Source organism: Nycticebus coucang, chromosome 9, assembly GCF_027406575.1.
Source record: "Nycticebus coucang isolate mNycCou1 chromosome 9, mNycCou1.pri, whole genome shotgun sequence".
In the NCBI taxonomy this organism is placed as follows: Eukaryota; Metazoa; Chordata; class Mammalia; order Primates; family Lorisidae; genus Nycticebus; species Nycticebus coucang.
This window is the reverse complement of record NC_069788.1, coordinates 35,837,272-35,969,390: the sequence shown is the minus strand read 5'-3', so window position 1 is coordinate 35,969,390 and position 132,119 is coordinate 35,837,272. Positions and strand designations below refer to the sequence as shown.

Sequence of the window (132,119 nt, the reverse complement as noted above, 5' to 3'; positions counted from 1 at the left end):
ATATTCAGAAAGACTTTAAGGAGGTCCAGACTCTCTCCAGTCACACTGGACAGTGTGAAGATGGGAGTGACACTGTAGAGACATGAGCAAACAGATGAAGAAAGTCCTTTCTTCAGGAAGCAGAGGCCAAGACCCCATACATAGAAAAGGTGAGCTTTTCTCTCCTGCCTGCTGATGGTTCAGCACACTGAGCCCTCTGTGAGCCTGCCAGGGAACATGGCACATGAAGCCCATCTCAAAGCTCAAGGGTGATAGCAAATGCCTGTATGACACTTCATTCCAGGGACCCAGGCATCAGCAAAGCTCCACATGTTCTCAGGGGAAGGGCCAACCCCTTCAGCCAAGATCCCCTCCCATAAACCCAAGCGGAAACCCCATGCAACTGAGCCAGAAGCAGTCTGCCTCTGGTTGATGGGACACCTGGGTCTGGTGGCAACCTTCTTAGTGGATCAAGTTTTTAAGGTGAGGCAGGCTTACTTGGGAGACTGAGCAAACTGCTGGGCAGCAGTGACAGCGTCATCCTCAGAGGTGACCAGCATGGGGACCTTGTGGCAGCCTGGCTGCTTGAGGACCCGCTCCAGCTGGCGTACTGTCCTCTCCACTGTGGTTCTGGCACAGAGGTCCACCTTGCTGACCACGATGAAGAAGGGCACTTTCAGGGCCAAGGCCAGCCCCAGATGTTCCCTTGTAGTGCCAGCTGCCTCAGAGAAGGCAGGAAGGCAGGCAGGCAGCAGGAGAGAAGTGTGAGCATGGAGAAGGGAGGAGAGAGAAGAAGAAGAGGGTTAGTGTGGCTCCCAGGTTTGAGGAGGCCCAGGGTAGGAGAGTCAGCACCCCGTTCAGCACTGCCTTTGTCCCAAAGCCTCGTACCAATCCCAGTGTTTGCGCTGACAAGGAGCAGGGCACAGTCAGGGCAGTATGAGGTGAGGCCAAAGATGGTAGTGTGTAGGTACTTGTGGTGGCCTGCCAGGTCGATGAAGGTGATCATCTTGGAGCTGCTCTCACAGATCTCTTCTGCTGTCCGCGAGTCACTGTAATTCACCACCTGGCCCAGAGCCCAAGGCTCTCAGTGCCCCCTACCAACCTCCCCAACCCTTTAAGAGTTGCCAGGACCTAAACCAATCACTGGGTGACCCTGCTTCTTAACCCTGAGCCCCGTTTTATTAATTTAATTCAGTTGATTCCCTGTTTTCTAGGAAGGACAGAGCTTGTTCATAAGTTCCCTCAGGGTCTTCATCTATACTATTCCAAAGTCTCCCACACTTTGCCCCCATCCTATGTCCTTCACCACTACTGTCTCATGCTCAAAGTCTGGCCCCACTGGATCCCATTGATCCCATGCACCTCTCCCTTGCTGTTAAAGCCCAGGATCTCGAAGCTGATGCTGGAGGTTCGGCCAGATTGAATCTCATGCAAGTGGCGGAAAAGGTTGAGCCGAGCCCGGCCTCGCCCATTGTCCAGCTCTCCCTGGGTCAGGACTCCAAGCAGAGTCGACTTCCCTGAGTCCACATTCCCCAGGACGGCCACACGTAGGTCTAGAAACTGGATGAATTGTTAGAGGTAAGAGTTCTAATCCCTCACCTCTCTCATTGAAGGTTAGATCAAGGGAGGAATGCACTTTAGGGAGCAAGTAATGAACTGGAAGCCCCCAGAATTCTGGGCCAGGGGAGAGAACTGCCACTACCAAGGAAGTATGGACGTGAGGGGTAAGGAAGGGTGTGAGCTCACCTGTTGGTTGTCAGGGACCTTTCGTACTAGCACCTCAGTGATCTTCCGAGGCATGTCACTATCATAATCCACTTCTCGCTCTCGGAGAACAGTGATGTCTGCCCCAACTCTGTCATAGCAAAGCCACAGCTGCCATATCTCAACTGTACTCCTGCATTCCAGCCTGTCTCTGGACCAGCAGCCTTCCTGTACTTCCCACACAGATCCCAACACCTTACTGCACTTTCCACCAGCCTCCACTCTATCTCTCATCCACAGCTCCCTTTAAACACACACACGCTCCTTAAATCAAGGAGCAAAAAGCCTATGTCCAGCGAGGAAGGGACACGAGCCCTCCTACTTTAGCTCTTTGTCAAGAGAAGGCAGCAGAAGGAAAGGTCCCACCTTGGCCCCTCAAGCCCTACGTGACTAGGTCTGCATGGGCCTCCCAAGTTAGGTAAAGGAGAACTGTGGGGGACGGGGAAACATACTTCTCTGCCATTCGGTGTAGAGTCTTGAGGGAGGCCCGCATCTCTTCCTCAGCCAGCCCCACCAGCAGCCCATTGTCCTCTACCCCAATCTGGTAGACAGCCTCACCGCGTCCCTCCTGGAGCCGCCACTTCATTTGTGTCACCAAGTGTTCAAAGCGGTACTGAGATGGATTCACCAGCTTCAACTTAGGGAAAGTGGGGTATCATGAAGTAAAATCAGAGATGTTCCTCCCAAACTCACAAGGGCCCCACCTATTCTGCTCCAAGGACAAGGGCTTTCCCTCTCCACTTAAACACTTCATCCCTGAGCTCCCCCTTAATAGTGAGTCCCCCTCCAACAAAACAAGGTACAGAACCCTTACCATGAACCACAGCACTAATTTGCTATAGATATTAAGTGGAAAGCATCTCAGAGAAATCATCCTGTGCTGACAAGGACAATCTACCCTATCCTCTACTCCTTCCCCCTCTAAAAACTCACTTTATATTCGATGTTTCCATCTTCAGCCTGAAAAGAAACAAGTAGCAGTTACCACACACTGTCCAGACCCAATCCCTACTTCCCCTCGAGAATGATTCTCCCTGGGGCCCAGGCAGCTAACTTAAGAGAGCAGGAAGCCCCAATGGCACCTGCTCAGGCAAGTGGCTGCCAAAGGTCAGTGGCAGACAAAACTCTCTCCTCAGCCTCAGTGTGGCCTCTCTGAAGGCCAGGCCTATAAGAACACTGGGAGTAACCCATCTAAGCCAGGAACAGAACACCAAGTCCCTCCTTTCTTTGATTACTGGCAGCACATTCTTCCTAGATGCAAGATCAACTCTTCCTTCTCCCTAGTGCCTCAAATTGCAGTTCCCAGAAGTCTATGTCTCTTCTGTGCCCGGGCTATTGAGGTCTTTCTTTGCCACTGGTCTGGGAAACACCATTTCCCTCCTTCCCACCTCCTGATGTCATCAAGAGTAAGAGGTTGCAAGAGATTCTGGACCAGGGCCAAAGGGTGAGGTAAGCACTGGTCAATACAAGCCTGAGGACGAAAGAGCCCTAGGTGAGAGAGGGGCGGAGATCCAAACCTGGGGCTGAGATGAACAGAAGAAACTTGGAAAATGGAATGAAAGAGACAAACTCACTATGTCTTTTACTCCTAACCTTCATGCCTCAGTTGAGGTGAAATCCTGAATCTACCCCACGATCTCTTCTACCTCTTCCAGGTGGTAGCACAGCACAGAAATACTGTTGCCTGAGCCTTTCCCTCTTGGGTGCAAAGGGATATAAGATTTGCCATTTCCATGCTCTTCTCTGACCGTTTTGTTTTTCCTCTTCCCTTCCTATCATCATTCCATTCCTTCAAGGCCCTTTGGTTCCCAGACCCTAACAGGTCTTTAGGGCCGCACCTATGGCTCAAAGGAGTAGGGCGCCGGCCCCGTATGCTGGAGGTGGCGGGTTCAAACCCAGCTCTGGCCAGAAACTGCAAAAAAAACCAAACAAACAAAAAAAACCTAACGGTCTTTACCCATAATCTCTGCCTCATTATGTATAAGGGAGTTCTTTTCTTTTGTTTTTTTTGAGACAGAGTCTCACTATGTCGCCCTCGGAGGAGTGCTGTGGCATCACAGCTCACAGCAACCTCACATTCTTGGGCTTAAGCAATTCTCTTGCCTCAGCCTCCTAAGTAGCTGGGACTGACTACAGGCTCCCGCCACAACGCCTGACTATTTTTTTGTTGTAGTTGCCATTGTTGTTTGGCTGGGTTTGAACCTGCCAGCCCTAGTGTATGTGGCTGGCACCCTACCCACTGAGCTACAGGCGCCAAGCCAGGAGATCTCTTCTTATCAACAAAGAACTTCCAGAGGGCAGCGCCTGTGGCTCAGTGGGTAAGGTGCTGGCCCCATATAACAAGGGTGGCGAGTTCAAACCCAGCCCCAGCCAAAACTGCAACAAAAAAATAGCCAGGTGTTGTGGCGGGTGCCTGTAGTCCCAGCTACTTGGGAGGCTGATGCAAGAGAATCACCTAAGCCCAAGGATTTGGAGGTTGCTGTGAGCTGTGACGCCATAGCACTCTACCGAGAGTTAATAAGTGAAACTCTGTCTCAAAATAAATAAATAAATAACTTCCAGAGACCTTTTTTAAAATCTATTTTTTTTTTTTTTTGTAGAGACAGAGTCTCACTTTATGGCCCTCTGTAGAGTGCTGTGGCCTCACACAGCTCACAGCAATCTCCAACTCCAGGGCTTAAGCGATTCTCTCGCCTCAGCCTCCCAAGCAGCTGGGACTACAGGCGCCCGCCACAACGCCCGGCTATTTTTTGGTTGCAGTTTGGCAGAGGCCGGGTTTGAACCCGCCACCCTCGGTATATGGGACCGGCACCTTACCGACTGAGCCACAGGCGCCGCCCATTCCAGAGACCTTTTTAGCATTTTGTTGAGGATGGAGAGTCAGGAGGGTTGGCTTTAGAAATGTGGTATGACAGCGTAGGCCAATGGTTCTCAAAGGCTGGTCCTAGGACCAGGAAAATGAGCATCACATGAACTTGTAAGAAGTGCAAATTCCCAGGGCTACCCCTCTCTTACTGAATCAGAAATTCTAAGAGTGGGGCCAGCAATCCAGGTGATTCTGATACATGTTAAACTTTGATAACCAATGGCTTAGGCTCTTCCTCTGGGTCCTTTCCTAAGAAGGACAAAATAGCAGTCATCCTTTGCCATAAGGACATAACAGGTATGTGAAAACTCTTTTCTACACACCTGTTCTTGCCCCTCACAAGAAAGAACACATTGCTCTTGTCCCGGTACTCCCCTCCTTCCTGTGGAACAAGTTTAGAAAAAGGATGCAGTCCCATTCCCTTGTCACAGCACAGACAGTGGTCGGTATGCTCTACGTTTTTTCCCAAGGGGGTGGAATCCCCCTATTCCCACTTCTCTTCTTGGGGTAATCTAGATGTCTCCACTCTTCCTCCCTTAAGTCCTGACACCGAGGGGAGGTCCAGTGTCTCTGTCCCTTCTCCCTTGTGTCCCGGGACCAGAAGGAGGGGTTCACCTTCCACGCCCCTCCTCCCTGGGGTCTCGACACCGGAAAGGGGGATTAATTGTGTCTGTCCCGCCTCCCTAGAGTCCCGGGACCGGAAGGAGTAGTTTCTTCTCGCCTCACCATTTCTCAGGTCCTCACCTCAGGGGGTAGGTACGGGGGGTTGTTGGCTTTGCCCCCTCTGTTCCTTCCATTCTTCTTCTTCCCCTTCGGGCCCCCGCAGCCGCTGCTGCCGCCGGCCCCCCTAGCCTTGAGGGTTCCGCCTATGGCCGGGCCCCCTCCAGGCCGGCAGCAGCCGCCGAACAGCTCGGATACCCGCGAGTCCATCCGCTGCTGCCACCAGCCCCCCGCCCGTCCCCTCCCCCCCGCCACCGCCGCCGCCGCCGCCGCCGCCCCTGCTGCCACTGCCGCGTCCGGCCAGCCTAAGGAGAGCGAGGTGGGGCCCTGCACAAGCCACGCCCCCGCCTTCCCTGGCATCCAGGCGCGTCAGAAACAGCCGCGGGGCACCACGGGATATAGAGTCCCCAGGCCTGGGACCTCGCTCAAAGAAGATTGCCGCCACCCTACAACTCCCAGAAGGCATCGCGGCGCGAGTGGCCGAGCAGTTGTATTAGGGGGCGTGGGCAAGGAGCGCGCCTTTGTGCGCAAAGGCCTAAGGGATCTGTAGTCTGATTCACTGTCCCCGCGCTTGGAGCGGGTCTATTTCTAGGGTCTAGGAGGGAAATTTAGAACCCCGCGACCTGCGGCGAGGACGATGACCAATGGCGAAGAGCTTACATCATAATCGCGCTCTATGGGCGCTCCTGGGTCTGACCCCTTAACGCAGATTTTAAACAAGTTTTGGACCTGGTTGAAGAATTCAGGGCTACAGGTCCTTCCAGCCTTCTGGCTCCGCCTCTGCCTCAGTTTCTTCCCCAGTGGCCCGCGTGCCGTAGGGGTGAGTCAGGGCGAACGCCAGGGCGGAGGCGGATGATGGTTATCCTAATTACAGCTGTTATTGTTGCGATGATTATGCCATCTTTACACAGTAGTCAACTGCTTTATTACCAAGCTGGCACCGTCTGGGGGCTGGTTTTAGCAGCCGGAGGCACCACGGTGGCCGCGACACGAGGCCAGAATCCATAAACCACCTTGCTGCCTGAAGGCTGCATGGGTGCCCAAAGCGAGTATTCCCTCTCTCCTTTGTTTTGAAGCAGAACCAATCAGGGAGAACCGAGTTTGATTTTAAAAACAGGACTGTAGGAGGGGCCTGGTCCCTACTGAGGGCGGGGCTGGGGCTTGGGTTACATCAACCACAGCGAAGTCTGTGGAAGTGGCCTGGAATAGAAACTTGGCCTAGGGCCCCTGGGGATTGTTGACTGACTTTCTTGCCAAGCCTTTCCTGCTCTTTAGGACTCTTGCAGTCAGCAAAGAGTAAACACATTCAGTACACAAAATATGAGAAAGGCAGGGTGGAGGAGCAGTTATGCTGGGCTGGGAGTCAGGATGCCAGGGTTCAATTCCCATGGCTGTCTCATTACTCACTACCCACAGTGTGTCCATCTTCCCGCTCTTCACAAACAGCTAGGTTAATTTTTTTTTTTTTTTTTCAGTTTTTGACCAGGGCTGGGTTTGAACCCGCCACCTCTGGTATATGGGGCCGGTGCCCTACTACTTGAGCCACAGGCGCCACCAAGCTAGGTTAATTTTTAACACCTAAAAATTAAATAGCTCTTCTCTCCAGAACTCAGTTTTCCTTGGAAAACAAGGAGTCGCAACAGTGACTTACCTCTGGTGATCCCTTCGGGCGTTCAGACTTGGTGGAATCCATGGCTTCCTCACAGGGGCACAAGGAGGGAGGTAGGTCTACTGATCATGTAATTGCTGTCCACGTGGCATAACTTTCCAAAACAGTGAGAGCAAAAGGACCTAAAACTGCAAAAACCGTAGCAGAGCATAGGCCAATTATGAGCATTTTCAAGGGTTGAAAGGGAATGTGACTTTTCTCAGTTGTGCTATTGAGGGAAAGGTTATGCTGCAGAGGTCAACACCTAGTCAGGGGCATAGGCTTACCAGAGAAACCGGGGAACTGCTGCTCAGAGACTGAGTCTAGAGAGCTCAGAGATCTCAAGAAGGATGGGAACCGGAAGGGAGAGATAAAACCATCACCCCCAACATTCTGACTATAACCAGCTCTGGGCCTTCTAGATAACCAGGCCCTACTGCATTTGACTGATAACACTTGTCCCTTCACATATATGGATCTTTCAACAACCAACCTCGACACACAATTTCACGTCATCCATCCCAATCCCCTAGTCTCCTAAGTGGGGAACTTTAAGATAACCTATTCTGATATCCCATTCTTGACCAACTTGGCCTACCAGACCACTGTGGCTTTCACAGACCACAGTGAAAGCTAGCAGAGGAGCAGGCAGAACAGGAATGTGAATGTCTGTCCCAGAGCAGATCAGGGTCTTGGGGGATGGAATATGTGTTCAGTTTCCTGGAGGCGTTGCTTATCAGGTACCTATGAGATGGTTGACTGTGGGAAATATATGTCATGGATGCAAACATACACACCATATATGAACATTTTCGTGGCATGTAATTAGTCATTTGTTTTTGTGCATAGTTCCTTGGCATAAGTTTAAACTCAGAGTTAGTCTTTCGTTGTGTGCTTTCTTGGTTTTGTGTCATGCCCAAGCAACACCCACTCCTAGATTATGAAGTATTCTCTAATATATATATATATATATTTTTTTTTGGCCAGGGCTGGGTTTGAACCTGCCACCTCCGGCATATGGGACTGGTGCCCTACCCCTTGAGCCACAGGCGCCGCCCTCTCTAATATTTTATTCTAGGATTTTTGAGGTTTATATTTATGTTTAGATCTTTAATCCATTTGGAATTTATCTTTTCATAATGTATATGTAGGAATTGGGTTTTTTATTTTCCTAAATGGATAGGAAGTCCTCTCAAGTTAATTTTCTTTGAAAAGTCACTATCAGGCAGCTCCTGTGGCTTAAAGGAGTAGGGCACCGGCCCCATATGCTAGAGGTGGCGGGTTCAAACCAGCCCCAATCAAAAACTGAAAAAAAAAAAAAAAAGAAAAGTCACTATCATTGGCTTGGAGCCTGTAACTCAAAGGTGAGGGCGCCAGCCACATACAGCAGAGCTGGCAGGTTCGAATCCAGCCCGGGCCTGCCAAGCAACAATGACAACTACAACAAAAATAGCCAGGCATTGTGGCGGGCACCTATCGTCCCTGCTACTTGGGAGGCTGAGGCAAGAGAATCGCTTAAGCCCAAGCATTTGAGGTTGCTGTGAGCTGTCATGCCATGGCACTCTGCCGAGGGTGACATAGTAAGACTCTGTCTCAAAAAAAAAGTCACTATTGTCATATATGATAAACCTCTGTAATTTGACCACCCAAGAGACTGGTAACAAACTGGTCAACATACAGATGTAGTCAATGTAAGGAGGTAGGCCTGCTGTACTGATACTATAAGTGGTGCGGGTCCAGTCTATGAAAATTAGGTCAACTTAAGGAGGTGCTCAGTGTAGGGAGATGGTCAACTATAGAGGCTCTTCTGTAGTAGGATGTGCACATGCATGGATCTGTTTCTGGACTCTCCTGTTTATTACTGAGTCAATGCCACAGTAATTTTAATCATTGTACTTTTATATTATGTTTCGACCTCTGGTCCCGCTTCCGGAAACAAACCCTTTTCTGGCCTCCATGACCTGACACTTGTCTGTTTTGTTTTGTTTTGTTTTGTTTTTTGAGACAGTCTTACTATGTCGCCCTCGGTACAATGCTGTGGCATCACAGCTCACAGCAACCTCAAAAAACAAACAAAAACAGGCTCTGCTCCTGTGGCTCAAGTGGCTAAGAGGCCAGCCACATACACCTGAGCTGGCGGGTTCAAAACCAGCCCAGGCCCGACAAACAACAATGAAGGCTACAACCAAAAAAATAGCCAGGCATTGTGTTGGGCACCTCTAGTCCCAGCTACTTGGGAGGTGGAGGCAGGAGAATCACTTGAGCCCAGGAGTTGGAGGTTGCTGTGAGCTGTGATGCAACAGTACTGTACCCAGGGTGACAGCTTGAGGCTCTGTCTCAAACAAACAAACAAAAAACCCAAAAAACTTCTCTGTGTACTCCTCAGTCTCCTCCATAGGTTCTTCACTCTCTTTGGTCATCCCCTAAACATTAGTGCCTCCATCCTTATTCTACGCATCCTCCCTGTGAGATCTTACCCCCTCCCACACTGATGACTTTCAAATGACATTCCTACTTCACTGTCCTGTGGAGATACCAAACTCAATCTCTGAAAAATTGAATTCATCGGGTGGCGCCTGTGGCTCAGTCGGTAAGGCGCCAGCCCCATATACCGAGGGTGGAGGGTTCAAACCCGGCCCCGGCCAAATTACAACCAAAAAATAGCCGGGCGTTGTGGCAGGCGCCTGTAGTCCCAGCTACTTGGGAGGCTGAGGCAAGAGAACAGCTTAAGCCCAGGAGTTGGAGGTTGCTGTGAGCTGTGTGATGCCACGGCACTCTACCGAGGGCCATAAAGTGAGACTCTGTCTCTACAAAAAAAAAAGAAAAATTGAATTCATCTTTTCTCCCTTACTTCCCAATAAACTTGGTCCTCTTTTAGCATTCCCTCCTTCATTGAATGGCTATACAGTTGCTGAAATAAGAAACCTGCTTGTTTTATTTATTTATTTATTTATTTTTGAGACAGAGTCTCAAGCTGTCACCCTGGTTAGAGTGCTGTGGAGGCACTGCTCACAGCAATCTCCAACTCTTGGGCTTAAGCGATAATACTCTTGCCTCAGCCTCCCAAGTAGCTGGGACTATAGATGCCTGCCACAACGCCCAGCTATTTTTTTGTTGCAGTTGTCATTGTTGTTTGGCAGCTGGGGCTGGATTCGAACCCACCAGCTCCAGTGTATGTGGCTGGTGCTTTAGCTGCACCAAGCCCTTGTTTTCTTTTTTTAAAATAATTTTTTATTGGGTCAGTGCCTATAGCACGGTGGCTAGGGCGCTGGCCACATGCACTGGAGCTGGCAGGTTCCAACCCAGCCTGGGCCTGCCAAATAACAATGACAACTACAACTAAAAAATAGCCAGGTGTTGTGGACAGCACCTGTAGTCCTAGGTACTTAGGAGGCTGAGGCAAGAGAATCCCTTGAGCCCAAAGAGTTTGAGGTTACTGTGAGCTGTGATGCCATGACACTCTACCCAGGCTGACATAGTGAGACTGTCTCAAAAAAAAAAAAAAAAAAAAAAAATTGATTTTTGAGACAGAGTCTCACTTTGTAGCTCTTGGTAGAATTGCTCAAGCAATTCTCACAGCAACCTCAAAGTCTTGGGCTTAAGTGATTCTCTTACTTCAGCCTCCCAAGTAGCTGGGACTTCAGGAAACCCACCACAACGCCTGGTTATATTTAGAGATGAGGTCTCACTCCTGCTCAGGCTAGTTTCCAGCTCAGGTAATCCACCTGCCTTGGCCCCCTCAGAGTGCTAGGATTACAGGCATGAGCCACTGCACCCGGCCCAACCTGTTTGTTTTCTTGAGAGTCTCTATTTCTCCTTAGATCAATCGCCAAGTTATGCTCACTGGACCTCCTAAATATCTCTAGGATTGATCCTATTCTTTCCAATCCGCTGTGACTACCCTAGTTTAGGCCTCTTTCACCTTGCCCTCAGGTAATTGGATTTGCTACCTCTAATTGGTGTCCCTGCCTTCTCCCTTATCCTTCCTGTAATCCAATCTCTACATTGGTTTAAATTTATTTATTTATTTTGAGACAGAGCCTCAAGTTGTCGCCCTGGGTAGAGTGCTGTAACATCAGAGCTCACAGCATCCTCCAACTCCTAGGCTTAAGCAATTCTCCTGCCTCCGCCTCCCAAGTAGCTGGAATTACAGGTGCCTGCCACAATGCCCACTATTTTTTGGTTGCAGCTGTCATTGTTGTTTGGCAGGCCTGGGCTGGATTCGAACCCTCCAGCTCAGGTGTATGTGGCTGGCGCCTTAGCTGCTTGAGCCACAGGTTCAACCAGTTTAAATTTATTTTTTATTTCATTTTTATTGTTTGTGATTCATTGAGGGTACAAATAAATAGATTACACTGATTGCATCTATTTATTTATTTTTTTTTTTTTTTTTGAGGCAGAGTCTCACTATGTTGCCCTTGGTAGAGTGCTGTGGCAGCACAGCTCATGGCAACCTCAAACTCTTGGGTGTAAGTGATTCTCTTCCCTCAGTCTCCCAAGTAGTTGGGACTACAGGCATCCGCTGCAACGCCTGGCTATTTTTTTTTGTTGCAATTGTCATTGTTGATTTTAGCTGGTGTGGGTGAGGTTCGAATCTGCCAGCCTCGGTGTATGTGGCCCGTGCCCTACCCACCGAGCTACGGGTACTTCCCTATTTTTTTTTTTTTTTGAGACAGTCTCACTTTGTTGCCCCCAGTAGAGTGCTGTAGCATCACAGCTCACAGCAACCTCAAACTCTTGGGCTCAAGCAATTCTCTTGCCTCAGCCTCCCAAGTAGCTGGAACTCCAGGTGCCTGCCACAACGCTTGGCTGTTTTTTGATTTTGTTATTGTTATAGTGGTTATTGTTGTTTAGCAAGCCTGGGCCGGGTTTGAACCCTCCAGCCCCATGTATGTAACCCTGGCGCCCTAACCACTGAGTTATGGACACAGAGTCTGATTGCATTTCTTAGATAAAGTCCCTCTTATAATTGTGACTGGCTTAAATTTATAAAATGTAAGTTTAGGATCGGTGCCTGTAGCTCAGCAGCTAGAGCGCCAGCCACATACAGCAGAGCTGGCAGGTTCGAATCCAGCCCAGGCCTGCCAAACAATAATAACAACTACAACCAAAAAATAGCCAGGTGTTGTGGCGGTTGGCTGTAGTCCCAGCTACTTGGGAGGCTGAGAGAAGAAAATCACTTAAGCCCAAGAGTTGGAGGTTGCTGAGAGCTGTGACCCCATGGCACTCTACCAGGGCAACATAGTGAGACTCTTGTCTGAAAAAAAAAAAAAAATGTAAGTTTATGGGTGGTGCCTGTGGGTCAAAGAGTAGGGTGCCAGCTCCCATGTACCAGAGGTGATGGGTTCAAATCCAGCCCCGGCCAAAAACTGCAAAAAAAAGTAAGTTTAGGGGCGGTGCCTGTGGCTCAGTCGGTAAGGCCCCGGCCCCATATACCGAGGGTGGCGGGTTCAAACCCAGCCCCGGCCAAACTGCAACCAAAAAATAGCTGGGCGTTGTGGCGTGCACCTGTAGTCCCAGCTACTTGGGAGGCTGAGGCAAGAGAATCGCTTAAGCCCATGAGTTGGAGGTTGCTGTGAGCTGTGTGAGGCCACGGCACTCTACCGAGGGCCATAAAGTGAGACTCTGTCTCTACAAAAAAAAAAAAGTAAGTTTAATTACTTCACTCTCCCACTTTAGGCCTTTCAAAGCTTCCCCATCTCCTTGCAAGATCAAGTTCAAAGTCTAACTTAGCCTATGTGGTTCTGCCATGATCTGGCACTTTCATTCACTACAACCTAATCTCTCTCTCTCTCTTTTTTTTTTGCAGTTTTTGGTGGGGGCTGGGTTTGAACCCACCACCTCTGGCATATGGGGCCAGCACCCTACTCCTTTGAGCCACAGGTGCCACCCTCTTTTTTTTTTTTTTTTTTTGAGACAGAGTCTCACTCTGTTACCCTGGGTAGAGTGCTGTGCTGTCATAGCTCACAGCAACCTCAAACTCCTGGGCTCAAGCAGTCCTTGCCTCAGCCTCCTGAGTAGCTGAGACTATGGGACTGCAGCACCTGCCACAACGCCCAGCTAGTTTTTCTATTTTTAGTAGAGATGGGGTCTTACTTTTGCTCATGCTGGTATGAACTGAACTTGAACGATCCACCGGCCTCAGCCTCCTAGAGTGCTAGGATTATAGGCATGAGCCACTGCACCTGGCCTACAACCTCAAGTCTTTACAATATGAACTCTTTAATTCTTTGAACAGAGGATACCATTGTCTCAAGATTTCGAAGAGCACTAGGCCCTTCTTTTCACCTTGCTGACTTAACTCATCCTACTGGTCACAGCCTCACATGTTTCTTCTGGGACCACACCTTCCCATTTCCAACCCTTGCTGGCTTGGGTGCCCCTGCTCTTCGCTTCCACAGCCAGCGCACCATCCCACTGTAATTCATTTCATGGTATTGTATCTATAGTGAATCCCTTGAGGACAGGGCCCACTCCTGGCTTGTTCACTACCCCATCTCCAGCACCTAGGACAGGGCTGGGCACTAAGTAGGTGCGTAGTGAGTAGTGAATATTAAGAGTGAATGGATGCGTGAGGGCGGGTGTCTTCTGGAAGGCAGCGCTCAGTGGCCAAGAACGTCTGGGTTCCCTGAGGACTAAGGGCCAAACGTAACCCGTGCCAGGTTAAGGAAGGAACGCTAGGCTCAAATCCCAACTCCGCCCAGCCTCTGCCACACTGGTGACGCCCTTCCCTCTTCCGGCTTAATCAAGCCGGAAGCGGAGGCGCGGACTTCCCATAGTGCCCCGCGGGGTGCTTATTCTAACCGCACGCAGGAGAGGGAGGAGGTCGTAATGGCTGCACCGGAGCCGGAAATGCAGTCCCCCGCTGAAGTCGGAGGTAACGCGCGGGGTCCAGAGTGTGGGGAACTTTGGAGACCTGTCTTCCTACTGCCGTTCCCTCCAGTCATCTAGCCCTTGGCTCTCTTTCAAGCCTGTCTTCCTTGTGTCCCACCTGGTTCTGGCTCTGCCCGTGACTGACTCCATTACCCTGGATCCTTTTGGTTCATCCTTTGTCATCCTTTCGGCGTTCAGGATCCCTCTTGACTACATTTTCGACTCATTTTCCTAGATTAAAGTTCACTGCTTTCTGCGAGAAGTCCTAGGCACCGCTTCCGAAATCCCCCCCTGTCTTGCTCTGTCTCTCCAGCTAGAGTGCAGTGGCAGCGTCAGAGCTCACTGCAAACTCGAACTCCTGGGTTCAATCAATCCTGTCTCAGCCTCCGGAGTAACTAGGACTGCAAGCCTGGGCCACTATGCCCTGATAATTTTTAAAAATTTTTTGTTGATACGGGGTCTCGCCCTTGTTCAAACTGGTGTTGAACTCTTGACCGCAAGCAGTCCTCCCCCCTCACCTTTCCAAAGTGCTAAGATTACAGGCGTGAGCCACCAGCGCCTGTCCCCCTCTCACAATCTTGCCATTACTTGAAACACTCTAGGCAACAGGGTTGGGGAATCTCTTTCGGGCATAGCCCAGAGGAGATTGTAGAGAGTATGTGCACTTGTTAGGATGTCCCCTTCATAATGGTAACTCATTGGGTGGCCACAGGAAACTGAGTTTGGCCTTTAGGTTTTTCATTTTTCTCCTTTGTCCCTCTTTTCACCTTCCAGATTTGGAGTGGTATGAGAAGTCAGAAGAAACTAAGGCTCCCCAGGTAGAACTACTTGAGACTACCCAGGAACCTCTCAACCCTTCGGAGTCCTTTTGTCCAGGAGACTTCATAATACCAGTGGTGTTTCCTGGGCCTGTGAGCCAGGAGGGCTGCTGTCGCTTTACTTGTGAACTTCTAAAGCATATCATGTACCAACGCCAGCAACTCCCTCTGCCCTATGAACAGCTTAAGCACTTTTATCGAAAACCTTCACTCCAGGTAGGCAGAGGCTTTGGGAGAAAGTTGGTGGCTGTTAAATGGTAGGTAGGTAGAAGGGAGTCTAAGAAATCTTCAGGGCCTGTCACATTCTCCCCACTGTAATCTTTGATAGTTTAACCCTGCCAGCCTTTTTTCTTGTCCTCCCTTTCTAAAGCTCCTATGTGTTGCATCTGGACTTTAAAGAAGTGGCTTTTTAAATATTTTTCTTTTTGGAGACAGAGTCTCACTTTGTTTCCCTTGGTAGAGTGCTCTGGCGTCATAGCTCACAGCAACCTCAAACTCTTGGGCTCAAGAGATTCTCTTGCCTCTGCCTCCCAAGTAGCTGGGACTACTGTCGCCTGCCACAACGCCCAGCTATTGTTTTTTTGTTGTTGTTGCAGTTGTCATTGGGTTTTAGCAGGCCCAGGCCAGGTTTGAACCCACCAGCCCCGGTGTATGTGGCCAGCGCTGTACACTGAGCTAAGGGCGTTGCCATGAGACGGGGTCTTATTCTTGCCCAGGCTGGAGTGCAGTAGCCTGATCATAGCTCACTGTAACTTCTAGTTCCTGAGCTCAATTCCTGCATCATCATCCCAGAAGTTAGGACTATGGTGTCTGCCACCATGTCCCTCTAATTTTTCTTTCTTTCTTTTTTTTTTTTTTTGAGACAGACTCTTAGTATGTCACCCTCAGTAGAGTGCTATGGCCTCACAGCTCACAGCAACCTCAAACTCTTGGGTTTAAGCGATTCTCTTCCCTGAGCCTCCCCAAGTAGCTGGGACTACAGGCACCTGCCATAATGCCCGGCTATTTTTTGTTGCAGTTATCATTTTTGTGTTAGCTGCCCCAGGCTGGTTTCGAACCCGCCAGCCTCAGTGTACCATAACCACTGTGCTACTAGGTGCTGAGCCAGTCCAGCTAATTTTTAAATTTCTTTTAAATATGGGGATCTTACTATGTAGCCTAGCCTGGTTTCAAACTCCTGGGTTTAAGTGATCCTCCCACAATGGCCTCCCAAAGTGTGTTGGGATTACTGGTGTGAGCCACCACACCTGGCCCAAAATCATCTTTGTTAGTCAAATAACCTTCATTCCTCTTATCACTCTCATTCAGTAAAATATGTCACCTCTGTCATGCCATCCAGTCTCTTTGATTACTTTAGTTGCTTATATCTGCATGTCCTCTGGCTTGAGAGAACTGTCTTTGCTGTTGTATTTTTGCTGTTGTTGAGATAGAGTCTCATTCTATAGCCCAGGATAGAGTGCCATGGCATGATCATAGCTCACAGCAACCTCAAACCCCTGGGTTCAAGCAGTACTCCTGTCTCAGCTTCTCAAGGAGCTGGGACTACAGGCTCCTGCTACAATGCCTGGCTAGTTTTTCTGTTTTTTAGTAGAGACAGGGTCTCGCTCTTGGCCAGGCTCGTCTTGAACTTCTGAGCTCAAGTGATCTACTTGTCTTGACATCTTGGAGTGTTAGGATTACAGGCATGAGCCACTGCACCAGCCTGTCTTTGCTGTTCTAAATGCTGCAGAATTATGGTTTTGTGCAAAGAATATGTTTTCCTTTCCTTTTTTTTTTGAGACAGAGCCTCAAGGCATCAGCCCTGGGTAGTGTGCTGTGGCATCACAGCTCACAGCAACCTCCAACTCCTGGGCTTAAGCGATTCTCTTGCCTCAGCCTCCCAAGTAGCTGGGACTTCAGGCACCCGCCACAACGCCTGGCGATTTTTTGGTTGTAGTTGTTGTTATTTGTCAGACCCGGGCTGGATTTGAACCCGCCAGCTCTAGTTTATGTGGCTGGTGCCTTAGCCTCTTGAGCTACAGGTGCTGAGCCTCTATTTTCCTTTTTTTTTTTTTTTTTTTGTAGAGACAGAGTCTCACTTTATGGCCCTCGGTAGAGTGCCATGGCATCACACAGCTCACAGCAACCTCCAACTCCTGGGCTTAAGCGATTCTCTTGCCTCAGCCTCCCAAGTAGCTGGGACTACAGGCGCCTGCCACAACGCCCAGCTATTTTTTTTTGGTTGCAGTTCAGCCAGGGCCGGGTTTGAACCCGCCACCCTCGGTATATGGGGCCGGCGCCTTACCGACTGAGCCACAGGCGCCGCCCCTCTATTTTCCTTTTCAATATAAATGTCCTCTGATAGCATCTTGGCTATGGCAGTTCATTGAGCTAAAAATCCAGTCCTCTAAGTCAGAAGAGTTTTTCTTTTTTTTTTTTTTTTTCAAATTCTTTTTTTTTTATTGTTGGGGATTCATTGACAGAAGAGTTTTTCAAAGGGCATTAGCTGCTCCCTACCTTGTCTTCCTCTCATACCATTTTTTGTCCTCATAGGCAGAGGAGATGGTGAAAAAGAAATCTCGGGCTGAGGTGAGCAGCAAGAAATGCCAACAAGCCCTGGCAGAACTAGAGAGTGTTCTCAGCCACCTAGAGAGCCTGTTTGCACGCACACTAGTGCCACGAGTGCTGATCCTCCTTGGGGGCAGTGCCCTATGCCCTAAGGAATTCTATGAACTGGACTTGTCCCGTCTGCCCCCCAACAGTATGGACCAGAGCCTGAGCACAGCAGCTTGTTTGCGCCGTCTTTTCCGAGCCATTTTCATGGCTGATGCCTTTAGCGAGCTGCAGGCTCCTCCACTCATGGGCACCATCGTCATGGCACAGGGACACCGTGACTGTGGGGAAGATTGGTTTCGACCCAAGCTTAACTATCGAGTACCCACCCGAGGCCACAAACTGACTGTGACTCTGTCTTGTGGTAGACCTACCATCCAAACAACAGCTTGGGAGGATTACATTTGGTTCCAGGCACCAGTGACGCTTAAAGGCTTCCATGAGTGAACAAAGGTGCTGCCTAAATCCTGGAAACACAATGGCTGAATTATATTTTTCCCTATGGCACTAAGTCACCCACCTCTTGCTTGGAGCAAGAGTTGCTTCCTGGTGAGAGAGGAGGGTTCTTCTCTTTTGGCTGTCTGCCTCCCCTTCTCAACTTCTGGTGGGCTGATGGTGTGTAACTGTAATAATCATTGTTGAATAACATCTCTGAATCAAAGGTTGATTTTCCCAGTCAGGGCTTGGTCAGCTATTTCTGTTAGAAGCTAGAAAGCAAAGATGGGTTCATTGATAAACACTCCTATGGAGGTGGCCCTTTTCTGCTTTTTGCTATGCCCTTCAGAATTTTTAAGAGGGTCATAATGTGGGTCATGAACTTATATATAAAATAAATAGATTCATATTAAATTTTCCTGAGACTTAATCACCAGGAAATAGTGGCAAATGATTTTAAATTAAAAAAATAAATTTTAAAAAAGAAAAACAAATTTCTTAATTCTTTTGACTTACAGAGACTGTTCTAAGACAACTCTCAGAGGTATCTATAACCTTGTTCATTCACAAATGGTTACCTGTAGCTTTGTATGTGACAGGTGCAGCTGGTAGTCAATCAGGAGAGGGGAAAGCTGCAGCATGTCAGTTTTAATTAAAGTGATTGTTGGTTAATCTCATGCCATGTGCCAGGAGTGGGGTGATGAGGCCAGCAGAAAGGATCCTGCCACCCCAACCAACTTTTGGGGGCCCTAAATTGTCCTGGCCTATTCTGCCCTTCAGATCTGAGAAGCAAATGTCAGAAGAAGGAGGGCTGTGAGACTGGGCTGCAAAAAGAAAACAGTCTTTGTAAAGCCTGATTGAATGACAGAAGCCCCCAGGATTGTCCTGGGGTCTTGTAGGATTTGTTCCCAATGGCCAGATGTTCCTTCTGGAGTTTTGCCAACCTTGTCCCTACTACAGCTGTTTGATGTCTGCTGGCAAAATCATCCTTAAGAAAAACCCTGTCCTGATGCCTGTGATTCCACACTATTCTGACAACCAAATGTTGACTTGACATTGTCCTGACAACCAAGTGTTGATGCTTCTTGTCCCTAGGGAAAGAGGATATCTGCTTATTTTCTGGAATTAAGTTGAAGAATCCTCACCTTGCTCTGGTACTGGAGATAGGTGTGTGCCTTTATGTAAATACATAAATGGGGACAGAATACATATGTTGCAAGGTTGCTGGATTAATGTATATAAAGTACTTGAAACATAGTATAAAATATATATACAGAATAATGTATATATTTTGTATATATATACAAAATACTGTATATATACTATAAATACTTTTATAGTATTTTACGTACTATATAATATACATACATACTATATGTATAGTATGTACAACCTCTATAGTTGACTACCTCCTTAAGTTGACCTAATTTTCATAGTCTGGACATGATTCACATGTATGTATCAGTACAGTATGCCTTGTTCCTTATGTTGACTCCCTCCGTATATTGACCAGTTTGTTACAGTCCCTTGGGTGCTCCACTTACAGAGGTGGTTTTACTAAATATTTTAAGCACTTAATGTGTCATCTAATCATTATTATTTTGAGACAGTCTCACTATGTCACCCTTGGTAGAGTACGGTGGCATTACAGCTCACAGCAACCTCAAACTCTTGGGCTCAAGTGATTCTGTTGCCTCAGCCTCCCAAGTAGCTGAGAGTACAGGTGTCTGCCACAACACCTGGCTATTTTTTCTTGTTGTTGCAGTTGTCATTGTTGGTTAGCTGGCCCAGGGCGGGTTTGGGGGCAGAGTTCGAACCCACCAACTTCAGTGTATGTGGCTGGTGCCGTAACCACAGTGCTATGAGGGTGCCGAGCCACATTATCTAATCCTAACCATATAATGTATATATTATTGCCATCATTTTTAGATGAAGTTGGGGAGACTGAGTAACTTGGCTAGGTAGTGAAACCTGGGTTTGAATCTGGTCTTCCTAGCTGCAGTGTCTGGGTGCTCTACCAAAGATGTTAGCATTAGGAAGCTGCATGATTTCCCTTGTCTGGCTGGCTTCAGGTTCTAGTTCCTGACTTGGAGCCTGCCATTAATAGGTGATAAATAAGTACAGAATCAATGAGGACAACATTTGGGCTGTTTTCTGTGGTATGACCACTTGAAACACATTTTACCAGCCAGAATTTTAATAGGTTTTCTGTCTGTTGCTATCTATACCTTACAGAAGGGGAACTAGGGCATATCTCTGAAGTAAAGGCTGAGAGGTCTGCCTAAAGGGAGTGGAGGAGTTGTGAACAAGGAGGTTATAAATTGTTCTGAGATGACTCATAAAGGTGAACCAACTCCTTGAAATATTAATTTTAAAAGCCTTCATAAACAATGCCTAGACAACAAAAATAATCATTTGGGTAATTTAGACACTTATCTGTCGGCTTGGCATTGGGGCTCAGTCGTTCTGATTTCATGAGTTTTCTTCATAGAAATAATTGATGAAAAGGTCAATTAACAAGGTGGGGCTCAGTGGCTCACACTTGTAATCCTAGCACTCTGGGAGGCCAACGCAAGTGGATTGCCAGAGCTGAGGGGGTTTGAGACCAACCTGAGCAAGAGACCCTGTCTACTAAAAAAAAAAAAAGCAGAAAAACTAAGCCAGGTGTCCTGGTGGGTGACAGTCCCAGCTACTTCAGAGGCTGAGGCAAGAGGATCACTTGAGCCCAGGAGTTTGAGGTTGTTAGCTATGATGCCATGGCACTCTCAGTCTCAAAAAAAAAAAAAAAAAAAAATTAACAATAAAGCGCATCTCCTTCCCTATCAACAGGTTTTCCGAAGAACCTGCTTCCTGCTTGTGATTGTCCTTGGCTGGGGATTTCAGAGCTGAAGAAGTCTCCAGCCCAGGGAGTGAAAAGCCCAGCTTCAGTGGACTTCTAATCTTTCTGTTGCTATCATCTGGATCAAATCAAAATAGTTGTGGGTGGTAGTTAATGGGTAATTGTAGTCTGTAAATGTCACCTTTTGTACCCCTCTTTTTTTTTTTTTGAGACAGAGCCTCAAGCTGTCGCCCTGGGTAGAGTGCTGTGGCATCACAGCTCACAGCAACCTCCAACTCCTGGGGTCAAGTGATTCTCCTGCCTCCGCCTCCCAAGTAGCTGGGACTACAGGCACCGGCCACAACGCCCAGCTGCTTTTTTTTTGGTTGCAGCTGTCATCGTTGTTTGGCAGCCCCAGGCTGAATTCGAACCCACCAGCTCAGGTGTATGTGGCTGGTACCTTAGCTGCTTGAGCCACAGGCACCGAGCCTTGTAACCCTCTTCACACTGTCCTTTTCCAAAGTGTTGCCTAGACCTTCATGTATTATTTAGAATAATTCTGTGGAAGGTGTTGGTAAAAAAAAAAAAAAAAAAAGACATCTGGTGAAGATGGGAGAGAATTGAATAGGTCATTATGTAAGACTTGGCTTGGTGTGGGAAGTTGGGGGCGATTGTCAGAATCTTATACTTTTAGTGTCAGGAGAAATCTCCAATTCTTCACAGATATTTAATTCTCAGGACAAGAAGTGAGGTAACAGGGATGAAATAATATGACAGTGTTGGGGTTGTGTATTGATTTTCTTCACAAGCCCTCACTGCATACAGTAAGGACTCGATAAGTGTCTGCTACGTGAAAGGGCTCAAAAAGGAACAAAATACCCATGGGACTGGTGTGGATTGGGACCTCCAGCTCCACTCTGTGGCCTAACATAGAGTAGTGGAAGCCAGGCCGTCCCAAATTCGGAAAGGAAAAGGGAAGGGACTAGTATATTTAAGAAGGCGAGCAGGGCTGCAGGCGGTCAGTGGGATGGGTGGAATCCTCCTTCCTGCAAAAAGGGCGGAGCTTGGGTCTCCATGGAGACGGCTTCTGCTAACAACCCGGCGGGCGTTGAGCAGAGCCGCGGGCCTGATGGACTCCGAGGGCCTCTTGCTGTCGCTAGAGCTGGCGTCCGGAAGTGGGCAAGGCCTCAGCCCGGACCGTCGGGCCTCCCTGCTCACTTCCCTTATGCTGGTTAAGCGCGACTACCGCTATGATCGGGTCCTTTTTTGGGGCCGCATCCTCGGTCTTGTCTCCGATTACTACATCGCACAGGGTCTGAACCAGGATCAGCTCGCACCACGCAATACGCTCTACAGGTGGAGGCTGCACCCGGGGTGGAGCGAGGTTGCGGGCTGCTAGGAGAGGCGGCCACCCGGAGGCAGGGAAAGGCCAAGGGTCTAGGACTCGAGAGGGGCGGAGCCTATGGGGTCCGGGAGGCAGGTGGGCAGGATCTGCGGCGAAGGGAACAGGGAAGGTCTGAGGGGCGGGGCCTGGGACGGAAACGAGCGCGTAGAGGAAAGGGGTGGGGACTGGGAAGTCTGAAGGAGAGGCTAGAACCGAGGCTGAAGGGGAGGGGAAGTGAATGGGTGAGGTAGAGCGGGCAAGTCCCTGGGAGGATGGGTTCTCGGCCTGGAGGCCCAAGAGGAATTTAGATGCCGCTGGGTTTATAATAGAGGAAGGGCCGTGAACGAAAGTGAAGCAAGGGTAAAATTCCTGGAGAACGCAACTAGAGAAGCCAGGTGTGAGCCAGGTGCCGGGCCTGGGAGGCACTCAATTTGGAGAAAGTTCAGACGTGTGGAGGTGGAGTGGTGCTGTTAGAAGGTCGTGAAGCATCTTTGGTGGAGGTGTCGGCTATGCAGCAGAAGGCCTTTTGGAAACAAGAGAACGAATGCAGAATGCGGAGAGAAGGGGTGTAAAACTGGGGAAAATTCCCGGAACACTGCTACACAGGACCATCCAGCTTCTTTTTTTTTTTTTTTAATTGAATCATAGCTGTGTACATTAATGCAATCATGGGGTCATCCAACCTCTTTTTGAATACTCCTGGCGACGATACGGAGTTACTACCTTATATAGCAGCCATGCAGGCTCCAGGTAGTTGGAGACTTCATTTGTCCATCCATGCATCAATCCAACATTGCCTGGATTGCCTGTGGCAGACTTGGGGTTGCAAAGATGGCTAAGCCAGGACCTCTGTCTTCGAGTTACTCACATCCTAGGGAGAAGACAAATGTGTCACTCAACAATTACAGTACACCGCAGTAAAACTAGAACAGGGGTGTACACAAAGGGGGACCAAGGTGAGCATTCTTGTAGAGAACTGAATAAGATCACTAGGGGAGTAGCTTGCACTGAGTTCTGAAAGATGAGCAGGAGTTCTCCAGACAGGTGTCTGGGAAAGGCAAGCCAGTTAGATGGAACAGGTCAACATACTCTTGGTGGCTGGAGAAAGCTTGGAGTGTTTGGGAGAGCAGCAGTAGGTAATGTGACAGTGGCAGTGTAGGTGTTGTATAGGACTGAATGGGGAGATGGAGGGGTTTGAAGCTTGTCTAGAGGTCTTGGAGAGCTACTGGGGGACTTTAAGCAAGGAGAGCCTGCTCAGATTTGAGTGGGCAGAATGGCTTGGAAGTGGGGTGAGCATGTAGGAGTCCCTTGTGTCCAGATGAAGGGATCTGAAAGGAAGAGGTAGCTGAGGAAATGGAGAGGAAGGGATGGATTGAAAATATTTAAGTGGTAGAAAAAAAAGAAAAAAAATTTAAAAAAGAAAATATTTAAGTGGTAGAATTGGCAGGGTTTGTGACTGACTGAATGAGAATGGTGATGAAGGAGAGGTCAAGGCTGACCCCTCCTTCCAGCTCAGGCAGCTGAGTAAGTGCTGCCACCACTCACTAGGAGAGACTTCAGGGAGCAGGATAGGGGGAGACATAATGAATTTGGTGTGAGGTACCTGGGGGCAGGGTATTAGGAAGTCATTTCAAAGTACAGATCTAGAGTCCAGAATAAAAAATTGTACTAAAGATAGAGATTTGGCATTCATTACATTTGATTTGATGAGCACCTACTATATGCTACATAAGCATTGATTTGGGTACCAGGAATTCAGTGGTAAATGTAGTTCTTGTCTTTATGGAGCTTGCACTGTAGTGTGTGTGTTGGAGAGTAGGGAAGTGGAGACAGGCAGATAAACATACACATTTATTACATGTCAGATGTGTTAAATAATAAGGGTGATCCAGAATACAGAATGGGGTACTATTTTAAATAGGGTGGTGAAAGGTCACCTTTCTGATAAGGTAACTAACATTTGAGAAGACACCTGAAGTGATTGAGCTATGTGGATGTCTGAATTCCAGACAAGTGCAAAGGCCCTGAGGCAGGTGTGTGCTTAGTGTTTTTGTGGAACCTCATAGAGACTAGTGTGGCTAGAGAGGAACGAGTGAGGGACAGCATTGTAGGACATGAGATCAGAGAGGTAAAAGGTGGGAAACAATCTGCAGGGCCTTGTGGGGCATTGTAAGATGTGGCCAAATGGGAAGCCACCCTGTGGAAGCACAGAGCCCTGACATGATCTGGCTTAGGTCTGCACAGTTGGGCAGAGACTAGTCTGAAGAGTGAGTAGAAGTGGCAGCAGGGAGACCAATGAGGCATCTATTGCAATATCTAGGCAAGAGGGGATGGTGGCTTGGACCAGGGTGGAAGCAGTCAGTGGCAGTGGTGAGAAGGGGCTAAATTCTGTGTACTGGTGGCAGTAGCTGGTTTTCTGGAAGGCAGGTGGATAAGAATGCAGAGAGAAAATAGGGGTGAGAATAGTTGCTGGAAATACTTAAGGCACTGGAGGAAGGAAAAGGGAGATACCAGAGGAAGTAGAAATGGAGATGCATTTAAGTTGGTTGTTAGGTGTCCTTGATGGCCTTCTCCCAAGAAGGTTCTTGGCATGATGGGGGCAGAAATCATGGTACAGTGGGTACAATGTTCTGAGATTATTGTTCAGAGCTGGGGAAAAGGGAAGGAAGGGCAGGAACAGCATTTTCTGGAGGTACAGAGATTCGAGGGCTGTCATTTTAGTAGGATGAGCAGTTGTTATGTTGAGAGGGAATTGGTGGAGAGTGAAGGGCAAGAAGATGAACAGAGACCAACTGGGGACTCAGGCTGGGAGGCTATTAGAGAAGAGTGGGAGGACCTCCTTTCCTGGTGGGAAGTGAGGAAGAAGAGACCAGGCAGGGCTTGGTGAATGCTCCTGAAGACCTCAGCAGAGGGGGAGATTCTTGAGGTGAGACTGTGCTTTCTGGAGAAAGGGAAGGAAATGGTTGTGCTGTTGGCTCAGTAGACAGGCTGAGCATGAATTTAGGGGCCACCAAAGCAGGGGTGCCTAAAATTAAGAATCCTACTCGGAATTTCACAGTCTAGATATTTAGGAATAGGCTCATTTAATACTCAGCATATATGAAACTTTTGTGAACTTTAAAAAATAAAGTTGAATTTGCCACATGAATGAGGGCAGGATGCACAACAGGCACTCAGGGCTTCTAAGGGTCTTGAAACAGTGTTGAGAGGAGTGATGGGAATTCCAACAGCTTTTCTTGGGCCTAACCCTCTAGGGGGAAGGGAAGGTGGTAGGAAGAATTGGGTGAGGAGGGGAGTTGGAATTCAGAGACGGTGTGGATGTTGTTGGCAGCCTGAACTGCACAGAGTGGAGCCTCCTGCCCCCTGCCACAGAGGAGATGATGGCGCAGATATCTGTGGTGAAGGGCCGCTTCATGGGGGACCCCTCACATGAGTATGAACACACTGAGATACAGAAAGTGAATGAGGGTGAAAAGGCCTTTGAAGAAGAAGTAGTGGTGAGTGAATAGGAGGAGAGGGGAAGGAGGGCCTGACAAAGAGGGCTTGGGCTGTAAAAAAAAGTCACCTTTGCTACTGCCAAGTTGGGTATGGAATAGCTGGGTGTGCCTGTATCGTCTCCTTGAATATGTACAACTCCATGAAGTTGGGACGTTACTTTCCAGGTAGTAGAGAGAATGACATAGGTTTAGGGAGGATAAGTGACTCACCCAGGCACACACCACTCCTGAGTAATGTGACGAAGAGAGTGGGTGGGTTGCTCTTGTGGAAGCCTGGCTCTGGGGTGGGGGCTGGGAAGAGAAGGGCTTGTGTACAGGCTCTTATAATTTAGTATTAGTTTTCATGTTACTAGAGAATACGTCTACATGGTTCAAAATTCAAAGGTTAAAAAAAGGAATATAGTAAATTTTCCTCCCATTTCTGTCCACCAGTCACACAGGTCGTCTCTCTGGAGGACATTAATGTAACTATTTTGCATGCGTGTGTGTGTGTGTGTGTGTGTGTGTATGCATGAGCACATACATATAGATGTGTGTCCAAATCTTTCCACTCAAAGTGAAGTCTGGGTCAGAAACATTGCCATGTCCTAGGAGTTAGGCAGATTCTTGAATCCCCGGTATCAGAAATGTGCACTTTAACAATTATCTGTATGAATTTGAATTTACATTGAAGGGTGAGACATTCTATGCAAATATTATACATACTTCAGTAAATACCTTACCTATATATATTCTCTTTTTACTTTATAAAACAAAACAAATGGCAGCACTTTATACTAATACATACAGTCCTATACCTTGCTTTCTTCACTCAACAATATATTTTGGAGATCTTTCATTTATTTATTTATTTATTTATTTTTAATACAGAGCCTCAAGCTGTCGCCCTGGGTAGAGTGCCGTAGCATCACAGCTCACAGCAACCTCCAACTCCTGGGCTTAAGCAATTCTCCTGTCTCTGCCTCCCAAGTAGCTGGAACTATAGGCACCTGCCACAACAACCGGCTATTTTTTGGTTGCAGCCGTCATTGTTGTTTGGCGGGCCCCGGGCTGGATTCGAACCCGCCAGCTCAGGTGTATGTGGCTGGCACCTTAGCTGCTTAAGCTACAGGCACTGAGCTTGGAGATCTTTCTATATCAGTGCCTTAAAGAGCTTTCCCATTCTTTTTAGCATTGTGGGAAAATACTATAATAACCAGCGTCTTATTCATGGAAATGTAGGTTTCCAAGTTTTATTTTTTTCATTTTTATTATTATTATTTTTGAGACAGAGTCTCACTATGTCACCCTTGGTAGAGTGCTGTGGCATCACAGCTCACAGCAATCTCAAACTCTTGGACATAAGCGATTCTCTTGCCTCAGCCTCCCAAGTAGCTGGGACTACAGGTGCCTGCCACAATGCCCGGCTGCTTTTTTGTTGTTGTTGTTGTTGTTGCAGTTGTCATTGTTGTTTAGCTGGCTGGGGCTGGGTTTGAACCCACCAGCCTCAGTGCATGTGGCCAGCACCATAACCACTGTGCTATGAGTGCTGACCTGGTTTCCAAGTTTTAGGTCTGACAAAGACTGCTATAATAAATTATCTCGTACAGACTTTTTTTTTTTTTTTTGCAGTTTCTGGCTGGGGCCGGGTTTGAACCGGCCACCTCCGATATATGGGGCTGCATCCTACTCCTCTGAGCCACAGGCATCACCCTTTTTTTTTTTTAACTTTATTCAAATCAACATGAGGGTACAGACATTATTTCCTTTTTTTTTTTGAGACAGAGTCTCACTTTTTTGCCCTCAGTAGAGTGCTGTGGCATCACAGCTCACAGCAACCGCCAGCTCTTGGGCTTAGGCAATTCTCTTGCCTCAGCCTCCTGGGTAGCTGGGATTACAGGTGCCCGCCACACCACCCAGCTATTTGTTGTTGTTGTTGTTGTTGTAGTTTGGCCAGGGCCGAACCTGCCACCCTCAGTAAATGGGGCTGGCGCCCTACTCGCTGAGCCACAGGCACCACCCCAGACATTATTTTCAATGTGGGCACTTTATCAGAAGGATAAACTCCTAGAAATGGAATTACTAAAGCAACAAGTTAGGAGCTTAAGTTTTGAGACTAGCCAAGCCCAGAATTTGAAACCCAGCCTCTGCACTTGAATCCATGTGGTACCAAAAGTTTAGGTCTTGGCTCGGCACCCGTCGCACAGTAGTTATGGCACCAGCCACATACACAGAGGGTGGTGAGTTTAAACCCGGCCCAGGGCAGCTAAACAACTGCAACAAAAAAATAGCTGGGTTTGGTGGCGGGCTTCTGTAGTCCCAGCTACTTGGGAGACTGAGGCAAGAGAATCACTTAAGCCCAAGAGTTAGAGGTTGCTGTGAGCTGTGACGCCATGGCAGTCTACCGAGGGTGACATAGTGAGACTCTGTCTCAAAAACAAAACAAAAGTCTGGGTCTAGGCCAGACATGGTGGCTCATGCCAGTAATGCTAGAACTCTGGGAGGCCGAGGCCAGTGGAGTGCCTGAGTTTAGGAGTTCAAGACCAGCCTGAGTAAGAGTGAGACCTTGTCTCCACTAAAAATAGAAAACCTAGCCAGGCATAGTGGTGCACAGCTGTAGACCCAGCTAATTGGGAGGCTAAGACAAGAGGATTGCTCAAGCCCAAGAGTTTGAAGTTGCTGTGAGCTATGATGCTACAGCACTCTATCCAGGGCAATGGAAAGAGATTCTGTCTTTAAACAAACAAACAAAAAAAAGGGCGGCGCCTGTGGCTCAGTCGGTGGGGCGCTGGCCCCATATACCGGGGGTGGCGGGTTCAAGCCCGGCCCCGGCCAAACTGCAACCAAAAAATAGCCGGGCGTTGTGGCGGGCGCCTGTGGTCCCAGCTACTCGGGAGGCTGAGGCAAGAGAATCACTTAGGCCCAGGAGTTGGTGGTTGCTGTGAGCTGTGTGAGGCCACGGCACTCTACTGAGGGCCATAAAGTGAGACTCTGTGGCTACAAAAAAAAAAAAAAGGGGGGGGGCGGTGCCTGTGGCTCAGTGAGTAGGGCGCTGGCCCCATATACGGAGGGTGGTGCAGCCCCAGCCAAACTGCAACAAAAAAATAGCCGGGCCTTGTGGCAGGCACCTATAGTCCCAGCTGCTTGGGAGGCTGAGGCAAGAGAATCGCCTAAGCCCAAGAGCTGGAGGTTGCTGTGAGTCCCGCGACGTCATGGCACTCTACCAAGGGCCATAAAGTGAGACTCTGTCTCTACCAAAAAAAAAAAAAACAAAGGGTGGCGCCTGTGGCTCAAAGGAGTAGGGCGCCAGCCCCATATGCCGGAGGTGGCGGGTTCAAACCTAGCCCCGGCCAAAAACTGCAAAAAAAAAAACTAAAAAGGGTGGCGCCTGTGGCTCAAGGAGTAGGGTGCCGGCCCCATATAACAAGGTGGCAGGTTCGAGCCCAGCCCCAGTTTAAACAGCAAAAAAAAAAAGTCTGGCTCGGCGCCTGTAACTCAGCAGCTAGGGTGCCAGCTACCTACACCAGAGCTGGCGAGTTCGAATCCAGCCGGGGCCTGCCAAACAACAATGACAACTACAACAACAAAATAGCCATGCGTTGTGGTGGGTGCCTGTAGTCCCAGCTACTTGGGAGCCTGAGGCAAGAGAATTGCTTAAGCCCAAGAGATTGAGGTTGCTGTGAGCTGTGATGCCACGACACTCTACCCAGGGCGATAGCTTGAGATTCTGTTTAAAGAAAAAAAAGTCTGGGTCTAAGTCTGAAAAGCCTCAGCTGCAACTACTGCCCCCTCCAATTTGACAAACTTCATCGCCCCAAGTTTTATTTTCTGTAAAACTGAAATATTTACTTTCCAGGCTTATGTAGGTTAAAGAGGTGACATATTCAAAACTCCTGGTCTAGGCACTTATGAAAGCTTAGTTTCTGTCTCCATTCAAGTTGGCAGCCCATGGGAAATAAGCAGCTCTGTGATTCAGTGCAGGCCTCTATTGATATGTTTCCCTTGCTAAGTGCTACTTTCCCCCAGATAAAAGGACTTCTATGAAGTCCTTTTGTTCAAGGTTGTCCTCAATATTAATTGTAACCAAATTTTATCTGTGTAAAAAGGTTATAATTTGTGGCTCAGCACCTGTAGCTCAGCAGTTAGGGCACCAGCCACCTACACCGGGGCTGGTGGGTTCGAACCCAGCCCAGGCCTGCCAAGCAACAATGACAACTACAACAACAACAAAATAGCCAGGCATTGTGGCAGGCACCTGTAGTCCCAGCTACTTGGGAGGCTGAGGCAAGAGAATCAATCGCTTAAGCCCAAGAGTTTTAGGTTGCTGTGAGCTGTGATGCCACAGTACTCTACCAAGGGTGATAAAGTGAGACTCTGTTTCAAAAAATAAATAAATAAATAAAAATAAAAAACAGAAAAATTAGCCAGACATTGTGTGGGGTGCCTGTAGTCCCAGCTGCTTGGGAGGAGGATCACATAAGCCCAGGAGTTGAAGTTACTGATGAGCTATGATGAGGCCATGGCACTCTAACATGGGCAACAGAGTGAGACTCTGTCTGAAAAAGAAAACGAGAAAGAGACTAGAGGGAAATGTACCAATATGTTATTAGTAATTATCCTTAGAAGGTGGGATTTTGAGTGGTTTTGATTCTCTTAGGTATGTCTTTCTATTCCACAGTAAATAGAATTGCGTTTATATTTTAGAAAGTTAAAAGAAGCATCATTTAAACTTGATGACTTGATGTATGGTATGCTTCTAGAAGAGAACATAAACTGTTAAAGGTGCCCTCTCAGTGAGGGCAACTAGGGTGTTGGGGACTGGCATGAGAGGAAGACTGATTTTTTTTTTTCTTTGAGACAGAGTCTCAAGCTGTTGCCCTTGGTAGAGTGCTGCAGTATCACAGCTCCCAGCAACCTAAACTCTTGGATTTAAGCAATTCTCTTGCCTCAGCCTCCCGAGCAGCTGGGACTACAGACACCCGCCACAATGCCTAGCTATATTTTTGTTGTTGTTGCAGTTGTCATTGTTGTTTAGCTGGTCTGGGCCGGGTTCGACCTGCCAGCTTAGATGGTATATGGCTGGTGCTATGGGAGCCGCCGAAGACTGATTTTTTTTTCTTTTGTTTGTTTGGTATTTTTTAGACAGAGTCTCACTATGTCACCCTGGGTAGAGTGCGGTGGTATCACAGCTCACAGCAACCTCCAACTCTTGGGCTTAAGCAATTCTCTTGCCACAGCCTCCCTAGCAGCTGGGACTACAGGTGCCCGCCACAACACCCAGCTATTTTTGGGTTGTGGTTGTCATTGTTGTTTGGCAGGCCCAGGCTGGATTTGAATCCACCAGCTCCAGTGCATGTGGCTGGCGCCCTAGCTGCTGAGCTACAGGTGCTGAGCCCTGATTTTTTTTAATATACCACTTGTATGTATCACTAATTAAAAAATAAATAAATAAATAGAAACAAGAAAGAAAATCATGATAGGAAGGCTTTCTCAGTGTGGTCTTTGTGGTCCTGGTGTCTACACTGTGGCCATTTGGGTGAGATGGGTTCAGTGCGCACATCCTGGCAGGATGGCCTCTTTCGTGTCTCTTTAGGTCCAAGTCAAGGAAGAGATCCGTTTGGTGTCCATCATTGACCAGATTGACAAGGCCGTGGCCATAATCCCCCGAGGTGCACTCTTTAAGACCCCTTTTGGACCAACCCATGTCAATCGGACCTTTGAAGGTGAGTTCTCTGGGGTCCCTTCTCAAGGCCAGGATGGTGTCTTTTCCCATGTATAGTCAAACACATATCTGGGAGTCCCAGGGAACCTGTCCACTTCCTTGCAGAAGGAGTAGCTGTGGCCATATCATTTGAGAGAACATGCCTAATGACCTGGCACCAGTGGATGATATGGGCTACCCAGTCACTGGACTTGGACTCTCTTCTCCCTGAGGGGATGACAGAGCATATGGTTGCGTGGTTCCCACAGCTTTACAGTGGTCATGGCCACCTGCCTCTTCCCACTTTCCTTCTCCTCAGACTCTCTGGACTCTTCTTTTTTTGAGACAGAGTCTTACTTTCTTGCCCCCAGTAGAGTGCCATGGCTTCTTAGCTCACAGCAACCTCAAACTCTTGGCCTCAAGTGATCCTCTTGCCTCTTCCCCCCAAGTAGCTTGGATTACAGCATCCACCACAATGCCTGGCTATTTTTTAGAGATGGGGTCTCACTCTTGCTCAGGCTGGTATTGAACTCCTGAGCTCAAGTGATGTTCCTTCCTCGGCCTCCCAGAGTGCTGGGATTACATGCATGAACCACCACACCTGGCTAACTCTTTTTTTTTTTTTTCAAGAGATGAGGTTTCACTATATTGCCTAGGATGGTCTGAAACTCCTGGGATCCAGTGATCCTCCTGCCTCAGCCTCCCAAGTAGCTGGAACTATAGGTGTGTGCCACCTTACCTGGCCTCCTTGGACTCTTTATTAGATACCTGGACCAAGTTTGAACTGAGGAAACACTAATCCCTCTCCTCCCTTCATTTCTCTATCAGTGGTTGACTGGGTTTTTTGCCAGCCCCTCCATGTGGTCCCAATGCAGGGAGAAAGGGGTCTGTGGGGTTTGGGCTGACCATCCTCTTCCTGCCTGCCGCTTCTTTCTAGGACTATCTTTGTCTGAGGCCAAGAAGCTCAGTTCCTACTTCCACTTCAGAGAGCCTATTGAGCTAAAGAATAAGACCTTGCTTGAAAAGGCTGACCTGGACCCCTCCTTGGATTTCATGGACTCCTTGGAGTATGACATCCCCAAAGGTAATAGGCGTTATCTCAAGGACATGGGTTCTGGCCCCAAGTCAGAGCAGTGTGCTGTGCCACCTGCCATTCTCCTCTGAGATTGGAACCAAGGACCTGGGTGGGAATTGGTGGTTCGCCATAGGTTGTTGAGGGTAGGATTTCCCCAAGGCCCAGCTCATAACAGACACTCAGTTAATATTTTCAAATGACAAAAGATAGGATTGTTTTCCATGTGCTTCCACAGAAAGAAAATCTCAGTGTCTCTGTGTCTCTTGATTTTCATAGCAATCTTGAATGGAGGCAGGTTGGGAATCTTCTTCCAAATATCCCTAAAAATACTGGCCATACGTACAGCTGAATTTTTATTAAATAGTTTTGGGGTTTGGCTTGGCGCCTGTAGCTCAAGCGGCTAAGGCGCCAGCCACATACACCAGAGCTGGCAGGTTCGAATCTAGCCTGGGCCTGCCAAACAACAATAACAACTACAACCAAAAAATAGCTGGGCATTGTGGCAGTGCCTGTAGTCCCAGCTACTTGGGAGGCTGAGGCAAGAGAATCGAGTAAGCCCAGGAGTTAGAGGTTGCTGTGAGTTGTGACACCATGGCACTCTACCTAGGGCAACAGCTTGAGGCTCTGTCTCAAAAAAGGAAAAAAAATAGTTTTGGGGTTCTAGCTGATGCTTGGCACATATATGGTACTCAATAAGTGGGCATTGGTTGACTGAATAGCAAGCTACCTGCTAAGGAAATGAGTTCTGTACATTTTCTTTCTGTTATGTGTGGTACTTTTTTTTTTTTTGAGACAGAATCTCATTATTTTGCCCTCGGCAGAGTACCCTGGTGTCACAGCTCACAGCAACCTCAAACTCTTGGGCTTAAGTGATTCTCTTGCCTCAGCTTCCCAAGTAGCTGGGACTATAGGCACCTGCCACACAGCACCCAGCTAATGTGTGGTACTTTTTAATCTTTTTTTTTTTTAATTTTTTTTTTTTTTTTTTTTGGAGACAGAGTCTCAGTTTATCACCCTCGGTAGAGTGCTATGGCATCACAGCTCACAGCAACCTCCAACTCCTGGGTTTAGGCAATTCTCTTGCGTCAGCCTCCCAAGTAGCTGGGACTACAGGTGCCCGCCACAACACCCGGCTATTTTTTTGTTGCAGTTTGGCTGGGGCTGGGTTTGAACCCACCACCCTCGGTATATGGGGCCAGCGCCCTACTCACTGAGCCACAGAGCCACCTGGTACTTTTTAATCTTAAAACATTCAGCTTTGGGTGGTGTCTGTGGCTCAGTGACTAGTGCACCAATCTCATATACCGAGGGTGGCAGGTTCGAACCCGGCCCCTGTCAAACTGCAACAAAAAAATATCCGGGCATTGTGGCAGATGCCTGTAGTCCCAGATATTCGGGAGGCTGAGGCAAGAGAATTGCCTAAGCCCAAGAGCTGGAGGTTGCTGTGAGCTGTGACGCCACAGCACTCTACCGAGGGCGACAAAGTGAGACTCTGTCTCTAAAAAAAACAAAGACAAAAAAATTCAGCTTCATGAGACTTCTTGTGCTACACAGCCCACCTGACCCAGGCATAAACCTAGCAGTTGCTGGCAGAGCCACCCAGACCTATTTTCCTTCCCTTGAGCTTCTCCAGTAGAGAAGAGTACATCCGCAGATGCTAACCTAAGCCAGGTGCCAGGTTCTAGGTAACTGGGGGCTAGCCCCAAGGCATGGACTCAGTGGTCCTTCCTTTTTCCCTCCCCATGTGGGGTGTTTCTGAGAATGAGAGGGATCCTATGACAATGGCAATGATACTAACTTATGAAAGCAATGACACTGCTTATTGCATACCAAGCTCTGTACTCAGCCCTTGCTATGCCTTATCTCATTTTAAACTTCAGAGCTAGCCTAAGAGGTGAATATTTTATTTCATTTTTTTGGGACAGAGTCTCACTATGTTGCCCTCGGTAGAGTCCTGTGGCGTCACAGCTCACAGCAACCTCCAACTGTAGCTGGGACTACAGGCACCTGTCACAATGCCTGGCTATTTTTGTTGTTGTTGTTGTTGTTGCAGTTGTCATTGTTGCTTTAGCTGGCCCAGGCGGGTTTGAACCCACCAGCCTCGGTGTATAGGGCTGGTGCCATAACCACTATGCTAAGAGCACCAAGCCTGAGGTGAATATTATTATTATTCCCATTTTGTAGGTGAAGAAACAAAGGCTCAGAAAGTTAAATTCAAGGACACAGTAAATGTTAGAGCAGGGGTCTCCAACCATTTTGGCACCAAGGACCAGTTTCATGGAAGATAATTTTCCCCTGGATGGGGTGTGGGGAGGGGATGGGACAGGAGGTGGAGCTTGGACAGTTATGTAAGCATTGGGGAGTGTCTGTAAAATATGGATGAAGCGTTTCTCAGTCACCTGCCACAGCAGAGTAGCCCTGTTCCTAACAGGCCACAGACCAGTATCCATCTGTGGCCTGGGAATTGGGGACCATAGTGTTAAGAGTGTTATACTCCAGGACGGCGCCTGTGGCTCAGTGAGTAGGGCGCCAGCCCCATATGCCGAGGGTGGCGGGTTCAAACCCAGCCCCTGCCAAACTGCAACCAAAAAATAGCCGGGCGTTGTGGCGGGCGCCTGTAGTCCCAGCTGCTTGGGAGGCTGAGGCAAGAGAATCGCGTAAGCCCAAGAGTTAGAGGTTGCTGTGAGCAGTGTGACGCCACGGCACTCTACCTGAGGGCGGTACAGTGAGACTCTGTCTCTACACACACACACAAAAAAAGAGTGTTATACTCCAGGAGTATGGTATTAACTGTGACGTCAAGTAGATGGTGTTTCCTTTTAAATACCAATGGGAGTGACAGGACCACAGGCACCCCTACCACTAGAGGAAAAACTAAGGAGCAATAAGCAGCCCAGATGGGCTGGAAGTCAGAATGGCTGTGGGATGGCAAGGGCTCTGGAATCAGGCAGCCTATGCTGGAATTCTGAATCACCTACTTACTAGCTATATGACTTTAAGCAAATCCCTCAATTTTCTTAGGCCTCAGTTTCCTTGTTTCTAAAAGGGGGAGATTGATATTTGTTACTTTATTTGATTGTTATGAAAATTAAATGAGTTCACTCATATATAAAATGCTTGTAACAGTGCCCAAGAAATGAGTAGGAATATAGGTATACGTTGTAGATATTATGGGTTTGGTTCCTGACCACTGCAATAAAGTGAACATCACAATGAAGTAAGTCATACAATTTTTGTTTTCCCAGTGCATATAAAAGTTATGTTTATACTATGCTATAGTCTATTAAGTATAAAATAGTATTATGTTTAAGAAAATTAGAAAGCTATGTTCATATCTTAATGAAAACATACTTTACTGCTAAAAAAGGCTAATGATCTGAGCCATAATCTGTTTGCTGGTGGAGAGTCTTTTTTTGGTGGTGAGACTTAGTGCTCAAGGCTACAACTGCTCAGAGTTGTGGTTGCTGAAAGCTGGAGAGGCTGTGGCAATTTCTTTTCTTTTCTTTCTTTTTTTTTTTTTTTGAGACAGACCCTCAAGCTGTTGCCCTGGGTAGAGTGCTGTGACATTACAGCTCACAGCAACCTCTAACTTCAGGGCTCAAGCGATTCTTTTGCCTCAGGCTCCCAAGTAGCTGGGACTACAGGTGCCCACCACAATGCCTGGCCATTTTTTGGTTTTAGCTGCCGTTTGGCAGGCCCAGGCTGGATTGGAACCTGCCAGCTCTGGTGTATGTGGCTGGCACCTTAGCCACTTCAGCTACAGGAGCCTGGCAATTTCTTAAAATAAGAAAACGGTGGAGTTTGACACTTCAATGGACTCTTCCTTTCATGAAAGATTTCTCTCTAAGCATGTGATGCCGCTTGATAGCATTTTACCCCCAGTAGAACTTCTTTCAAAATTGAAGTCAATCCTCTTAAATCCTGCCACTGCTTTATCAACTAAGTTTATGGAATATTCTAAGTCTTTTGTTGTCATTTCAACAATGTTCACAGCATCTCCACCAGGAGTAGATGCCATCTTAAGAAACCACTTTCTTTGTTCATTCATTAGAAGCAACTCCTTATTCATTCAAGTTTGATTATGAGATTGAAGCAATTCAGTGACATCTTTGGGCTTCACCTCTGATTCTAAAATAGTTCTCTTGCTATTTCACCACATTATCAGTTTTGTCCTCCATTGAACCTCTCAAAGTCATCCATGAGGGTTAGAATCAACTTCTTCCAAACTCCTGTTAATGATGATATTTTGACCTTGTCCCATGAATCACAAATGTTCTTAGTAGCATTCAGAACGGTGAATCTTTTCCAGAAGGTTTTCAATTCACTTTGTCCAGATCCATCAGAGGAATCACTATCTGTGGCAGCTATAGCCTCGTGAAATATGTATTTCTTAAAGCAATAAGACTTGGAAGTTGAAACTGCTCTTTGATCAATGGGCTGAAGAATGGGTGCTGTGTGTTAGCAGACATGAAAACAACATTCATCTCCTTGTACATCTCCATTGAAACTCTTGGGTGACTAGATGCATTGTCATTGAGCAGCAATATTTTGAAAGGAATCTTTTTTTTTTTCTGTAGGTCTCAATAGTGGGCTTAAAATATTCAATAAATCATGCTGTAAACAGATGTGCTGTCATCCAGGCTTTGCTGTTTCATTTATAAAGCACAGGAAGAGTTGGATTAGCATAATTCTTTTTTTTTTTTTGAGACAGAGTCTCACTGTGTCACCCTTGGTAGAGTGCCGTGGCGTCACAGCTCACAGCAACCTCAAACTCTTGGGCTTAAGTGATTCTTTTGCCTCAGCCTCCCAAGTAACTGGGACTATAGGCCCCCTGCCACAACGCCTGGCTAGTTGTTGTTGTTGTTGTCAATGTTGTTTAGCAGGCCTGGGCCAGGCTGAAACCTGCCAGCTCTGGTGTATGTGGCTGGTGCTGTAACCACTGAGCTACAGGCGCCGTGCCAAGGATTAGCATAATTCTTAAGAGCTCTAGGATTTTCTGAATGATAAATGAGCCCTGGCTTCAACTTGTACTTCTATGCTACAGAGATAGTGTCTTTCCTTAAACCTCATGAATTAACCTCTATTAGCTTCAGACCTTTTTTTTTCTTTTTTCCACCAGTAGAGTTCTGCTCTTCTAGCTTCAGACCTTTTTTTTTTTTTTTTGCAGCTGCTTCATCTCTCTCAGTCTTCATAGGATTGAAGAGAACTTGCTGTGGATTAGGCTTTGGTTTAAGGGAATGTGGCTGGTTTGCTCTTCCATATGGACCCTTAAAACTTTCTATCAGCCATCAGGCTGTTTCACTTTCTATCATTCTTGTGTTCACTGGAGTAGCACTTCTAATTTCCTTCAAAAACTTTTCCTTTGCATTCACAATTGTCTGGTGTGAAAGACTTTTTAGCCCCTCTCGGCCTTTGATATGCCTTCTTCACTAAGCTTAACCACTTCTAGCTTTTAATTTAAAGTGAGAAATTTGAAACCATTCCTTTCACTTGAACATTTACAGGCCATTTTATGCTTGTTAATTGAACGAATTTTAATATTGTTGTGTTTCAGGACATAGGGAGGCCCAAGGAGAGGGAGAGAAATGGGGAAATAGCTGGTTAGTGGAGCAGTCAGAACACATACAACACTTATCAAATAAGTTTACTGTCTTATAAAGGTGTTGTTTGCAGCACCCCCAAAACAATTACAAAAGTAACATCAAAGACCACTAATTCAGACTGCCACAACAGATATAATAATAAAGTTTGAAGGCTTGGTGCCCGTAGCACAGTGGTTATGGCACCAGCCACATACACTGAGGCTGGCAGGTTTGAACCCAGCCCGGGTTCAATGACAACTGTAACAAAAAATAGCCAGGCATTGTGGCAGGTGCCTATAGTCCCAGCTGCTTGGGAGGCCGAGGCAAGAGAATCACTTAAGTCTAAGAGTTTGAGGTGGCTGTGCGCTGTGACGCTACGGCACTCTACCGAGGACGACATAGTGAGACTCTTGTCTCAAAATAAATAAATAAATAAAATAAAAATAAAGTTTGAAATATTGTGAGAATTACCAAAGAGTGACACAGAAACACAGTGAGCACATGCTGTTGGTAAAATGGTGCTGATAGATGACATGAATCAGAATTGCTGCAAACCTTCCACTTGTCAAAAATGTAGCTCTGCCAAGCACATTAAAGTGAGGTGTACTTGTAATTACTATTTTTACAAACAGAAAGTGCTTAAAGATGAGTTGGGGCAAGTAGAGGAGGTCCTAGAAGGCCAGGGCAGTGTGAGCTGCAGTTGGTTCGTCAGCAGTGCTGTGATAATGAGGCAGCAGCGCACAGGTAGGCAAAGAAGGGTCCAGACAAGCCAGGCGTCAGGAGACCATTACAGGGCTACTGTAGTGCCCAGGCCCAGGCGATGGTCCTGCCACCAAGGAGTGGCCATTCTGGCCTCCACCACACAGGAACATTTAAGTCAAGCCACCCTGAGCAGGGCCAGTCCTACAGTGACAGATAAGAGAGGCTTCTGGACTAGTGAGGGGGATAAAGGAGGTTTATAGGGGTTGGGGCATTCCTCACTCTTCAGACACAATTCTCAGACTCCCTTTCTCTCTCCCGATTGCGTATCCTTCATTGATAAAGGGAGGCAGGGATGCAGTGGTGGTGGCAAGGTCTGTGGGGTAGGTCTATAGAAGTCCTCTAAATTCCTCTAATAGGGGAGCCCATCTCATCCTCTGAGTTGGAGTGTGTCTGGGAAGCCCTTTGCAGGCTTCTCACCTGCAGCTGGATGCTCCAGGGCTGATGGATGAGGCTCTCCCTTGTTCTGGATAATAGGGGCTGGTCCAGCAGCTCCTCTCCCCCCACGGAGCCTCATCCTCTGTGCAGTGAGAGAGGCTAATAGGGTCTTTCATAGTCAAGACCAAAGCCAGATAGATGGAACAGAGCCCAGCAAAGTCTTCCTAAGGGAACACCATCAGCCCTGTCTGCCATCTAGGGTCAAGAGGATCCAGGAGGCAGCTGTCTGTCCTTGCAGCAGAGGAAGCAAGATGCAGAGCTTTGGTGGTCTTCCTAAAGAGTGCTGGGGCTACCCTAATGTGTCCAGTCAACACGGAAATTCATTAGGCCTCTGGGAGGATCTGGGCCTGGGAGGGCGGTCAGCTCTAGCAGCCTGAGACCCTAGGCATGCTGCCTTAGTCATGGGTCTCAGGGCTGCCGGATCAGCTGCTGGCTGCACTTCCCTATCCACTCCAGCATGTGGCTTTGTCCTTGTTCCTGGAGCCTTGGGAGCTGAGAGCTTCTGGCATTTCTTATGGGTATGGGCCTAAGGGGAGGCAGGCTTCTGACCTTGCCTTGGAAAACCTGTCCACAGATTCAGAGCATCTAGGTCAGTGGTTCTCAACCTTCTTAATGCCGTCACCCTTTAATACAGTTCCTCATGTTGTGATGACCCCCAACCATAAAATTATTTTTGTTGCGGGGTCTGCGGTGCGCGTCCGGCTGCGGTGCTCCGCGGAGGGAGCGAGGAGGGAGGCTGGCCCTCCGCTGGGGCACGGAGCCGCCGGCCGCGCGCCTCTGAGGCCCCGGGTTCATGGAATAAGAAGACAAGGCTGGAAGACCTAGCAAGCCACCCTCTCCAAAGCAGAATGTGAGGAAGAATCTTGATTTTGAGCCACTTTCCACCACTGCTCTCATCCTCGAAGACAGACCAGCAAATCTCCCTGCAGAACCAGCTGACGAAGCTCAGAAACACAGACAACAGTAGGAAGAGATGGTGGTTCAGGCCAAAAAACGAGAAGTGAAAGAAGCCCAGCGGAGGAAAAAGCAGCTGGAAGAAAGGTGCGGAGTAGAGGAAAGCATTGGAAACGCTGTTCTTACTTGGAATAATGAAATTTTACCTAACTGGGAAACAATGTGGTGCTCTAGAAAAGTTCGAGATTTATGGTGGCAGGGAATCCCTCCAAGTGTGAGAGGCAAAGTCTGGAGCTTAGCCCTTGGCAACAAGTTAAATATCACCCAGGAGCTTTTTGACATCTGTCTTGCCCCTCTCCCTTGCCAAGGAGAGGTGGCGGTCCCTTCGCACAGGAGGTTCTGACGTGGAGAGGGAAGATGCTGGGTTTTCAGCAGCAGACAGAGAAGCTAGTCTGGAGCTTATTAAACTGGACATTTCTAGAACGTTTCCTAATCTCTGCATTTTCCAGCAAGGCGGTCCATACCATGACATGTTGCACGGTATTTTGGGTGCTTATACTTGCTACCTACGGGATGTGGGTTATGTTCAGGGCATGTCCTTTATAGCAGCAGTACTGATCTTGAACTTGGATACTGCAGATGCCTTTATTGCTTTTTCTAATCTTTTGAATAAACCCTGTCAAATGGCATTTTTCCGAGTGGATCATGGCCTTATGTTAATGTATTTTGCTGCATTTGAAGTATTCTTTGAAGAAAATTTGCCGAAATTATTATTTTTTTTTTTTTTAGAGACAGAGTCTCATTGTACCGCCCTCAGGTAGAGTGCTGTGGCGTCACACGGCTCACAGCAACCTCTAACTCTCGGGCTTACGCGATTCTCTTGCCTCAGCCTCCCGAGCAGCTGGGACTACAGGCGCCCGCCACAACGCCCGGCTATTTTTTTGTTGCAGTTTGGCCGGGGCTGGGTTTGAACCCGCCACCCTCGGCATATGGGGCCGGCGCCCTATTCACTGAGCCACAGGCGCCGCCCAATTTGCCAAAATTATTTGCTCATTTTAAGAAGAACAACTTAACTCCAGACATCTACCTAATTGATTGGATTTTTACCTTACATAGTAAATCTTTGCCCCTCGATCTGGCCTGTCGTATCTGGGATGTGTTCTGCCGAGATGGGGAAGAGTTCTTGTTCCGCACGGCCCTGGGCATCCTGAAGCTGTTTGAGGACATCCTGACGAAGATGGACTTCATCCACATGGCCCAGTTCCTGACCAGGCTGTCCAGGGACTTGCCTACAGAAGAGCTGTTTGCTTCCATTGCCACAGTTCAGATGCAAAGTCGGAATAAAAAGTGGGCTCAGGTATTGACTGCTCTGCAGAAAGACAGCAGAGAAATGGAGAAAGGGAGCCCATCCCTCAGACACTGAGGCTGCAGATGTGACTCGTGTTCAACATGGAGGCAGTGCTCCAGAGGCACCCGTCTTGTTTCAGACTGACACCAGGCAATCGAGAAGAATCGGCCTCTTCTTGATTCCTAACCCTGGAAACACTGGAGTTGGCCTTAAACAAAACAAACAGAAAAAACTTCTAAAGAATTAAACCAAGGCTTAGCCTTAAGAAGCTCAGTGAACGATGCCCTGGTGTTGGCCACAGCCAGTCACTATGTTTTCTGCATGGTTTAAAGATAGGGCAGTGGCTAACTTCCTCCCCTCCTTTATTTCAGCAGAAGTTAATTAAATTGTCATGCTTTTATGTCAACAACTGGAAAGTACATTACAACCTTTCTTACCCAGGAGCCTGCATGAGAAATGTTATTTGGAAGACCTAAGAGATGTTATTGGTTCATACTTACATATTTTAGATTAAAAGGAGATTGAGTTATGGAGGTAAGCTTTCCAAACCTGGAGATTATGTTCCTAAAACTCACCTGGCAAAGACTGCACTAAAGGAAAGCAGGCTCTCTGAGGCAGGTACTGAGTGCTCCCTGGGAATCAGCCCAACCTGCGGGTTGGCATTTTATCACGTTGCCTTGACAAAATTATAGCAGAAACGCTGAAATGAACACTGAGGTTCCAGTGGGAACCTGCTCCCTGAAAGCTCACTCCTTGCATCTGCTGAGCAAGGGTGGAAAGTTTGAGCAGGAGGAGCTATTTGCAAAGAAGGCCTGTTGCAATACAGACAGATTTACCAGTTGATGGAAAACAGAAGGGCAACAGCCCCGCTTTGAGTAAAATGCTGGGGAAAGAGAATGTGGAGACTTGCCCCTCTTACACCCTACCTGTTTTCATGGAGGTTGGATTGTAGTGGTGCAGCCTGTGGAATCAGCACGTGTGCACACACACACACATCCTGGAAGGCTGCTCCTGTGCTCTAAGAATGTTCTCCTTTGCCTCTGTCCCCTGAGCAGCTGGATCAGTCCTAAGTGCCAGTGAGTCCCTCCTTGCACTTTTGGCTTTAGAATAAGTGCTTCCTAACCTGCTGTAGAGGTGAGGCAACATGCATCTGACAGCCCAGTCAGAACGCTCAGTATCTGGACCATCAGCGCTTTCCCATTTGAGCTGGTTTTTCCAAGGTCATTGGCGAATTTTATGTTCTAGCTTTTCCTTGGCTCATTTTGAGAACTTTGTATAAGAACTTTTGCTATCCAAATTCACAGAAATGAACAGTTTTTGCAGAGAATAGCGTAAATGGTGGGCTAGTGTCTGTGGAAGCAGGTTCTGACATGATGTAACCAGCTGGTCTTTGGGAGTGCCCGGCAGAGCAGGTTTGGGGGACACAGTGAGCTGTGCAAGATTGCCTCAGTGTGGTCTGCACTCTACAGCCCCACAGGGAGCACCCCCATGCTGATCTAGTTTCTGACCTTGAGGAGTCTTTGGCTCTTTCAATATAGCATGCAATGGGGGATGGGCTGGGGAGTAAAGCCTCACTGTGGCATTATTTTTCTAGGTTTTCTTTTTCTGCCGTACTGCTAATGACTCTTGTAGGTTCAGTAACAAGTTGCCGACCCAGGGGTCATCCTCATGCCTTTCATCTCAACTCTGAACCGAGTGCCATTTGTCCTGGAATCTCCTTTCTTCCCCTTCTATTCTCAACTGACTTTCCAGGGAGGTTGCTGAGCACCATGGACACCTTTCTGCCTCAGCCTTTAAATGCTGACTCGCCTACCCTCTTGGAGGAGGCGTCCTGTCTTCACTGGAGGTCTTGGCAGCCTCCAGACCTAGCCATTTTCTTTTTTTTTTTTTTTTTAAGAGACAGAGTTTCACTCCATTGCCCTCCGTAGAGTGCCGTGGCGTCTCACAGCTCACAGCTCACAGCAACCTCCAACTCCTGGGCTTAGGCAATTCTCCTGCCTCAGCCTCCCGAGTAGCTGGGACTACAGACGCCCGCCACAATGCCCGGCTATTTTTTTTTTTTTTTTTTGTTGCAGTTTGGCCGGGGCTGGGTTTGAACCCGCTACCCTCGGTATATGGGGCCGGCGCCCTGCTCACTGAGCCACAGGCGCCACCCGACCTAGCCATTTTCTGACATCTAGATGCTGAATGTAACCCAGACTGAGCTGGGCTGGGGTGGTGGTGGTGTGGGCCACCTGAGCCCTGTGCACCGTCGCTCCTTGCAAATGTACTTATTTTTGTTCCATGATGTGGGTGTTTGGTTCTTTAAAGATGTATATATTTTCTTACTGTACATAAAGATGTTCCTTAAGTCGTACAGAAAGAGATGCAACAAGGGGCCTGTACAGCTTGTTCAGAATGCAGTTATAAACTTTGTGTGTATTCAAAACTCCAGCTCTTAGCATTTCTTGTCAAGCAGTTTGACATAGATCCTTTTGGATAGTACCACGTATGCATTAAGTCCTTAAACAGAATTCTTTGTCAATCTGGAATGTACACCACATCTGGAGTTCAGAAGAGGATTTTTTTTTTTTTTTGAGACAGAGTCTCAAGCTGTTACCCTGCGCCGAGTGCCGTGGCATCACAGCTCACAGCAAACTCTTGGGCTTAAGCGATTCTCCTGCCTCAGCCTCCCAAGTAGCTGGGACTACAGGTGCCGACCACAACGCCTGGCTATTTTTGTTGTTGTTGTTGCCATTGTTACTGTTGCTTTCTAGCTGGCCCAGTCTGGGTTTGAACCCACCAGCTTTGGTGTACGTGGCCGGTGCCTTACCCACTGAGCTACGGGCGCTGCCCAGAAGAGGTTTTTATGACCTGTTCTGGGATTATATGAGGTCTTGCTAGTTCAGTGCATCCTCTTCAGAGGCCAGAAACTTCCGAGTCGCCGTCCAGGGTCACTCAGTCCCTTCCCACAGAGGCTGCCTTGGGGCGTGGAGTCGTGCCTCTCTTTCTGTGTCATTGCTAAGGCCACCTGGGAACAGACGCTGCCATGCTGTGCTTGGAAAGTCTGCATATTCTACTTCAAATGCCCGTGGCTTTGGAGTCTCAGACTTCAGCCCGGGACTGTTGCGGCTTGTGTGCGAAGGCGAGCACCACGTCTCCCCAGTCACTGAGCTCTCCTGTAGAAACACTGTTCTTTCACAAGAGACTTTTTAACTGCTCAGTTTTTGACTATTTTAAATAGTTTGCCGAAAACTTATAACACTTGCTACATATCATGTTTTAATTGGCTTGTACAGTTAACCTTTTATTTAGTAAAGTATCTAAGTAGGACTTTTTTGGATTGTAAATAATGTGGTTTTATTAAATAAAAGTCATATAAAATTGTTAAAAAAATTATTTTTGTTGCTACTTCATAACTGTAATTTTGCTACTGTTATGAATCGTGATGTAAATATCTGATATGCAGGATGGTCTTAGGCGACTCCTGTGAAAGGGTCAAAGGGGTCGCGACCCACAGGTTGAGAACCGCTGCTCTAGGTCTTCCTTCAGTTCCTTCCTTCCCTTCTAGGCCCAGCTTTTTCTTAGGGTTTGGTAGGGTGTGTGTGTGTTTGTGGCTGGTCAGGGGAGAGCAGGCAGCCCTAATTTTTCTTCCAGACCCCCTTCTTATTAGCCAGGGAAAGAGCAGAATGAGCTGCTGGGAGGCTGCACTGCCAGGCAGAAAGTGGCTGGGCTAGGCTGCTAAGTGAGTACAAAACCTCACGGAAGAGTTCCCTGGGACACCTGGACTGGCTAGAGGGATGGGACTTGGCAGCTGTGTTTTGCCCAGGTAGGATCGGGGTTTCCTTTTGGATCTGAGGCAATTGTTTTTTCTTTTTTTCGACAGAGTCTCACTGTGTGACCCTGGGTAGAGTGCTATGACGTCACAGCTCACAGCAACCTCAAACTCTTGGGCTTAAGCAATTCTCTTGCCTCAGCCCCCTAAGTAGCTGGGACTAGAGGTGCTCACCACAACGCCTGGCTATTGTTTTTGTTACAGCTGTCATTGTTGTTTAGCTGGCCCAGGCCAGGTTCAAACCCGCCACCCTCTGTGCATGTGTGCTACAGTGTATCTGAGGCAATTGTTCAGCATGACTTTGTGTCACCTCTGAGCAGGTCTGGTTTTAGGTTGGTGCTGCCCCTGGAACCCCTGCTCTCTGCGCCTATGGACTAGGCCAGAAATTAGCAGCTTGTCCATATGCCAGCCTTGGTTAGAAAGGAGAGGGAGGGACTTTGCCCGGGGCCATTAACGTCCTCATGAGCTGTCATGCCGTGCCCTACGATCTGCAGTTTTGAGGGAGTGGGTAGCTTCAGGGGCCACCACCTAGCCCTAAAGTAGCAGGACCACCCTCCCGGTGGATACAGGGCAACAGCTAAGAGTTTTCCAATCTTGGGCTACAGCCGGGTGACACAGATAGACCCTAGGTCAGGAGGCCAGGTTTCTAGCTAGCATTCTGCCCTTCAATGCTTCTCAGCTGTTCACTCCATCCGTAAATAGCCACTGAGAAGCTACTGCATGCCAGATGCTTGTGATGCCCTCAAAACAGGACAGACTCCTCCCTTGCCTCACAGAAGCACAAAGGTTTGAGAAGATCAAATGAAACAGGATGGAAAGGGGAAATATAAAGTAGAAAGTGCCTTACAAATGGGGTCTTTAGTTTCCTGGGAAGCTGAGCAAGAGGGCAGGAGGGCCATGTTCTTCTCCTTGCTGGACTCCAGACTGGATGGAGCAGAGGTCCCACGAACTGCCAGGTGCAGACTGGGGCTCCAGCACAACAAAGTTCTTAGCAGCAATTCTCAGTTCAGGCAGCAGAGGGCAGCAAGGGGCCCAGCTGCCAGTCTGGAAAAGGCCCTGGGAAGCTTGTGGTGCTTACCATTTAGGAAAGGGGAGGAGAGGAAGGGTCAGTGAGACAGGAACATTGAGGGGTAGAGAACATAGTGCCCAGGGCCAGCCTTCTCTTGGGGTGTATGCTGGTGGGTTTTCCTGCCCCTGGCCCTTGGAAACCTGATGGGTAAAGTGCTTAGCCTTCTGGGCCAGGGAGCTTGGTCATTAATTTGATAGGAGACTGGCAGTAGGAGGGCTTCATGCTCCCTCTGCTGTCCCCAGCCCTCTAGGGGGTTTGACTTTACTTTGTGGCCACACTAGGGAATGGGGTGGATCCCCCCCTACACTGGGAACCCAGGGCCATTTTCTTACGTGACAAAATTTTCTTTTGGTGCCAATCTGAGAGGGTTTAAGCCATCTGTTGCCCCTAGACAACCCCTATCCTCATCCTGGCCCGCTCTCTCCCTTGTCTTTGCTGCCTTCCTGGATTGCAGAATATAATTTAAAGTACACCCTAGCCTGACCTTGCCACACACCAAGGTAGGTGAGACTCCTGGGGCTCAGGAAATCCAGGGCCTCCTTCCAGTGCCAAGAGGTCCCTTTCCTGATGTACCAGCTTTTGTCCCACACATCCTCAAAACATAGATGGTCTGGAGAGGAGTGGCTGCTGAGGGCAAGAAGGGCGGTTTGGGGAGAATTGGGAGCGAGCTGAAGCACCAGAGCTGCTGGGGCTTTTCTCCTGAATATTAGAGGAGGTGATGACAGGTGACTGGGCTTAGCCTTTTCAACAGTTGCAGTAAGAAAGTGGGTGGAAGTCACACCAAGTGCCTGACTCCTCAGGTAGATGCTATGTAACTCATGGCACGTTAACAATCTGTTTCCTGGGTGACCAACGGAGCCAGGGATGATCAGAATGTGACGGGAACACGAAGGAGGGAAAGGGGGGAAGCAGTGCTGTCTGCTGGCTGGCCCCTCACATGCCACTAGCACCCTTCAGCCTGTTTGCCACTGCCCTTCCGCCCTGGTGGGGACACTGTATCTCTCTCTAGCACCCTTGCCAGTTCCTCCTTGCCTTCTGGATGGAAGCCATTGTCCAAGACCCCTCTGCTCCTTATCTACTGGAGGTTAAGAGGTGGTCAAACCCTAGGGCAAGCAGGCTGGGTGGGAGGACAGGTTAGGACCCAGTCCTTGCTCAGGTGCTGACAACAATGGACTGACAGTAGGGTCTTGGGAAGGGGGAATCTGGGATTCCATTCTGTCCAGGCCATTTGGCCCAGGCAGGCTGCAAGACACACCCCTTGGGCAGTCAGAGAGGAATGACAGCCTGGTCTTTCTTAGTTCAAGGGTCTATGTGACTGTAGGCTCCAAGGCAGGAAGGGACTGTATTTCTATGGACTGGTAAGGTGACTAAGGGAGGGAACACTTCTTGGACCTGTGCATCTTGCCAAAGGTTGAAAGCAGCGGAGCAGGAACAATTTGTCAGATTCCCACCCTCATCACCCTCAGGCAATCCGTTTTCTGGAGATGTATGATGAGAAAAGTAGCAGGCAAAAAAAAAAAAAAAAAGAGAGAGAAAAGTAGCAGGCTAGGGCTTCTTGAACTCTGAGGAGGGCGGGTCTGAGAGGTAGAAAGCTTCAGGTGCCCAAGGAGAAAAGCCGTTAAGAGCCTAGGGAAGGGCGGCACCTGTGGCTCAGTGAGTAGGATGCCGGCCCCGTATGCTGAGGGTGGCGGGTTCAAACCCAGCCCCAGACAAACTGCAACAGAAAAATAGTCGGGCGTTGTGGCGGGCGCCTGTAGTCCCAGCTGCTCGGGAGGCTGAGGCAAGAGAATTGCGTAAACCCAAGAGTTAGAGGTTGCTGTGAGCCGTGTGACGCCACGGCACTCTACCGAAGGCGGTACATTGAGACTCTGTCTCTACAAAAAACAAACAAAAAAAAGAGCCTAGGGAAATACTTTCCCTTCCTGGGGGCGGTGCTCCAGCCAGAGCCCTGGTAACACAGACTCTACCTTTTTTTGAGACAAGAGCCTCAAGCTGTTGCCCTGGGTAGAGTGCCATGGCATCACACAACTCACAGCAACCTCCAACTCCTGGGTTCAAGCGATTCTCCTGCCTCTGCCTCCCAAGTAGCTGGGACTACAGGCGCCTGCCACAACGCCCGGCTATTTTTTGGTTGCAGCCATCATTGTTGTTTGGCTGTTCCAGGCTGGATTTGAACCCGCCAGCTCAGGTGTATGTGGCTGGCGCTTTAGCCGCTTGAGCCACAGGCACCAAGCCAACTCTACTTTTTTTTTTTGAGACAGAGTCCCACTATGTTGTCCTCGGTAGAGTGCTGTGGTGTCACAACTCACAGCAACCCCAAACTGTTGGGCCTAGGTGATTCTCTTGCCTCAGCCTCCCAGGTAGCTGGGACTACAGGTGCCCACAACACCGGGCTACTTTTTTTGTTGTTGTTATAGTTGTCATTGATGATTTTAGCTGACCTGGGCTGGGTTTGAACCTGCCAGCCTCGGTGTTTGTGGCCGGCGCCCTACCCATTGAGCTATGGAAGCCGTCAGGGACTCTACTTCTACTTTTTTTTTTTTTTTTTAGAGACAGTCTTTATTGTCCTTGGTAGAGTGCTGTTGCATCACAGCTCACAGCAACCACCAACTCTTGGGCTTAGGCGATTCTCTTGCTTCAGCTTCCTGAGTAGCTGGGACTGCACACAATGCCCAGCTATGTTTTGCTGCAGTTTGGCAGGGGCCAGTTTGAACCCGCCACCCTCGATATAAGGGGCTAGTGCCCTACCCACTGAGCCACAAGCACTAGCCAGGACTCTACTTGATGCTGTCTGGCAGGCAGGGTGGGCCAGGGGAGCTCACCCAAGTCTGCACTGTGGCATACATGGTGGCACTTAGTGCTGGCTACTGCACAGTGCTAAGGTGAGCTCTGAGATGGTTTTTTCCTGGGTCAGGCCAGAGGAAGCTGACCTACGTATCAGAAAACTCTGGTTTTGACCTGGGGGTAGGTAACTACACCCCGAGCAGAGCTAAGCAGCCATGAGGGTCACAGGTTACTGGCAGTCAGGTTTCTCAGCAGGGTAGCCCCTGGTGGGTAAGGACTAAACTGTGAAGCTATTGGGTGTGGACTAACCAGGGTGGGCCATGGTGGGAGGTGGCCTGCGGGAAGCTGGGGCAGCAGGAGCCAAGCAGTCGGGCTGAACTGGCAGCTGATGAAGGCTTCAGAGCAGCTCTCAGCGCATGGCTGGCTGGTCCAACACTAAAACCTTCAAAGTGTTTGCCTTTCTGGCTGGGCCGGGAGAGGCCCCAGTGCGCAGGGGAATAGAAGCCCCAGATCTGCATCCAGAGGCGATTTTCCCAGGCTCCTTCCTCCCACACAGAGGCTCCCTCCCTTGGTTCTGGAGCTGGATCAGGCCCTTCCAGCCAAGTCCTCATGGCTGCACAACTCAGCCCCAGGCTGGGCTGCTCCTGTCTAGGAGAGCAAAATTGAGGGCAGAACCCAGGATAGACAAAGGCTCATTAGCAGCAGCCCAAGTCTCCTCCCCCTTAGGATGGCTCCCAGTCTTCCAGTGGCCAAAAAGGACCAGTGAGCTGAGAAGGCCTGAATTGGCCAAATGTCTGTAATACGGGGTGTCCATAAAGTTCATGTGCAATTTAAAATAGTTAGCTGTGGCTCTGAAACTATGAGGCCAACTATTTTAAATTGCACATGGACTTTATGGACACCCTGTATTTGAAAACCCTGGTTGAGTCTAATCCATCTCAGAGCAGAGGCTTCTGGGACTTAGGAAGAGAGAGGAAAATGGCAAGTAGGGGCAAACCACACTGGAAGTAAACGTCACTGGCAATTACCCCTGGTTCAGGGTGAGAGAACCTGGAGAGTCTCTCCTGGCCCAGCCTGACTCCCTTCTGCCTGTGGATTCAGCCTCTTTTGCCACTCGACCTTTAGCTAGACTTGCTGACATGAACAAAACTGACTGGTTTGAGTTTCACCTCTTTTCCTTTGCCCTTTCTCTGGACATGATTTTTTTTTTTTTGTGGTTTTTGGCCGGGGCTGGGTTTGAACCCACCACCTCCGGCATATGGGACCAGCGCCCTATTCCTTGAGCCACAGGTGCTGCCCTCTCTGGACGTGATTTTAATGAGCAGTGAAATAGATATCAGGAGTATAGTGCCCGAATAATTTGTCTTCTTTTGCCCTGTGGAACCTTAGCACCCAGGTCTGGCTGCCCAGTGAGTCACCTTTGCACAAATGGCAGAGCTCTTGGCTTCAGCAGTACCAGGGCTCACCTCCTGCCTATCTTTTCTGCAGGGTCCTGGAGCATCCAGATGGAGAGAGGCAACGCTTTGGTGGTGCTGCGCAGCCTGCTCTGGCCTGGCCTCACCTTCTACCATGCTCCCCGCACCAGGAACTACGGCTATATCTATGTGGGCACTGGTGAGAAGAACATAGACTTGCCCTTCATGCTGTAGGATGGGGCCAGCCTGGATATTTTTTATGTAGAGTCTAAGCATTATTTTCATAAATTTCAGTGAACTGGGCCTGTTTGTTCTGTCCTGACTCCCTTTGGTTCCAGGTTCTAAGGAGAGGTCCACTGAGGCAGAAAACCCATCTCTAGAGCAAGTGGGTGAGGGTTGGAACATGCTAACAAAAGAGATACCAGGGCCAGGCTCAGTGACTCATGCCTGTAACTGCAGCATTTTGGGAGGCCAAGGTGGGATGACTGCTTGAGCCCAGGAGTTTGAGACCAGATTGGGCAACACAGCAAGATACCATCTCTACAAAATATAAAAAAATTTAGGCTCGGCACTCGTAGCTCAGCAGTTAGGGTGCTGACCACATACACTGGAATTGGTGGGTTCGAACCCAGCCTGGGCCTGCTAAACAATGACAACTGTGAAAACAAAACAAAACAAAAAAAATAGCTGGGTGTTGTGATGGGTGCCAGTAGTCCTAGCTACTTGGGAGGCTGAGGCAAGAGAATCGCTTAAGCCCAACAGTTTGAGGTTGCTGTGAGCTGTGATACCACAGCACTCTACCAAGGGTGACAGCTTGAGACTCTGTCTTAAAAAAAAAAAAAAAAATTTAGCTGGGTGTGGTGATGTACACCTGTAGTCTCAGCTACTCAGGAGGTTGAGGCAAGAGGATTGCTTGAGCCCAGGAGATCTCCAGGGCTCAAGTGATCTCTCTGTGCTATGATGATGCCACTGTATTCTAGCCCAGGTTATAAGGTAAGACCTTTAAAAAAAAAAAGAAAAAGAAAGGAAGATCCTAGATAATGATGGGTGGAATTGGCTGGGGGAGAAAGGCCCTTTAAGGAAGGCAGATTCTTCAGTTCACATGAGAGCTGCACATGGGCCAAGGAGCCCAACCTCCTTGCAGCAACCCCAGACTAGGAAGTTTCCAACTGTCAATAAAGAAGATGGAAACTTTTCTGGCCCATGAATTCCCTCCAGGTGCAATCATGTGGCCCACCACAAGAGATGAGAACCACAGTGCTCAGCAAACAGCCAGAAATGTGCCCAGGCCCCCCAACTTCCCAAGCACTGAGTACACAGTAGGTAAGCCCATGAACCATGTTTATTACATTCCTTTGGGCAAAAAAGCCTATCCCTGAGCAGAGCTTAGCTAAAACCCACAACAGCTGCCAAGGGACACCCAACTGCCCTTGCCTATCCTCCCAGCAGTGTTCCTGGGCAGGACAACGGTACTGAAGTTAGTCCCTCCGTCCCTTGTCCATTTGCATTGGAGGGCCCAAGCCATCTTGGTGGGATAGAGCAGGAGTGCGGTTGTGGCTAAAGGTTCATGAGTGGGCCTCCTATTTCACAGACGAGGTGTGGGAGGAGCTCCAGCCAGGTTTTCTGGAAGCCCTGCTCTCAGTCAATGATACCACTTCAAAGGCATTCTTGAGTAGCAGATGTTGTCCTTTAGTAGGGGTGACCCCACAGCCATGTGCACCTTGTTCCAGCAGTGACCTTTTTTGTAGATGGGCTTGACGGAACGGGGAGACCAGCGAGTCAGGTACCTGTGAAGGGAGGACAATTCCTGTGAGGATTGGGGTCCTGTCCTAGAACTGGGAAAATGGAGCATGGCGTCTTTGGGTCAAGCAAACCCTTTCACCAGTTTTCCTTTTTCAAAGGGCAGGGATTTTCCTGGGAGTAGCTGCTGAGTGTCCTGTAAACAGATGGGCTGGGCTTTCACTGCTGCAAGCGTGTGTGGCCAGGGTCAGGCAGCTCAGGGCCATGAGCTCCCTTGATCTTTATGAGTTGTCAATGTTTGTGTGTGTTTGCTGGGGAGCAGATCATTCCTCTCTGACCTCAGCCATGGGGAGAGGATAGGTGATGTAAGGACCTACAGGAACCCTTCACTCTTCTTCACTTGACTCACTCAGCCACCCCAGCTTTCAGGGAGCTTCCTAGGTTATCATAACTGGGTGAGGGACTCCTGCTCTTCACCCAATCCATGAAGGGAGCCAACTGGTGAGGGCCCGTGGGTGCACCCTAGCCTAGGAAGGTTCCTGTTAGTTGGAAGGGGGTGGAAAAAGATGGCTGCCACCCATGGTTCTTTGGCCTCTTTTGGGGATGGCCAGGGCTCTGATAGTTCCCAGGAGAGTGGCTCATGCCAGATAGGACTGGGGTTTACTCTGTCCAGAAAAGAACTCGGATACTATCCATAAAGGCCCATCCTTTGTCCTGAAAGCTCAGCCATGAAAAAGGCCAGGAATCTTCCCCTGCCTGTACTTAGGTCAGGGCTCAGTCCGGCTGTCTGTGGAGACCCTCAAATAAGAAGCTTTTTAATTAAAAAAAATAAATAAATAAAAAATAATTAGTAAGCTTGGCCAAAAACTTTTAAAGTGAAAAAAATGATTACTGATTTATGCATTTTAACTGAGCTCTGCTGGACCATGCTCTTCTGCTGTTAGCCCTGTGCAGAGGGTGTCTGCATGAGGTTCTGGCCCACAGTCTGAGTGTGCACAGGGCAGAGAGGAGAGGGCCTTCCCCAAGTATCCAGCCAGAGTGATGAATGTAGAGGGGGTGGCGCTGGGAACTGCTTTTTCTATGGTTGGTGATGCTGGGAAAATGGAAGAATAAGGTAAAGGAAGGAAAACATCAAAGGCCCCTTTGCTGGATTCTCCCAGTCTTTTGGTGAAAAGTTGGGATACGGGACCAGGCTTCCCAAAGGGGGTGCTCAGTGGGATTCAAGGACTCCCAGGGATCCTGAGGCTGAGCAAGCTCTCTGGATCTACTGCTCCAAAGCCATTCCTTTCCCCATGCCTTCGAGAGATGTGAGGGAAGCTGGGCTTCAGCTAGCCTTGGGCCTAATGCCTATGCTACACGGAACAGCCAGCTGACAGTATGTGAGCTGGATGGCCTCTAGTCAGCTCTCTGGGAACACTCAAGTTCTCAGAAGAACCAAGGCTCTTCCTAAACCAGCCCCTTTCCTCCCTCTCCTGAATGGGTGTGTTGGGGGTGGTAGGCAACAGCAGAACAAAGCATGGTCCCAGCAGACCCTAGACCAATGCACGGCAGCTCAAGAACCCCTAGATAGAATTACAGAGTCCCTTGCAAGGAAATCCATTTCTTTCGAAGGCTGAACTCCTCCCTCCGGGGTGGCCTTTTGCAACCCAAGAGCTCCCACACATCATCAATCCTGTGTCACATTAAAGGACAACGGATGTATGGGAGGGAGCCTGGCCTAGCTTCAAAGGCCTGAGGGGCAAGATGGATTGTGTCCTTTTAGGCCTGCTGCTATTTCTTAAAAAGCCAGAGGGAGGTGGGCTCAAACCCTTAATGGTCCATAGTATATTCGGGAGACACAGAAAGGGATTAACATGTCCTGCTCCCCAGGGCTGCTGGCTGGTGGCCCAGCTAGCAATGTGGGAGGTGTAGGTAGAGATGGGCACAGGACCAGGGTGCTGGCAATGCACTGGTTAAAGTCCAGCTCTGACCCAGCCTCTAGGGACAGGGGAGGCAAGGTACCAGGAAACAACCCTATACCTCCAGACCAGCAATTAGCCTCATACCCTCCATGCCTGAGCTCTGCTGGGGATCAACCTAGGTTTGCTGGGGGCTGAGGTGTCTTGCTTTACTTCAGTCATCTTTAGTACTCTACAGAGAGTAGTTCTATCTTCCTGACTCCAGTCTGAGAACCACCAGTGGCAGCTGGACAGGGGCAAGAGGTAGGGGAGAACGAGAACCTCACAGATCAATCTTACAGAACTGGCTCTCTTCTCAACAAGGGGATAATATAAACCTAGGAGTATGTGAGTGTGGTTATGTCAGGGTTGGAGAAGGAAGAGGAACTTGCAATAGGATAGTTGCTTGGGTGTTAGGTGAGAATCTGCTCTTACATTAGAGGCGGGCAGACTGATTAATTCCAGGGTCTGGGGGCTCCTCTCTTCCTCTATAAAACCATGTGCCCTCCCAGGCTGCAGCTGTATTGATTGTTAACTATACAACTCTAGGGAGCACTGTTTGTGACCTAGGCTATGTGGATTCTGCCCTGAAGTTGTGCAGTGCCTGACTTGCACAGCTGTACACAGTGGCCCTACCCAGTTTTAAGACCTCATTCTGCCCTCTAATAACCCCAGTGCTAGAGAAAGCTAGGATACTGAAAGTTTGCAGAAGTGCTCTGATATTCCCATATCAACGCAGTGTGATGTCATAAATAGGGGATTAGCACATTCTAATGCCCAATCAGCAGACTTTCCTACCTTTCTTGCCCCTGTGCTAAGGACCCTATAGGCGAGGGAAGAGGAAAGATGCTGAGGCCAGCAAGGAAGGACTACAGCGCGGGTGGGGCGCTTTAGCTGGAAGGGGATAGAATGGACAGCACAGGCACACTCTAGCTTTCCTGGGCTGTGAGATAAGGGCCAACAAATGATTTCCCCAGCATAATCCAGTGAGAGCCGAGGGCCCACAAAACGCTTAAGTTATTCACACCCAGGTTTGCTTACCGGTTGAGTTGGGGTTTGCTCTTTGGAACAAATCCTTCGGGAAGCCGAGGCCTATGATTTGGGAGCAGACCTGAGTGGAGGGAAGAAGAAAGGTCTCTGCAGCTTTCTCACAGCTCTGAGTGGGCCAGAGGGAAAGCCAAAGGGAGTGTGTATGGTGGGGGTTTCAGCACTGGGGGATGAGTATAATTAACACTCTGAATATCCACTTCTCTTCTAGGAGGGGCTGGAACTTGGGGTAGCTGGGTGGGGAGAGATGCCTGCAAGCCTCTTACATCCTGAGAGGCCTTCTACCTGCGCGGTGGGCCATCTTCACACACTCCTCAATTTTTCGATGCTCTTCCTGGCACAGGCCTGTGATCTTTCGGGGTAGCATGCCTCCGTGAGGCCGGATGAACTGACTAAGCAGCAAAACATCCTAGTGGAAACCCAAAACAGGAGATGTGGATCAGCTGGGCTTGCTTTTGATGTTGAGGAACCAGAGCTGCATGGTATACAGAGGAGGCTGCAGGATCCAGCACTCCAAGGGGTCGATGTCTCTTGGGAACCTACCTAACAACAAGTTCTCCACACTTCTCTGCTCCTTTCACCCTAACAAAGGTTAATCCCAACTTAGTGAGATTTTTTGTGTCCCATTACCAATCCAAGTGCTCTCAACAACTCCATAAGGTAAACTAGGTTAAGAGAATAGAAACTCTTAAAAAAAAAATGTTAACAATCTTTTATGCACCTATAGTATCTTTCTTGATGACAAAATGTCTGTTGAATGATTCTGTTGTTGTTGTTGAATGATTCTTTTCAGGTGCCGTAGGGGGAATGTTATATATTTCCACACAAGAGGGAAAACACGTACCATTTTAGCTCCCAAGCCTACAGGCCACGGGCCAGAGTATACGCAAACAGTCCCTTCATCTCCTGCCAGTCCCTCAAGTGCTAGGCAGGCATAAAGCCACCTGTGACCAGATGGGAAAGGATTTTTGTGCTTCCTTCAGACCATCACATGCCCACCAGGCTGCCTGGGACAGTCACAGAAACAAGGATAGAGCCAGAACAAGACCAAGGACTACCTCTCTCCCAACTCCAACTCTCATAGAATGGCTGCAGGGTGAAGGGACTGTTTGCAGGGGTTAAATGAAACTCACCACCCCCTTGCCCTCAGGGCCCTGGCACACCAGCCTTAGCAGTCCTGTTCCACAAACCAACTTGCTTCCCTGGCAGGCGCCTCGATGTATAACCGCAGATTTGTTTTAATCACTGGACAGTGCCTGAGGGACCCAGGCCTCCAATTCCCACCCCTGTTCTCTTCAAGTGATGAAAAGTACTTGGATTGGATTAATCTAGGGCTAATAAACTAGGTTTGAGCCCCAGCCCCCCACCCCAGGCTGCCAAGCAAGCTGACAGCTTGGTGCAACTCAGGCTAACGGTGCTCTCAGTGGAAAGGGGTAAAAGGAAAAACAACTTTAGCCTTTACCTCAGAGGGGATTAGATTTCTTCTGCTAGATAAACAGAGCCAAGTACATTTCCTGGAAAAGGCTGGTAAGAAAAGTACCCCACAGTGGCTAGGCAGGTACGGGGTTAATTTCCTATCAGCAGCTAAGATTCCAAGTATGCCCACAACCCCACTAACTTCCACATGGCAAAAAGCTCTGAACATTGCCCCTTTGCCTGCGCTTGCTTTTTATTGCTCTAGGTAGCCATCAGCAGTAGGGCCTCAGGGCACAGCAAAAGAGCACCCCCCCTCCACCACCACCATGTGGCCTAAAGCCAAGGCCTTCAGCCCAGGAGATTAGTTGGGTCATTCTGTTCAGATCCCATGGGCATGTGGCCTCTCCTGCTTTTATCACCTGACCAGGATCTCGGCCCTTAGTCATCCCATGCCACATAGGGGCACAGGAACAACCTGCAGGTCAAACTGGCCCAGAGCCTGAATCACCTGAAACCCCAAAATAGGGTGCTAATGTCACTATTGAGAGCTCTGAAGAACAAGTAAGGATTTCTCCAGGGTTGTGTGCATACCCCTGGGCCCTTCCCATCTTTAAAGAGCATGTACAGAGCACTAGTTAGGAACCTGGGCTCTGCCTTGGCTTTGTATCCTTGGAGTTTGTATCCCAGCTCTTATAATTACTAGCTGGAGGATCTGAGGCAAGTTCATTAACTTAAATTTCCTCATCTGTAAAATGAGGATGAAAAAAGTACCTGTTTCAGTGGGTCACTGTGTTTAAAACAGGTAAGCACTCGTAACAGTGCCTGACAGAAAGCATGCACTCAGTACACTGCTATTTTTCACCACCATCGTCTCTCCCTGGAAACAACTGCACTAGAAGGAATCTTTACAGCTCCAACATGGAAAGAGTAATATGTTCCCAGATAACAGTGAGAAACAAGACTGTTCAAATACACCCTCACTGTAAAAGGAAGAAAGGCAAACCCAGATGATGACTCCATGCCCGTGAAGAGTAAGTCCCTGTAGGCTGGGTTACAGGGTCATGGTGGTCTGAAGCACAACCAGACTATGAACTTAACTAGTGGCTGCACATTATAGTCATGGGAGAGCTTTTAAAAAAAATGCTTGGGCCCCACCCTCAGAGACTGATGATTTGGTTGGAGCCTGGGCATCATTTTTTAAAGCTCCCTAGGTTATCGTAACATGCAGCAGGGTTGAGAGTCACTGTATAAAATGCTGTTTCCAGTGACACCATGAGATGCAGCAGTGGCTGCAGGGGGAGCATGCTTCTCCAATTAACTAGGGAATTGGATCTCTGTGACATGCAGACCTGAGTGTCCCTACACAGACCCACCTCATAATTGTACTTGTGCTTCAGGTTCCAACGGCAGATGGGGCATTGGCCAGAGGGGTTAGGAGGATTTGGACTCTCCTTGGGAGTCTCTGTCATGCGGCCTTCAATCTAGGGAGGCAGAGAAAGCAAGCCAGTATAAGGGATAGGAAGCCACTTATCTTTGAGCAAAATCCCAAATGATGGAAATGCTGGTGAAAATTTATCTTAGAGGGTCTTGTGGGAATAGCTAACAGGTCTCTGTGAACTGCGGTGTTTATTCTGCAGTTGCTAATACTAGGCCTTAGGGTGGCCACGGGGATGTGTTTTGGTGACTGGCAGGGGTAATAGAAACCATATGAACTTAATACTGGTGACAAGAGGTAGGGAAGGGGTTGCTGTATCAACTGAATGCTACCTTTCCTTCAAGAAATGCCCCCCTTAAAAAAAAAAACAAAACAAAACCCGTAAACAAAAAAACTGTGCTTTCTTTTCCTCCCTTTGGGAAAAGTAAGACATGCACATGGTAAAAAGTTTCAAATGACACAGGGATAGAGTCCGGAGGAAGTCTCCCTCCCGTCCTACGTGTCCTTGAAGGAAACTGCAGTGTCTAACTGTATCTTACAGAACTAGGTCTATGTCAGTGGGCCTCAAGTGAGGTGATTTTGTTCCTCAGGGGACACTTAGCAATGTCTGGAGACATTTTTGACAGTCACAACTGGGAGAAAGGGTGCTACTAGCATCTAGGAGGGATGCTCTACCAGCTAACATTGCACAGGACAGTCTCACAACAAAGAATTATCCAGCCCCAAATTCCAATAATGCCAAGGCTGAGAAAATCTGGGCTGTGCCTATATAAGCAGGTATCTGTATATGCTTTTTTAATATAAAAAAAAAAATCAGATGGGAGGATACATTCCCCTGTCCTGCTCCCTGGTTTTATCATTGAGATGTTACCTTTCAAACCTTGCTGAGGCCACATGTGAAATGACCTCCTTCTTGCTGCTGTTTTCTGTGACACAGCCTTGGAATTGCCAGGCACAATAAATCAATGCAAGGGGGGAGTTTAGAAAGCCTTGCTGACTGAGGCCCTGGATTGTAAGCGAGGCTGGGACAGATTCTTAGAGACTCTGGGAGTGTAGCAACACTATCTCCTGGGGTAGAACTGGCCAAAGGGAAAGGGGGTTGGAAGTACTGCTTAGCTGTATGGGACACTGCTACCATCTTTCTGCCATAGCAACCACAACTACACCAGAAAAGGAGATGTGTGAGTTAGAGAAAATTCACAGGTACACAGCAGACTTTGCAGGAGTAGGGGTGGAGGGAATTACAGTGGGCTGGGAGGAGAGAGCTAACATTTATTGATTCATTATATGCCTGGCTCCAGGCTAAGAACTATTCACATATTTCACTTAACCCCCATAACCTAGTGAAGTAGATGTCCGATTTTGTTTCATAGAGAAGAAAGTAATAACCAAAGTCAGCCATGGCAGTGCCTCTCTAGGCATGGATGGGCTCTTCCCTCTCCTGAGGACTCTCATAGGTCACAGTGTCTTGTGTGCATTCAACAAATTAGCAGATTCATGCCCCACATGAGAAAAATGTTCTTTACACTCAAAAGAACAGATGTATTCTCCTTCAGCATGGAGGTTATAGTGTGAATACCTGTTTTAGCTTTGAATCAAGGAAAAAAGGTATCCCAAGGGGATGGAGGGAGGGCCCCTTAAAAAGACAGAACTGTTTTGAGGCTAAGTAGTAGAAAGGCTGAGAGGAAGACTCAATGCACTGGTTTTTGGGGACAAGACTGCCTTGAGGAGGACTGAGCTTGGCTGGTTGGCTGCCTAAAGGGTTAAATCCCTGGTTAACATGGAAGTTACAGAGGCTTCTGGGAATTCTTTGCAGTGGTTGAGGATTTCTTGGAGGCATGGAAGGCCATGTGAAAACAATGTTGTCTTTTAAGGATTATAGGATAATCTAGGCCCCATGACTCCCAAGGAAGGGAGGTGAGATGGGCTCAATGAGGGAAAAAGGAGAGGGTGGATAAAGAATCATTCCAGCTTTCTTACTGACAGACAAGCTAGGGCGCCAGCTAGTGCGGCCAGGACCCAGAGAATGTCATCTTTTAAATGTATCATTTAAGGAGGAGCTTAGTCATTCCAGGCAGAAAAGAAAAGCAGCCTCCTGGTCTTGGGTCAACTAACTCTGGCTCTCTAAGCCTGCAACGGTGCCTTAGTTTCCCCTTTGGGAAACTGACATCATCTGCCAAAGAGCATATCAGCGAAGGCCACTTTAATCAAATAACAGATGCCCCAGCCCAGGCATAGTAACTGCTCCTGATTAGCCACACCACAGCATACAGCTTGAAAAATTGTAGACTGTGGGATTTATGGTCATGGAGGGAGCTGATCCTGGAGCCAGGAGGATCCAGTTTGGGCCTCCCTCCCTTCCTGAGAGGAGCAGTCAGGCAGCTCCAAGTGTTAAAGAGGTTATAAGTGGCCAACTTGATGATACTTACTATAGTTGTCTTCCCTTCTTGGATCACCACCACTACAGAGATAAAGGGGAAAAATGAGGTCAGCCATTTAATAAGGAACAGAGAGTTTCAAATAATAGCTCAAATTTTACACAGGCAGAAAAAAGGAGCCTTCAGTCTCCACTCTCCCACAGCCCTCACCTGGAGTGGAAAGTGTGCAGGGTTCAACCCCAGGGGCCAAGGCATTATGCCCTTATGCCCTTGAGGCTGAGATAATATCCTCACTCTGAGATTAAGGATATCCGTACTGTTTTTGCCTAAATCAAGCTTCATCTAGGTTCTATCCAAGAAATTGGCAAGATCCTGCCCTACTGTGGGTAGCAATAAGAGGTGGTGAGGCAGCAGCATTTAAAAGACCTTCAAAAGTATCCCTGTTTGTGTCCTATGACAAAGAGCATCAGACATCATATATGAGACACAGTCTTCCGTTGTCCTGAGTAAATTAGTGCCATGGCATCATAACTCACAGCAATCTCAAACTCCCGGGTTCAAGTGATCCTCTTGCCTCAGCTGCCTGAGTATCTGGGACTACAGGCACTTGCCACCATTCCTGGATAGTTTTATTTTTTTATTTTTTAGTAGAGATGGGGTCTGGCTCTTGCTCAGGATGGTCTCAAACTTCGGAATTCAAGTTATCCACAGGCCTTAGCCTCCTGGAGTGCCAGGATTACAAGCATGAGCTACTGCACCCGGCCCTAAAATAGTTTTTGACTTTGAAGAGTTTGTGATAAGCTACAGCCCTATTTTAGTGGCCCCATGGTGGATAAGCAACAGGACAAGTTTACCTCTAAACCATATTGTGAAAGTCTTGAGTTAAATCTGTATGAAGGACTTGGAATAACAGCAGGTTTTATCATGTGATGTACTAATAAAATAGCCCAAATCAGGTAGTATGGCTCACATCTATAATTCTAGTGCTTCCCAAGGCCAGAAGTTGAGTAACAGCCTGGACAACGTAACAAGACCCTGTCTCTGCAAAAAATAGAAAAATTAGCTGGGTGGAGTGGCACATGCCTATAGTCCCAACTACTTGGGAGGCTGAGGCAAGAGGATCTATTAAGCTCAGAAGTTTGAGTTTGTAGGGAGGTATGATGACATCATTACACTCCAGGCTTGGCAAAAGAGACTCTGTCTTGAAAAAAAAAAAAAAAGTCCAGGCTCGGCGCCTGTAGCTCAAGTGGCTAAGGTGCCAGCCACACACACCAGAGCTGGCGGGTTCAAATCCAGCCTGGGCCTGCCAAACAATGACAACTGCAACCAAAAAATAGCTGGGCCTTGTGGCGAGCGCCTGTAGTCCCAGCTACTTGGGAGGCTGAGGTAAGAGAATCGCTTAAGCCCAGGAGTTGGAGGTTGCTGTGAGCTGTGATGCCACAGCACTCTACCCAGGGTGACAGCTTGAGGCTGTCTCAAAAAAAAAAAAAAAAATCCATACATTACTGCAAGAAATCTGTATGAAGATAGCTGTGTAGTTAAATCCTCTCCTCTCTTATCCACTCCTCTCCCTGTAGGGTTGTTTTATTATCTATTTTGGAGGTGGGTGACAAGGTGCGAATAAGAAGCCTGCAGACACTGGGTCCAGGCAGAATTTCAGTGAGAGAACTGCCATTCCAAATTGAAAGGGACTCTCTCTGCTCTTTGCATATTTAGGACTTGGGCAGTTAGAAGAGAACTTGGGGGCCAAATAATCAGTCTCACACAGAGGCTATACACATAATCATGTCCTACTTAACCAGGACACAGAATGACAACAATCCAAGGAAAAGCTAATATCCCACATTTGGCAAACACAGTAGAAGCTTTCTATGTTGACTGCCCAAGGGACTACAACAAACTGGCCAATATACAGAGGTGGTCAACATAAGGAACTAGGCCTACTGTGCTGATAGGTACATGTGGTGCATGTCTGGTCTATGACCATTAGGTTAATCTGGGGAGGTGGTCAACTATGGAGGTTCTACTGTATAATCAAATAGTTCTTGGAGATTCTCCCATGTTCTCTCAGTTTCTTTAGAAGCCACAGCTGTCAGCATAGGAACTGGTACATGGCAAATGCTCAATAAATACTATTATTTTTAGGGAGCAAAATACTTGTCACAGTCCTCTTCTAAAATCTGGGTTCAAATAGCTAGGCTACAGACTGTTTCCCAAAATACTAGAAAACATATTGTAAAAGCAGGTTGGCTATCAAAATTTAGTTTTACTCAGCTCTGGCTGGCCAAGGCAAGTACTACAGATCAGAAAGAGCCTAAGGTTGAGAATCTAGTGAAAGCCACAGACTTCTCCCTAGGAAAATCTCCACAGCATATTCACAATTAGATATGGATTTGGAAGGCTCACAGCCCCCTGCAGCTATATACCTAAACAGTAATACTAGTTATTGCTTAGTGGTGGCAGTAGGTGTTTCTAGTTTCTTCTTTTTGTCTATCCATATTTTCTGAAGTTTCTAGAATAAACATGTGCTGCTTTTGCAATAGAAAGTAAACAATAAAGAGAAGAGAATGTCTAAGGGAAAAAGACAATTCTAACCCAACCAGAGGCCCACTGCAGCTGTGACAGATATCTAATTGGACCCAGACTGCCTGGAATCGTTCCCCATTTGTTTTCTGGGCAGGCCATTCATAAAGACTCATTACTCTAAGACAACCAACCTGAGAGCCCCTCAAAGTCCAACTCCAGACAAACAAAGGAATAACACTGGCTATAAAAAACCTGGAGGCTTTCTCCAAAGAACACTGTAGCCACCAATCACTTCAGAAACAAACTAGGTTTCTCCATGTAAAAGAAATGCACCATCCTGCACATGAATCTACTTGTACAGAATAGAGATCAACCTAGTAACTGAATGCAGGTGAGACTCAACCTGGCCCTCAGTCTGGAAGCTAGTACAGCTATAGAGAGAAAGTCACTATGTGTCACAATGTGTCAATCTGCAGACACAACCTACAAATGGAGGATGGGAGGAGTTGGGGGGGAGATAGGAGGAGGGAATACAGCCCAGTAGGGGTTCCAGACACCCCAGAAACCGCAAATTTGGCAAAAACCAAGTTGGAAGATGGCCTGAGGGCAACCCAATCAGAACTGGTGTGTCTGTGGGGGTCAGTTTCTGAGAGTTTGTAGGAAACAAAAGGAGAGACATTCTGGAACCACTGGAATCAGCAGTCAGAACAATGCCCTAAAACACAAAGTAGATAAACATGTGCTTCCCTTCTCCTTGGAGGCACTTGGGTCCTAACCATGAGCTAAACAAGCCTAACAAAACACATCACTCCCGGCAAAGAACCAAACCCTGAAGTCATCCCACTGGCCCCTGGAAAAGAGATCAAAGCCCGTGACAAGCTTCACTGTGCACCATCTCTCCACACAGCAACTCTTGAACCAGTGAATCATCTTACTAGTGGGTAAAACAATAGGCAGATGCTTATCTAAGAGACAATTTGTCAAATCTGAAGAAAAGAGAAGGGAATTCACAACCGACTGAGAATGATCAGGGTGGTGTCTTAGTGCTGGGGGAGAAGGCCTGGCTGGAGCCTGCAGAGGCCCTTAGTAGATTTTAAGCCTCTGGAAAGAGGAGATAGGAATCAGAATAGTATTGATTTTCAGTACGCATACACAAACATGGCAAAACCAAACAAAACCTGAGATCTATTTTGTCCCTGGCCATCTCTCTATTCAAGAGAAGAGGGGGTGGGCTAAGAAAAGCAAGACTAATCACAAGCTAAACTACTCATAAAAAAAAAAAAAAAAAGCTGGGCTAAGCTTTAGGCACTAATAGAAAACTTGTTTAGAAAGAGATACCCTTGTGCTCTGAGATATGGCAGAATCAAGTCAACTAAGGAAAGAGATGAAGCAGTTCTCTAAACAAGAACTAACGGCCAAAATCTTTCACAATTGGCACTTCTCATACACATGAAATAATCTGTCCCAAATGAGGCAACACATTTGCTGAGCATTCGTGGATTACATAGCCTTGCCCTACTTATCCTGGAGTTACAGTAGAACAGGAAGGCATAGTCTTTGCCCTAGAGGAGTAAAGAGAACTAAACCAAGCATGGGAACTTCACTATAATAAAGTTCATGCCTTGTAAAGAGGTCCTTTGAGTACTTCCGTAAATACTCATCTAGGATGGAGTCCAAGATAACTGAATTATAATAGTCTGGAGCAAACAGGATTGTGGCGAGGCTGCAGTGAACGCGAAAGACTTTAATGGCCACATAAACACAGACATGCAGCCATATAAAGATCCAACCGCCCAATAAAGGAGGAAGTTAGGAAAGAAGAATGATGAGGAGTGTAGGGCATTGCTGCAGGAAGGGCCCAGAGACCAAGGTCCCTCTTGGAAAGAATCTGTGGAAACAAAGTCCCAAGCAGAGTGGGAAGGGATGGAGTAACTGATAGCTAGAAGGAGGCCCGAACAGTCTTACATGTGTATAGTCAGAGGAGCGCCATGTTTGGGATGTGTCCCTGCCTCAGGCACCACTTCCTTCAGTTCATCCTTAATTCTACCATTTAAGTTTTCTGATTCCCTCATTGCCTTCCCCCTTCTTTTCCCTTGGACCCCTGAGGGAATATTCCTCTGCTGTATGGTTCTGAATGAAGAGTCTTACTGATTCACAAAAATCTCTTTCCATTAGCAGGTTACTCTGGACTCTATTCCTTGAATTGTTTGAAATTCTCAACCCACTCTTCTTTCAAAGCTTTTAGGTATAGGACTGTTCATTCTGCCAAACACGCCCTTGTGTAAATGCAAGGCCCTCCAGAAAGCCCCTTTAGCTGACTGAATGACAAGCAGCAAATTCCCTTTGGCCTTTACTCATTTCAATATACTCTGTCAAAGTGTCAGACAGATCATGACTGTTAATTCATATAATCATATGTGTTTATTTTTTCTTGTTTTAAATAAATTTCCTTCACAATAAATTGTGAGAAGCTGTCCTGTGTATTATAAGATGTTTAAACAGCATTCCTGGCCTCTACCCATCAGATGCCAGTAGTGTCAGTTCTGATAACCAAAAATGTCTCTAGAGTCAATTATTCTCAACCAGTATGTCTGAAAGGATCTTAAATTTTTTTTTTGAGACAGAGTTTTACTTGGTCACAGTAAAACTCAGTACAGTGCCGTGGCGTTAGTTCACAGCAACCTCAAACTCTTGGGATCAAGCAATCCTCTTGCTTCAGCCTCCCACGTAGCTGGGATTACAGATGCCTGCTACAACACCCGGCTATTTCTTAGAGAAGGGGTCTCGCTCTGGCTCAGGCTGGTCTCAAACCAGTGAGCTCAGGCAATCCACCCGCCTTGGCCTCTCAAGTGCTGGGATCACAGATGTGAGCCACTGCACCCCATCATCCTGTGAAAAATTTTCAAGATTAATTGAACTGGCAGCACCCATACCTCAGTGGGTAGGTTGCCAGCCACATACATCCAGGCTGATGGGTTTGAACCTGGCCCGGGCCAGCTAAACAATGACAACTACAACAACAATAAAAATAGCCAGGAGTTGTGGCAGGCGCCTATAGGCCCAGCTACAAGGGAGGATGAGGCAAGTGAATCACTTGAGCCCAAGAGTTTGAGGTTGCTTGAACTATGATGCCATGGCATTCTTCTGAGGGTGACATAGTTAGTGCGACTCTGTCTCAAAACAAAACAAAACAAAAAAAAGACTAATTGAATCATTTGCAAAAAGTTCAAAGCACAGTAAATGTACATATCAAAATTAAAACCTCTTTAAATTGACTTGGTGCCCATAGCTCAGTGGTCAGGGTTCCAGCCACGTATACCAAGGCAGGCAGGTTAGAACCCAGCTGGAGCCTGCTAAACAACGACAACCGCAACAACAACAACAAAAAAAAATAGAGCTGGGCATTGTGGTGGGCAACTGTAGTCCCAGCTACTTGGGAGGTTGTGGCGGGTGGATTGCCTGAGCTCACTCCAATCTCTACTTGGAGATTCAAGAGAATCTCTTAAGGCCAAGAGTTTAAGGTTGCTGTGAACTGTGACACCACGCACTCTACAGAGGGTGACGTGAAACTGTCTCAAAAACAAACAAAAAAACTCTTTAAATTGATTATATATCATTGTTATAATAAACATTTTATTGTTATGATAAACACGGATTATTTCTAAGGTGGGTGGGTTGTAGCCTTAAAAAACAGACACGTCCAGGATGGTATGATTTGTCAAGGATTTAGCAATGAACACCAATATCATCTGAAGTGAATGAAGCCGTATGACTCAGAAATCTTTCCTTGTGCCTGAAGTAGTAAGGAAGTGTGGCTTGTACTAAATGTGTCATGTAGTTCTGTCTAGATTTGAAATAGTGAAGTAGTTGGACACAATTACCTTGGAAATCCTAGTTTTATTTTTATTTATTTTTTGCAGCTTTTGACCTTGTGCCGCCCACAAATCCTAGTTTTGAAAAATTTCCAAGTATGTTTAATTAATTAATACCTGTATTTATTTTTTAAAAGTTTGAGTTGTTTATTTATTTTTATTATTATTTTTTAATTTTTTTAGAGACAGAGTCTCACTTTGTTGCCCTCGGTAGTGTCATGCGTCACACAGCTCACAGCAACCTCCAGCTCCTGGACTTAAGCGATTCTCTTGCCTCAGCCTCCTGAGTAGCTGGGACTACAGGCGCCTGCCACAATGCCTGGCTTTTTTTTTTTTTTTTTAGTTGCAGTTTAGCCAGGGCTGGGTTTGAACTGCCACCCTTGGTATGTGGGGCTGGTGCCCTACTCACTGAGCCACAGGCACCGCCCTTTTATTTCCTTTTATTATACAGCATTCAATTAAAATGGAAAAGTTGGGGCTCAGTGCCCATAGCTCACTGGTTAGGGTGCCGGCCACATACACTGGGGCTGGTGGGTTTGAACCCACCTGGGGCCTGCAGAAAACAAGAATGACAACTACAACAAAAAAACAAATATAGCCGGTTGTTGTGGCAGGCACCTGTAGTCCCAACTACTTGGGAGGCTGAGTCAAAAGAATAGCTTAAGCCCAAGCGTTTGAGGTTGCTGTGAGCTGTGATGCGAGAGCACTCTACTGGTGGCAACAAGTGAGACCCTGTCTCAAAAAAATAAAAATAAGGGCAGGCGTGTTGGCTCATGCCTGTAATTCTAGCACTCTGGGAGGCCAAGGCGGGTAGACTGTCTGAGCTCACAGATTTGAGACCAGCCTGAGCAAGAGTGAGGCCCGGTTTCCATGGGTGCCTGTAGTCCCAGCTACTTGGGAGGCAGAGGCAAGAGAATTGCTTAAGCCCAAGCATTTGAGGTTGCTGTGAGTTGTGATGCTAGAGAACTCTACAGGTGGCAATAAGTGAAACTCTGTCTCAAAAAAAAGTAAAAATAAGGCCAGGTGTGGTGGCTCACACCTATAATCCTAACACTCTGGGAAGACGAGGATGGATTATCTGAGCTCAGAGGTTTAAGACTAGCCAGAGCCACAACAAAACTTCATCTCTAAAAATAGGCGCCTGTAGTCCCAGTTACTTGGGAGGCTGAGGTGAGAGAATCACTTAAGCCAGTGGTTCTCAACCTTCTTAATGCCGCAGTGTATTTTCATTGTTACAAAGGGGTTGCGACCCACAGGTTGAGAACTGCTGGAAGCTCAGGAGTTTGAGGTTGCTGTGAGCTATGACTCCTTGGCACTCAACCCCAGGGCAACTGAGTGAGATTGTCTCAGAAAAAAAAAAAAATTCGTTTTCAGGTAATACAATTTCTCAGCATGTTAAGGATTCATTTGAAAATATAGAATTTCAAGTAATTCTCACCTCAAAGAAGTAAATATGTTTGCAATTCAGTTGGATGAATCTACTGATATCAGTGGTAAACCCCAACTTTTAGCATTCAGTAGATTTGTCTATAAAGAAGAAATCATACAACAGTTTTTATCTTGTTTTTTTTTTTTTTTGGTAGAGACAGAGTCTCACTTTATGGCCCTTGGTAGAGTGCCGTGGCCTCACACAGCTCACAGCAACCTCCAACTCATGGGCTTAAGCGATTCTCTTGCCTCAGGCCTCCCAAGTAGCTGGGACTACAGGTGCCTGCCACAACGCCCGGCTATTTTTTTTTGGTTGCAGTTTGGCCGGGGCCGGGTTTGAACCCGCCACCCTCGGCATATGGGACCGGCGCCTTACCGACTGAGCCACAGGCGCCTCCCAGTTTTTATCTTGTTGATCACTCCGAACAACAAAGGGCCAAAATATTTTCAATTTGATAAATAATTACTTTAATTCTAACAACTTGTTTTGGGATTCCTACAAATTTGTATCGATGGAGCCCGTCTATGTCCGGGGGTATAAAAAGATTTGCACATGCACAAAAAAAGAATCCTCAAATTATTTTTACCCACTGTTTTCCACACAGAGACGTGCTAGCATCATAATTATTAGTGCCTGAATTACAAAAGGTCCTAGATGACATGATTAAAATTATTATGTACAAAGCAGGACACTGCAATCAAGATTTCTGCAGAACTGGCTCAGCGCCCATAGCACAGTGGTTACGGCGCCAGCCACATAACACCAAGGCTGGCAGGTTCAAATCTACCCCGGTCCAGCTAAGCAACAATGACAACTACAACAAAAAAAAATAGCTGGGCATTGTTGCAGGCACCTGTAATCCCAGCTACTTGAGAGGCTGAGGCAAGAGAATCGGTTATGCCCAAGAGTTTGAGGTTGCTGTGAGCTGTGAAGCCACAACACTCTACTGAGGGTAATAGTGAGACTGTCCTCTAAAAAAAAAAAAAAAAAAAAGATTTTTGCAGAATTATGTTCCTCAATGGATGCTTCTCATATTCAGCTCTTATTGCATATGGAAGTGAGATGGTTATCTTGAGGAAGAGTTCTATCAATATTTTATGAATTAAGTATCAATCTTTTAAAAGGTGCAACATTCTTTTATTTATTTATTGAGACAGAGTCTCAGTTTGTCATCCTTGGCAGATTGCCGTGGCATCATAGCTCACAGCAACCTCCAACTCTTGGGCTCAAGTGATTCTCTTGTCTCAGCCTCCCGAGTAGCTGGGACTACAGGTGCCCACCACAATGTCTGGCTATTTTTAGAGATAGGGTCTCGCTCTTGCTCAGGCTGGTCTTAAATTCCTAATTCAGGTGATCTACCCGCCTCGGCATCCCAGAGTGCTGGAATTACAGGTGTGAGCCACCGCACCCTGCCCTGAATACTCTTTAATAAGAGTATGCAGGGAAATCATGAAAACAGTCTCACATTTACAGAAAAAATTAATGCTTTCAGAGAAAAATTATTGCTCTGAAAGGAAAGGATTAAACAAAAAAATGCAGTAGAAATGTGGGAACTAGTGAAAAGGTGTAAACTGGATAAAAATCTTACTGAACAAATTTCACAAACTTTAGTTTTATTGTACACAAATTTTGAAAAAATTTTCCTGCACCTTCACTTGACATAAGGTCTCTGGATTGGGTGAGAAATCCCTTTGTATTAGGTACATGTATGTCAGCAAATTTAAATATTACAGAAGAGGAAGAGTTAACAGAAATAAAAAATGACAGAGGATTGCAATGAAAATATTCAACGACAGATATTACCTTTTGGTTATCTCTCAAGGGTGAATTTCCAAATATTATAAAAAAAGCAATAGAAATAATTCTTCCATTCTCTACATCTCATTTGTGTGAAGCAAGTTTTTCTGCAATGAATAATATTAAAAATAAAAATCAATCACAGCTAGAATCCTTGGAAGAAGATTTAAGAGTATGCCTATCTAAAATTCGACCTTGCAAAGAAGATTTTTTTTTTTTTTTGCAGTTTCTGGCCAGGGCTGGGCTTGAACCCGCCACCTCCGGCATATGGGGTCAGCACCCTACCCCTCTGAGCCACAGGTGCGACCCGCAAAGAAGATATTTTTTAAAAAGTCAAGCTCAGATATCTCATTAAATGTTAAATTGTAATAAATGGAAAAATAACTAAGCTTTTAAAAGAATTGTTATTTTTTTATTACAAATTATAATTTTAAAAAATTTTTTAGTCATGATGGACTCTGATTGTATTAATAAATGAAGAAAATTAAGGCCAAGTGCAGTGGCTCATGCCTGTAATCCTAGCATTCTGGGAGGCCCTGGTGGGCATGGTACTCTACCGAGAAGATGACAAAGTGAGACTGTCTCAAGAAAAAATTTAAAAAGTTACATTCTTTTTCTTTTACTTGTTTTTTTCCCCACTAATATAAGTGTGCCACAGAAGTTTAACTATATAGGTTCAAGTGTGCTGTGTGATTTAAAAAGGTTGAAAAACACTGTTCTGGACATTACCAAATATTTCCTAGGGGACCAAACTGCTCTCAGTTGAAAATCTCTGCTTTAGCCTGAAAGACTTCATAGGCAGGAACACTAGGACTCAGTCTTCATGAATTCTAAATGTTTTGTTTTTTTTTGAGACAAGAGTCTCACTATGTTCCCTTCAGTAGAGTGCCATGGCATCACAGCTCACAGTAACCTCAAGCTCTTGGGCTTAAGGCATTCTCTTGCCTCAGCCTCCCATGTAGCTGGGACTATAGGTGCCCACAATGCCCGGCTATTTTTTTGTTGAATTTGTCATTGTTGTTTAGCAGGCCCAGGCTGGGTTCCAACCTGCCAAACCCCGGTGTATGTGGCTGGTGCCCTAGCCACTGAGCTATGGTGCCATGAACTCTAAAATTACAGTATTCTTTGATACTTTTGAAAAGTAGGACGAGTATTTTCAGCAAGAGACCCAGCTTCTTCCCCACAAATTTAAATTTTACATGTATTATCTGGGTGTCAAATATATCAACCGGGACCAGTCACAATTAACTATATGTACAATACACCTTACAATGTACAGAATAGCAAAAGCTTTCATTTAAAAGCTTTGGAGAGGAGTCTCAGGAAGAACACAATATAGTAGTGGCTTCATGCAAAATTACATCAATTTAATCTAACATTTAGCTTTTAAGACAGAAGAGTTACCAACCTAAGTCTTTATGGGGAAGAGGTCTTCAGAGACCCACTTGATTATACAGTTCATCATTTCACGAATTCTCTAACTAAAAACATTCAGTTAGAGAATTATGAAAACATAAGTTGAATCTCAGATATTCTTATTGTTAAAAAACAAACAAAAACCCATCAGCCCAATCAAGAGTGAAATCCTATCTCTACTAAAACTAGAAAAATTAGGCTGGGTGTAGTGGCTCATATCTGTAGTCCTCGCACTCTGGGAGGCTGAGGCCAGTGGATTGCTTGAGCTCAGGAGTTTGACACCAGCCTGAGCAGGAGACCCTGCCTTTACTAAAAATAGAAAAATTAGCTGAGCGTTGTGGCAGCCTCCTGTAGTCCTGGAAAAATGCTCTGAACATATACCTATTTTGCAGCATGGGAATATATGAAACACCTTATCCAAGTCCTCCTACCATCATGATCTCTTTGGTGTCTATTAATGAATTTTAGTCTATTGAATGTTAAGCAGGCAGTATCCAGACGTTTTTCTTCTAGCAAATGTTCCATCTTCTCTTCATAGCTAAATTAAAAAAATAGACCTTGGGGGCGTCTGTGGCTCAGTGAGTAGGGCGCCGGCCCCATATGCCGAGGGTGGCAGGTTCAAACCCAGCCCCAGCCAAACTGCAACAAAAAAATAGCCGATCGTTGTGGCGGGCGCCTGTAGTCCCAGCTGCTCTGGAGGCTGAGGCAAGAGAATCGCCTAAGTCCAAGAGTTAGAGGTTGCTGTGAGCCGCGTGACGCCAGTACAGTGAGACTCTGTCTCTACAAAAAAAAAAAAAAAAATAGACCTCTTCTAAAACAAATCCTATGGCCCTTTCACTGAACTCTTCTTTTTGGACTTTTCTGCTCCCTCTGACCATGCCCACTCTTCCACTGGATACTTCTCAGCTTTAACGGACAAGCTGTATGGCCAGAATCTTAATAAATCTCATCACTTCTTTTGCACATCACTCATCTTTCTTGTTTCCAGCAGTACATAAAGGAAGGCTATGTCCTAGAAGACCGTTTCACTCTCCACCAAATTCCATTCTTTTATAAAAAGGTTAAGGACACATCCTTTTTTTTTTTTTTTTTTTTTGTGGTTTTTGGCCGGGGCTAGGTTTGAACCTGCCACCTCCAGCATATGGGACCGGCGCTCTACTCCTTGAGCCACAGCGCTGCCCAGGACACATCCTTTTTATGAAAATTTCCAACTGTGTTTGCTGTTTCCAGTAACAGAATCTTCCTGTAAATTTCTCATGTAAATGCTAAGTTACCTTTATTGGAGTGCATACTTATTATAATCTATGCTCAGGAAAAGAGCTGTGTTTTCTCTTTTTCCAGAATTCCTTCAAAGATTGAAGCATAGCACTTGGCCATCAATAAGATCTCAGTTGATACTATAATCCGGCTGCTTTCCAGATTTAAGATTAGGCCGGGCAGGGGTGGCGCCTGTGGCTCAAAGGGGTAGGGCGACGGCCCCATATGCCGGAGGTAGCGAGTTCAAACCCAGCCCCAGCCAAAAACTGCAAAAAAGATTAGGCTGGGCGCAGTGGCTCACGCCTGTAATCCCAGCACTTGGGAGGCCATGGCGGGTGGATTGCCTGAGCTCACAGGTTCAAGACCAGCCTGAGCCAGAGAGAGCCCTCGTCTCTACAAACAGCCGGGCATTGGGGCGGGCACCTGTAGTCCCAGCTATTTGGGAGGCTGAGGCGAGAGAATCGCTTAAGCCCAGGAGTTTGAGGTTGCTGTGAGCTATGACAACACAGCACTCTACCAAGGGCGACAAAGTGAGACTCTGTGCCCCCCCAAAAAAAAAGATTAACGAGAAGTAGGACCACCATCCAACCTTTGCCTTTCGGTTTTAGCTATTCAGTGGTCTTTCCGCCTTGGCCTTGCCCTCTCGGAGAGTCTAGCTGCATGGGAAGAAAGAGTCGCAGTCAGATCACAACATTTTCAGGAGCAAAATTAGAAAAAGAATATGAGGCCAGATATCCTAGAAAAAGAATATGAGGCCCAGGGATTCTTTAACGAAGCAGGCGATTCGATGAACGTGGACAGGAAAATTAACACACAAACTCTTACCGAAAACTTTTCTGAACCCTAATCCTGCTAAATAAGCATGCCGTTCTCTTGGTTCTTCCCCGCTTCGTGAGGTCACTCACAGAGGGTAGGAGATCACGATAAAAGAACCCAGGGTCTGGACAGGATATTTTAGCACCTCTGACGTCTTAGAATCGCACGAAAGGAGGGAGGGGCGCACTAGGGCTGGAGGAAGCGATCTCCGCCGCTCATCTCAATTTTGGGAGGTCTCCGGGACCTGGGACTCACCTTCCCTGAACCCACGAGCTGGTACTCGAGTCCACGTGGTTGCGCCTGGACGCGCCAGGAACCCTCGGAAAAGCCACCCACAGCCGGAGGCCACAGCTTTGAGGGCCGCCATCTTGAAAGCCAACCCCGCCCTCCGTGCGTTTCCGCTTCCGGAACGGCTCACGCAGCCGCAGTGGTGGGGCGTGAGACTGCGGCAAGAGTCCGGCTCGCTGGGTTACTCTTGTTCTAGTTCCTTCACCTGTCTACTCTGGGCAAAGACGCGTGGTCTCTATGTTAATGCTACGTTTCGTTCGAAGGATCTAAGAGAGGTCTTCCAGCACCTACTTTGCCAGTTCCCGCAGTCTCCAAGATGACATTTGTTTCCTGGGAGGCTTCCTTGGTAAAATCGCACTATCTTTAAATCTTTTCTCTGCAAGTCAACTGTGGCTTTTCAACTTCTGTCACTGGGAGAGGTTGAAATGATTAGGAGCGCCGGCTCTGGAGTATTAGGTATCAGGCAGGCCTCGATAGAACTAACATCTCCTTCTTTTCCTCCCCAACTATCACACGGATCTTTGATTTGTGTATACTTAAACTTCTCTCTAGCTGCAGGGTGCAAGATATTTCTTTCCGGGGCTCTTTAGCTACCTGGTTAACTTCCGCTTGTCTCGCAGAGCTCACCTCAAAATTTATATCCACGGTGAAGTCTTTCTTGACCAACCTGTTACTGCTTGTCAGCACCTGATACCGCTCCATCTTACTACTTGTCACAGTTGCAGTTTTACCTTTCTTTTTTTTTTTTTAGACAATCTCACTATGTCACCCTCGGTAGATTGCAGTAGTGTCACAGCTCACAGCAACCTGAAACTCTTGGGGTTAAGTGATTCTCTTGCCTCAGTCTCCCAAGTAGCTGGCACTGGACTACAGGCGCCCGCCACAATGCCCCGCTGTTTTTTTATTGTTGTTGTTGTCATTGTTGTTTGGCAGGTCTGGGCTGGGTTCAAACCTGCCAGCCTCCGTGTATGTGGCTGGAGCCTTAACTGCTGAGCTATGGGCGCTGAGCCTCTTTTCTATTTTTCTTTTCCTTTTTTCCTTTGAGACAGAATCTTAGTCTGTCACCCTGGGTAGAGGGCTATGGCATCATACCTCACAGCAACCTCAAACTCTTGGGCTTGAGCTATCCTCTTGCTTCAGCCTCCCAAGTAGCTGGGACTACCTCTCAAGTAGGTGCCCTGCACCACCAAGCCTGGCTAAATTTTACAGTTGGTTGCATAATATGTCTTCCCCACCATACTGTAAGCTCCATTAAAGAAGGGGCATTGTTTTCTGTTGACTGTCTTATCTCTAGCAATTTTCATAGTGCCTGATACATAATAAGAGTGTGATAAGCCAAGTGCTGTGGCTTACACCTGTAATCCTAGCATTCTGTGTGGGTGGATTGTTGAGCTCTGGAGTTCAAGACCAGCCTGAGCAAAAGTGAGGCTCTATCTATACTAAAAATAGAAAAACTAACTGGGCATTGTGGCAGTCACCTGTAGTCTCAGCTACTGGGGAGAGCAAGGCAAGAGGATGGCTTGAGCCTAGGAGTTTGAGGCTGCTGTGAGCTATGATGCCACGCCACTGTAGCCTGGGTCAACAGAGTGAGACTCTGTCTCAAAAAAAAAAAAAAAAAAAAAATTGTGGGCTCAGCGCCCGTGGCTCAAGTGGCTAAGGCGCCAGCCACATACATCTGAGCTGGCAGGTTTGAATCCAGCCTGGCTGCCAAACAACAATGATGGCTGCAACCAAAAAATAGCGGGACATTGGCGTGGGTGCTTGTAGTCCCAGCTACTTGGGAGGCAGAGACGGGAGAATCACTTGAGCCTGGGAGTTGGAGGTTGCTATGAGCTGGGATGCCACAGCACTCTACCCAGGGCAACAGCTTGAGGCTCTGTCTCAAAAAAAAAAAAAAAAATTGTGATATATATTTGTTGAACCCTATTTTATAGGGTTGTTGTAAAGATTAGATGCGATAAAACATAAGTGCTCAATAAACATAAGATAGTTAATAAGGAAGTTATGGAGATGGCTTTTCACAAGTTGGGTGTGCTTGCCTTGTAAAGAATCATATAGCACCTAAAAGAAATTATAGCTGCCCAGTTTTTCCACTTTTAGATTTGCAGGATGTATAGACTGTTCCCCTGGAACTGCATAAGACAGGGAAATCGTTTACAGCTCAATTCTTCACTTGGTGAGGATATTCTTTCCCCCAGCCTCTGAGTAGCTGGGACTATCTATCTATAGGTATGCCACTGCACATGACTAATTTTTCTTTTCTTTTCTTTTCTTGAGACAGAGTCTCACCCTGTTGTCCTGTTGTATCAGTGTATAGCTTGATATTATACAACCAATTGTAAAATTTAGCCAGGTGTTGTGGTGCAGGGCACCTACTTGAGAGGTAGTCCGAGCTACTTGGGAGGCTGAAGCAAGAGGATAGCTCAAACCCAAGAGTTTGCGGTTGCTGTGAACTATGACACAACAGCACTCTACCAGGCCTTCCTAATAAACTTATAGGGGGATTTTCTAATTATCCTATTCTGATTCATTGATGGAAAAACCATGCTTATTAAATGGCACAGTGTGTTCTCTAATGAGGGGCAGAGAACGAGCTCCTTGTCCAGTTGGGACTGCTACTTGGTGGGCTAGGAGAACGAGGGCAGCTACAGCATGGGGAGTATGAGCAGCATCCCTAAAGACAGGGAGAGTAGGAGAAAAATGGCATGGAGGTACCTTGAAATATGGCATTCGGCATAGACAGACCTGGTGGAAGGGAAACTTGAAAGGTCAGTCAAGATGGGAAAGACTGACATATGGATTAGAGTGGAGCAAAGGCTTTTAGCGGGGTGTATGTAGTTCTAGGTGTCCCAGCCAGGATCTGGAAAGCTTTGACTCTCCTTATGGCTTCTACTTTTCTTCAATATAGATAACCTTGAGCTACATCCTGTGTTTGTACCACTTCCCCTGTTTCTTTACCACGGCCAACTTCTGGGGATCCAGTAGAGACCAGGGCAGTAATATAGCCTCACACAAATCTTGTTTTGGACATGGTGAGCTAAAGCATTTGAGTGCCACCCCCTCCTCATTATCTTATCCTAACTTATCATAATCAAATTTTATTTTAAAAAGCAACTAGGATTTTCTACAGCAGGTAATGTGATTGTTGTAGAAAAGTGAAACAACAGATAAAGTAAAAAGAAAAGAAATATCATCTGTAACCCAGAGATAAGCATCACTGGCTCAGTGCCTGTAGCTCAAGCGGCTGGAGTGCCAGCCACATACACCAGAGCTGGCAAGTTCGAATCCAGCCCGGGCCTGCCCAACAACAATGACAACTACAACCAAAAAATAGCCGGGTGTTGTGGCGGGCGCCTGTATTCCCAGCTACTTGGGAGGCTGAGGCAAGAGAATCACTTAAGCCCAAGAGTTTGAGGTTGCTGTGAGCTGTGACACCACAGCACTGTACCCAGGGCAACAGCTTGAGACTTTGTCTCAAAATAAATAAATAAATAATAAAAAGTACACAATCATCAGTGTATAGCTTGATGAATTTTCAAAAGAAAATGTACCATATCAACAAGTACAACATAACCAGCACTCTAGAACACCCCCTTGTGATCCTTTCCAAACACTACCCGGCAAGGATAATCATTATCCTTTTAGTACCATAAATTACACTTCCTGCATTTGAACTTTATATAATGCTACATATTCCACTGAGAATATAGCACAGTTTTAATTTTTATTTATTTATTTTTTGTTGCCCCTGGCTTGAGTGCCATGGCATCAACCTAGCTCATGTAACCTTGAACTCCTGGGTTCAAGCAATCCTCCTCCCTCAGCCTCTGAGTAGCTGGGACTATTTACAGGCATACCACCTCGCTTGACTCATCTTTTCTTTTTCCTTTCCTTCCGTTTCCTTCCCTTTCCCTTTCTTTTCCTTTTTTTTTGAGACAGAGTCTCACCATGTCACCCTTGGTAGAGTGCTGTGGTGTCACAGCTCACAGAAACCTCAAACTCTTGGGCTTAAGTGATTCTCTTGCCTCAGCCTCCCAAGTAGCTGGGACTACAGGTGCCTGCCACAAGGCCCGGCTATTTTTCGGTTCTAGTTGTCATTGTTGTTTGGCAGGCCCGGGCTGGATTCGAACCCGCCAGCTCTGGTGTATGTGGCTGGAGCCCTGGTCACTGAGCCACAGGCACCCAGGCATTCTTTTTCTTTCTTTCTTTTTTTTTCTTTGAGACAGATTTTCACTCTGTTGCCCTGGGTAGAGTGCCATGGAGTCATAGCTCACTGCAACCTCAAACTCCTGGGTTCGAGCTATCCTTCTGCCTCAGCCTCCCAAGTAGCTGGGACTACAGGCACCCACCACAATGCCCAGCTATTTTTCTTTTTTTTTTGCAGTTTTCCGCCTGGGCTGGGTTTGAACCTGCCACCTCCGGCATAGGGGGCCAGCGCCCTACTCCTTTGAGCCACAGGTGCTGCCCTGCCCGGCTATTTTTTTTAGAGATGGAGTCTCGCTCTTGCTCTGGCTGGTCTCTAACTGCTGAGCTCAGGCAGTCCACCCACCTTGGCCTCCCAGATTGCTGGGATCACAGGCGTGAGCCACCGTACCCCACCTGGAGATCTTTCTTTCCTCTACACCTTGTCTGGACTTCATCTCTTGGTTCTGAAGATATCTCAAGTCCCAAATAAAACTTCTCTTCTTCCCTGAAGATGTTCAGGGAAACATCCACAGAAGACAAACCCAGAAATGTTCATTTTTCCAAGGAAAACTTAAATTCGCAGCAGAGATGATCTGGTCTGGTGATGTGCTGCTGGCCAACAGACTCAGGCCAGAGCAAAGACCTGGCCATGGCTTCGGGACTAAGGAGGTTCTGTTCCCAGCTGTGGAAGGATGTGCTTTCCCAGCCTTCTCCCACCTCGCCCGGAAGAGGAGTCAGAGCCAAGAGTGCAGATGTGAGCTGTGAAGGAGCAATGGAAAGGGCAGGAAGGTGAGAGAGAGCTGATCTGGTAGACCAAGGGGTGGGGTTGGTAAGGGAAATCAGGGGAAGGGATTTGCAGACTGGAGTGACAGTCATGTTTGCTTTCTTCTAATTAATGTGGCTTCCTTACAACCCCCCTGCTGATTCCCAGCTGGCCAACTCAACCATAACAACACTGTGGCTTGCCCTGCCTGGTCAAGGAACTGAGGCTGTGCACCTCCCAAGAAGGGTCTAGTTTCATTTGCAGCCACTTCCCCTCCCCACCTCAGCGGCTTTGTGCCAATGAGAGAAGGGGATAGCACCTCAAGCTATGGTGAGAACTGGGGTGGGAGGACAGCCAGGGCCTGGTTGCTTTGGGCTCGCCTTCGGTTTCCCATGACCTTTTAAAAAGGGCAGTTCCATGCTGTTTGGGCTGCTGTCTCCCAAACAGGTATAAGTGGGGTGTGGGTTGGGGTGGAGAGACCTTGGACAAAGAACTCCTTGCTTGATGGTGGCCTCTCTACAGGTGTGTTCTGCCGGATACAATGGGCTGGAAACAATTGGGGTGTGTCTTAGTCTTTGCTAATTTGACATTTTACATTGATTTTTCAGTGTTATTTTTCTTCCTCACCAGGACTCTTCTTACTTTGCCCAGGTTATTCATTTTATCTGCTCATTTGTTCATGAATTCTTTTCACCAGTGGGTCTCAATTGAGCAGCTACTATGTGCCTTTTGTAAACATATGATTACCAGGCAAACATTTCTCCAGGGGTGAAACCTCTTATCTGACAAACATTTTATAAATTTGGTAATTGTTGTGGAATTTACTTGTCTTCTCTCCTTTTATTTTTTTCTTTTAAAATTTTTAGCCTTTTTAATTGTGAAAAAAGCACACATTCAAAAAAAGTACATAAAACTTAAATGTACTGTAAGATTAATTATAAAGCAAAACGAATTCATTTCTATGTTGGATCATTAAGCCATTCTGCTACCCCCTTATGAAAACTTTGTGGTGTGGGATGTTTGATAGTGACTCTGTGAGTGATCAACAGCACTGATAGCATTGGCCAAGAAAAAAGGAAGGAAAAAAGAGGGATACCACAAAAAAGAAAAGGAATTGTTGAGAGGCAGCTTTAGGGATCTTCAGAATTTCAGAGTCTTCTGGAAAGGTGAGGCCAGAGAAGGAGGCCTCCAACAAAACTGCCTGGCCTTTGGGTGCACTCCCAGGCATGGGCTGGAAGCCAGCCCTAGTGAGAGGTTTAGCTTGTGGTTGGGGCTGGTGAGGCTTGCTCAGCTCACTTCCCTCTCTGACTAAGCAAGTCCTGGTTGTGCCTGGGCATTTCTGCAGAAGGCTGGATGCCCTTTTGGAAAAGACCTTGATGTCCCTATCAAGCTGAGAGATGCATCAGATTCCTTTCTTCTGGTGCCCAAACATAGTTCTTGTGTAAGAAAAGGTTTTAGTCTTTTAGGACACTTTGGGACTATTGGTATATTTTTTGCTAACCACTGGTGCCCTAAGGAGATGCTGTCCCCTGTATGCACATGAAGTAATAAGCAAAAACAGGAGGAAAGAGCTATGGACTGAGAATTAGGCTTTGCCCTAACCAACTGGCAACATGCAGTCAGATACTTGTGCTCCCTGTGCCTCAGTTTCTCCATCTGTACAGAGTCCCATGTGGTTGTAGAATTGTGATTCCATAAACAATCCTATCTTTGGAACCCAGAGTGGTAAGAATTCAGTCTTTAGCCTCCTCCTCTCTGCTCTGCCGTCCTTCAAAGGTCTCACCCACTTTCACTCCCCAGCACTCCCTGGAAGCTGACAAGCCAGCTCCAAAGCCAGAGCAGTGCACTTGTGAGCTCCAGCCTTCATTTCAGAACTTCCTGCAGAAGTTTCTGTTTGGCTCTTCTGAAAGAGCTTAATTACAGTGTCTAAGGCTGTCACCACCTTCTTGGCCAATGCTATCAGTGCTGTTGATCACTCACAGAGTCACTATCAAACATCCCACACCACAAAGTTTTCATAAGTATCATAAATTTCAAAATAACCTTGTAATTTTCCCCTTACCATTTCAATTTTTTTTTTTTTTTTTGCAGTTTTTGGCTGGGGCCAGGTTTGAACCCACCACTTCTGGTATATGGGGCCAGCGCCCTACTCCTTTGAGCCACAGGTGCCTCCCCCATTTCAATTTTTACCACCTTCAAATGGCCATCAGTTTCCCCACCTCCAATCTACTGTTCTCTTTACTGTCTAATTTTTCTAAGTATCTTGGTCACTTTCCTGTTTGATGTCATCTCTCTGTCTACCATTGGCCTTTAGTTCTGCTACAATGCTCAGCCTCTCTCACACCTAATGAATCAGAATCTCTAATGGTGGGGCTCTCAATTTATATTTTTAGGGAACTTCTGGAAGACTAATGCCTGAAAGCTGCTGACCAAAACGAGACTAAAGTTCCAAGTCCTGCACTTGACATGTGCGGCCTTCAACGATGTTGCATCCCCTTCCTTTCCCACTTTTTCTTCCCTCCTCTCCCACACAGACTTTCAGAACCTACTTCATGCTTATTTTCCTTTCCTCTTTTATTTCCTTATCTCCTGGATAAGGAGCCCTCTCTTCCTTGAAGGACTGGCCTGAGTCTCACCTCCTTTGCTAGAACTTCCTTCATCTGATCTCCCTACATCTCTCTCTTTGCTCTTGCAACCCCAGAGCTGGTCTTCTGCTTCTGGCTGCCTCATTACATGCTGTCCCACATTGCTCAGGATTCTAAGAAAGAGAGTGGTACTTCTTATAACCAATTTAGGATGGGCAGAGTTTAGTGGGGCCTCCCGGCAACTGGAGCCAGAAACTCAAACACTATTAGGTTCTTCCTCATCTCCTCGTGTTACTTTTTCTCTGTACTTTGACTTTATTCACTCATTGTTCTCTCCCCTGAGGCTGCCAGCAGTTCCTGGCTTTGATCCAGAGGTTGAGGCACTAGGATTGCAGTTCCCAATTATATCTATACAGAGAAGGTGCAGGAAAGGCAAAAGAAGGGGAGTTTCTCCAAGGAAGGAGAAAAAGAGAAATTGCAGGGCAAAAGAACTAATAAATACTCACCACTGTGTTAGTTAGAAGTCAGATCAGCTACGCAGGACAAAAAATCCAAAATAACAGTGGTTTAAATAGATGACAAAAAACTCTGGAAGTAGTCAGAAACCCAGTCCCTCTAGCTTGTAGCTTTGCAATTTCATATCCCAAGTGGTTGTTTGAGTTTCAGCCATCATGCATATATAGTCTAGGGGGAAGAAAGGGGAAATAAATGAAGAATGGCCTAATCTGCCATCCTTTGAAGATAATTCCTAGAAGTTTTATATACTTTAGCTTATGATCCCATTGGCCAGAGCTTAGATAGTTATACCTCGCTGCCAGGGCTTCTGAGAAATGCCTTTATTTTGGGCAGGCACATGGAAGTGGAAGGCTTGGGGGCTTTAGAGTGCCATTGACTAGCTGGGTTAGCCTTGGCCAGTCCACTCACCTCACTGAGCTGCAATTTCTCTTCTTGTAAGAAATAATGTCTGGGGAGTCATCAGGTGGGCTAAACTTGAGTGTGGGCCCTGATCTGGCAGTGGTCTATGGTATAAGCTCTGCTAAAAGTCCTAATTTGAATCCAGAGGAGATTCCCAGATCCTCTCACAAATCCGAGAGTTGCAGTGGTCTAGGAGATCACTTGAGCCACAGGCCAGGGAAGGCATCAGATGAGAAGCAGCCACTTTAGCAACCAGCTAATATGGGCCTCTAGAGAATGCTGCTATTTGGAATGGCTGTCATCAGAATCCTGGGAAGGCCTGATGGGAGGCAAAAGCTACAGAGTGGTGTCAGGAGAGGGAGGAAGGAAACAGCTGAAAAAGGTGTGGGGTCATTGCTGATAAGAATAGGAGACTGCTTCTCAGTGTTAGGTGTACCTCTGACTGGCTGTGGGACCTTGGGCTTATGGCTGGACTGCTCCGCCCTCCAGTGACATATATAGCTGAGCAGGAAAGGCTGGGCAAGGGAGGCTCCAGGGTGGCCTTTAACTTTTAGATTCTATTGCTTGAGAGCTAGAGTGCTGTACTTGCTTTGCACGGGCACAGAGGGGAAGGCAGGTGTCCTCACTCTGCCTCTGAGCACTCCAGGAAGATATTACTGAGGTAGGAGAGGAGGTGGTGTGGGACAGAGAGAAGACTGCTGGGCCAGGATGGGGACCATTGCAGCGCCTCCTCAATGCCATTCTTCCTGGCTTGTGGAAACTTCTGAGTGAGCTTTGTATCTGACAGTTTTCAGGGCAAATTTATTAAAGTTGAGGGTAATAAAAGAATGTAGATTTTGACTGGGACATGGGTACTCATGCCCATGTGTTATGTGCTCCATGGGTATGTGTATATGTATGAAAGAGACAGACAGATAGGAAGAGATGAATGAGAGAGAGGTAGTTGTCATAAATCAGTGTTTAGAAAAATGCCATCTTTCCCCTAGGTTGTTTGTTTTTGACCCCACAGAAGATGTATTTGTCATTAAGAGGTGTGAGGCATGGAATGTGAAAACCCAGGGGAGGAAGTGGAGTCAACCTCCCTTCTCACTTTCACTGGGTGATTTGAAGGCGACTGATCAGAATGGAGGGAGAAGCAGAATGCTTGCTTTTCTTGTTTTTAGCCATCTAGCCTTTCGAAGGGACCTGTGCCCTGATATTCTCCTCTTGCAGGCTTTTGTGGAGGTGGGGGATGGATGGGATGGTCCCTGGATCTCTGTAGGCATTTAGGACCTAGGCCATTCCACAACTTCAGCTGCTGCCCCTGTCTCTGAAGGCTAGTGTATTTCATCAACCTGAGGCCTCTGTGTCACCGAGAGCTGAAGGTCTCTGACAGGTGGAATCACTTATCCTCACACCAGTCCTGGAAGGCAGGAAAGGGCAGGTGGAAGAGATTCCTCTTGCCACGGAGTATAAATTACTTGTCCAAGGTGACCCAGTTGGTTAAGATACAGAGTCCTGGTCAAGTTACCTGACTCATAGAAACAGAGGGATTGAATTTGCTCTCTGGTTGGGAGGTGGACAGGCTGGAAAGATCCTTTCCTCCTGGGGGAATGGGGGGAGGTTCTGTCATCCACAGAAGGGAAGCTCCTGGGGGGCAGGATATTCCTTGTCCCAGCTGCATGGCCATCTGAGAAGAGCCTTTTCCCCCAATGCCTGGGTCTGCCTAGGGAGCTGATTAGGGGAAGGAGCAGGCCAGGGAAGGAGGGAGGGAGAGCCCAGGACAGGGGAAAGCAGAAAGGGAGGAAAGGACTTGGGGACAGAGGGAGCTGATGAAAGAGCAAACAATGTCCTGGAAAACAACTTGTTTCCCCTCTCCAGTCTCCTGGCCTGCCTTCCCCACTGGAGACAGTCATTTAGAATAACGAGTCATAATTTGATTACATTCCCTCCCAGTCTCAAAGAGTAAACAAGGATCTCCCCTGGAAGAAAGGAACGGGTGGCCTGAGTCCTGGCACACTCTTCTGGGCCTGACCGGGATTTTCCCCTCCTTTAGTTGTCCCTCTCTTCCTGGGTGTGCAAGAAACACAGGTTTGGCTGGCTTCAACTCCCCCGTTTCTCCTAACATTTACATTTTCCTTGTGTCTCAGGCCCCCTCCCCTTCCCCTTCCTTTTTGCCCTCCCCCATAATATCCTCACCCCAAGCCTCCTTACCATATAAATATTTAAACCCATCTATTATTTCCTGTTTATTATCGGTGTAAATCCTGAGTCCATTCATTGTGCATCTGTGCCCTGTATCCATCCCAGAAGGGGGGGCCTGAAGCCTTCTCTAAGAGCACAGTATCACTCAGGACGGCAGGATCACTAATTCTAACTTTTATTCATTTATTTCTTTCTCCAATTAAAAAACTAATGCATAACATAAAATTTACCGTCTGACCCATTTTAAAGCATATAGTTCTGGTGGTATTAAGTACATCACATTGTGCAAACATCCCCACCATCCATCTCCAGAACTCTTCATCTTGCAAAACTGAAACTCCAAGCCCATTAAACATGAATCCCCCATTCCCTCTTCCACCCCTTCCCCTTGCCATCACCATTCTAAATACTTTCTGTCTTTGTGAATTTGACTATCCTAGGTACCTCATATAAGTGGAACCATACAGTATTTGTCTTTCTGTGACTGGCTTATTTTGCTTAGCTAAATGTCCTCAAGGTTCATCTATGTTGTGGCATGAGTCAAAAGTTTCTTCTTTTTTCAGGCTGAATAATATTCCACTGTAGATATTTACCACATTTTGCTCATCCATTCATACATGGGTGGATGGTACTTGGGTGGTTTCTACCTTTTAGCTGCTGTGAACAATGAATAATGCTCCTATGAACGTAGGTATACACATTGGCTTTAATTTTTTTTTGTAGAGACAGGGTTTCACTCCATGGCCCTCGGTAGAGTGCCGTGGCCTCACACAGCTCACAGCAACCTCCAACTCCCGGGCCTAAGCGATTCTCTTGCCTCAGCCTCCCGAGTAGCTGGGACCACAGGCGCCCGCCACAACGCCCGGCTATCTTTTGGTTGCAGTTAGGCTGGGGCCGGGCTTGAACCCGCCACCCTCGGCATATGGGGCCGGTGCCCCACCGACTGAGCCACAGGCGCCGCCCTGGCTTTAATTTTTTAAAAGACTACCTTGGCCGGATGTGGTGGCTCATGCCTGTACAATCCTAGCACTCCTGGGAGGTCGAGGTGGGGAGATTGCTTGAGCTCAGGAGTTCAAGACCAGTGTGAGTGTTGTCCCTAGTAAAAATAGAAAAAAACGAGTCACTTGTTGTTTCAGGTGACTGTAGTCTCAGCTATGTGGGAGGCTGAGACAAGAGGATTGCTTGAGCCCAAGAGTTTGAGGTTGCTGTGAGCTATGATGCCACGGTACTCTATGCAGGATGACGGAGTGAGACTGTCTCAAAAAAATAAAGCAAAACAAAAAACTACCTTTTATTGATTGCTTACTACATGCTCAGAACTGTATAGACTTAATCACTTAATTATCACAAGTACTTCCTAGGTTGCAAATATGCTATTTTATGAATGAAGAAATCGAGGCTCTTGGAAGCCAAGTAATGTGTCCAAGGTGAGGAATGGGGAGGGTGAGAACGAGGACCATCCCTGCTCTTTAACCAGGGCCTTTACTGCATTGTCTTGATGATGGATGTGAAGATGGGGGTCTCAGGTCTGAGAGAATCATCCTCCCGTCTGGTGATTCCACCAGATGACAGTTCTCATTTCTGCCTACATGTTAGCATCAGTCTGGGAACTATAAAACAAGATGATGCTCTGCCTCTCCCCAGAGTTAAATAGAATAGTTAAATTGAATTCCCTTGGGTCTAGAGCCTAGCTATCAGTACTTTTTTAAAGCTCCCCAGGTGAGTCTGTGTGCAGCCAAGGTTGAGAGCCACTGGGTTAGAAGACAGGAGACGAAAAGGATAGAACTGACTCTTCTGTTCAGCCTCTTTGTCTGTCCATGAACTACACCCCCAAACCACCCCCAGAGTGGCATTTGGCCGTGAATACTCTGAATCCAATGACTCAGAACCCTGGGATCCCTCCCTCCTCCTAGTCTTCAAGAAGTTCTGCTTAGTTTGTATGTCCTCTCAGATAGGACATAGGCCCCTGTGAGGCCCTCATTAGACCTGTCAAGACCAGAGACTCCAGAATGAAAACAAGTTGCTGATGGCCCTTAGGCTGCCAGAAATGGATTTCCATCATCTCATCAGGGGTGAGGGAATCAAGGTGAAAGGCAGGATCACTGCATCATCAGAGGGTGGGGAGAGGAAGGGAGGGAGTAGGGAGCCACACAGGGTGGGGTCCGGGAAATCAGCTTCTGTTAAAGAAAAGAAAAGAGAAATCTGCTTTTACGCCTGCTCTAGCCCCAGCTCTTTGCCTGTGGCTATAACACAACTGCTGTGGTAGTGTCCTGCCCCAAATCCCACCCTTCCCTGAGTCTCCCTGAGCTCCTCTTAAATCCAGGGTGGTGTTCAAGCCTGGACGTTTTCTAGGTTGGGCTCCGCCCTAAGACATCCAGGCTCAGCAGCTACTTGAATAGGGCATGCTGGGATGAGAAGGCTCTGTCAGCCTGTCCTGGGGATCTTCTTTCAAGCCAGTCTTGAGCCAAGAACTCTAAGATCCATGTATGACTAGCAGTTTGCCAGCTCAGTGCCCACAGCAACTTGGAGGAGAGGGGTGGGGTACAGCAGAAGAAGGCTAACCTTCTGACGGACCTGGGTTCCGCCACTACCCTGCTGTGTGACCCTGAACAATCACTTCTCCCTGGGCCTCAGCATTTCCACTGACATTATAAAGGGTTTGACACAGATCCTGTTTGCAAACTCAGCTGCACACTGGAATCCTTTGGGGAGCTTTAAAAACTACTCTTGACTGGATCTCATCCTCAAGAGATGATGATTTAATTGGTAATGGGTCATGGGCTGAGCGTCAAGAGTTTTAGGAGATCCCTGAATGATTCTAATTTATAAGGCCAAGTCTGAGAACTTTTTTTCTAGATAACTGCTTCCGAACCACGGTCACATCATAGCATCCACAGGATGTGATAATGTGTGATAGCATACTGTTTCTGTGCCTCAGTTTCTTCATCCATACCATGTGGATAATAATAGGATCCACCCACTTGGTAGGGTCTTTGTGAAGATTATTAAATGAACTAATGCATGAAAGCACTTAGAAAAGCACCTGGCAAGCAGTAAAATGCTCAGTAAATGTGAACTGTTATTATCTTCCTGCTCTGTTCTAGATGTGGCCCCACTTCTACCCTCTGCCTTATCTCTCCATGTGCACACACTTACCAAACCAACTCAATTGGATAAACATTTCCAAGGAGTTTTCTCTGTGAACCATGCTGTGCCAGGTAGGTAAGGAGGGAGGCGTGAACAAGTTGGAGCCCCTGCCCTTAGCATATTGTGTGTGGGGACCATACACGTCTCCATGTTTGGACCTCCAGGTCTACCTCACCTGTGAGGTACACCTGTGAGACAGAGATGAACAAGACAGGTTTCTGTGCTCAAGAATCTCACAGTACAGGCTGGAGGTGGGAATGGAGACAGACCTGGCAAAAAGATGAAAGAGCCGGTGGATAGAGAAGCTGCTCCCACTCTCTGCTTTTTGTGGATGTGGCATGGTTCAAATAGGGGAAGTGATACTTCTTTGGGGGAAAATCATAGTAAAGGGCCCTTTGGGTGAAAAAGGCATGGCCTAAATGGGTGAAGATGAAGTCAAGAGAGAAGGAGAATTTTGCATGATATAAGATGTGAGGAAGCTGGCATCTCTGAGGTAGCTAGCCAGAGAGGAGTACTGATGGGGCCCTCAAACGAGGGCAGTGGGCAGAGGAATCTCTAGGCAGAAGGAAGTCTCATCTTCATTTTTAAGAAGTGTTTTTTTTTCCCCCCCAGGTGCTGTGGTTCAGATGCACCTGTAATCCCAGTACTTTGGGAGGCTGAGGCAGGGGATCACTTAAGCCCAGGAGTTTGAGGTTGCAATAAGCTATGACAATGCCAGTGCATTCTGGCCTAGGCAAGAGAAGGCTACTCTGTCTCTAAAAAAAAAAAAAAAATGTTGCTTGTTAGTAGGTGATACACATATATTTGCATATTTCAAAATTTTAAGAGTATCAAGGGACATAAAATAGTCTTGCTCCATCTCTACTAAAGTTACCACCAGTTTCTTTTTTCTTTCTTTCTTTCTTTTTTTTTTAGAGACAGAGTCTCACTTTATCACCCTCAGTAGAGTGGTAGAATGCCGTGGCATCAGAGCTCACAGCAACCTACAACTCCTGGGTTTAGGCAATTCTCTTGCCTCAGCCTCCCAAGTAGCTGGGACTACAGGTGCCTGCCACAACGCCCGGCTATACCACCAGTTTCTTATGTGGCTTCCCAGAGATATCTAGTATATGCAGCAGAAGCACATAAGCATGCTTTCCCTTTCCCTACTCCTACCCTTAATCCCCTCCCTCTTTCTCTGGGAAATATGTCATTCATGGTGTCCTGCACCTAGCTTTACATTTACTTAGTATTTGCTTAACTTTATATTTACTTAGCATACCAGGAGCAGCAAGAGCTTCCTCATTATTTATTTTTTGCAGCTGTACAGTGTTCCACTGCGTATATGTACCAGGGTTTATTTACCCAGATTCCTGTTGTTTCACCTTGATGCTGAATTTGCTTCCTTGCCTGTGCTGTGATTTCTCACCATGTATCTGAACCTTCAGGAAAGCCTGCCACACAGATGTGGGTTTAGGAGCAGATCACTCCAGGGCAGAGGGCTTCAGTGAGAAAAGGGGGAGAGTTCTCAGAGTTGCTGAGAGGACTTTATACTTTCCATAGCATGTGGGTGGGGGCACAAGCCTTCCCACTGGATGTCATAGGAAAGGTACATCAAGGAGGCCCAAGGTCAAGAAGTCACCAGGTTTCAGATGGTTGGGTTACTCAAATAATGGCAACATATGGTGCATAATTAGAAATTCAAATATGGTAGTATAGGTAGAATCTCAAGGTCATAGACTGCCTCAGCTAGAAGAGGCTTCAGAGATGGCTGAGTACTCCTCTCGTAGTCAAAATAATACAATTTAAAGGTATAGAGCCCTTACTCGGCATGGATAGGTGTTTTACACCTATCCATCCATTTAAACCTCATGCTAATTGAAGAAACTGAGACACAAAGAAGATACATGACATGTCCCAGTTCACAAAGCTAGCATGAAGAGCTGGGACTCGAACCCCTGAGTCTGCACTCTCCACCTTCACACATCCTGCCTTTGTACGCTGGGACGGAGCCCAGAGGAGAAGTCACTCAGCACCTTGGAGGTGGAGCCAGGGCCAGAACCCAGAACCCTTTAGCACTTCGCTCCAGCACCTGCATCAGTTTGCCTGGTGAGCTGGGAGGGGACAGGGCAGAGCAGGGCAGGGGGAAGAGTCTGCAGGGGTGTGGATCAGCGGGGTGAAGGAAAAGCCTGCAATTCCTTCTGCTGGTGGGCACAGCCTGGTGCCTGTGGACATGCTGACCCTCTGACATTACTGGTGGCTTGTGATGTATCTCCCAAACCCTCACTGTTGACTCATGAGAGTTACCTGGCTCTCAGTGCTCTGGCCAACTGTGTTTCTCCCCTTGATGGCTTTTCTATGGCTTAAACTGGTTCCCTGCCCTGACCCCAAGCCCACTAGGTCTCTCTTTACTCATCCATCATTGGTAGCACTACTTTACATAGAAGTAGGACTCACAGTGTTTTGGGGGCAGCAGGGATTGGGGGATTTATTCAAGAAAGTAAAGTAACCATATGCAGGTTAGAACTGTGTACACAGGGAGGTCTCCATCAGTGCTCTCAGGGGTCCCCTGTTGATTTCTAAATGGAAGTGACTGAGGGGTGATGGCTTCAGGACCCTCTTGCTGGCCTCTTCCAGTATGGGGTACTTTCAACTACTGTCCTAGTGTGGCTGTGGAGCTCCCCATATTCCTGACTCCCAGCCCCCAGCCATAGCCCAAGCTTCTGTGAGCTGCAAGTCTGAGTCCCACTGCAGGTCTGTCTCAGATTTCAAGGCCACCCCACGCACAGGTGAAGAGCACAGGATGGAGCAGGTGGCTGGCCCCTCTGCTCTTACTCTCCCCACAATGTCTCCCTTCCCATAGTTCTGCTCGTGTTGGGCCACTCCACGCCATCTCACTCTCCCTGACACAGCGCCTGACATGTGGAAGGTGCTCATTCAAGCCTGTAGGACCAATGAGTGAGGGCGGCAGCCTGCATTCCCTGCCTTGGATGAGTGCTCTGTCTTCTGCTCTCTACTCTGGCCCTTGCCTGAGTCCTCCTCCTCCTTGACTCTTGAAAGAGCTTATGGTTCTGTCCAGCCTGTCTTTTTTTTTTAGCTTTATTGAGTTTTAGTTAATATACCATTCAATTCACCCCATTACAATGTACAGTTCAATGGCATTAGTATACGCGAGTGTTGTGCAACTGTCTCATGATCAGTTTTAGAGCATTTTTGTCACCAGCTGTCTTTTGGCAGCACCCACCCTCCTCAGCTTTCAAACACCCATAGGTCTCTTCAACTCAGAAAAAGCCTCCCTTGACCCCGCTCTGCACTCTCTGGACATTGTGCAATATGCTTCCCTCCTTCTGTAAAGCATTCGAATGAGTGGTTCACACCCACAGCCTTCATTTTCTCAAACTTGGTAAACATTTTTAAAAAGCGTCTGTGAGGTGTGATGCCAGAGATTTTTATATACATCATCTCATTTAAGCCTCACAAACAGTCTGTGAGCTGGGGATTATTTCCTCCAATTTAGAGGCGAGAAATCCAAGGCTAAGAGAAAGTGACTTGTCCAAAATACTTGGCCAGGAATTGAACCCCGGTTCAATACTGCCTGTTGTCCCTATGGCAAATCCAGCAGCAAACTCCAGCTCTTGACATTCTCACTCATCCTTTGTGGGTGCTCCCTGTGTCCCACCACCCCTCAAAAGACCTTCCTCTTCCAACCAGAGTGATGCTCTTCATGCTAGCTTTGTTCTCTTTAAGACTTTGTTCAAGCTGTTCCTTCCACCTGGCATCCTTTCCTTCCTCCTTTCTACATGGGAATATCTGAAAGTCCCTTAAAAAAAAAAAAAAAAGAAAAAAGATTTTGGCTGGGCTTGATGGCTCATGCCTATAATGCTGGGATGTTGGGAAGTTGAGGTGGGAGGATCACTTGAAGCCAGGACTTTGAGACTTTTCTGTACAAAAGAAAAAACAAAAAAAATTATCTGGTTGTGATGTTATGCACCCTGAGTTCCAGGTACTTGGGAAGTTGAGATGGGAGCATCGTTTGAACCTAGGAAGTTGAGGTTGCAGTGAGCAGTGATCACGCCATTGTGCTTTAGCAAGATCTGGCTCAGATCTATGTACTTTCTCCAGGAGGGCTTTCTGTATTTTGATTGCGTTTACCTGTTCTTGAGGACTATTGCTTGCTTTTTTCCTTATCTAACAGCTTGGTTTTTATTGTTGGAATCGTGGATGCAGTTTTAACTTCCCTGAGACTCTGGAACCACACTGGTACCCTACAAGCCATACCGGGCTGTGTTATGAATGGAGCAGAAACTCGTAAATATTCTGACAGAAAGGAAGGAAGGAGAGAAGGAAGGGAGGGAGAGAGGAAGGGAGGAAAAAAAGAAAGAAGAAAGAGACGGAGCGAGGGAGAGATCGTGATGTGTGAGGGGTGATGGCCAGGGACCCAGAAGATAGGGATGTGAAGGCATTTTCAAATAAGAAGCCTATTATAAGGACAAGGTAACACTAATCTCTTAGCAAAGCCCTCCCGGATGCTGTATGCTCAATTAGGACTTTGCCTTGAGTGGAATGACCCCCACCCCTTGCTGCAGGTGGTGGAGGTGGCACTTGTGTCTTCTGGGTGAAGAGTCCCCATAGCAGGGACCACATCTATCATTCTAATTAGCACTTGACATATGAGAGTCCTCTAAGATGTTTATCAAAAGAGTGTATTTACTTGTGCTTTCCCAAAGGCATTCTTTGGATATATATTAGCTCAGTTGCCTCATTCACTCAAGAAACATTTATTATTTCTGTAATCCCAGCACTCTGGGAGGCTGAGGCGGGGGGATTGCCTGTGCTCACAAGTTTGAGACCAGCCTGAGCTACAGTAAAACCCCGTCTCTAAAAATAGCCCAGTACTGTGGCAGGCACCTGTAATCCCAGCTACTTGGGAGGCTGAGGCACGAGAATTGCTTGAGTCCAGGATTCTGAGGTTGCTGTGAGCTGTGATGCCACAGCATTCTACCAGGGGGTGACAAAGTGACACTCTCTCAAAAAAGAAAAGTTTATTAAGCACCTACTATGTGCCAAGCATAGGCAGGTGGATTGCTTGTACTTGGGATACACCAGTGAACAAAACAGATTGTCCTGCCCACATGGAGTTTACATTCTAGTAGGCAAGAGAGGAGAGAAAGGAAACCATAAAAATAAGTAAATTAGAGACTGGGTGTAGTGGCTCATGCTTGTAATTCTAGCACTCTGGGACGCTGGGTGGGTGGATTGCTTGAGCTCAGGAGTTGGAGAGCAGCCTGAGCAAGAGTGAAACCTGTCTCTACTAAAAATAGAAAAACTAGCTGGACATTGTGGCAGGCACCTGTAGTCCCAGCTACTTGAAAGGCTGAGGCAAGAGGATTGCTCAAGCCCAAGAGTTTGAGGTGGCTATGAACTGTGACGCCACAGCACTCTACCCAGGGTGACAGAGTGAGACTGTTTCAAGAAAAAAAAAAAGTATGCTCGGCGCCTGTAGCTCAGTGGCTAGGGCGCCAGCCACATATATCAGAGCTGGTGGGTTTGAATCCAGCCCGGGCCTACCAAACAACAATGACAACTACAACCAAAAAATAGCTTGGCACTGTGGTGGGCACCTATAGTCCCAGCTACTTGGGAGGCTAAGGCAAAAGAATCGCTTAAGCCCAAGAGTTTGAGGTTGCTGTGAGCTGTGATGCTTCTGCACTCTACTGAGGGTGACATAGTGAGACTGTCTCAAAAACAAATAAACAAAAAGTAAAGCTAATAAGGGCTTCAGAAAAATAAGAATTGAGTAAGATAAGGTGAGGAGATTGAGAGTGTCAAGGGAAGTTTGGTTACAGAAATAGGGTAGATATATTTGAGAGATGAGATTTAGGATCAAAACCTAAAGAAAGACTAGGCACGGTATTATGCCTGTAATCCTAGCACTTTCTGATGCTGAGCTGGTGAGATTACTTGAGGCCAGGAGTTCAAGATCAGCCTGGGCAACACTGTAAGACCTCGTCTTTACAAAAAATTAAAAAAAAAATTAGCTAGGCATGGTGGCATGTGCCTGTAGTCCCAGCTTAATTTCCTAATTTAGAAATTAAGGTGGGAGGATCACTTGAGCCCAGGAAGCAGTGAGCTGTGATTGTACCATTGCACTTTAGTGTGGATGACAGAGTAAGATCTTGTCTCAAAAGCAAAAAACAAAAACAAAAACAGAAAAACTAAAAGGAAGTGAGGAGTGATCTAGGAGGATATTTGGAGGAAGAACCTTCAAGGCAAAACAGCTGGAGCCAAGGCCCTCGGGCAGGAGTATGCCTTGAGTGTTTTGAGGACAGTGTGGCTGGAGCAGAGGCTTTAGGGAGAGTAAGGGGAGGTGAGGGAGGGGCTGAGGTCAGCTCATGTGGTTCTGGAGGCTACTTCGAGGGCCTGGCTTTTACCCTGAGAGGGAAGGGAGTCACTGGGAGTGTGCTGAGCAGAGGAGGATGTCATTGGCTTAACCCTGGTTACTAAGTGGAGAGAAGAATTTAAGGGTTCAAAGGCAGAACCCTGCAAAGAGGTCCGTGAAGCAATCCAGGAGAGCGGGGATGGCAGCTTGTTGCAAGCAGTGGAGGTGGTGGGAGGGGTGGGTTCTGAGTACATTTGGAAGGTTGAGCCCACAAGATTTTCTGATGGTTGAAGGTAAGGAGGAGAGATGTTAAAGGCAGCTCCAAGATTTCTGATCTGAGCTGCTGGAAGGATGGAGTTGTCATTAGCTGAGATGGGAAAGCTTTGGGTAAAGTGTGTTTAAAGGGAAAGATCAGTGGCATGTTGCATTTGAGATGGGTTAGTGGGCATCCAGGTGGGGCTGATGCATAGGTGGTTGTAATCCTTTGATCTAGGTGAAGTTGAGTGTCTTTGGGGCTTGAGCTAGGCTGTGGCTGGGTCCTTCCCAAGGCCAAGGGGTGCTGTTCCTGCAGACTGCTCTACCCACTGAGCTACGGGTGCTACTGACTTTAAATTTTTTTAGTTTTTCATTTGCCTGCTTCATTTTTCCTTCACAGTTCCTGGGACTGTGCAGTGTAATGAGGTGGGCCTGCTTCTGAGGCTTAGTTTCCTCATTTGTAAGATTGATATAACACTACTCATTTTGGTGTGTGTGTGTGTGTGTGTAAAGAGATAGCAGACACAAAGCACTTAGCACAGTGCCTGGCACAAAAGAGGCACTTAGATAAATGGTAGTTTTAAAATAGCACAGAACTAAATTGAACTGACTCCTGCAAATCAGTCATCAAATGGTTAAGGGTGGTGTGGAGTAGGGAGGAGTAAGAGGAAAGGCGAAGAATGGAGGCTGGGAGCCTGTGGGATGTGATTTCATTGTTCCAGGGGGACTGGAACTTATCGGGCAACAGGAAGGGGAACAGTTTGTGAAAGTGGGTGTACGGGCCACCCAATTGCAGGTGACAGAGCAGCTCCCTTCCATTAGGGTTGAGCAGCTGTTCTTTGAGTGTCCCAGCCAGGATGATGAGGAGAGGCTCTCTGGTTGCCTGGGAACACAGTCCCTTTGCAGTAGCACCTGTAGGAGATATTAAGCAGTTCTTCATTTTTTTAAAGCCCAGCTCTTTTTAGGGGAGAATTCCAGAATTTCCTTGGCTTTTTTCTTAGGCCTAGCACATGGCTGGGTGTACAGCAAGTCTTTAATGAATATTAGCATCTCTCCTTCCCTTTGCATCTATAAAATAGTAGCTAAACCTTATTTTCTAGAATTGCTATGAAGATTATGTGTGATAGAATATAAGGAGGCATTTTTGTAGCAACAATGATATCTTTTCTTTTGTTTAAATTTGACTTAAAAATTTTTTTTTGAGACAGAATCTCACTATGTCGCCCTCTGTAGAGTGATGTAGTGTCATAGCTCACGGCAACCTCAAATTCTTGGGCTTGAGCTATTCTCTTGCATCAGCCTCCTAGGTAGCTGGGACTATAGGTGCCCGCCATGTCTGGCTATTTTTCTGTTGCAGCTGTCATTGTTGCTTTAGCTGGTCTGGGCTGGATTTGAATCTCCCAGCCTTGGTGTATGTGGCTGGCGCTCTACCCACTGAGCTACGGGTGCTACTGACTTTAAATTTTTTTAGTTTTTCATTTGCCTGCTTCATTTTTCCTTCAACAATGATGACATTTAACTCCCAGGAGAACTGAGTTCAGAGATCTCCAATAACCTTCCTAAGGGCGCAGGTACTAAGCAGTGGAGGGAAATCTGGGACAGTCAGAGCCACCCAGGAGGTATCAGTGCTGGAGGTGTCTTCAGCAAGTTTAGAAAGAGAGGAAGGCAAGTCAGACTCTAGACAGGCATGGCTTTGACAGCAGGTCCCAGAGTGAGAAGGGTATGCTAGATGCAGGAACCAGACAGGGAGTCCCCAGAAAGTGGGCAGGGAATAGAATCAGATGTCTCTTGCAGCTTCCTGCTGCTCTTAGAGATGAGGGAGTGAATGTTTTGGGTATAGACCAGACCCTGCCAGAGAGGTGCTGTTCTCCCATTACCTAGATGAGGCTGCTTAGGCCTGAAGAGAGTAAGGACCTTGCTTAAAGTCACAAAGACCAACAGTGACGGAGTCAGGATTGTGACCCAACTCTCTTCAACTACAAAGGCTGCCCTGCTTCCACTACACCAAGAGGTCACTGTGACCCCCAGGCAAGTGGGGATGGACAATATCAGATGACCTTTGGAAGATCTTTTCCAGCAGAAACATTCTCTCAATCTCTGCTCCTTGGTCTCCCTCCACACTTAGTTCTTCCTCCTCCCTTTCTCTTCCCTCCTCATTACTCAACCAGTAGTAACCCCTGGCTATCTGCAGGGCTGGGGGAGGAGGAGGCCAGCAGCTGTAGTTACTCAGATTAACCCTCTACTGCCTGCCCACCTCCCTCCCACCCCATCTATGTGATGGTGAGGAACCTCCTCCCCCACCTCCTGCAGGCAGCTCCAGCTGAGGCTGAGGCATACTTCCCAGAATTAGCCATCCAAACAGCTGGCTTAGGGAGGGGGGGCAGAGGAGACTAACAGCTTCCAGATGTGCCAAGGCCTCAGTTTCAGTGGTCTTCTCCTGTGGCTGCAAGACTGAGATGGGCTGTCCCTCATATCCAGAACTTCAGAATTTCCAAAGCAGCCCAGCAGATCCCTTCTTGCAAGCTGTGTGCAAATCTATGTGTACAGGGCAAGGGAGACCTCCATGTCACACCTGTAGGGGCTCTGGGAAGACCCATGCAACCCAGCTGCTTTCTGTGGCCTGGGCACAGCCCAAGCAGCCCTTAAATATATTAATATTACTAATATTATTATTATCTACCATGTCTACACTGCTAGTGGCAGTGGCACCAGAGCATAGTGGTTTCAACTTTAGGTAGGGTCGGATCCGCAGTGCTTGGAATCAAATCCCAGCTCAGCCACTTAGTAGCTCCAGAGTTAAACTGCTTCATTCCCTTAGCCATGAAATGGTTTCTATTTCATAAAGTTATTATTAGGATTAAATAGATAAACTATGTAAAGTGCTTAATACAGTGCCTAGCATTTAGCAAGTTATTATTTAGAGCGTACCCACCTTATTTCAGAGGTTTTATCCTCGCAGCCCTGGAAGTTAGCTATGAGTACCCCCATTTTTAAGAGAATATATTTCTTTGTACCCTCAACGAATCCACCACCCCCCCCCAAAAAAAAGGGAGAGAGAGAGAATATATTGAGGCTCACAGAGGCTAAGCTACCTGTTCAGGGTCACACAAGTATTAAGTTCAGGGTCGTACCTTAAACCCAGGCCAAATGAACTCTAAAGCCCAGGCTCTGATTATATTGTGCCTTTCCCCATATGTTTCTTTTCTTTCATTCTTTTTTTTTTGAGACAGAGTCTCACTTTGTTACCCTGGGGTAGAGTGCTATGATGTCCTAGCTCACAGCAACCTCAAACTCCTGTACTCAAGCAATTCTCTTGCCTCAGCCTCCTGAGTAGCTGGGTCTATAGACACCTGACAGAATGCCCAGCTATTTTTTTTTTTTTTTTTTTTAAGAAATGGGGTCTCACTCTTGCTCGGACTGGTCTTGAACTCCTGAGCTCAAACTATCCACTTACCTCAGCTTCCCAGAGTACTAGGATTATAGGTGTGAGCCACCACACCCGGCCTCCCCTGTGTATTTCTTTACCATTTCCCATCAGTGGGAAGAGGTTGCTAGAGGCCGAGGGCATCAATTTCTATCCTGCTTCTCTGAAGAAGGGCCTGACTCAGAAAAACGGGCAATAGTTTGGGGGTGCGGAGGGGTCCTAGAAGCAGAGGGCAAGTGCCCTAGAGGGGACACAAGGAACAGAAGATTCAGGAGCATGGAAAGAGCAGGGGACAAGGTGTCTAGTGGTTGGAAGGAGTCCAGGTTGTCCTAGGGTGCCCTCAGAGAGTATCCAGAGCCCCCAGCAGCAGATCCCCAGGGGCTGCTGACTGGTCTGTCTCTGTGCGTGTCTCTTGCTCTGCCAGTTGCTGCTCCCCTTCTGCACGTCTTTTACTTGGCTAGGGGTGGGGTGGTGGAGGGTCTCCAGAATTTCTCTTTATGGGATGAGGAGGACAGGAGACCAGGGAGGAGGAGAACCAAGAGTGAGGGAGCTGGAGCCAGCCAGCAGGGAGGCCTGCCATTGGCTCACCTCCCAGGGCCTGGGCCTGGGGGTGGTGGTGTGTGTGCTTGCCCCTCACCATTCCCTCCTCCTGCCTCCCCCCCACAGCGCCTTGGCTATTGAGCCTGCCAGCTGGGCTCCTGCCAAGCCAAACAGCTGCCAGGGGGAGAGGAAGAAGCATTTCCGAGCAGAGAGGCCCCTGTGGGCTCCTGCTGAAGCCTAGAATCCCCCTTTCTCACCGCCAAGAGAAGAGAGTCTGTGCACATGCACAGAGGCATGCGCGCACAGCACTGGGGAGCCGGCTCAGGGCCAGAGGGCCTGGGATGCTGCAGAGGCAGGGCAAGGGCGGGATCTGGGGGCGGGCTTGGACAGGGGCCATGACTGTGCCAGGTGGTAGAGAGTTGGGGGAATTAAGTTTGGCTCACTCAGAGGTTAGGGGAATGTGTAGTTGTATAGTGTCCCCCGTACCAAAGTGTATGTCCATCTGGGATCTGACCTTTATTGGAAATAGGGTTTTCACAGGTATGATTAAGGTAAGGGTTGAGATGAGAGCATACTGGATTAGGGTGCACCCTGAATCCAATGACACTATCCTAAGAAACTGAAAAGAACACTCAAGAGGCATGGGGGAGAAGGCCATGTGAAGACCCATGTGAAGATGGAGGCAGAGAGTGGAGCGCCAAGCCAAGAGACACCTCAAGCCACCAGAAGCTGGAAAAGAACTTGGCCTCACTGACACCTTGGTTTCAGACTTCTGTCTTCCAAAACTGTGAGAAAATAAATTCCTGTCATTGTAAGCCAGTAAGTTTGTGGTAATTTGTCACAGCAGCTCTAGAACATGAATACAGGGAGGCATACAGCAACAGGGGTGGGGTGGATGAGTAGGTAGGTGGGGGCTTGATAAGAAAGCTCTGGAAAACAGAATTAAAAAAACTGATCATTTATTATGCCATGATTCTGTTCCAGGCACTTTGAAAGATATTTATCTCAATCCTCACAATGACCTTGCCAGTAAGAATTATGGTTCCTGTTTTACAATGAGGTTCAGAAACAAGTTTACTCCATTGAGTTGGAATTCCAATATAGGAGTCTGTCCCCTGGGGCTGGCTTCTGCCCACCTCCTTTCAAGGGAAGCCTCAGCAGATTCTAGGTCAGATCATGCTTCAGGTTGGAGGGGAAGTCTTCAGAAGGTCAAGAGGGGAACATATTGTACCTCACTGGGGAAGAGGTAGTTACCCACCTGTTCTGGAGGCCTTCTGTGTTGGATGTCGCGGACAATCTCTGCTCAGTGCTATGGTCCTGTAGTGCTCAGGGACATGGCTAATGGTCTCTTCATGATCCTGAGCTTAGAGAGGGAGGGAGACATCCCTACTCACTTCATTCGCACTGCTCCAACCACCGTCATTCCCTCTACGACTCTCGCCATCTCATCAACACTGCCACCTCTATCATCACCAACAACGCTTATGTTTAGCTATAAGCGACAGAAAACTCAGAAACTCTTAGAATGACTGTCACAGCCTGGACTTCCGTGTCCATGTGATCACTTCTGTCATAACCCCTCTGCTCTTCCACTACTGCTACAATCACCATGAAATGATGGTGAGGGGAGAAGCAGGGGGTTACTCAGAAGATTCCCTGTGGCAGGACAGCTGAGCAGAATTTAGCAGGGGAGTAGGAGGAGTTGGGATGTGTCCGGCTGATAGTTGAGGACTGCCCTGCCCTAGGTTCAGCCTTGTTGAGAGGGAAGTAAGTCTGCCGGGCTGGAGTAAACACTTAGGGGGACAAGCTGTCTTCATGGGCGTGGGTTTGGGTGGGTGGAGGTTATTCCAGCAACATATCTTGGCCATGCCTGGCTCATGATGATCTCTGGGGGATGTGGATATCGGCGGGTCCCTGGCTCCCCGCCACTTGCCTGGCCTGGCCATGGCAGTGAGGTCATGAGAGTGGCTGTACTGGGAGAACTGGGGAGTGGGGAGGTAGGAGGGGGCCCACCCTGGCTGGAAGAGGAGGAAGGCCTCTTTCCCCTGGCTGACTCTGTCGAAAATGATGAGGTAAGCATGAGTCTTGACACTCCATTTCCCCAGACACCTCTCCCTTCTGCCTGCTTGTAACTGGCACTGGCTCTGGGTCCTATAGGGTCTCTGCCAAGGGCTCTGGGTTTCTCTTTCCCAGGAGACACTGCTAGTCAGATCAGCCACCTGAGGCTCTGATCTAGGGATAGGGAGAGTACTGACTATCAGAGAGGGATGTCCTGTTTCTCCATTCTCCTTTCAAGTTAGGCCAAATGTGTGTAGGAGATGGGAGTGTGTGCATGTGTGAGGGTGGCAGAATGTTCCAGAAGCTCATGTTATAGCTGCTTCCCTCACCTCTTCCCTGCAAGCCCAGTCACCTCCACTGCCCTTAAGGACTAGGGACTGGCCAGCTCTGGGAACAACCCCTCTCATCCTTCCAAACCCTGTCTGAATGGCAGGCTAATCCCTTTCTCCAGGAATGCACTTGAGAGCTGTGGGAAGTGGGAAACAATACTATCGTGGGATGTTGCTTATCTCTCCATCGGGCGTGAGAGCTGGGCAGACAGGCTGGCGACAAGAGAGGCTGAGGGGCCACTGAGTCCCAGGAACAGGAGATTAGAGGGTGGGGTCAGTGAGAGCACCCGGGCCCCCACCCATACCCTCAGAAATGAGTGTGGCTGGGCCATCTCCCATTTGTCGTTTGCAAATCACTCCTCCAGGAAAGGCCTTTTGCTGGCTGAGGAAGGACTTCAGCAGGACATGGAGACCTTTTGAGGACCATAAGATAATGACAGCTGGTGTTTATTGAGTGATTACTATGTATCAGGCCCTTTCCAAGCACTTTGTATGCATCCACTCATTTAATATTTCCAAAATCACCATAAGGTTAGTATGATTATTATATAGTTGAGGAAACTGAGGCACAGATAAATTAAGATATTTGCTGAAGCTTATACTGCTGATGGGAGGCGAAGCTAGGATTTGTGTCTAGTCCCTCTGGTTCCAGAGTGTGTGCCAGGGTGGGATGGGGTGAATTTCCTTCTCTGAAGATGTAAGTCCCCACTCCAAACCTGCAGACTCCTTCTTCTTAGGGTACAGAAATGGGAGCCAGGAGCCTTGGGATCTTATGACCTAGTTTGCTCTATGACTGAGGGTGAATCCTTGCTCTCTCTGGCCTCAGTTTACTCATCTGCCCAAGATGCAGGCATTTAACTGAGTCAGTGATCCCTGAAGGCCCTTCCAGCCTGACATCTGAAGTTGAGCTACCCCAGCTTGGAAGTACTCCTCGTTGTTGGGCCTCCATGGGATCAGTCTGGGCTTGGGGATGGCTGAGGGGTAGAAGTGGGAAGGTGAAAAACAATAGCCTGGAAGACCCCTGTATGTATGGGCAGCTCTTGTGTAACCCTGTAGCAGCCACTTTTTTGACCGTCTCTGTCAAGAGGAGCAGCAGTAGCACAGATCAGAGACAGCAGGCCCCACAGGTTGAGAATGAGCACTCACTCACATCTTCAGTGTGGGAATGGGGGTAGTGAGAGGGTCTGCTGGGTTCCAGGTCCCACCAAGCCTGGATTCTCTTGGGCCTTTCCTGACTGGGCCTTTCCTCCTCCAAACGTGATGGTAGGAGAAGGCAGAACGTTAGCCCCCATTACCTCCCATCAGAGCACCCAGTGAGCAGCAAACATTTCAAATTATCCTCCTCACCCCACCAAGTCTTTCTTCCTCTCCAAACTACACCTTACTTTTTTGCTGCAGACATTACTGAGTATTTACCATGTGTCACACACTGTGCAGAATGTGTGAGGCCTTTCACAGCTGGGTGATTCCTGCCTTGAGCAGCTCACAGCCTCGTGGGGACTAACCCCAACCAGTCCTTCATTCCTTACCCTCCACGCTTCTTGCTTTAGAGGATTACCAAAGATGGAGGACTGGGAGCTGGGGAGCTGGGGCAAGGGGGAGGGATTCTCTAGGGTCTAGACGTCAGAGAAGGGCACCAGAGTGGGCAGCAAGAGTGAAAAGTGGAAACAGCAGGTTCTGGGAGAGGTTCATCTGGCCCTGGGACCCCTTTATCCTGAAAACTACCTAGCTTTCTGAGAAGAGGATGGGGGTACCATCTTCCTCCTTGTTGGAGGTGACGTCCAGTAGGCCAATAGCCTGTTTGCTGAGCAGGAACCCTGGTGTTTGTTAAGGTAAGGAAATGATCCCAGAATTTTCAGGAAAAGAGCACAGAGCCATAGAGGCTGAGCTGAAGATAGAAGAGGACAAGTTTCTATGTGGGAGGTGACAATTCTGATGTCTGACGTGGTAGGTCTGGGTGGCTTCGGTTATGGAAAACAACTGCAGAGACTTGACCTAGGAAATGAGGAATAATCTCATCTAAGTTCATACATTGACAAGGTTTATTGAGTGACTACTATATTTCAGGTAGTGGGGCTTATGTGGTAAAAAGACAGCCTCAGTTCTTGCCCTCTTAGAAAGTATGTTCAATTAGTATCAATTAGATAATCTTTCTCCCTAATTGAACATACTTTCTAAGAGGGCAAGAACTGAGGCTGTCTAAAGTATAAATTAGAAAAGCACTAGACAGAAGTACAGGATGCCATGATATAAGAATTTATTGCAATTGGACCTGCCCAAGTCTTTGTGATCTGGGAAGACTTCCCTGAGGAAATGACATTTATGGTGAAGTTTAAAGGATGAGAGAAGTGTGTTAGGATTATGTTTAGCTATAAGCGACAGAAAACACCAGATAACAGTGGTTTAAACAAGACAGAAGTTAATTTTTCTCACAAATGTGAAGTCCAGAACTGGGTAGTCAGGGTTGATAGACCATTTCCTTAGCCATCAGGAGATTCAGGTTCCCGCTGTCTAATGATGTTGTGCCACCATTTTCAAACACTGAGCTTCTACCTCATGGCCCAAAATGGCTTTTCTAACCTCAGCCATTATGTCCACAGTTCAGTCAGAAGGAAGGAAAAAAGGAAGAGATGGGAGGGTTATGCCCCTTCCTTTAAGGAAACATTTTAAAGCAAGGGCACACATCATCATTTCTACTTATGTATCATTGGTCAGAGCTTGGTCATAAGACTTCATCTAGCTGCAGGGGATGCTGGGGAATTTATCTTTATTCTGGGCAGCCACAGGTCTTTTACTAAAGAACAAGAGGAGATGGCTAGAAGTCTATGCCATGGGAATTAGCCAAGTGAAGATAGAGTGCTAGAGATGAGAGTGCCAGTCTGTGTGAAGCCCTCAGGCAGGCAAGATGTTGAGAATGACTCAAAGATTCCCAGGTTCTGCTGTAATCAGCCAAGTGACTCTGGTCACATTTGCTAAACTAAGGGAGTGCAGAAAAGGAGTAGGTTTGATGACCAGGACAAGTTCAGTTGGAAGTGGCTGTGAGCTATCCACGTGGAGAGGCCAAATCTGCGTCCTAGCCTACCAGGGGAAGGGTACAATGACTGGCTAGATTTGGATTACAGGGCCAATAAGCAAGGCCCGTTGAATCAAATCAAATCGGTTGTCCCAAAATGATAGGTATTGGGTTGACAAACATATCCTTGAACACTATCCAGGTAGAGTTGCTGGGTGGAAGTGAGACTAGCAAAACAGCATAGCAAATGCAAGGGTAGGCTCTGAAAACAGAGACCTGGGTTTGAATGTGAACTTTGTCATTTTTGCTTCTGAGCTTCAGTTTCTCATCTGAAAACTGAGTTAATATAGGAATAGCACTTACCTCTTGGAATTCTTAAGAAAATTAAATGGAATGATCTGCATAAAGGGTTTAGCCCTGTTCCTGGAAAAAAATAAATGAATGTTTGGTATTATTAGAGTGATCTTGAACTTCCATGGGGATGATCACGCCCTTGGTAAGGGATCATATAGTTCCTTGGAGCCCCCTTTCTTCATGTCATCAGAGTCTCCTTCCTCACTAACATGATGCTCAATCAAAACCTGGCGAGATTCTAACCCCAGGGGTGGAGGGAAGAGTAGAGGACCTGGTAGTAGGGTGTGGTCAGGGAGGGTCCTGATAGAGCTGGATCAAGGCTAATGGAGAAGAGGCTGGAGGGCCAGGGATTGGCAAGGATGGTGAGGACTAAAGGGAGGGGCTATTTTGGCCAGAGCCAGCAGGGGTCACTGCAGATCTAAGTAACTTCAGGGAGGCAACAGGGCTACCCACAGGTCCTCCCTCATTCCTACCTGCCTTCAAAACCGGATGCGGGTCTTGGACCAGCTCTAAGCAGAGGGATTGGGGCTGGACTCACGCAGGTGGAGGTGGTTGCCTAGGCCATCTGCTCTTGGTGCCCTCTCAGGCCTGGGTCATCTCTCTTCAGTGGTGGCTTTTCACAGCTGAGTGTAAGCCTAGAGTTCCCCTGGGTCCTGAGTTCTCACTGGAACCTGGGCCGGGAAGCCTGGCTTTCTCTCCAGACCCTGAATTCCAGGAGTGCCTAGAGAGTGCCACTTGAGATGCTCCCCTTCAAAGAAGTCCGAGACCAAATGCATTTCCTTGTCTCCTTTCTCCTCTCAGAGGGTTGTGGTCCAGATTATCATGGTGGAGGCTCAGAGAAGTCCTACTAGCAAAGATCTATTAGACTTCGTTTAACCCAGGTTTCCTAAGCTTACTTGAGTTCTTTTGCCACAACACACTGATTTAAGGCATGGTTCTGGTCTGAGGGCAAATGCCCTCTGGGGGAGGTTAGTGTATCTAGCTCACCCCTCCCCCACCCATTGCAAGTATAAAGTTATGTAAGGCAATTCTGCTGCAGAAAAATCGGGGGGTGGTGGTGGGGAAGCCCAAAGAAGAAAGTTGCCTCCCCTACCTCCTGTTCCTTAGTTCCACCTCAAGAGACTTTGGCCATTTTTCCCCCCATTCCTAAAAGGACTGTACATGGGGTTCATTGAAAAAGGGCCCTTTTAGAGGTTGTCTGATCCAATCCTGTGTCCTCTCTCTCTTGTTTCTAGGGGAAAGGGGGATGTTGGTGGTGGTTTGGAAGGAGTTGGGAGGCATGGTGGGTAAGTGGGTATGCAAATCATCAGGGTAGAAGGTATGTTTTCTTTCTAGGTGGGGAAACTGGCTCAGAGAGGGGCTGTGACATGCTGGCCGTGACATGCTGGCAGTAGCAGAGCCCATAGACCCTGGACCCTGGCCAGGCATCCTCTGCACTCCCAGCTGTTGATGCCAAGAGGCTGGAGACAGCCCTGTGCCCTCTGAGCAAGGCTGCGGTTTCTTCTGTGGGACTGTCGGGCCACCCGGGTTGGGTGCCGTGCGCGCGCACTGTAGTTGTGTAACAGGCTCTGGGGTGTGTGCATGTGCTCAGTAACCTGATGCAACAGGGAAGTTGCGGTCCCGTGAGCTGGGGCCTGGGTGCTTGGCTGGTGCCCAAACCACAGAGTATTTGGCTTGTGGCTGTGGAGGCTGTGCATGGGGGTCGCAGAGTTGTCTACGTCAGGGCTTGTCTATCCCTGGTTGCCCACATCCTGGTCTCTGTGGGTGCGGGGCTGGGAATGGGGCTGCCTGGCCAGGTGATGCCAGGGAGGAGGTTGGTACAGAGAATGGGGCCTTGCTCCATCCTCATCCTGTTTGCCAGGATGCTTATTGTGATGAGGGTGGGGGCAGGCGGGGTTTCCTCCCTGTGGTTCTATCTCTTCCCTCTCTTCCTGGCTATAAACCACCACCTGGCCCCCCAAACAGCTGTAATCACCACCAGTCCCACATTCCCAACTCTCCAACAGTCCTAGAGCCTTCACCTCAGAACCAGGTCATTTTGCACAGCAACATCTGTCTCTCACTCCCTCCACCGTCCTGAGATCCCTGGCCCTGTCCTCCCTGCATAATATTCTTTCCTGCATACCCTTTATTGAGGAGAAGCAGAATGGGGGAGGATAAAAAGAGCAGCTGTTTTGCAGCCATCCCAGATTCTAACCATCCACTGCCATTTCTGAGCTGAGTGACTGAGAATGATTTGTATCCTCTCTTACCCTCTATGTACTCATTCAGTAATAGTCCCCCACAACATTGTTAAAAGGTAGCGTGTGTTCAGGAACCCTGAACTCTAAAATCTAGAAAGGGACCCCGTGAATGGGATTCTGCTCCTGTATGGACTAAGTATCTGGGCAGCCCCAACCCCACCCTCCACGGCATTTCCATCACCAGATGGGACAATGGGAAAACTTGGAGAGCCAGTAGACTGGTGGGAGGTGGCCTGCGAAAGCATGAGAACAGGCGCTATCTTGCCTTCCCTGTGCCTGCTGAGGGTGATTTGGTGGCCACCTGTGTACCCTCCCTCCCCTCTTGTCCTGAAGGGTGGGGATGCATGTGTGTTTTTTTTTCTGCCCCTCCCTCCCTGCTCCACCCCCTCAGAGAGGCAACATCCCTGGGGATGGCCAGTGGGTGCCAGGCCTGCAGGGCTGTGTGAGGAAGGGCATCTGTGTCCAGTGTCCTCATCTTCTTCTTGGCTGTGCCGTGCCTTGCACTCTGGGGCTTCTCTCTAGTGCTCCCAGCTGTATCTATATTGCTGGATTTATATCGCTGTGTCCTACACCAATCACCTAGTGCTGTGATATCTGTTTATGCATCTACTTAAAAATAATAATAACTGGCCAGGAGCGGTGGCTCACGCCTGTAATCCTAGCACTCTGGCAGGCCAAAGCTGGTAGATTGCATGAGCTTAGGAGTTCGAAACCAGCCTGAGCAAGAGTGAGACCCTGTCTCTATTAAAAATAGGAAAAAATAGCTGAGTGTGGCACCCGTAGTCCCAGATACTCAGGAGGCTGAGGCAGGAGAATTACTTGAACCCTGGAGTTTGAGGTTGCTGTGAGCTATGATGACGCCACTGCACTCTAGCCTGAGTGACAGAGTGAGACTTTGTTTCAAAATAATACTTATTACAACTTACAGCATAATAACACTATATTGCTCACTGTGTGCCAGGCTTCAAGTATATTAAAACATTTCCTCCTCACTGCAGAGGTAGATGTGACTGTTATCTGTGGGAAAACTGAAAACTAGAGAAGGGAAGTGCCCTGCTTAAATTCAAGTTAGTGTATTGTTTAACCTCAGTCACTAAAACTATTACCCTGTATTATTTTCTTCACAGCCTTGGTTATAAAAATAGTTATTTATTTGTTTGCTTGTCCATGTCTGTCTCATAGATGGCATGAGACATCAGCTCGTAGATGGCAAGCTCCATGAGGGACGGGACATCAGCTTTCTTATTCACATTCCCAAAGCCTTGACTGGCATTTTATAAATGCTCAATATATATTTGTTAAATTTCAGATTAATATAAGGGTACATATGAGTAGGTTACATTGTTTGCATTTGTTAGGTAAAGTCTGAGTTGTAGTTGAGCCCTTTACCTAGGTCACCTAGGTGTCATATATCCCTACATTGTACCCATTAGGTGAGATTTTAACGAATGCCCCCCCCCATATAAATGGTGAATAAATATTTGGGGAAAGCACAGGCCACCGATGCACTCCACAGAGATTCCCTAAGGGTGTGCCCTCTGATTGTTCATTTTTTTTTTTTTTTTTTAGTTTTTGGCCAGGGCTGGGTTTGAACCCGCCACCTCCGGCATATGAGGCTGGTGCCCTACTCTGTTGAGCCACAGGCGCCGCCCTGATTGTTCATTTTGTTATGCCTATACAGCCTAGCACAGGGCCTGGCCTAGGTACAGTGCTCAACAAACTGATGAGTGAATAAGTGAATGAAATAATGGAAGAAAATCCACAGGGCTCAGTTGCTGTTTTCATCCCTCCAGCCTCTGAGAAGTAGAGGAAGGTCTTTAGCCGTGGGAGACATGGGGGAAGAATATTTCTCCTGGATCTCTGTTTTGGTTTCTCTCTGTGATTTTTGTGTGTGGGCACAGAGTGGGTACACAGGGAGAAAAGTGTGAGGAAAAGATTGGAAACTAAACAACTCCTGGAAAATGACTCCTTGAATAATTGCTTCCTATCCAAAAGCAGAGGAGACAGAAACAGAGTGTATGTGTGTGGCCCACAGGAGGCTCTTAGTAGGTATTTGATGAGTGAGTGAATTGTGTCAACTACATTATGAGGTTGAAGGCAGGCCCAGGACATGATTTTCTTTAGGGTTCCAGACCCCAGCATGGTCCAAAACCAAGATTTGGTGCTGTTTGCTGAATGAATGAATGAACGAATTAGTGATAAGAAGCATAGAAATCAGTGGAAAGGGTGGGTGTTGCAAAGGGTCCCAGAGCCCTGTTGAGCCAAACCAGGGACACAGATTCTAGCCTTGGCTCTCTACCCATGAGTCAGGGTCTTAAAGTAAGGAAAGGTCTGATAAATGCCAAGAGCCTGGCTTCCCCATCATTCCTTCCAGATGGCCTGTGTGGGATACTGTGCAGATACTAATAAAAATTATAAAAAGTAACAAGAGCTCATATTTATTGACCACTTACTATATGTCAGGTTCTGCACTAAGCACTTTACATGTGTTAAATCACATCTTCCTTTAGCAACCGCATGAAAAAATAGTATACTATTTTTTCCAATTTGTAGAAGAGGAACTGGGGCACAGAGAGATTATGTTAACTGCCCACGGGCACTCAGTTGGAAAGTGAACACACTATCATTGCTCAGGCTGTGCTGGAGGGGGGGCTGCAGCTGCCCACCTATATGCCTAGGGAATGATGCTTGTTGCTCTGTTCTTGCTCTGGTTGCATCAACTCTTCATGTGAAAATACATTTTGATGTGCTACGAGACAGAAGTCAGAGGGGTTTGTAAGCTGTAAAGATCTTCAGAACTCTTTTAATGGGCTTTTCTTCCTCTTCATCACAAGTTATCATTATCTTTGTCATGATCACCATCCTCTCCAGACATGGCCTCTGGCCATTGATATGCCTGGGTGAGCTGCAACCCTGGAGACCCTAGTGAGACAGACAAAACCACTTCCCATTCAGGGATAGTTGTCTAATCTGGCCTCCATTTATCTCTGATTTCTATTTTTCTTCTCTACCCTCTAAGCCTTTCCTCAATTTTTCTCTTTCCTCAATTACTGCAACATCCTCCCCCACCATTCATTTCCCAGCCTCTGGGTTTCTCCACACCTTCGTGGACTAATTTGCTGACTATATAAATCAAAGCATGTTACTCTTCTGCCCTCATGCCAAGAAACAACTCTAAACCATTTTTATGAAATGAAAGATAATGTGGTCTTGGTCATGTGGCCCCTGGAAACAGCTCTTTTTCAGCCACCTCGAATGCCCTGCAGCCAGCCCATATGGCTGACAATTGCTGTACTAGGGCATGGTTTTCATTGCTCTTTGCTTTTGCTTATGCTGTTCCCTCTGTCTAGCAGATCCTTCCTGACTTTTTCTCCACAGTGAATGCCTAATCATTCATTTTACCCTTTTGAACAAACATGGTATTATTTCTTTTCCTGGTTACAAAAGGGATGAATGCTCATTGTAAATAATTCAAACAATATAGAATAAACTTCAGAGAAAAAAAAGGGAAATGTATCCTCTCCCATAGTTCCAATAATTGGAGATAACTGTTAAAGTACTATGGTTATAGCAACAAATGTTTTCATATACTTTTAAAATATGTGTAAATACACACATATTTCCAAAAATGAGATCATTCATTCTATTTGGTAACCTACTTTTTGCCCCAAATGAAATGTTTCAGAGATCTTTTCCTTCGAATAAGGAGTTTTACCTGGTAATTTTTTATTCTTCACAACCCACTTCTAATTCAAATGTTTACTGTCCTGGAAGGCTCTCCTGGTTACTTCCTTTCCTCCCAATCTCTGCTCAAAGTGCCTCTCCTCTGAGGACTCACTGTACCTCGTACCTCTTTCTTTGAAACCTTTCCCACTTAAAAGGTCATTATTTGATTTAAAAGGCAAATGCACAAAATGATAATTATAGATCTATGTTAGTGGGCACACAATGTATAAAGATGTAATCTGTAACAATAACAGTATAAAGGGGGAGAAAAGGATATATAAAGGAGGAGAATGTTATACTATTAAAACTAAATTGGTATTATTAAAACCAAGTTTTACATGTTTAAGATATTAATTGTAATGCCAAGGTAACCTCTTAAAAACTTAAAACATTTCCAAAAAAGGAAAGAAGTGAATTAAAATGGTATGCTAGAAAAAAATAACTAAATACAAAAAAGGCAGTAATGGAGGAATTGGGGAACCAAAGCATATAAGAGTACAGAAAAACAAATAACTAAATGGAAGAAGTAAATCATTCTTCATCAATAATCACATTAAATGTAAATGAATTAAATTCTCTTATTGAAAGGCAGAGACTGGCAGATCGAATTCAAAAATGATATGCCATCTATAAGAGATTCACTTTAGATGTAAAGGCATAGAGATTGAAAGTAAAATAATGGAAAAAGATATCCAATGCAAATAGAAACCAAAAGAGAGCTAGGATAGCTATATTATTGTCATACAAAACAGACATTAAGTCAAGAAAGTTTACAAGAGACAAAGAAAGACATTATATATTGATTAGAGGTTTGATCCAGCAAGAAAATATAATCATTAAAAACATGTATGTACCTAAACAGAACCCCAAAATATATCAAGCAAAAATGGACATAACTGAAGGGAGAAATAGAAATAATAGTTGGAGACTTTAATACCTCACTTTCTTTTTTTTTTTTTTGGAGACAGAGTCTCACCATGTTGCCCTTGGTAGAGTGCCGCGGTGTCACAGCTCACAGCAACCTCAAACTCTTGGGCTTAAGTGATTCTATTTTTTTGTTGCAGTTGTCATTGTTGTTTAGCTGGCCCAGGCTGGGTATATGTGGCTGGTACCGTAAGCACTGTACTACAGGCCCCCAACCAATACCTCGCTTTCAATAATGAATAGAATGATCAGACAGAAAATCAATAAGAAAATAGAAGACTTGAACAATACTGTGAGCCAATTATGTCTAATAGACATAAAGAGAACACTCCACTAAACAACAGCAGAATATATCTTCTCTCTTCGCAAGTATGCATGGAACACTCTCTAGATGGACCATATGTTAGGCTATAAGACAAATATTAATAAGCTTAAAAAGATTGAAATAACATATTTTCCCATTATAATAGGATTAACCAGAAATAAATAACAGAAGCAAAAATGAATAATTTACAAATACATGTGTGTGAAATTCAAACAACTCACTCTTAAACAACCAATAGGTCAAAGAAGAAATCATAAGGTAAATTAGAAAATACATCAAGACAAATGAAATGGAAAAATACATACTGAAACTAATGAAGTGCATCAAAAGTAGTGCTGAGAGAGAAACTTATGGCTGTACATGCCTACAATAAAAAAGAAGAAAAATCTCAACTCATTAACCTAACATATTCCTTAAGGAACTAGAAAAGCAAGCTAACCCTAAAATTAGCAGAAGGAAGGAAACAATAAGATTAGAGCAGAGATGAATGAAATGAATAATAGAAAAACAATAGTGAAAATTTGAAAAATTCAACAGAATTGACAAATCTTTAGCTAGATTAACTAAGAATAAGATAGACAACCCAAATTACTAAAATCAGACATGAAAATGGAGGTGCCATTACTGATTTTATATAAATAAAAAGGATTATATAAGAATTCTATGGGGCGGCGCCTGTGGCTCAGTGAGCAGGGCGCCAGCCCCATATGCCGAGGGTGGCGGGTTCAAACCCAGCCCCGGCCAAACTGCAACAAAAAAATAGCCAGGCATTGTGGCGGGCGCCTGTAGTCCCAGCTACTTGGGAGGCTGAGGCAGGAGAATCACCTAAGCCCAGGAGTTGGAGGTTGCTGTGAGCTGTGTGAGGCCACTTTATTGTGAGGGCAATAAAGTGAAACTCTGTCTCTACAAAAAAAAAAAAAAAAAAAAGAATTCTATGAATTATATGCCAACCAATTGGATAACCTAGATGAAATGGGCAAATTCCTAAAACACACAAACTCTCCACTCCATCCCCCAGCCCGGATTTCTGTGCCCCTCCTCTGAGGACTTGACTGGTAACTTGCATATCTTTCCCACTTGTAAGGTCATTATTTGTTTACAAATTGGTTACCAGTTGGCCCTGTCTCCCTCATTCCTTGTAGGCAATGTAGCACAGGGCTAAGACCTCTGGGTCTGGAGACTGAGTTGTCTCTGCCACTGTGAGACCCAAGGTCAAGTTCCTTAACAGCTCTAGATCCTTATGTCCTCATCTATTAAATGAGGTAGATAATAGCATCTACCTCATAGGGTTGTGGTAAGGAGTCAATGAGGTCACATATCTAAAGGTCTTAGAAAGATGTCTGGAACACGGGACATACTCCACAAATGTGAGCTATTACTATGTGGGCCTGGCAAAAGGCAGATGGCTAGACAGTTTGTAGAGTGAATGCTCAATAATACTTCCTGTTCTCCATCCCTGGGGCTGTACATATACTGCTGTGTGTATGTATTTGAATGTCCACATGAGTGCACACACATCCTCAGGGTGGGGAGAAGGAGAGAGCAATGCCTTTGCTCCTCTTTCCTGATCCTGTTCTCTGATCCCAGCTTAGTTCATTTCCCTGCACACTGCAAATTGGCTGGGTCCCTGCTGGGCTGACGTAGTGAAGATTAAACAAGCCATCTCCACTCTATTCTTGGGTATTGTGCTCAGTGGCAGAAGAAGCTCCATTCTTCCCCTTTCTTCCTGGCTTTTCGCTTGTCCCTAAAATTGGGTCCCTGGGCATTCCCAGTTTGGGGAGGATGGAAAGATCTTCGATTTGAGGGTTAGAGTCAGTCACTGCCACCATATCAATCAGGGCCCTTTTGTCAGCTGGAAACAGCTGCACCTGGCTGCCCCAACAAGCCCAGACAGGGGGTTCCCTGCCCCTCCCCAGCCTACCCCTCTGGCCCCCCCTTCCCTGGCTGACAATCACTCTTACCTCTCCGGATGTAGGGGACAGGCTGGGGCAAGACAGGGACACACTCAGTTTCCCTTTCCTGCTGCCCCTCCCTGGAGTGACACCCTCTTCCTCCCCCCTCCTTCTCTTTCCACCCCTCCACCTCGTCCTAGCCCCATATTCCATAGTCCCCAGGACCTGGCTAAGACAGAGGCCTGGAGGGGAAATCAGGAGTCAACAAGAGACAGACTGGTTAGGCCTGAGCCTCTTGGGCAAGCTGCTTCAACTAGAAACTGGAAACCACAAGAACTAGAGGGACCACAGAGCAGAGAGGGAAAGCACTTGCCCAGAGTCACACAGTACTGAGCCAAGACTAGAACCCAGAGCTTTGGGTGCCCACTTTTCTTTCCTTTACATCACAGCCTTAGTTTCCCTATCTATTTCCCTATCTGTTGCCTGGGAGGTCTCTAGACTTTCTTTGAGCTCTGATATTGTGGGCCTGCTTAGAGCTGTTCTCTAATCTCTCATTCCTTGTTTCTCTCTGCTGAATTGCCCAGGTTTACTGGTGGGAGTACGTGGTGGTGGTGTGAGGGAAGGGGGCCCTTCTAGCAGGTTCAGGGAAACTTTTTTTTTTTTTTTTTGTAGAGACAGAGTCTCACTTTATGGCCCTCGGGTAGAGTGCCATGGCATCATACAGCTCACAGCAACCTGCAACTCTTGGGCTTAAGCGATTCTCTTGCCTCAGCCTCCCGAGTAGCTGGGACTACAGGCGCCCGCCACAACGCCCAGCTATTTTTTGGTTGCAGTTCAGCCGGGGCCGGGTTTGAACCTGCCACCCTCGGTATATGGGGCTGGCGCCTTACTGACTGAGCCACAGGCACTGCCCGAAACTTTGTTTTTAACATATAACCTGTTGACTGGTCTCTCAGTCAACAGGTTATATGTTAACAAAGAGATGCTTTGCAGGGAGCATCCAGTTTGGGCACTGGTCAGATTATTTCTGGTTGGTTCACTGCTCAGTGCTCTGCCTCCTAGGCCACATAGCCTGAAGACTGACAGATGCCTAAGATTTGACTTTTGCCAGCACCTGATAGTTCAAGGCAAACCCAAGGTACAGGAAGGATATGTAAAGATATAGATATAAAACCTGGGCAGGACCTATAGGATTAGAATAGAGAGTCCCAAATGAGGTGGTTCAGGGGAAGGCCTGTGCACTATCCTCAGGACCTAGGCCATCTAGGGGTCCAGACTGTGGTATGTCCTGCTCTGGGCCCCTCTAAGGGTCAGGACTTAGGCTATGGTTTAGTGGGGTTCCAGAGCTTACAGAAGTACTTCTTTCCTCTCTCACTTCTGACTGGTCTACTTGAAAGAGTAAAAGAGCCTCACTGGGGTGATAGCCCCAAATATCTTCCCTCTTGGCTGGACAGTTCTGTGGACTGAATCGTGTCTCTTCAAATTGTATGTTGGAGCTTTAACCCCTAATGTGATGGTATTTGAAGATGGGAGCTTTGGGAGGTAAGGTGAGAACCTGGGGGTAGGGCCCCCCATGGTGGGATTGTAAAAGTCCTTAAAAGAAGATAGCAGAGAGCTTGCTATGTCTTTCTCTTTCTCTGCCTCTTTCCAGGTGCATGTAGTGAAGAAAGGCCATGTGTGCACACAGGAAGAAGGCAGCTGTCTCCATACCAGGAAGAGAAGGGAATGCTTACCAGGAATGGAATTGCATAGCACCTTGATCTTGGACTTCCCAGCCCCCAGGATTATGAGAAATAAGATCTTCTGCTAAAGCCATCAGTTAGTAATATTTTGTTATAACAGCCTGAGCTGACTAAAACAGCCAGCATCATCAGATAAGGCTGTAGGTGGGTGGATCGAGCTCTGGAACCCCTGGTTCTCTCTTCCCCTGGCTCCAACCTCTCCCATGTGCTGCATGACTTCGTGATTTCAGATGAGTCACTGGGACTTGGCCTCTCTTTCTGGACAATGGGTCCCTGCCCTGCCCTCTTTCTACTAAAGGTGGGTGTGGGAATCTCCAGAAAAGAGAGGGTGAGTCCTGGGACAAGATGGTCCTTTAGGTTCTACCTACCGCTCACCCCAAGGCCTGAGGCACCTCCTATGAAGAAAACAATTATCAACCAATCCTGAGTCAAAACACCTCCATCTTTGGAGACATTTGACATAGGGACAGGCAGGCTTTGGCCCTGCCCTTGGGAAGCTTCCTGTCAGAGCCAGCCAGCCCCAAGTTAGAGCACCCAGAGGCCCAATTTAAACCAAGGAGGAGGAGGAGGAAAAGAAGTGCCCCCGCCAGCCACACCCTGACACAATGGTTGGCTAGGTTTATATACCTTATGAAACATAGAAGGACCTTTGGACCTTGACCAGTCCAAAGACAGTGATGGGCCTTTGTCTTGCTTTCATCTCTCACTGCAACTTATTCACTGTCACATGAATGTCCTCTGTCTCCCACCAAGCCACTGCTCTCTTGAGGCCTAGCACAGTGTCTACACATGACAAGTGCTCATTTGGTGAAGAAAGAAATGGCTGATGGAACCCAATTCTTGCCTGCTTCTCTGTTCCCTGGACAAAGTCCCTTGCCTAGGCTTAAATACTTCAGGAATTTTTAAAGGTCATGGGAAAATGAGTTTTAGGAGGGATATGGGGTCCAAAAGAAGAGGAGGGAAGAAACACTTTCGACCACACTCTTGATGAGGGGGAGACATCTGAGTAGAAACTCAAGGGGTTATAACACAAGGATGTCTAAGAGGTCCCCTGAGCTATGACCTCTTCCTCCTGGCATCCTTCTACCTTGAAGCTGGATACTGTGGGAGTGGATATCCTCAGACACTGTGTGTATCACTCTCAGAAAACTCCTCTCTCACATCCTTGCTGGCTCCCTGTCTGGCACGGGATTTAGGGGCTCAGGAATCTCTGTTTTAGAGAGAGTCTGGTGCATGGGGAGTTAGAAGGTCTGAGTGAGGCCTTGAGGTCAAAGGCCTAGTAGGGGGAAATAGTGGGGAGGAAGGTGGGGGTGGGGAAAGGGCTTGGGCAATGGGTGTGCCTTGGTGGTAGAGGGAGCACTGGGTATTCCCTGTCCCCCCACCCCACCCATAGAAGTTTGCCAGATAAAACCAGGATTCTCAGTTAAATTTGGATTTCAAAGTCCTCCACTCTGGGACTCTCTTCTGCATAGAGAGAATAAGCAACAAATAATTTTTCAGTATGTTTCAAACATTGCATGGGACCATGGGGGTCCTATATTTTTATTCACCAAACTTGGCAAGCCTACTCCCATATCCACTGTGGGCTTCATCAGGAATACCTTTCTCCCTTCAGGATGCCTGGACATGAGAAAGGCCCAGATTTGGGTGGGCCCACCGCCCTGCCCAGCTCAGCCAGGAAGGACCTGGGACATACTGGCTGTGTGCTTTGCCCAGGCACAGACAGTGGCTGCAGTAGGCAGTGAGGCAGGGTGTGTGTGTGTGTGTCTATGTGTTTAATGGGGGAGGAAGCTTGGCAGTGGTAGAGCCAGAGAGACAAGGGAAAATTTTTTTGTGGGTTCCTGTCTCGTCCACTCCCCAGACTCACCGCCACTGTGGGCCTGAGTCACTGGGGGAAGGGGCTGGGACAGACCAAATTTTTCCACTCAGCCCCTAGTCGGGTAACCTGGCTCACCTGATCGACCCGCCCACTCAGAGGGAAATTCCAGTCCTAAACCTGTCCGGAATTCTCACTCTGGCCAGCTAGCTGGCACTGGGGGCTGGGGAGGTCCTGGGGCCAGGTACATCTCTTGGTAAGGAAACTGGCTTTGGGACTCCCTTGGGCATAAAAGAGAGGGAGAAAGGGGAAAAAAAAAGAGAGGGCACACTGAAGGAGGGCTGATGTGGCCACCGTGGGGCCAACTGCTCCCCCCGTCACATGGGATGGCAGGGATATGAGATCTGAGGCTGTAGATATGACAGTGTGTATCAAGATTTCTCTTAAGGCCCTCAGGAGTCAGTGGACACCAACTTAGACTACCCCTTAGACACAGCCCCAGTCTGTGTGTCCTTCTCACCCAACTGCTGGTGGTGGAGGGGCTGCAATTATAGAGCTATTGCCTGCACAAAGCCCACATTCTTTAGCCCAGTGTTCAATGCCCTTCATATTCAGACCTCAAGGTACCTTCCCATGATAGCTTCTGCTTCCCCCTTTGGTGCCCTGGGCCCTACTCCAGGTCCTCAGACTTAAACATCTACAGGGGCCAGACAGGTAACCGGGGACAAGGGAAGTGGACTGGGGCAGGGCAGGGAGGTGTGCTACTCAACTTTTCAATGGTTGTTGCATTTCTGGAATTTGAGACTCCAAAGCCCATTCCCCCCCACCCCTCACCCCCAAGCCTCATTGTTTACCTTCTGGCTGTGGCGATGGGCTGCACCTTTTTCAAGGACACTGTGTAGGCCAGTGCCAGCAGGCTAGACAAAACACGTCTGAGGACCGGATGTGGGCCACGGCATGCCAGTTTGCAACCTCCTCATCTAGCCAAATTGCACCTTTTGCTGTTCCTTGTATAGGACCACCCTCCTCTCCCTGCCTCTATGCCAGAATTGAGCTTAAATAGTGTTATAGCCATGTGACTTTGGGCTAGTTACTTGCAGCCTCAGTTTTATCATCTGTAGAATGGGTATGTTAATAGTACCTAAAATGGGTATATCAATAGAAACTGTCTGGTGGTAATATGAAAAAGAAATATGTTAATACATGCAAAGCACAGACAAGAGTCCTCATTATCATGATTATTATCACTTAGCCCAAAGCTGCCTCCTCCATGAAGCCTCCCCTAGTCCCCTAGTTGGAATTAATCTCTCCCTCCATTGAATTTCTATTGTATTTTGCTGCTTTGTGTTATAGTTAATGTCTACATAACTGACCCTCTTACTGGGATCACCTCTTGGAGGCCAGGTCCATGCCTCATCATTGATATTTATGTTTCTCAGTCATTCATTCAGCAGTTACTGAGTGTCTTTGGTAGCCACACACTGTGCCCAGGGGCTGATGATATGATGGTGGAAAGATATGGCCCTTATAACTTGGCACTGTGCCTAGGTAAGGGTTCACAGAGTGACTCTGGGCTTGTGCAGTCACCTCCTTCCTGCTGCCTGGGACCTCCTTGTGTCACATTGGCATCAGCTAGAATGGGGTGGAGGAGTCTGGGCCTGGCAGCACTCAGGCAGCTACAACCCTAAGGCAGCTCTGCCCACTATGTGGCAGGGCAGAGCTGAGCAGTCCTTCTGTGAGCAGTGAGCAGATGGGACGCAGGTGTAACCAGTCTCCCTGTCTACCTTGTGTCCTCTAGGTGGCAATTACGATGGTCCTGGCAGTGCAGGCACACCCACTCTGGGGTCAACCCCCAGCTCCTGTACTACCATGCCCCCTGAGACACTCAGTCTATTCTATCCTTAGGATTCAGGCCTCGTACCCAAGATGTGACCTGGACAGATAACTGAACTAGATGTTTACAAGCTCTAGAGCCAGACTCCTTGGGTGTGACTCTTGGCAAGTTACTTAACCTCTCTGGGCCTCAGTTTCCACACAAGAGGAATTATGTGACTTAATACCTATAGGTCTTAGCATTATTAAGGCTTATTTTCACTAGACTGGGAATTAGGAGCCACAGGTTGACTCCTGACCCATTCCTAACTCCCTGTGGCAAGGAGAAGGGAAGGCATCTCTGAAATATGCTTTCAGGGGCATGTGGTGTGAAGATCGGCAGGAAGGATTGACTTTGTCTTCAAGGCCCACAGATGTAAGTGGGGATTCTGAGCATGTATGACTCTGGTGGGCCCTGGTTGCAGAGTCCTGGTAGGCCATGGATAGGAGGCACAGCTGTTATTTTGGCCTCTAACCTGTGCCCCAGTTGGGGCCATTAGTAGGCCTCCAAATGTAGGGGAGTGGAGAGGAGGTGCCGAAAGAGTGGGCTTGGGAATCTCAGCCCGGAACCCTGGCTTCCCCTCCCCTCCCCAGACCGGATGAAAGCTTCTTTTCCTCATCCCTTAAGTCCCTTATCCTGGTCTTTATTAAACATCCTAATCCTGCAGCCCCTACTGCTAATGCAGAGGCCTCTATCCAGGTCCAGCTAGGAGGGGACAAGTGTCCTTCTCCCCCCAAAACAGCTGGACTTGAGTACCTGATATTGTGGCCAATGTATCTGGGGACCATTGGGACCCCAGGACAGAGCTTCTGGGAAGTGGAGAATAGGAGTCTCGGGAAAACGGGGATCAGAGGAGGAGATAGTAGCAAAGTTCTGAGCAAGTGGGAGAGTCCCTGGCAAGAGACACTTCTCCCTTCCTCTTGCCCCTTGCCATCCCAGAAATCCCCTGCTGAGGGGTCCTTGGGGGCAGGCCCAGGCACCCAGCTCAAGCACCTCTGGGGGAATGGAGTAGTGGGAGACCAGGATCCTGGCCAGGGGTTCCCAGGCCTCAGTTTTCTTGGCTCACTGATGGGGCAAATCACTTCCTTACTTGCTCCTGCCTCCCCTCCTGGGGCCACATGAGGGCAGAGGGGAAGGCCAAGGGGAACACGTTCTGGCAGGTAAACATAGCACGTGCTGTAGGAGGCCCAGGCCAGTATTTGCTGTGCGTCGTCAGTTTGTACTTAGGCAGGCCTGCAGCCTAAGTTATTTCCATTGGCCCAAGGGCTCCTGGTGAAGTATGGAGCAATCCCATTCCTTCCCTTTTACCTCCATTCCTCCCTAGGGCTGCTGAGAACAGCTTCTCTAAACCTTTTCCTTCTGTGCTGCATAAAAAAAGGTTTGTTGGGAGGCCCAACGTTTTCTATTCTCCATGTCTACTAGGCCTCCTGAAATTGGGGTGCTGGGCAGTGGGGAGAAGAGAGAGAAGAGAAAGCCCTGTCCTCGACAGCCCCCAGGCTGATGGGCTGAGACACAGGCTCCACCTCTAAAACAGCACTTGGAATCAAAGAAATACACTGTTGGTTGAGAGAGGCAGGGGGGTCAGTTACATAGACCATGTACACGATCAACTGTATTTCATCAAAGGCAAGACGCACAATTAAATTACATACCTCCAAGAAGAAAGAACACTGCTAATTAAACTATGACACAGTGCCTTTTTGTTATTGATTGCAAGGCACATCCTGATTTTAGAGATGTTAAAATGTGAAAAATGTGTGTCAGAGAACCAAAATAAAGTAAAAAACATTTCTATCAACATTTCTCTTAGACACAGATTCTTTTTCTGCATGTAATGTTTACTTAGAAGTGTTTACAAAGTTTTTAAGATTAGACACAGACATATGATGTAAAAGATGATGTAAAGTGACCAGTACAGTGCCTAATACATGGTAAATGATCACTATATGTGAACTGTTACTGCTGTTGCTATTGAAGTTTATATGCACACAAAAGTCCCTTTGCTCTCTCAGGGTCCTCAAACTGTGGCCTGCGGGCCACATGAGGCAGTGTGATTGTATTTGTTCCCATTTCATTTTTTTACTTCAAAGTAAGATATGTGCAATGTGCATAGGAATTTGTTCATAGTTTTTTTTTAAACTATAGCCCGGCCCTCCAATGGTCTGAGGGATACTGAACTGGCCCCCTGTTTAAAAAGTTTGAGGACCCCTGTAAGGTCTCTGAGAACACAGTGATGAGGGGCAGAGGAACCAGGAAAGCCAAGGAGGCAGCCTGGAGGAGGCACTAATCCATGTGTTAAATCTGTGGTACCCTTTGGAGGCACAAGAAGGGGCTGAGTCCAAAGGCTGCATTTGCCGGTCCCAGAAAAGTGAGGTCCCTGACTTATTACCCCTATTAGTCAATTAACCACTCATTCAAACAGCCATTAGTCAATTAACCACTCATTCAAATAGCCATTCATTAAGATATTTATTGGGCACCTGTACCACGACAGTCACTGTCCCTTCTCCAGAAAGCCTTCTCTGAGAACACATACCCAACCCCACACCAACTCACCTCCCATGCCTCATTTCTTAGTCTACAGAGAACATAGTTTAAACCCTGAAAACTGGACCCTCTTGTAGTCTGGGTATTTTTCTTGCCTCTGTGTCTCATCTCAGATGGCCAGCTACCACTGTGAAAGGACAGGTGACTTGATGCTGCCCTGAGTTTAATTCAGAGTGTCTCACCTCCCAAATCTGTATGACGTGCTAATGAGAAGTCAGGCACTGGGACAGGCTCTCTGCTCTGGAGCCTCTCAGCCTCCTGGGCTATCATGTCCTCCCTGCCACACCACATTCCTCTTGTGCCAAATCCCAGGCTTCCTTAGTGGGGACCGATTGTGTGCACCTCATCAGATTGGGATATCCTCCCTGTGGGGGAACATTGTGTAGTAAGATCTTGGTGGGCCCTTGCCTGCCCCCCAGATGCAGAGCACTCGCAATCCTCTCCTGACTCCCCCTCCCACCCAAGGAGGCCTGCGGTTGTTTATTGGTTGTTTATTGTTCAAGCTCAGACCCTAGGGGCCCAGGCCTCTCCAACACCCAGGACTGAGCTGTCCCCAGCTTTCCAAGAACAAGCTCCATCGAGCACACATGGTTGTGAAATGATCCTGCAGGGCTTTCCAAGGGATGAGGCCATTTGTGGGCTGAGTGGGCTGCTGCAGGCTGCCAAGGGTCAGGCTGGGGACCTGCATGCACTGGGAGGAGGGTTCTGGTCAGCTGGCTGGCCATAGCCTCAGGGAAGATGGTCTCCTCCCTGCACGTAACTTCCAGGAGCAGGGAGCTCCAGTGGGGTGGGAAGTCCCTGGCTGGTGGGGGGGAGCTGAGGCCTTTCCCAACCCCACTGATTTCCTTCCATTAGGGCTTCAGAGTAGAACATACAGGGAGGAAAGTACCCCTTCCAAGTTGGGAAGCAGGACAGGTATAATTTGTGGGCCCAAGGTGAAATGAAATGTGGGTCCCTTGTTCAACAGCAGAGCAAGAAACCATGCATGGAGGTTCTTCTTCTATAGGCTCCATGCCATTGCACAGGTCACACACCTGCTGAAAGCCACCCTAGAGGTCCCGTGGCCAAGTCCTGCAATGTGCTGCGGGGTCTGTGGCCTGAGAGGGGCAGGGCCTTGGCTATTGCCACCCTCCTCCTGGTCCAGTGCTCACTCCCGGCCCCTGCTGTTCCAGGAAGTCTTGGTCTTGGTCCTGGGTCTTCCACTTGCCATGCCTTCCTTGATTGCTCCTAAGCCTCCAGAGGCCCCGTGTCCCCCAGGCTCTCCTCCTTCATTTTCTGTTTGGACCAGTTTTAACAGCTGCCCGTTCCTATGCTTCTTCCTGCTTCCAGGTTCATTCATAGCTTTGCCCTTGAATGTCTGAGTCTTTGTTTACTTTTTATGTTAATATATGTTTATGAGAGAGCAACCTCCTCCCTCCCTTGCCCACCATTCTTTGGGGAGGGGGTCTCCCTCATCAGACTAGGCATTCCCTGAGGACTGGGGTTCCTGGGGTTGGAAGTCTTTCTTGAGGCTCCTCTCTAGGCTTCCCTGTGCAGGCCCAAGACTCCCCAGACGTCACACTAAGAGGGTGACTATGCATCTGTGTGTGCCCAGGTGGCAATGTGTGTATCTTTGTGGGGATCAGCTCCTGATCCTCCACCATTTCCCTTGTCCTTTCTTTTTTTTTGAGACAGAGTCTCAAGCTGTCGCCCTGGGTAGAGTACCTTGGCGTCATAGCTCATAGCAACCTCAAACTCTTGGGCTTAAGCGATTCTCTTGCCTCAGCCTCCCAAGCAGCTGGGACTACAGGCGCCTGCCACAACACCCGGCTACTTTTTGGTTGCAGTTATCGTTGTTTGGCAGGCTCAGGCTGGATTGGAATCCACCATCTCTAGTGGCCGTGGCTGGCTGCCTAGCTGCTGAGCTACAGGCGTCGAGCCATCCTGTCCTTTCTTGATTAGTGGCAGCCGGTTCTCTGAGGCTGCCTTGGGGAAACGGGGCTGGGAACAAGAGAGGGAATGGGGACCTCCGGAGATGGGGCCCCAAAGCAGGGTGGGTTGTGTGACCTCCTCCCTCCGGTCTTCCCCTTGGGCTGTAAAGGAGGAGGGCTGGTCTTGGACTGGGGTCAGGGTTGGGGGAGCTGGCCACTCAGCTGAGGCCAGTCACTCACAGGCAGGGTTTGTGGCATTTGTGCCAGCAGGAGAGAAGGGAGGGAATGTGAGGAATATCCTGACTCAGCAGTCCCCCCCTTCCCAGCTCTGGGGATAGGAGCTGGGGGAGGACTGATTGCTGAGAACATGCAGATGGTGGTGGCCTGTCCATCCTCACCCTTCCCCCATCCCCATACTCCGTTCTCTTGGGTTGTGTTTAGGGAGTCAGTTCTGGGGACAGGTAGAAATCAGAAAAGCTGGCGTCCCCACACAGATAATGGGAGGCATGGGAGGGAGCTAGAGGAGGGGGACTCACAAGGGGGGTGACTTTTGACATTATTATAGCTATGACTGTCAGTGCCATATAAAGGAATGCCTCAAACATGAAGAAGGTTATTCCTTTGTGGAGAGAAGCTGGGGACAGTCTGAGGGGAGGGCTTGGCTAGGGGGCAACAGGACCAGTGGGGAAGGGGGAGGAGTGGCAAGCTGGAGCAAACAGCAGCCTGAACCCCAGACCCAGCAAAGAGGGAGGGAGACAGAAGCCTGCTTTGGAAGAATCTACAGCTTGATTATAAGCTTCATTAAGGCAGGAACCGTCTCATAACATCTGTTAATTATCTGACAACCCCTCCACAGGTCTGGGCACATATAGGTATTTTGGCCAAGCTTAATTTATTTTATAAAGCAGTCTTGCAATATCAGGTACCCCCAGTTAAATTCACATCCATAATCCCGACTATTTACATTTCTCCTTGTTCCTTCCTAAGTCTTTATAGGTATATGCTTATGTAAGGCTGACTTAGGTAAACGCAGCCTGAGTCAGGCTTTTCAGCAGCCTTGGCAGGTGCTGGCTGATGGGTGTAAACGTGTATGGGCCCTTTGCTCTGAAAAAGCCCCTCACCAGGTGAGGTGGCTCCCTCACCAGCTAGGGCTCCATGCTTTTCCCTCTGTTTACACTGCTGCCAAGTAGGTACCTGCTTCATTTGTCTTCCAATTTGAAATGATTCTGACTCACGTAAAAGTGGACTTACATAACCTTTGCCAGAACAGAACATTAATGTGACTTGGGGACCGCGTGTGCATGGCAATGGTTAGTTAATTTTAGGTAGTGATTCCTAATCATTTTGAACTGGGAAACCCCATTTTAACACTAAAACTTCAGAGAACTCCAAAAGTCGGAGGTTTGTGGGATAGGTATCCATCACCTGAGAAAAGTCTGTGAAGGCAGGAAGCTATGGTAAAGATGGGATTGCATATTATTAATCTTCATAGAGTCTACATAAGTTTGAAAGGACAGTAGCAAATGCATGCAGGGATATTATCCACTCGACTACGTGAGCAAAGATGTTCATTACAGCGATTATAATTTAAAGTAAAACAAGACCCCTGTTTCTACAAAAAATAGAAAAAAGTAGCTGGGCGTATTGTGTGCACTACGGTCAAGTGGATAATAAGCAAATTGTTTTATAAAGCGGTCTTGCAATATCAGGCACCCCCAATTCAACTCATATCCATAATCTTGACTATTTACATTTCTCCTGTACCTTCCTAAGTCTTTGTAGGTATATACTTATGTAAGGCTGACTTAGGTAAATGCAGGGAGGCTGAGGTAGGAGGATCACTTGAACCCAGGAATTCGAGGTTGTAGTGAGCTATGTTAGCACCACTGCATTCCAGCCAGATGACAGAGTGAGACCATGTTTTGAAAAAAAAAAAAAAAAATTAGTAAAAGAACTAAGATTTTTTTGGGGGGGAGCTTGTCCTTTATCTGGGTACATGATGCTGCCATTTAACATGAAGCACTGCAAAGAGTGTGTGTGGAGGAGGGTGCTGTGAAAATAGGAAGGAAACAGTATTTTGCTTGTGAAAATTCATTGGTTCTTGGAGGGTGGGGGATGGGGAGAAGCTATGGTGATGGTCTAAAATCTGTAGATGTTGGGAAGTCCATTCTGGGAACAAATTTAGTGTCTGGCCTTGACTTCTGGGTGGGGGTGAGGAGAGGAGGCCAAAGAGGCAAGCAGGGGCCAGAGCATGCTGATTCCTGTGGGTGATGCTAGGCAGAGGCTCCTTATTCTCTCTAGGTGTGGTGTGAGAGACAGCCAGAAAGTTCCTCCCTGTGCTAACTGGGATCTTTCTTGCTGTGATTTTTGACCCATCCCCTCTTTATTTCAGTCCATTTTATATAATTGCTCACTGGACCCATGGCAACTGAGTATAAATTTCAATCTGTAGTTCCAGGAACCCTATTTCCCCTACTTCAAATCTGGGCTTGAGGTCTGACAAGTCCCAGAAGAGCTGTGGAGATTATGAGGCAGGATATATAAAATCAGGGCTATCCAGAAACCCAGAGCCTGACAGTAGCAGGAGTGAAGAAGCTGGGGCCTGGGGCCAACACCCCCCTACTGGGCCTCCCACCTCTGTCCTTGGGGGGCTGGGAGCAGTGGGCTCCAGGCGTCCCCGTGTCTCAGTCTCCACAGCGTCTTCTGCCTGGTGTTTCTCCGAGAGCAACGTGCTGAGAGAGCACTACTTGTGAGCCATGAGGGCAGGAGTAGGGTCAGGGGTCAGGGTGCTTTTTAATTTCTCGTTAGCGATGACAGCTGTAGAACTCAAGCAATTAAGGAGGCAGACTCCCCCAGGATGCCAGAGGGCCGGCCCCACTTGCGGTGCACAACTTCCTCCTGTTCTCCTTTTCCACCCCCACCCCAGCCAGGCTTCCCCTCCCAGGGTCCAGAAAGCTGTGGGCTGCAGTTATGGGGAGGAAAGGGGTGCAAAGTTGTCCCTCCCTCAGGGCTTTAGTAGGGAGAACAGAGCAATTGGAGGCTGCTAGATTTGGAAGCTGTCTCACCTTCCCTATTATCCACTCCCAGGGTGATGGACTTGTGGAAAACAGGATCCAATCCACTCTCTTCATGGTTGGTATCAAGGATGGGAGCTTAAAAATGGCCAAAGGCACAACTTTCCCTGTGCTTCTAGACTGAGTGACCTCCTAACCCAGTCTGACCCTTGGCAGTGTGGCAAAAAGGTCTCAGGTAGGGAGGACAGGGAGGACCTGTTCCTTTTTTTCTGCTAAGATCTTCAGGTCTGGCCGGATGCAGTGGCTCACGCCTGTAATCCTAACACTCTGGGAGGCCAAGTGGATGCATTGATTGCCTGAGCTCAGGAGTTTGAGACTTACCTGAGCAAAAGTGAGACCTCCCCGACTCTACTAAAAATAGAAAAATGGAGGCAAGAGGATTGCCTGAGCCCAAGAGTTGGAGGTTGCCGTGAGCTTATGAGGCCATGGCACTCTACCGAGGGCGACAGCTTGAAACTCTGCCTCGACAACAAAAACAAAGAAAAAGATCTTTAGGGCAGTCAACATCTCTTGAATTTCTTCTCCATGTCCGAGCAGGGATTCCTTTCAGCAGTCTATCCTGAATCCTGCAGACTATGTGGACTCTTGTTTAGTCTCCAGCAGTGGGGGGAGGGCTCATGTGTTTAACACTTGCTTTTCTTTTAACATCAGTCCTGCCACATGGGTTGGGATGTGCTTTTGAGTATAGGAGCAAAGCTGTATATCTCTGTCCAAACATCGCACTCCACCCACTAGCTAATACTTGAAACCTTACCAGTAATATTTGCTTCCTTTTAGGCTGTCTGTGAAATTACAAATACCCTTGGGAAGAAAACCCCTTCAGTGAGAACAAAAGCTATGACAGCTGCTATTGATAAAGGAATAACTGGGGTACGAGGCCTGCTGCCAAGATTCCCAAAGGTGGGGAGTTGGGGGCAGTAGATTTATAGTGTGTCTTCTCTTCACAGCTTTCTCCTGCTTCTGATCAAGTCTTTAGAGCCTGGGAGACTGACAACCCTTGTTGGTCTTCTCTGCTCTAAAGGAAAGAAAGCCACCTCGTTTTCATGGTTGTGACCATCATCATCAACAGCCTCCTACAGATGTGGAACACCACTGATGCTGCAAAGATATTCAACACGTGGCTCTTGCTCTCAAGATGCTCACAACCCAGTGTGGAGCACCAATTCACCGGAGTGAGAAAGGAAGAGCCTATGGAAGTTTTAGAGAAAGGGCTTACTTGTACCACATGTTATCTTACGGAGATTAGCCAGGTGATAGTGACCAAGGGCGATTGGAAGCAGAGGAAAAATGTTGGTTAAGCTCTTTGAGAGCCCTTTGCCAATCGTGTCGGTGACAGCTGAAGAGGCCTCAGTTAGGCTGATAGCAGTGGGAGCACTACTGCTAGGACCCATGGAGAGGCCTTTTGGAAAATCAATGACCTGAACTCTCTGGCTATGGGGCAGAACTGACTAGCAGCCCAAGGTTCAGAGCTTAGTTATGAGAACATCCACTAGGGCTGTGTTTGAAATGAGTTCTGTTCCAATATGTTGCATTAGAAGAGAATTCATTTCACACTCCCCCTATCCATGAAGAAGGCAAGATTTAAGGCAAGCTGTGCATATTCAGAAAAACAATACCTCTTTCCTTCCTTCCTCTTTTATTTTCTTTCCCTTTCTCTCTCTCTTTCTTTCTTGACAGGGTCTTGCTCTGTGCCCTGGGCTAGAGTGCAGTGGCATCGTCAGAACTCACTGCAAGCTCAAACTCCTGGATTCAAGCCATGGTCCTGCCTCAGCTTTCCCAGTAGCTGGCACTAGGTGTGGGCCACCACGCTCAGTTACTTTTTCAATTTTTTGTAGAGACAGCTTCTCGCGCTTGCTCAGGCTGGTCTCAAATGCCTGGCCACGAGTAATCCTCCCTTCTTGACCTCCCAAAGAGTTGGGATTATAGGTGTGAGCCACTGTGCCCGGCTAGAACACAATTTTTCTTAAACAACTTACGCAAATACCAGCAATCCTTCAAAGTGGTTAGTACAAGAGACTAGACAATTTTTCCAAATAGCTTGCTTTTGATCAAAACTTTTTACCCATTTATGGGATATTACCTGGGTGTCCATTAGGTGCCTGGCATGGTCTAGCATAGGATACATACAGACTGCTGGGTTTAATCCTTTCCATCTAATGCAGATGACGTTAAAGTAATAACTCATTAAAAACGTTTCTATGTATCTATGGTTTCCCATCATACTGAGTATATTAGTGTTTTACTGTGTGTAACAAATGACCACAAACTTAGCACATCCAAATCATACCTATTGATTAGGACACAGTTCTGTAGGTCAGGAGTCTGGCCTGGTGTCTAGCCTGTGTTTTCTGCTTGGGGCATTCCAAGGTTGAAATAAAGAGGTCAGCTGAACTGAATTCTTGTCCCGAGGCTCTGGGGAAAAAGAATCTCCTTGCAAGATCATTCTTGCTGTTTGCAGAATTTACTTCTCTGTGCCTGTAGGACTGAAATCATGTTTCCTCACTGGTTGTCACCCAAGACTGCTTGTGGCTCCTAAAGGTTGCCTGTACCCTTGCCACATGGCCCACTCCACATGGAAGCCAGCAAGGGCATTTCATATCCTTCTTATGCTTCACAGATTTTCCTCTTTGACCAAAGAAAAGTCCGCTTTTAAAGGGCTCATGTGATTAGGCTAGGTTCACTGGGATAATCTCTCATTTTTAGAGTCAACTGTACCATCTAACATAACCTAATCACAAGAATGAAACCTATTATATTCATAGTCCTGGGATTAAGCATGGGGGTATGCCAAAGGGTGGGATATTTGGGGGGGGACCTTCTTATAATTCTCCCTACCACACTTTGAATTAAATATGAAGTTTTTACAAGGGCCTATAAAACTTTACATGTTCGGGCGGCGCCTGTGGCTCAGTGAGTAGGGGCCGGCCCCATATACCGAGGGTGGTGGGTTCAAACCCAGCCTGGCCGAACTGCAACAAAAAAATACTGGGCGTTGTGGCGGGCGCCTGTAGTCCCAGCTGCTCGGGAGGTTGAGGCAAGAGAATCATATAAGCCCAAGAGCTGGAGGTTGCTGTGAGCCGTGTGAGGCCACGGCACTCTACCGAGGGCAGTAAAGTGAGACTCTGTCTCTACAAAAAAAAAAAACTTTACATGTTCTGGTCCCGAGCTACCTACCTCTCTCCCTAGCCATTTAGACATTCTTATTTTTCCTCAAAAAGACAAGCATGTTCCACCTTCAGGGAATTTGCCCTTGCTTCTGTCTCAGCCTGGAACGCAGATATTTCCATGATGTTCTCCCTCATTTCCTTCAGGTTTCTATTCAGAGAGAGCCCTTTGTTGATCTCTTCTAAAGTAGAAACAGACCCCCTTCACTCCTGCCAACCTGCTCAGTCTCTCCTCTCACCTTGCTTAATTTTTCTGTCTACTTGTTTTACTACCTGTGTCCTCCCATTGGAACACAAGCTCAGTGAGGGCATGAACTTTGTTTTACTCACTATTCTACCTCTGGTGTTTAGGAGCACACAGTAGGTACTCAGTAAATATTAGATGAACAAATGATTAGATGTGTTTTCAGACTTTCAGAAATTTTGAAATGGAAGGTTTATTTTAGAGCACAAACTAGATGAAAAATTATCTGTACTATTCTGTGCAGAAAAATCTGCATGATTTTTGTTTTATAGTTAAAAATTCTTAAAAAATTTAAAAACCTTTGCCTAGAGCAAGTTAAACACATAGTAAACAGAAGAAATGAAATCATAAAGATCAGAGAAAAATTAACGAAGTAAAAACCAGAACATTAGAGAAAATCAATGAAACCAAAAGCTGTTTTTCAAGGAAATCAATAAAATTGATAAACCTCTAGCCAGATTGATAAAAGAGAGAAGACACAAATTACTTATATCAAGAATGAAAGTTGTGACTTGACTACAGATTGTATAAATGTTAAAAAGATGATAAAGGGCTGGGTGGGGTGGCTCATGCCTATAATCCCTTTGGGAAGGAGAGGCAGGAGGATTGCTAGAGGCCAGGAGTTTGAGACCAGCCTGAGCAACACGGTGAGACAAAAATTGCAGAAATTACCTGTGCATGGTAGCATGTGCCTGTGGCTAAGGCAGGAGGATCGAGCGACGCCAGGAGTCTGAAGTTGCAGTAAGCTTTGATGACACCACTGCACCGTAGCCCAGGGGATAGAGTAAGACCCTGTCTTTAAAAAAAAAAAAAGGTAAGGGAATTTTATGAACAGTTTTCCTTCAATAAATTCCATAACTTAGATGAAATAAACTAATTCCTTGAAATACACAAACTATGGAAGTTTTCTCAAGAAGAAATAGATAACCTGAGTGGACCTATATGTATTTTTTAAAAATTGAATTTGTAGTTAAAAGTGTTCCCACAAAGAAAACTCTAGGCACAGATAGTTTTACTGATGAATACTGCTAAATATTTAAGGAAGAAATAATAACAGTTGTATATACATTTTTCTAGAAAATTATAGAAGAGGGACTACTTCTCAACTTGTTTAGATAAGGCCAGCATCACCCCAATACCAAAACCAGACAAAGATAATACAAGAACAGAAAACTACAGACCAGTATTTCTCATGACTATAGATGAAAAGTTTCCTTTTTTTTTTTGACAGGTAGCTTACTCTGTTGTTTCAGGCTAAGAGGCTAGAGTGCTGTGGTGTCAGCCTAGCTCACAGCAACCTCAAACTCCTGGGGTTAAGGAATCCTCCTGCCTCAGCCTCCCAAGTAGCTGGGACTACAGGCAACTGCCACAACTCTGCTCATTTTTTTTTCTATTTTTAGTAGAGATGGAGTCTCACTCCTGCTCAGGCTGGTCTGAATCCATCCTCCTGCCTTGGCCTCTCAGAATGCTAGGATTATAGGTGTGAGCTACTGTGCCTGGCCTAGATGGAAAATTTCTAAAGAAAATACATGTAGGTCTAGGTGCCAGTAGCTCAAGTGGCTAAGGCGCCAGCCACATACACCTGAGCTGGCGGGTTCAAATCCAGCCTGGGCCCACCAAACAACAATGACGGCTGCAACCCAAAAATAGCCGGGTGTTGTGGCGGGCGCCTGTAGTCCCAGCTACTTGGGAGGCAGAGGCAGGAGACTCGCTTAAGCCCAGGAGTTGGAGGTTGCTGTGAGTTGGGATGCCACAGCACTCTACCCAGGGTGACAGCTTGAGGCTCTGTCTCAAAAAAAAAAAAAAGAAAATACATGTAAATAGAATCTAACTCTCTCTCTCTCTCACTGTCCCTCTCTCTTATATATAGTCATGCATTGTGTAATGATGTCTCAGTCAGTGATGGACTGCACATATGATGGTCTTATTATAATACTGTATTTTTACTGTACCTTTTCAATGTTTAGATATGCAAATATCATTGTGTCCAATTATCTACAATATTCAGTGTAACAGCATGCTATATAGGTTTGTAGTTAAGGAGCAATAGGCTACACACCAGATAGCCTTGGTGAGTAGTAGGCTATACTATCCAGGTTAGTGTAAGTATACTCTATAATGTTTGTATGAGGAGGAAATTACCTAATGAGGCATCTCTCAGAATGTATCTCCATTGTTAAGTGATGCATCACTGTATGTGCGTGTATGGTATGTATGTATTAGTATACATATCTTCTAGTTCACATACATGTATACTGATAACATCACGACCAAGTGCAATTTATCTTAGGAATGCAAAGTTAGACATTCAAAAATCAATCAATGTAATTCAATTAACAAATTTAAAAAGTTCACAAGCTCATCTCAATCGACATAGAAAAAGAATTTGAAAAAATCTAACATCCATTCCTGATTTAAAAAATTTTATCAAACCAGGCACATAAAGGAACTTTCCACAATCTGATAATGAGCCTCTACCAAAAAACTACAATGGTGAAAAGTTGAAAGTTTTCACTCTAATAATGGAAATAAGATAAGGTTGTCCATTGTTTCTATTCAACATTGGACCAGAAGATCTAACTAGTGTGATACACAGCAAAAATACAAAATAGGACCGGAAGAAGTAAAATCATCACTTTTGCAGATGGCATGATCATGAAGCTACTAGAGCTAAAAACTGAATTTATTAAGGTTGCAAGACACAAGACTGATAGACAAGAATCAATTGTATCCCTATATATAAGCAATAAACAATTAGAAATTGAAATTTAAAAAGAATACTTTAAAAATATTATTATCTAGGGTTGGGCTTGGTGGCTCATGCCTGTAATCCTAGCACTTTGAGAGGGCAAGATGGGAGAGCTCATCCTTGAGCTCAGGCGACCAGCCTGAGCAAGAGGGAAACCCCATCTCCACTAAAACT

General features: G+C 47.2%; 4 protein-coding genes and 1 pseudogene across 8 annotated transcripts in view; 3 read left to right on the top strand and 2 right to left on the bottom strand.

The window, feature by feature from the left end:
• GTPBP2 (GTP binding protein 2) overlaps window positions 1-5,644 on the bottom strand; it is a 9,037-nt gene extending 3,393 nt beyond the window's left edge. Inside the window, exons 1-8 of one of the 2 annotated variants that reach the window (XM_053601539.1) lie at window positions 5,354-5,644; window positions 2,677-2,703; window positions 2,196-2,380; window positions 1,726-1,834; window positions 1,342-1,539; window positions 868-1,042; window positions 478-697; window positions 1-72 (exon numbers count right to left, since the gene is read on the bottom strand). The exon at window positions 1-72 is cut by the window's left edge and continues 64 nt beyond it. In XM_053601539.1, coding sequence (XP_053457514.1) covers window positions 1-72; window positions 478-697; window positions 868-1,042; window positions 1,342-1,539; window positions 1,726-1,834; window positions 2,196-2,380; window positions 2,677-2,703; window positions 5,354-5,539 — 1,172 coding nt within the window. In that variant the 5' untranslated portion in view covers window positions 5,540-5,644. Of the gene's footprint in view, window positions 73-477; window positions 698-867; window positions 1,043-1,341; window positions 1,540-1,725; window positions 1,835-2,195; window positions 2,381-2,676; window positions 2,704-4,932; window positions 5,323-5,353 lie in introns of those variants that run through there. The other variant, XM_053601540.1, reaches the window with a different exon arrangement.
• An 8,065-nt stretch (window positions 5,645-13,709) lies between these two features.
• On the top strand, window positions 13,710-18,160 carry MAD2L1BP (MAD2L1 binding protein). Its single transcript, XM_053601558.1, has 3 exons — window positions 13,710-13,854; window positions 14,625-14,884; window positions 17,201-18,160. The coding sequence occupies exons 1-3, from the start codon at window positions 13,809-13,811 to the stop codon at window positions 17,705-17,707; spliced, it is 813 nt and encodes a 270-aa protein (XP_053457533.1). The 5' UTR covers window positions 13,710-13,808; the 3' UTR covers window positions 17,708-18,160.
• Window positions 18,161-21,540: 3,380 nt separating this feature from the next.
• RSPH9 (radial spoke head component 9) lies at window positions 21,541-50,545 on the top strand. The gene is made up of 5 exons (XM_053601557.1): window positions 21,541-21,869; window positions 25,229-25,394; window positions 30,967-31,096; window positions 32,012-32,158; window positions 50,326-50,545. The coding sequence occupies exons 1-5, from the start codon at window positions 21,541-21,543 to the stop codon at window positions 50,484-50,486; spliced, it is 933 nt and encodes a 310-aa protein (XP_053457532.1). The 3' UTR covers window positions 50,487-50,545.
• On the top strand, window positions 39,722-41,382 carry LOC128593509 (TBC1 domain family member 14-like; annotated as a pseudogene).
• A 1,040-nt stretch (window positions 50,546-51,585) lies between the features above and the next one.
• Window positions 51,586-75,928, bottom strand: MRPS18A (mitochondrial ribosomal protein S18A). Of its 4 annotated transcripts, none has more exons than XM_053601559.1 (6): window positions 73,574-75,921; window positions 60,257-60,288; window positions 57,766-57,873; window positions 55,262-55,385; window positions 54,971-55,040; window positions 51,586-52,039 (listed from the first exon to the last, which is right to left on the bottom strand). In XM_053601559.1, exons 1-6 carry the CDS (start codon window positions 73,683-73,685, stop codon window positions 51,895-51,897), a joined length of 591 nt encoding a protein of 196 aa, XP_053457534.1. In that variant the 5' UTR covers window positions 73,686-75,921; the 3' UTR covers window positions 51,586-51,894. The 4 variants fall into 4 exon arrangements, 3 of the variants coding, with proteins under 3 accessions (XP_053457534.1, XP_053457536.1, XP_053457535.1); XR_008382372.1 differs by having other exon boundaries at window positions 51,907-52,039; window positions 55,243-55,385; window positions 73,574-75,928; XM_053601561.1 differs by lacking the exon at window positions 57,766-57,873.
• Between the last annotated feature and the right edge of the window lie 56,191 nt (window positions 75,929-132,119).

Bases quoted from the DNA above. Each gene is read 5' to 3' on its own strand.
- MAD2L1BP (XM_053601558.1), top strand. From the start codon at position 13,809: ATGGCTGCACCGGAGCCGGAAATGCAGTCCCCCGCTGAAGTCGGAG. The intron at 13,855-14,624 runs GTAACGCGCGGG...TTCACCTTCCAG, and splicing joins GTCCCCCGCTGAAGTCGGAG to ATTTGGAGTGGTATGAGAAG. The intron at 14,885-17,200 runs GTAGGCAGAGGC...TTGTCCTCATAG, and splicing joins ATCGAAAACCTTCACTCCAG to GCAGAGGAGATGGTGAAAAA.
- RSPH9 (XM_053601557.1), top strand. From the start codon at position 21,541: ATGGGTGGAATCCTCCTTCCTGCAAAAAGGGCGGAGCTTGGGTCTCCA. The intron at 21,870-25,228 runs GTGGAGGCTGCA...TGTTGTTGGCAG, and splicing joins CCACGCAATACGCTCTACAG to CCTGAACTGCACAGAGTGGA. The intron at 31,097-32,011 runs GTGAGTTCTCTG...GCTTCTTTCTAG, and splicing joins TGTCAATCGGACCTTTGAAG to GACTATCTTTGTCTGAGGCC.
- MRPS18A (XM_053601559.1), bottom strand. From the start codon at position 73,685: ATGGCGGCCCTCAAAGCTGTGGCCTCCGGCTGTGGGTGGCTTTTCCGA. The intron at 57,874-60,256 runs GTAAGTATCATC...CTGCCTCCCTAG, and splicing joins AAGAAGGGAAGACAACTATA to ATTGAAGGCCGCATGACAGA. The intron at 55,041-55,261 runs GTAGAAGGCCTC...CCCTCCACTCAG, and splicing joins GAAGATGGCCCACCGCGCAG to GTCTGCTCCCAAATCATAGG.